The sequence below is a fragment of the Myotis myotis genome, unplaced genomic scaffold (genome assembly GCF_014108235.1).
Source record: "Myotis myotis isolate mMyoMyo1 unplaced genomic scaffold, mMyoMyo1.p scaffold_m19_p_4, whole genome shotgun sequence".
NCBI classification, from domain to species: domain Eukaryota; kingdom Metazoa; phylum Chordata; class Mammalia; order Chiroptera; family Vespertilionidae; genus Myotis; species Myotis myotis.
Window position 1 is genome coordinate 71,751,586 of NW_023416346.1, and position 144,179 is coordinate 71,895,764.

A 144,179-nucleotide genomic window follows, 5' to 3' on the forward strand; every position below is an offset into this window, starting at 1 on the left:
GTTTGGCACTCTGAGCTTCTTGGACTTGTGTGAGTTTTTTCTTCGCAATATCACGGAAGTTTTCTGTCCTTTCTTCAAACAGGTTTTCTATTCCTTGCTCACTTTCCTCTTCTTCTGGCACTCCTATTATGTGGATGTTGTTCGTTTCATATTGTCCCCAAGTTCCCTTAGGTTCTCCTCCTGTCTTTTTAAGTTTTTGTATTTTTTTTAGATGCCTCTCTTCTTGGGTATTTTTTCCTGCCTTGTCTTCTAGCTCACTGATGTGGTCCTCTGCTTCTTCTAGTCTACTATTGATGCTTTCAATTGAGTTATTTATTGCAGCAATGTCATTTTTCATTTATTCTTGGTTCTTCTTTATTTCCTCTTGGTTCTTACACATATTGTTGAATTTGACTTCCATCCTTTTCAGAGACCTTATGACTGTTGCTTTGAATTCTTTCTCTGACATTGCTTGCTTCCGTTTTGCTTACTTCCTTGTCTGGTGATTCAGCCTTTTCTTTTGTATGCAGGCTCCTTCTTTGTCTCCCCATGATCGCTCCTCTCAGGGTGTCTGGTTATGAAGCTTTCTCTCAATCCTTTGTTGACTTATAGGCACACAATAAAACACAACAAGACACAATGCACAGGGCACCAAACACAAAAGTATTCACGATACTATTAATCCGAAATAAAGGTGACCACCAGAGAAGAGAGAATTAGGGGAAAGAAAAGAGTGAAAAAATGATATTGAGAAAAGGAAAAAATGTAAGAGAGAAAAGAAACAGAAGGAAAATAAGGGAGGAAATATATGTATATGGAGAGAAAACTCCAATAGAACAACAGTTGATTCAAAAATTTCAAACAACAAACACCCAGAGATGAATGCAAACTACCAACAACAACTAATCCCAAATATGTAAACTGCAAGCACCCAAACAACAAACACCCAGATGAATCGGAGGAAGGAGTGCTTATTCCCAGAAGGTAAGGTCAAGGAAATGAATGATTGGGGAAATAGCCACAATTCAGTATAAAAGACGTAGAAAAAGAATGAGTGCATACGAAGAAAAGTAAAAAAAAAAAAAAAAAGAAAAAAATATATATTAACACATTGTATGCGGGAAATGTATTTATACATTTTACGTTGACTGGTAGTAGAGCGCGGGACATGTATTAATACGTTTTTTATAGGCTAGCGATAGAATGTGGGTTATGTATAAATACGTTTATTTTTATACTTTTTTATTGCTCTAAAGGGATGCTAACATGCAGATATATGAATTCCAAAGGACAAAATTTGGGTCTCTAACACATACAATGGTGAATTATGTATGTACTTCCAGGTATATCGGTAATCTATTCAACTGCGTAGAGTCATCCCTTCACACAATTCTCTGCCTCGCCACGCATTCAATGCGATTCTAAGAAAAATAATTCAGTATACATTTTATAGTAAATCACAAAAAGTTTCATTGAAAAAAAATATGTAAAACTAAAGTTATCATAATTTTACTGAATGTTGCCATTTGCTCAAAAAATTAGCAAAACTGGCCCACCCCACCTGTTAGCAAGCGATAAAAACTACCTGCAAACAATGTGTTAAAATCTACACTAATAAAAGAGAAACATGCAAATTAACCATCACTCCACCACTTTGCTACACCCACCAGCCAATCAGGAGCGAGTATGCAAATTATCCCAACTAAAATGGCAGAGGCCATGGAGTTGGAGCAAGCAGGAGGCTTGGGTTGACTCCGGTGATGGAGGAAGCCAAGCTTCCCACCTGCCCTGGCCGGCCCTGGCCTCCCCTCAAGGCTACAAAGTTTTAATTATAGAAGATAAATAAATACCAGATACCTGCTTTCAGCCTACCTTGGCCTTCACTAAAGGAGGCACTGGAAAAAAAAGAAAAGAAAAGAAAAGAAAGGAGGGGCTGTGAGCTTGGGTTGCCGGGGGGTATGGCCAGCCTCATAACAGCCCTCAGCCCCTCACCCAGGCTTGCCAGGCACCCCAGCAGGACCTCCCACCCTGAAGGGGCTATGGCCAAGCTACAAACAGCCCTCAGCCCTTCACCCAGGCTTACCACACCCCCAGGGGGTGAGGGTCCCCGCTGGGGACTTGGCCAGCCTGAAAACAGCCATCTACCCCTCACCCAGGCTGGCCAGGCACCCCAGTGGGACCCCCACCTTGATTCAGGACACCCTTCAGGGCAAACCAGCTGGCCCCCACCCATGCACCAGGCCTCTATCTATACTAGTAACAGGATAACATGCTAATTAGACTGGGAGACCTTCCAGGAGACCTTCCAGACGTTCTTCTGGACAAAGCCATGGTGGTGGGGCCAAGGTAGAGGTGGTTAGAGGCCAAGAGGGGAGGGCAGTTGTGGGTGATCAGGCTGATGGGGGGCTGGGCTATTGGGGGTAAGCAGACCAGCAGGGGGGCCAGTTGGGGGTGAGCAGGACAGCAGAGGGGAAGTTGGGAGCGAGCAGAACAGTGGGGAGGGAAGGTGGGGGTAAGAGAAGGTGGGGGCGTGCAGGACACCAGGGGGGGGACAGTTGGGGGCAAGCAGGCTGTCAGGGGGCAGTTGGGGGCAAGCACACTGGCACGGGGGGCAGTTGGGGGTGATCAGGCTGGTGGTGGGGCATTTGGGAGTGAGCAAGCCGGCAGGCAGAGTGGTGAGGGGAAATCAGGCATGCAGCCAGGCAGCTGAGTGGTTTGGAGCCAGCAGTCCCAGATTGTGAGAGGGATGTCTGACTGCTGGTTTAGGGCCGATCCCTGTAAACTGGCAGTAGGACATCCTTCGAGGGGTCCCAGATTGGAGAGGGTGCAGGCTGGGCTGAGGGATATCCCCACCCCTGTGCATGAATTTCATGCACCGGGCCACTAGTATATATATAATACCATGTACAGTGCAATTGAAACTTGGTGGCCCTTGTGCAGGAGTAGGTATTTTGTGGAAGAGCCACACTCAAGGGTCCAAAGAGCCTCATGTGGCTCATAAGCTGCAGTTTGCTGACCACTGGGCTACACTGACCCCAACAGCCATGGATTTTGTGGGTCACAGTCTTACTCTGAGACTCTAGTTCCCACTGTGTGCATTTAGCATATGTTTCTCCCTGCATCCTGGATCTCAGATGTCACCTTTCTCTAGGCAATATCTAACCTTTCCATCCATAGATTGCCTCACCAGCTTTGTTTAATTCCCCAGTTCTGGATAGATGTCATTTGATTCAGCTGTTCCTTCTATCTGCTCTGTGAGAAGGCGCAGGGCTCATCTGTGTATTCACGCCATTTTGTCTCCTCCTGGACAGACTTTTTAGGTGCCCATGGTCAAGGTGGCTGTAGTCCCAGTGTTCTTGGGTTCGCAAGCCGAGCCAGCTGGTCCCTGGGAATTGTGGTTGTAGGGTCCTGGGAGGTATCTGAGTCTGAGGTCTCCCCCGTTGAAGTTAAGGCTGGGCTTCCAAGCACAGCCACTCTCCCCTTCAAGATGGCGCAGTCTCTGCAGCAGAGCCAGGGACTCTGGGAGAGATTTCAGCAACAGTAGAGGCTGCCCAGGCAGGGGAGCCTGGTTTGCCAGTCCCCAACAGTGTCTTGGAATATAGCTATCCCTCACTCACAAATACAGACACTCCCTGCACGTCCACACACTCTTTTTTTGTTCTCGCACTCACACACTATCTTGCAGCCTGCTGTCCTGTCGGCAGCCATCTTGGATCTCTCAACAATTATCTTAAATATAAATGGATTAAATTCTCCAATCAAAAGATGAATAGGTAAAGATGCTTTTGTAAGTGTATATACAATGGAATATTACTTGGCCATAAAAAAAGAAATTTTACCATTAGTGACAACATAGATGGACCTAGAAGGTATTATGCTAAGTTGAATAAGTCAGACATTGAAAGACAAATACAATTCCTTCACTTATATGTGGAATCTAAATAACAAAATAAAAGAACAAACAAAGCAGAAACAAACTCATAGACAGAGAACAAACTGATGATCGCCAGGTAACAGGGTGCTTGGTGGCTGGGTAAAAGAAGTACAAATTGGCAATTACAAAATTGTCACAGAGATGTGAAGTGTGGTTTAGGGACTACAGTCAATATTATTGTATTAACTATATATGGTGTCAGTGGGAGTCAAAACTTATAAGGGGAACACCTTATAAGTTATAGAAATGTCTAACCACCTGAAAACAATATAATATTGAATGTCAACTGTAATTAATTTTTTAATTTAAAAAGAGTATATAAATAATCCTGAAAAAATAGGTGTCCTCTTCTTTAAATGTTTGGTAAAAGTCTTTAGTAAATCCATCTGGAACTGGATTTTTTTCTTCAGGAAATTCTAATTATGTATTCAATTTCCTTAAGAGTTACAGAGCTTTCAAATTATCCATTTCATCTTGGTTGAAATTTGGTAGTTTGTGTTTTGTCTTAGAAATTGGTCCATTTTTATTAAGTTGTTAAATTTATGAATTTAAAATTATACAGCTTTATTATCCTTTGAATGACTGTGAAGGAAATGTAGCCATATCTTATTTATTCCTAAAATTGATCATTTGTATTTCTTCTTTTCATTTTTTTTCTTATATTGTGAGAGGTTTATCAGCTTTTTAGTTTTTTAAATAAGAGCCATATTTTGTTTCTTTAATTTTTCTCAATTTTTTTTCCTGTTTCAATTGCAGTGGCATTTTTTAATGTGTGTGGTTTGTTTTGTTTTGTTTTGTGTGTATATTTTGCTCCTTTTTTCTAGTTTCTTAAGATAGATCTTCATTATGTATAATATAAATATTTGGTGCTATAAATTTTTCTTTCAGAACTGTTTTAGTTGCATTCCAAAATTTTTATATTTTGTACATTAATTTTTAGTTAATTCTACACTTTGTAATTTTTAATAAGACTTATTTTTTTGATTCATGAGGTATTTAGTAGCATGCTGTTTATTTTCCAAGTGTTTGTAATTTTCTGCTGTGTTTCTGTTAGTGATTTTTCTATTTGATTTTATTATATTCAAGGAGTATATTTTGCATGATTTCAGTGATTTTACATTTCCTGAGCTGTGTTTTATATAACATACTAGAGGCCCAGTGCATGAAATTAGTGCATAGGGATCGGGGGGAGGTGGGGAGTCTCTCAGCCTGGCCTGCACCCTCTCGCAATCCGGTACCACAGGCTCCTAACCGTTGGCTTGCCTGCCAGATCACCCCTAACCACCTCTGGCTGCCTGCCTGCCTAATTGCCCCTAACCACTCTCCTGACTGCTTGATCATCCCTAACCACTCTGCCTGCCTGCCTGATCACCCTAACTGCCTCTGCTTGCCTGCCTGATTGCCCCTAAACACTCTGCCTACCTGATCACCCCTAGCCACTCATCTGCCTGCCTGCCTGGTTGCTCCTAGCCACTTGTCTGCCTGCCTGATTATCCCTAACCACCTCTGCCTCAGCCCCCTCCACCACAGCTTCATCAGGAAGGACGTCCAGTAGGTTGTTCAGCTGTCCGGTCTAATTAGCATATTACTCTTTTATTATTATAGACTAGAGGCCCGGTGCACAAAATATGTGCAAGGGGGGGAGGTTCCCTCAGCCAACCCATCACCCTTTCCAATATGGGACCCCTGGGGGATGTCTGACTGCTGGTTTAGGCCCCATCCTACCCTGCAGATTGGGCCTAAACCAGCAGTCGAACATCCCTCTCACAATCCAGGACCGCTGGCTCCTAACCGCTCACCTGCCTGCCTGCTTGATCACCCCAAACTGCCCCCCCACTCCCAGCCTGATCTCCACAACTTCCCCCCATGCCAGCCTGATTGCTACCAACTACCCTCTCCTGCCAGACTGATTGCCCCCAACTGCTCCCCCTGCCGACCTGCTCACCTACAACTGCCCCCTGCTGGCCTGATCACCCCCAACTGCCCCTCTACTTGCCTGATTGCCCCCAAATGTGCCCCCCTGCCAGCATGATTGCCCCTAACTACCTCTGCCTTGGCTCCGCCACCATGGCTTTGTCTGGAATGACGTCCGGAAGGTCTCCCGGTCTAATTAGCATATTACCCTTTTATTAGTATAGATGATATGGTCTAGCTTGATGAATGTTCTTTGGACTCTTGAAAACAACGTTTATTGTGCTGTTGTTGGGTGAAGGGTTCCAAATATGCCACTTACATATGATTGTTTACTTTTGTTGTTTATTTCTGGTATATCCTCACTGATATTTTTAATCTAATAATTCTGTTAATTGTGAAGTGTTGGGTTTTGAAGACAAACTATAATTATAGATTGTTTTATTTCTTCAAGTTTAATTGTTTTTTATTTTATGCATTTTGAGATTTTTCTTTGGTGTATACACTTTTAGGATTACTAACCCCTCTTGAAGTATCGATTCTATTATAATTATTTAATAGCCCTCATTGTCTCTAGTAATATGTACTCTAAATTCTTTTTTATCTGATATTCATATAACATTTAAAAAATGTTTCCATGGTATACACTTTTTCTATATACATTTTTTAAATTATTAAATTTATTGGGGTGACATTGGTTAATAGAATTATACAGTTTTTTTCAGGTACTTCTATAAAATATCATCTGTATATTGTATTTTGTAGTTAGCACCAAAATTCAAGCCTCCTTCTGTAACCATATATTTGACCCCTTTTAAGCTTTTCTATCTCTCCTCCATCCTCCTAGCTCCTTTTATTTTCAACTAATCTATGGTATGATATTTTAAGTGACTTTTTTGTAGAAAATATGTAGATGGGTCATGCTTTCTTTTCCATTTTCCAATATCTGTATTTTTATTGCTACATATAGACCATTTCCATTTAATGCAATTATTGCTAAGTTAAAGCTTAAATCTGTTATTTTATTACTAGAGGCCTGGTGCACAAAAATTTGTGCAATCGGGGGGGGGGGGTGGTCCCTCAGCCCGGCCTGTGAAACATCAATGATGAGAGAGAATAATTGATTGGCTGCCTCCTGCAGAACCCCCCACTGGGAATGGAGCCCACAACCCAGTCATGTGCCCTTAACTGGAACAGAACCTGGGACCCTTCAGTCCGCAGGCTGATGCTTTATCCACTGAGCCAAACTGGATAGGGCCCATTGTTTTTTTTTAGAGAGAGTGGAAGAGAGGGAGTTAGAGAGGAGGAGGAGAGAAAGAGAAAGAAAAAAAACATCCATGTGAAAGAGATATATGGATTGGCTGCCTCCTCTACAGGCCTGATCGGGACCAGGGATTGAAACTATAACCCAGACACATGCCCTTAACCAGGAATCAAACCCTTAACATTTCAATGAGAAGGTTGACACTCTCATCACTGACCCACACCGGCCAGGGTTTCAACCATAAAATATGATTTAAAAATATAATAAAAATCTAATATGAATATGTACTATATATATATATATATATATATATATATACATATTTGACCCCTTTTCTATTTCTTTCTTTCTAGAGTTTCCATCTTTTTTCTGTTATTATTTACTTTCTGATTGAACAAGTTATTTTAGTCATTCTTTAAGAGTAAATATGCTAACCACCAATTTTTATAGCTTGTTTTTTTAAAAATATCTTTCTTTCCCCTTTATTCTTAAAGATACTTTCACACAATACAGATCTCAGGGTTCACAGATCTTTCTTTTCAGCACTTGAAAACATTTGTCACTCCCGTAGTTTCAGATGAAAATCTTCTGTCATTTAAATTGGTTTTACTCCATTTCTCTCTGGTTGCTTTTAAGACATTTTCTTTGACTTTCATTTTTAGGAGTTTAAGCATGATGTGCCGTGGTGTTTATCTTGTTTAGGATTTTCTCATTTTTATTATTTTTTTTTAATTTGTGGGTTTATTTCTTTTACCAAGTTTATGTATTTTCAGCCATGATTTCATCAAATACTATTTCATTCCCACTCATTTATTGTTTTTCCCCCAGAGATACCTGAGGTTTTTTTTTTTTTTTTAATATATTTTATTGATTTTTTACAGAGAGGAAGGGAGAGAGATAGAGAGTTAGAAACATTGATGAGAGAGAAACATCGATCAGCTGCCTCCTGCACACTCCCTACTGGGGATGTGCCCGCAACCCAGGTACATGCCCTTGACCGGAATCGAACCTGGGACCTTTCAGTCCGCAGGCCGACGCTCTATCCACTGAGCCAGACCGGTTCCGGCACCTGAGGTTTCTTTTCTCTCTCTTTTTTTTCTGTTTATTATGAGATTTATCTTCAAATTTCACTAGGTTTTTTTCCATTTATCATCTCCATTTCACTATTGACTTTCTCCAGCATTTTTTTAAGTGTCATTTATTCTACTTTCCAGTTTTATAATTTTTATTTAATCTTTGTTATAAATTCTATTTCTTTGGTGAGATTTATTTTTTTCACTGTGTTTTGTAATCGTGGTTGATGAATTTTTATAATGACTAATTTAAAATCCTTTTCAGTAATTCTAACATCTGATTCATCTTGAAAATGCCCAATGTTGGTTTTCAATTCTAATTAAAGTTCTTCTGGCATGATGGTTCTGGCATGATGAGAGAAGTATATTGTATCCTAGACACTTTTTTTTTCTCCCCCTTTCTCCAACCTTCCCTGCCTTCCCTCTGAGGTTTGATGGGTTTTTTTATGCTTCTATGTCTCTGGATATATTTTTGTTCATCCATTTATGTTGTTCATTGCATTCCACAAATGAGTGAGATCATGCGATATTGACCTTTCTCTGACTGGCTTATTTCGTTTAGCATAATGCTCTCCAGGTCCATCTATGGCCCAGTGGTTCTCAACCTTCCTAATGCCGCGACCCTTTAATACAGTTCCTCATGTTGTGGTGACCCCCAACCATAAAATTCTGTTTGTTGCTACTTCATAACTGTAATTTTGCTACTGTTACGAATCGTAATGTAAATATCTGATATGCAGGGTGTATTTTCATTGTTCGCGACCCACAGGTTGCTGTTGCAAATGGTAAGAGTTTTCTCTTTTTTATAGCAGCATAGTATTCCATTATGTAGATGTACCACAGTTTTTTAATCCACTCATCTGCTAATGGGCAGTTAGGCTGTTTCCAAATCTTAGCCATTGTAAACTGTGCTGCTATGAACATAGGGGTGCATATATCCTTTCTGATTGGTGTTTCTGATTTTTTGGGATACATTCCTAGAAGTGGGAGTACTGAGTCAAATGGGAGTTCCATTTTTAATTTTTTGCGGAACACTTTTTTATGTTAAAGGAGAACTCTGGGCACTATTTAAATATTCTCTTTTAGCTGACAGTCATCTTGTTTAAAGTTAGCTACTTCTTCATTTTTGAACAGCAATTTCAATGACAAGTTAGCCATCAGTGCCTTTTCAGTGTTCTCTTGATCTACTTGTTTTATTAAGTGCCATTATAGCTGTCTGTGATCTCTGATGCTGCTTCTCACAGGTGCACGAGTACAGTAAAGGTAATTTTGTTGGCTGGGTTGCCTCTTACCTCTAGGGGGATAATAGGAGATTCTGGCCCAAATGGACAGAGTGTGCTTCTATGGGCCACTTCTTATCCTCAGAATTTATATTCAGTACCCCCTTTTGGAGCTACTGATATACCTAGAGTCTCTCAATTGATAAAGGGACTTCCATACTGTAGTCATTCCATCAAGCCATTTGTTTTCAGAGAAATTGTTCTTCCTGCTGTTTCCAAGTGAAAGAAGGGAGACTCTAGCCCAGTGATGGCGAACCAATGACATGCGTGTCAGAGGTGGCACGCGAACTCATTTTTTTGGTTGAATTTTCTTTGTTAAATGGCATTTAAATATATAAAATAAATATCAAAAATATAAGTCTTTGTTTTACTATGGTTGCAAATATAAAAAAATTTCTTTTGTGACACAGCACCAGAGTTAAGTTAGGGTTTTTCAAAATGCTGATACGCCGAGCTCAAAAGGTTCTCCATCACTGCTCTAGCCCATAGGGATCTAGAGCACTTCAGAAGGCTGAGCCAGGCTGCTAGTGTTTTCACATGGGTGAAAGAAATCTCTGGCCCTTTGGCAAAAATCTTGGACTTCCCATTCTCCAGAATTCTGAGAAATAAATGGACATTTTTTAAGGAAAAAAAAAAAAAGACACTTCTTTGATCTGAACCATTTGTTGTTAGCAGAATCACCCCTGCTGGTGCCACAGGACAGCCTAGTGTTGCCGCTGGGATTCCATTGAGATCCAGAAGAGGTATTTTGAATCTGATGCCTCTTCTGATGTTATGTTGGGCTACACCAGGACAGGGTTGCTTTCTTCTGATGCATGGGGTATCATAAGGCTCTGAACCACTGTTAACATAAAAAACATTCAAACCTGTTAAGAATTTGTGTGATTTTATTTGAGCCAAACTGTCAGCAATTGCTGGGAAGCAGAACCTCAAAGGGTTGAGCTAATGCTCCAGAGAATGGAGGGTTACATCTATATTTATACATTGCAATCAAAGGAAGGGATGTAGGTGAGTTACATGAAATCCACTGGTGATAGACTAGAGAGGCGGGAGAAAGAAAAGTGGGGAAACCCCTGGGAATGGATAAAAGATAAAATGATAAGCACATAATGTTGTAATGTACCCTGCAAATCACACAAGGACGCCTCAATAAGTAGAATTAAGGAGTCCCATTTATTGCAAATCCTGGACTACGAGGGAGCATTTCACTCTCCCAAATCTCGCAGTGCCCTCCCAACCCCAATATCAGCTTTATATAAGCAAAGATCACAAAGGTATTGATTACATCCCAGGGTTTGGAATGAGGACCCTGGTTTCCACAAAGCAGTTACAGAAGCGAAATTGAACCGATTAGTTATCTACAAAGATTAATTATAGTTTTGGGTCTTCGGATCACTGAGTTGACAGAAACACATTATCTAGAGCCCTCTGGTCTTGGGACCACTGAGTCAACCGGAACGCATTATCTGTGGCCACTGAGGCAATTTAGGATAATTGTGCTGTCCTGCTTCCCAGGTACAGTAGAATGTGCTTCGATAACTAGTATGAACACAACCAATGGGGTATTCACATTACAATCAATAAGGTATTCAATCGAATGGGATGATTTGTATAATTCAGAAAATCAAAGTAACTTTTCTATTGTTAAACAAAGCAAATAAGTACAGAAGCCAAACAGCAGGGTTAAAGTTAAACTACAGTTTCTACTTGAGATGATTGCTACCATACTTCAATACTTAGGTGGGTGTAGGAACAATGAACATGACAACAATGAAGGAATTTGTGGTATCTGTCCTGGCACCCAGGCCCATTATGTTGTGCCCCAAGGGGTCCAGAAAATTGGAAGTTACAAGTTACTCAGACATTTCAAGGGTGTGTTATTATAGATGCAAAAAGACAGATAGGCTCAGTTAAGGTAAAAGTTGACCTTGTCAGTGAAGATACTGGCCTAAGATGTAACTACCCACCATAACTGCTTTTAGTTAAAGTTTAATTTCAGACCATCCTTTGTGGTTACTTTAGGTCTCTGTGTTTGCAAGACTGCCATTCAGGCCTTCCCTGAGCTTGTCAGGTTAGCATGTAGCCCCTTGGTGTCGTCCACACCATTTTGTTCTTACTTCAGTGCTGGTTTCTGTTGCATTATTTTTAGGATTTATAGTTGTATTTACCAGGAAAGAGAAATGAAAGGTTAATCTACATCATCTCTTCTGGATCTTAAGTTCTAAATTATTTTTGAAATGGGTTTTGGGTAGTTTCTGGTGGTAAATATTTTCAGTAGTCATAGCCTGGGGGGAAAAAGCATTAAAGAAGTTTCTGTCCAGAGAAACTTCTTACACAAACATCTGCTCATGATTAAAGCTAACCAGAATCAGGGAGAAAAAAACTTGAATGACATGCAAAGCATTAAAATAACAAAGTGCACTTGAGAACATTTTAATCACAAGGGGGAAATGACATCATTTAAAAGAGGTTGGTGATAGCAAATGTCAGAAGAAATAGCCCTGAAAAATCTTAAAATCTTATCAAGGCATAAAGGAAATGAATACGGTTTTAATGTTGAATCTCATGTAGAAGATAATGTAAAGAATGAGATTCCCAGGAAAGATGTGTCTGTCCTAGAGTCAAAATCTATATGAATATGTTTCTTAATTTATAGGTATTATTACTTGTTAACATTTGTTATAAATGAAAGATCACATACTATTTTAATGACACAAGACAGAGCCCAAATTGAGGAAGTTACTAGACAGGAGATATTAAATATAACTTCTATAAATTCTATGTGAAAAGAATGACAATGAAATCTGAAAGTAGCTTAATCTTCATGTATCATAAACATTATCTTTTTTTAAGATAGGTTTCTTACTCCTCATTTATTTATGTATTAATTAATTATTATTTATCATTGCACTGCCAAGCAGTGAATGAATAAAATATGAAAATCCTTTCATAAATGGTTAAATCATTCTAATTAGTACATGTCCTGAGGAGGAATATAGGGGGAAACCTGGGGGGGGGGTAGCAATCTGAATCTGTGCCATGACCAGTGTCCTAGTGCACTTTCTTGTTATCCTATAATTAAGTCACTGCCTCTTCCTTAGGCAATAGTCTGTTTTCCTGGGTGCTCCCAGTTTGCAGGGGCCATGGGCCAGGAATTTGGCATCTTGGCTGTGTTAGGTTAGGTGGCTCAGGAGGCGGCGAAGGAAATAAAGAGAGTTGATCAGAAAAGGAAGGAAGGAAGGAAAGTTTATTCTGCGTCCCTGGGAGACCTACGTACCCCCAAGGACAGGGCACGTGGATTCACGCCAACAGGGAGGGGGGCGCTTTTTTTATACTGTGGTTGGGTGAGGGGTGGGGACATGAGCTGAGGTATTCAGTTGAGGAAGTTTCAGCTGCAGGGGGTCAGCAAGGTGTTCAGGAAGGAGTCAGTATCTGTGTGGGGGTCAGTGTTGATTCAGGGAGAAGCCAGTATCTGTGTCTGGCATGCTGATCTGTTAGACATGCCAGGGGGAGTCCGTTATCTCGTCACATGTCTGCATGTATCCGATCCTGGGCTCTCTCCGACCTAACAGGCTGGAGGGGGGCATCACTGGTGCCACCCAGGCTAAGCATTTAGATACAATATACAATCTAGCTTCTGTATTCTAACTGACTCCGAAGGGGCTGTGAAAGCCCACCACAAAAGCCCAGTAGTTAGGAAACAGATAGGAAACAAAGAAATTTAGGAATATATGTAAGAAATAATCTCATTGTATAGGGAGTTCAGGCTTTGTATCTTTGAATCCCTTGAGCCAGTAATGCTGCTTTAAATAAAGGGTTTTTCCTGAATCTCTGGGTACTTGTTGTGTATTTTCTGGTCGCCTGGTAAACCCTGCAACAGTCCAGCAAGAAATAATAGGTTTCTGGCTTTTTAAAATTATTTTTTTATTGATTTGAGAAAGAGGAAGGGAGAGGGAGAAAGAGATAGAAACCTCAATGATGAAAGAGAATCATTTATCAGCTGCCTCCTGCGTGCCCCCTACTGGGGATCAAGCTTGCAACCCTGGCATGTGCCCTGACCAGGAATCGAATCGCGATCTCCTCTCCTGGTTCATAGTTGATGCTCAACCACTGAGATATGTCAGCCGAGTGAGGAATAATTGGTATTTTTATAACTATGTTTGAAAGTTGACTTCTTTCATCAAAATGATCCAGAATACAACTATTTGGATTCTAACACTGAAGAATGGCATTGTGACCAGACAGTCAATGGGTCTGTGCTACCTGTCATACTTAAGACAATTAAACAGAGACAGGGTCAAATCATATATGAGCATTTATTCCAGTACTGCAGGCAGTATGGGAGAGCAGCAGGTCATCCACAAAAATCTGCTCTGCACCCCGCTATAAACCAGCTGCTTAATTTGGGTAGAAGGACAAATATTACATGGGGAAATAACTAAAGGGTATGGCAAATGGTCAGTTAACATGTAAGCAGGCTAGAGATTTGCAAAGGTATGCAAAAGAACTGGGGATCTTCAAAGGGCCGGAGATATGCAAGGGCTGGGGTCTTTAAAAGGCTGGCAGATCTGGTTTCTGCAGCAAAGTAGTTAAACTTTCCAAGATAATAATCAGCTCCAAATGGAGAGGATAGGCTACATTTCCAGGCGAGCTCCCAGATCCCACTTGTAACTGCCAGCTAGGTTAGAATGTGCCCTCTTTAATCAGAATAAAACAATCATGGTTAGCAGAACATGATTAATGTTTCTTACAATTCTAGCTGGTTCCCCAACATTTTATTTCTGCCCCTATCATTATGGCAATCTAACCCAGACCACTGACTCCATTTAGGCTGTTTGCAGTGTGCACACAAGAGAGATGCTCGTGGGAGAGTATGTAGACTGTATTCTAAACATGTATTTTTAAACTGAATAGAAATTGATAGGATGCTGAGCAAAGAATGGTAAAAAATTGTATGATTTCTACCACTTTTTTAATATTAAGAGAATAATTGAAATTTTCATATAACCAATTCATGGGAAACATCTTCTTCTCTAACTTTGATGCCACCATCCAATAATCCTATACCAGCCTTGTTCAAAATACTTCAGCTATGCCTATCTTGAGATAATTCTTTTTTAAAAAATATATTTTTATTGTTGATAGCATTGTAGATATATCCCATACCCCCCTTTCACCCACCTCTTCCCAGCCCCTACCCACCCCTCCAGGTCTTCACTACCCTCTCGCCCATGTCCATGAGCTTATCATATAAGTATATAAGTACTTTAATTTATCTCTTCTCACCCCCCCAACCCCACATGAAGGTATTCAGTCTGTCCCACATTGAGGTGTGTCAGTCTAATCCATGCATGCTTTGGATCTTATTTTGTTGGTCAATTCATTTTGTTCATTAGATTTCATAAATATGTGAAATCATGTGATATTTGTCTTTATCAGATTGGCTTATTTCACTTAGCATAATATTCTCCAGGTCCATCCATGCTATCACAAAGGGTAAGAGATTCCTCTTTTTTATAGCTGCATAGTATTCCATAGTGTAAATGTCCCACAGCTTTTTTTTTTTTTTTTTTTTTTTTTTTTTTTTTTTTTTTTCAGTTGATCCACACAGTAGGGTTCTCCAGCCAGGTTCTGTGTTTATTGTCTTGTTACATCTGTATTATACCAGTTGATTTTAATCCTATCAATTTCTTTTTTTTTTAATTGCTTAAAGTATTACAAAGGGTATTACATATGTGTCCATTTTATCCCCCCGCCCTAGACAGTCCCCTAGCCTCCCCTATCCCCCAGTGTCTTATGTCCATTGGTTATGCTTATATGCATGCATACAAGTCCTTTAGTTTATCTCTTACCCCCCTACCTCCTGCCCCGCAACCCTCCCCGGCCTTCCTGCTGCAGTTTGACAATCTGTTCGAGGCAGCTCTGCCTCTGTATCTATTATTGTTCAAAAGTTTATAATGGTCTCTATTATCCATGAATGAGTGAGATCATGTGGCATTTTTCCTTCATTGACTGGCTTATTTCACTTAGCATAATGCACTCCAGTTCCATCCATGACGTTGCAAATGGTAAGAGTTCCTTCCTTTTTAGAGCAGCATAGTATTCCATCGTGTAGATGTACCACAGTTTTCTAATCCATTCATCTACTGATGGGCACTTAGGCTGTTTCCAGATCTTAGCTATGGTGAATTGTGGTGCTATGAACATAGGGGTGCATATATCCTTTCTGATTGGTGTTTCTGGTTTCTAGGGATATATTCCTAGAAGTGGGATCACAGGGTCAAATGGGAGTTCCATTTTCAGTTTTTTAAGGAAACTCCATACTGTCTTCCATAGTGGCTGCACCAGTCTGCATTCCCACCAGCAGTGCACAAGTGTTCCTTTTTCTCCACATCCTCTCCAGCACTTGTCGTTTGTTGATTTGTTGATGATAGCCAGTCTGACAGGTGTGAGATGGTACCTCATTGTTGTTTTGATTTGCATCTCTCGGATGATTAGTGACTTTGAGCATGTTTTCATATGTCTCTTGGCTTTCTGAATGTCCTCTTTTGAAAGGTGTCTATTTAGGTCCTTTGCCCATTTTTTGATTGGATTGTTTATCTTCCTTTTGTTGAGTTGTATGAGTTCCCTATAAATTTTGGAGATTAGGCCCTTATCGGATATGACATTGGCAAATATGTTTTCCCACACAGTGGGTTTTCTCGTTGTTTTGTTCATGGTTTCTTTTGCTGTGCAGAAGCTTTTTATTTTGATGTAGTCCCATTTGTTCATTTTCTCTTTCGTTTCAAGTGCCCTAGGAGCTGTATCAGTGAAGAAATTGCTTCGGCATATGTCTGAGATTTTGTTGCCTTTGGATTCTTCTAGAATTTTTATGGTTTCCTGTCGTACATTTAAGTCCTTTATCCATTTTGAGTTTATTTTTGTGTATGGTGTAAGTTGGTGGTCTAGTTTCATTTTCTTGCATATATCTGTCCAATTTTCCCAGCACCATTTATTGAAGAGACTATCTTGGCTCCATTGTATGTTCTTGCCTCCTTTGTCAAATATTAATTGAGCATATTGGTTCGGGCCGATTTCTGGGCTCTCTATTCTATTCCATTGATCTATATGCCTATTCTTGTGCCAGTACCAGGCAGTTTTGAGAACTGTGGCTTTGTGATTCATCTTGATATCTGGTATTGAGATCCCACCTACTTTGGTCTTTTTCAGGATTGCTGCAGCTATTCGAGGTCTTTTTTTATTCCAGATGAATTTTTGGAGAGTTCGTTCTAGATCTCTGAAGTATACCGTTGGTATTTTAATGGGAAGTGCGTTGAATTTATAGATTGCTTTGGGTAGTATGGACATTTTAATGATGTTGATTCTACCAATCCATGAACACGGTATGTTCTTCCATCTGTTTATGTCTTCCTCTATATCTTTTTTCAACGTCCTGTAGTTTTCTGAGTAGAGGTCTTTTACCTCTTTAGTTAAGTTTATTCCTAGGTAGCTTAATTTTTTTGGTGCGATGGTAAACGGGATTGTTTTTATAATCTCTCTTTCTGAAAGTTCACTATTGGTGTATAGAAATGCCTCGGATTTCTTGGGGTTAATTTTGTATCCTGTTACATTGCCAAATTCATGTATTAAGTCCAGTAGCTTTTTGATGGAGTCTCTAGGGTTTTGTATGTATAATATCATGTCGTCTGCAAATAAGGACAGTTTTACTTCCTCTTTTCCATTTTGGATGCCTTTTATTTCTTCTTCTTGCCGAATTGCAATGGCTAACACTTCCAGTACTATGTTGAACAGGAGTGGTGGGAGGGGGCATCCCTGTCCTGTTCCTGTTCTTAGGGGAAATGGTGTTAGTTTTTGTCCATTGAGTATGATGTTGGCTGTGGGCCTGTCATATATGGCTTTTATTATGTTGAGGTATGATCCTTCTACTCCCACCTTGCTGAGAGCTTTTATCAAAAATGGGTGTTGAATTTTGTCAAATGCTTTTTCTGCATCAATTGATATGACCATGTAGTTTTTTTCTTTCAATTTGTTTATGTGATGTATCACGTTTATTGATTTGCGGATATTGTACCATCCTTGCATCCCTGGGATAAATCCTACTTGGTCATGGTGTATGATCTTTCTGATGTACTGCTGGATCCGATTTGCTAAGATTTTGTTGAGGATTTTGGCATCTATGTTCATGAGGGATATTGGCCTGTAATTCTCTTTCATTGTGTTGTCTTTACCTGGTTTTGGTATTAGGGTGATGCTGGCTTCATAGAATGAGCTTGGAAGTGTTCCTTCCTCTTGAATTTTTTGTAGTAGTCTGAGGAGGATAGGTTTTAGTTCTTCCTTGAATGTTTGGTAAAACTCCCCTGTGAAGCCGTCTGGTCCTGGGCTTTTGTTTGATGGAAGCTTTTTGATGACTGCTTCAATTTCTTCCATAGTTATTGGCCTGTTGAGATTTTTAGATTCTTCCTGATTGAGTTTTGGAATGTTGTATTTTTCTAGGAATTTGTCCATTTCCTCCAGGTTGTCTAGTTTGTTGGAGTAGAGCTGTCCATAGTATTTTTTAACAATCATTTGTATTTCTGTGGGGTCTGTTGTTATTTCGCCTCTATCGTTTCTGATTTTGTTTATTTGGGTCCTCTCTCTTTGCTTCTTGGTGAGTCTGGCTAGAGGTTTGTCAATCTTGTTTATCCTTTCAAAGAACCAGCTCTTGGTTTCATTGATTTTCTGTATTGTTTTTTTGGTCTCTATGTCATTTATTTCTGCTCTAATCTTTATTATCTCCTTCCTTCTGCTCACTCTGGGGTTTTCTTGTTGCTCTCTTTCTAATTCTTTGAGTTGTAGAGTTAGATGATTTACTACCATTTTTTCTTGTTTGTTGAGATAGGCCTGTAGAGCTATAAACTTCCCTCTCAGGACTGCTTTCATTGTGTCCCATAGGTTTTGGATTGTTGTGTTTTCATTGTCATTAGTTTCCAGGATATTTCGAATTTCTTCTTTGATTTCATTGGTAACCCAATCAATATTTAATAGCATGCTATTCAGCTTCCAGGTGTTTGAGTATTTTGGGTTGTTTTTATTGTAGTTTATTTCTAATATTATGCCATCGTGGTCTGCGAAGACGCTTTTTATGATTTCAATTTTCTTGAATTTGGGGATACTTTGCTTGTGACCCAATATATGGTCTATTTTTGAATATGTCCTATGAGCATTTGAGTAGAATGTATATTCCCTGGCTTTCGGGTGAAGTGTTCTGAAGATGTCTATTAAGTCCATCTGATCTAGTGAGTCATTTAGGATTGCTGTATCTTTGCTGATTATTTGTCTAGAGGACTTATCCAGTGCTGTCAGTGGTGTATTAAAGTCCCCTACTATGATTGTATTGTTGTCGATGTCTCCTTTGATATCTTCCAGGAGTTTTTTTATGAAATTGGGTGCTCCTGCATTGGGTGCATATATGTTTACCAGGATTATATCTTCTTGTTGTATTGATCCCTTTAGTATTATGAAGTGGCCTTCCTTATCTCTTCTTATGGCCTTCACTTTGAGGTCTATTTTGTCCGATATAAGTATTGCTACACCAGCTTTCTTTTCCTTTCCATTTGCCTGAAAGATATTTTTCCATCCTTTCACTTTCAGTCTGTGTGAGTCCCTTCTAATGAGGTGGGTTTCTTGTAGACAGCAGATGTATGGGTCATGTTTTTTCATCCATTCAGCCACTCGATGTCTTTTGTTTGGAGCATTTAGTCCTTTTCCGTTTAAAGTTATTATTGAAAGGTACTTGTTTGTAGGCATTTCTGTTTTTGTGTGGCTGTTTTCTTTCTGAGCTTTTTATTTCTTATTTTTATACCAGTCCCTTTAGCATTCCTTGCATTGCTGGCTTGGTGGTGATAAACTCCCTTAGCCTTTTTTTGTCTGTGAAGCTTCTTATTTCCCCTTCAAGTTTGAATGATAGCCTTGCTGGATAGAGTATTCTTGGATTCAGTCCTTTGCTTTGCATCACTTTGTAAATTTCCGTCCATTCTTTTCTGGCCTGATGTGTTTCTGTTGAGAAATCATTTGACAATCTAATGGGAGATCCCTTGTATGTAACTTTCCGTCTCTCTCTTGCAGCCTGTAAGATTCTCTCTTTGTCCTGAACATTTGCCATGGTAATTATGATGTGTCTTGGTGTGGGTCTTTTTGGGTTCACCTTGTTTGGGACTCTCTGGGCTTGTGTGACTTTTTTCTTCCCCACCTCAGGGAAGTTTTCTGATATTATTTCTTCTAATAGGTTTTCTAATCCTTGTTCATCCTTCTGTTGTTCTGGTACCCCTATTATTCGTATGTTGTTTCCTTTCATGGTGTCCCAAAGCTCCCTTAGGCTCTCCTCCTGTCTTTTCATTTTTTTCTCCAATTGCAGTACATTTTGGGTGTGTTTTGCTTCCTTGTCTTCTAAGTCACTAATTCGGTCCTCCGCTTCTCCTAGTCTACTGTTGATACTTTCAATGGAGTTTTTCATTGCAGCTATATCACTCTTCATTTCTACTTGGGTCTTACTTAAGTTGTTGATTTTTTCATCTGTTTCTTCTAGTTTCTTGCTGAGGTTGTCGATTTTTTCCTCCATCCGGTTTATGCACTCTAGGACCCTTATTCTGAATTCTTTTTCTGTCATGTTGCATGCCTCTGTATTACTTAGCTGCTTTTCTGGAGAGTCCTCCTTCTCTTTCCTTTGGGGGTTTCTTTGTCTACCCATGTTTGATCTCACTGACATACCTAGACGTTGAGTCATTCAGTGGCTGCTCTCTTGGTGGCAGTGACTCCTTGGTCTGCGGTTGCTCTTCGGGCGGTTGCGGTAGCAGCTGCTCTTCAGTTGGCAGCAACTCCTCTGGTGGGTGCTGTTCACAGCTATGGTGGTTCTTCTGGCTGGTGGGGCGAGGTTTCACGTACAGCTGCTGTTCCTCAGCAGAGGGTGTGGTGCTCAGGAGGTTGCTGTTGCTTGGATCTGCTGTGTTGATTTAAAGGCACAAAATACAACACAACAAGGCACCACGTACCAGGCACTATACACAAATATATTCACGATATTAATAACCCCAAATAAAGGTGACCACCTGAATTAAGAGAATTAGGGGATAAGGAAGAAGGAAGAGAAAAAGAGAAAAGAGAAAAAAGAAAAGAAAATTAGGGACCAAAAAAAGGAGTGCAAAAATGAAATTGGGAAAAAGGAGGGGGGGAAGTAAAAGCGAGAAAAGAAAGGAAAAGAAAAAAAAGAGCGAAAAGAGAGAATGAAGTGGAAGAGGGGAAGAGACTTTTTTATATGAGGAGAATACTCCTATAGAACAGCCATTAATCCCAACAAATTCCAGCAACAGCTCCCTGGAGATGAATGCAAACTAGAGACAACCAATAATATAACGATGAAAATAGAATGGAGAACACTAATCCCAAAATAAAATGAAGAGAAAATAAAATGGCACTTTAAAAAAAAATGGTAAAATGGTAGCAGTAATGATACTGGTTAAAAATAAGAAGGTAGTAATTAAAAGGGTAAAATCAGGTGATTGAAAAAAGAAGAAAAAAAAAGAAGAAGAAGAGGAAAAGAAAAAAAAAAGAAAAAAAATTGGTTTCTTAGTTAAAAGGTGAAAAAAGAAAAAAAAATATTGCAGTAGTGAAAGTCCTTCGGTTCTTCTATTCTTCAGTGTGGCTCGCCTTAGACCTGCCAGGTATTCAGGAGAGTGTTGAGTTTCCCTGCGATACACTGTTCCTCTGTGTTGTAAACCACAGTCCTTATTTTAAAGCAAGCCGCATTTGTTTCCCAGACTGCCTTATTTTGTGTTTAGCAAAGAGTCAGTTTGTGGGTCAGCCTCTGGGTGGCAGTGTTCTGGGGTTGGCCTCTGGGGCTACAGGGCCTCTCTGTCCAGTGGAAGTTCACTGCCCAGAGCTGGCTGCGTAAGAGTTACCAGTGCTGTGTTGTTGCTGGGATTGAAAATCCCTCTATAGGCCAGACCCTGTTAACTCCCAGGGACTGATCAGGTTATTTTAATCCTTGATCTCCTACAGGGTGGAATCTGGGTGTGGCTGTGCTCCTTGCCTGGGGGCTGGGGGGAGGAGTCTCACTCTCCAGAGAGAATGGCTGCCTCAGCCCTGGGCTCAGGGGTGTCTCAGCACTCAACTCGCTGCCACCTCTCCCGGCCCCCCCTCTCTCCTCAGTCTCTCCCCAGATTCCACTCCTCCGCACACTCTCCCTCTCTTCAGCACAGGTGAGTGTCTGTATCTGAAATGTCCCATGAACAGGGTTCAGTGAAAACAAACAAACAAACGCCGGCCGCGGAAACCGGGAAGGCTTGGTTTCTGTAAGCTTCTTCTCTTACCGGGACTGCATGGTCTGGTCAGCTCTTCAGGCTGCCCCCTTTAGGCTCAGTCCTTTGTGATCACAGACCGAGCTCTCAATTCCCCTGGCAGCGCCAGGAATCCCGCGGTTCTCCTTTCCCCTGTTAGGGGCTGTGCCTGTCCCAAGGGACACGGCTGTCTGCCACGCGGTCTCCCTCCGACTCTCTGGGCTCAGAGGTCTGGCAAACTTTCCTGTCCAAATCCCTGGGTTTTTTTTACCTTTCCAGGGGATTTCTGCTCTTCCCGGCTGCAAACCGTCTCGCCAGCTGAGGAATTTCGCCAATTCGGGGTGGATGTTACTAGTTTCAGCTGCTCACTCCATTTGCTCAGGGACAGGACCTGGGACGCGTCTGCCTATACCGCCGCCATCTTTCTTCTCTCCCACAGCTTTTTTATCTATTCATCTACTGATGTGCGCTTGGGCTGTTTCCAAATATTAGCTATTGTAAATAATGCTGCTATGAACATAGGAGTGCATATATTCTTCCTGATTGGTATTTTGGGGGTTTTAGGAAATATTCCCAAGTGTGATCATTGGGTCAAATGTAAGTTCCATTTTTAATTTTTTTTGGAAACTCCATACTGTTTTTCATAGTGGCAGCACCAGTCTGCATTCCCACCAGCAATGAACTAGTGTTCCCTTTTCTCCAGATCCTGGCCAGCATTTTTTATTTGTTGATTTGTTGATGATAGTCATTCTGACAGGTGTGAGGTGATATCTCATTGTGGTTTTAATTTGCATTTCTCTCATGATTAGTGACTTTGAGCATTTTTTCATATGTCTCTTGGCCCTTTGTATGTCCTCTTTGGCGAAATGTCTATTCAGGTCCTCTGCCCATTTTTTAATTGGATTTTTTGTCTTCTTTTGTTGAGTTGTATGAGCACTTCATATATTTTGGATATTAGCCCCTTATTGGATGTATCATTGGCAAATATGTTTTCCTTTTTCATTTTTATGGTGGTTTCTTTTACTGTGCAGAAACTTTTTTTATTTTTATGCAGTCCCATTTGATTATTTTCTTCTTAGTTTCCTTTGTCCTAGGAGATGTATCCATAAACATATTGCTATGTGAGATGACTGAGATTTGACTGCCTATGTTCTCCTCTAAGATTTTTATGGTTGAAACTAAATATAAAATCAGAATGATATATCAATAACTATGATCTGAGGGAAAAGTCCAGCTGAATGGAAATGGTATACTCATTAACTTGTTCTCCTAGGACACAAACTGACCTATTGGAAATGCTGTAAGATCACTGGGTGGTTATCCTCTTGATAGTATGAGCATATGTGCTCTTAAACCCACATACCAAAACATTTCCATGTGTTCTAAAATCTAAGTCTCATTGACTCTCAACAGAAGGTCTCTGTCTAGCATTGGATTAATGTTCAATCTGTTTGGGCTGACATCCAGGGCTTTGCTTTGACAATAACAAAACCAGCTGCAGCTACAGTAACCACTGATTATTTCTGTACTATTCTGTGTCTTTGTTTTATTGGGAATTAGAAAACAAGTCACTAGTAAGCATTCTCATTTATCCTTTATCTTATTACTCTACTTTAACTGAGCTGGATTAACCATAGAGATAACTTAGTATCTAAAGAAACACGATACCAGCAAACATTCAAATATACGCATGCTCTATCTATATGATGTGAAAAGTTGGCTTAAGTAAAGCCATCTATACTAATAAAAGCCTATGAGGTTGTGACACCCTCATGCAGTCACAACCCATGCTGTATCCCCGGTGGGAACTTGACCAGGAGGTGCATCGGGGGAGCAGGTGGTGGCTGCTACTGCCCAAGGCAGGCCCAAGGCTCAGGCAAGCCACGGATGGCGGCTGCCGCTATGAGGACCCAAATCTCAGGCAATGAGGGCCGGGCCGAAGCTCAGGCAAACCTCAGTGGCTGCAAGGGCCAAGGCTCAGGCAGAGTCGTGGCCAGCAGTGGCAGCATCAGAGGCATGATGGGGACATCTCCTTCCCCTGATTGGCTGATGGCCTCCCGCAGAAGAGTGGGTCTAAATTGTCAGTAGGACATCCCCTGAGGGATCTCAAACTATGAGAGGGGGCAGGCCAGGCTGAGGGTCTTCCCCCCACCGTACGTGAATTTTCGTGCACCAGGCTTCTAGTTTTAAAATACACACCAACAGCCAGTCCAGAGGTACTGCTTTCACATCTTGCTCCTTGAACTTTTGTAATGTTTTAAATGGGCAAAATAACTTTTGAACTGGGTCAAATCAACATTATTTTACAAATAATTTTGGAATATTACCAGGAAAGTAGACATCCTGACCACAAGAACTCTTGATTAGGGACATTCTTTCTAAGGACAGAATCAATAACCATCCATGTATAGCTAAAGAATAACTCATTTGTTAACACCAATAAAAATTTCTTTCTTCTATTCATATAATTATTTTTCTTTCTTTTCTCATAAAACCCCTTGTCTTTACCTTGTAATCCAGACATAATTTGGGTTTCTGCCTGAATCACTGCCACAGAATTGCAATTCTATGATTTCAAATAAATGCTTTTTGCCTCTCCCTTTGGCTTTTTATTTTTAGGTTAACACAAAAATGTAAATCTTTAAACAAGACAAGTAAGAACATTGCTTGTCTATTCCCTACACTTTGCTCACTATTTTATAAATAAAATGAATTTAACTTTTTATTTGTGATATGTTAACTTTAGAAAAGTTTATCTTTCCAGTTAATAAACATTACATTATAGTCTTCTCCACTTCTAAATTGCATTCATCATTGTATTTAAAGAAACTTATATCTCATTGAACACCCAACGCAATGTCCAGTTCCTATATGAAGCATTCTGTGACTTAGTGAATTAACCATTCTCTGAATTAATATAGTATTTAGTTTATATAAATCAATTTAATAATTATATATTATAAAAATTTATTATTTTATAATAAAATCAGAGTTCATTGCCTTTAAAGTAAGCTGTGTAATAAGTTCAAGTAAAAAGCAGTGATTGAACAACTACCTAAATGTATAATATTCTTAGGTAGACCTGGAGTGTTTAGCAAAATTTCATTAATAGTTAGAAAACATCAGATTAGCTGCCCAATACTTTGGAATCTGTTGTTGTTCCCCAGGAAATAAATCAATTCAATCTGAAAGGAGTTTATTGGAAAGAATGTAAGGCTTTGTTAGAAAGGAAGTGAATGAAATAAATAACTCCCCTTAAGAAGATGCTTTCAATATCAATAGTTAAGTAAACAAAGTATTTGAGATCATCATGTAGAAAACCCAATGTGAGAACAATATGTTCTTTGTTTTCTAAAGCATGAATAGCCTCATTCTTCATGTTTTTCCCAGTTATTTCCTGGGGAAACGTTTACAATAAAGCATTAAAATACAAATTGATAACTAATAACAACAATTATATTAATAATATTAAAAGCTTAGATCATTTTGATAGTTGTTTGTTTTCCTTACTCATAAATATTAAAGTTTGTTCTAGTTGACTAAATTTTTCATAATTTGGAGTTAATAATATTTTAAAAGTTAAACTTGTGATGACAAGAGCCATCATTCATGTACTGGATATCAAAACTGAGATAATAAAACAAAATTGTGCTTTTCCTTATACTAAAATGTATAATGTAACATATTTTACTTGCACAATATAGTAAATGGTATAGGTCACAAACTTAATTTTTATGACCTAGTGTGTAAAGGAAGTTTAGTTTTCATTAATGTAAGATGAATAAAGAATTACTGTAAATAAAGGCATAGAAAAAATAACCTTTGCTGGGAACACTTTGCTTTTTAACAAGTTACATAGCCTTTTATGTCCTTCCTAGAGTGTGTGGTTTTTAACTAGACAATGTAAATAACTTAAAAGCTGAGGTCAAAAGGCCTTTATGAGTTATGCCATCATCATGAAAGAACATTTTTCAGAAACAATTTGAAGCTTTATGGTTCTCTGGTTAAAGATATTATTGTTTCTAAGTAGAAATGAAGAAGTTCAGTAAAAAGTTACACCTTTATACAAATGAAAATAGTTTGGTCAAAATATTCATTTGAACCACCCTTTCCTCAGAATGAAAGTGCTATTTTTCACTTCATTTAAAAAAATAATCATATTTTGAAAATGACAATAGAAAGAAAGAACATCTCAGTTTTAAACAATGTCTCACAGAAAACATTAAAAATGCCAACAAAATTGAACACAAAAAGTGTATATTGTCAACTTTATAAATTAACATGAAGAAGCAGTAAAAGGGGTGGAAAAGGCTGCATCTCCATGGGAAGAAACAATTAAGATATTGATATTCTGAAAGCCTGTTACACAAAAAAGAGGGAAAAAAAAGAGGAAAAAAAAGAAAGGACTATCTTCCTGGATGGCAGGATATTTACAAAAATGTTAAATTTTATCCAAAGAACAGGCTTGATATCTTCTGAAACTAATAGGTTGGATTTAATTAAACTGAAAATGGGTTTTATAATAAGGTTTTGTTAGTTTATATATAATAAGTTTTTCAAAAATATATTGATATAATTGAAAAAAAGGGTTTTAGAACGATATACCAGACTGTAAGGTGTTTGATCAAAAACAAAAGGGAAAATTCTGAGGTAGAAGAAACACTTTGGAGGCTATGTCAGTCATTCATTTGTGAAATAAAGTAAATAGGTGAAAGGGTGAAAATATATATCTATAACAAGTGAAGAAAATGGAAAGTATGCCAGTGGAAATGACTGTAAGGGGAAAAAAGAAAAAAACAAACAAACAAACATATTCTGGGTCAAAATAGAAAATATAGTTTTTTTCAATATTTTATATTGGCCATATTTGTACTTTAAACCAAATCATTCTAATTTTCCACTAGAAAATTCATTCTCTCTTTTGAATGACAGGGAGAATATCGGTGTCATCGATAAAATATTCTTGCTCTGATTAAGTTTCTGAAATGATCTAACCCAGTTGTTCTCAAACCCATCTTATCATTATAATTACCCCAGATGCTTCTGTAGGAAAACAGATTTTCAGGTCTCAAGTCAGAAATGCCAGAAAGCAATATATTTTGTACTACTCCATAGGGAAAGGTGATTTGTGCAAACTTTGTGAATCACTGGTCTAAGGATTGTAATTACATATAGACTTCAAAGCTTAACAATTGCAATACTTCTGGGGTTCAGATTCCTGTTATTCCACTTTGTGTAACATCTGGAAAGGGACTCAAGTTCTGTGTGCTTCAGGTTTTTTGTTTGTTTGTTTTTTGGTTTTTGGTGCTGTTTTTTGTGGGGTTTTTTTGTTTGTTTTTGTTGGGTTTTTTTTTTTTTTTTTTTTTTTGTGTGTGTGTGTGTGTGTGTGTGTGTGTGTGTATGTTCTTTTTTGGTTTTGTTTGTTTTTTACACAAAATACCTCACAGCCTTGTGTAGGAACTACGTCAGTCAATATAATAGGATTTTAACAGTACAGGCACAAGGAAAACATTCAATGAACATTAGCATCTGCCTTTGTAAATTTCACTTGCAGTGACTGTCTTGCATAAATCCAGGACTTAAACAAAAATTAGACATAGACCTTACATTACTTCAATAAATACTTGTGAAATTAAGATTAAAATGACTCTTGCAACCTGAGTGGTTTCTGTCTAATACAGACAATCAGAAGTACAGAAAATTGGTTATTATATTATTCTCCAGTTAACCTTGAGGTGAACTATAGAAGGTTTAGTAGATATATTTAGTGTTTCTCTAAAAGTTTGTTATTGGAAGAGCAAGACACATAATAGAAGTTTTATTGCACACATATCCTTACAAATTAAATGCCTTTTTTGAAATATATGAAATATATAAAATAATGATCTAAGACTACTTTGAGAAACATTTGTAAAGAATAAATTAATTTTGAAAATAGAACTGATTGGTACTTACAAGATTTAAATATATAGGTATTGTTGATTGCACCTTCATGGAATAAAATATAATACTACCCTAAAGGAAACTTATATTCTACTGGATGTGCTTTTCTCTTTTTCTTTCTTTCTTTAAGTTGAACTTAGAAAGTAAGAAGCATTTCATTGTCAGAATGCATGGCACACCTATTTTTATTGAATTTATTGGGGTGACATTTGGTTAATAAAATTATAGAGAGTTCAGGTCTACAATTCTACCATACATTATCTGTATATCACATTGCATATTCACCAAACAACATCAAGTATCCTTCCATCAACATTTATCCTCCCTTTACCCTCATCTACTTCCCCCACTCTTCATTCTGGCAATAATCATACTCTTGTCTATGTCCATGAGTCTTTCTTTGCTTTTTCTTTGCTAAATCCCTTCACCCTTCTCACCCAGCCCCCAACCTGCTCCCCTCTGACAGCTGTCAGTCTGTTCTCTGTATCTATGGGTCTGTTTCCACGTTGATTGCTAGTTTATTTTGATTATTAGATTCCACATAAAAGGGAAATCATATGATACTTGTCTTTCTCTGACTGGCTAATTTCACTTAGCATAATACTCTCCAGGTCTATCTATGCTGTCACAAAAGTTAAGGTTTCTTTATATTTCTGGCTGAGCAGTATCCCATTGTGTAAATGTACCACAGGTTTTTTTTATCCACTCATCTACTGATAGACACTTGGGCTGCTTCAATATCTTGGCTATTGTAAATAACACTGTTATGAATATAGGAGTGCATATATTCTTTTGAATTGATGTTCTGGTTTTCTTTGGATATATTCTCAGAAGTTGACTTGCTTGGTCATAAGGCAGTTCCGTTTTTAATTTTTTGAGGAAACTCTGTACTGATTTCTACAGTGGCTGCACCAATCTGCATTCCCACCAATAGTGCACAAGGGTTCTCTTTTCTCCACATCATGGTCAACACTTGTTGTTTGTTGACTTATTGATGATAGTCATTATGACAGGTATGAGGTGATATCTCATTTTAGTTTTAATTTACATTTATCTGATGACTACTGACATAAAGCATTATTTCATGTCTATTGGCAATCTGTAAATCCTCTAAAATTCCTAGAAGAAAACATAGGTAGTAAAGTCTCAAACATCTACCATAGCAATACTTTTTTCTGATATATCACCTTGGACAAGGGAAACAAAATTTTTTAAAAAATTAAAAATGAGACTACATCAAGCTAGAAAGGTTTTGCACAACAAAGGAAACCATCAAGAAAATGAAGAGAGAACCCACTGAATGGAAGAATATAGTCACAGATACAACTGATAATGATTCAATATCCAAATTTTATACGGAATGTATAAGGCTAGTCCATACTAGTATATTCAAATCAATAATAATGATACATTACATCAAAAATTGAAAGGCAAAATCAAATGATCATATCAATAGACCCAGAAAAAGGGTTTTACAAAATCCAACTACCATTTTTGATAAAAATTTTCAGTAAAGTGGAAATAGAGGGATCATACCTCAAAATAATAAATGCCATCTATGATAAACCTACAGCGAACATCATATTCAATGGGCAAAAAATAAAACCATTTCCCCTAAGAACGGAAACAAGACAGGGATGTCTGCTTTCACCATTCTTATTCAACATGGTACTGGAAGTCCTAGCCACAGCAATCAGACAAGAAGAAAACATAAAAGGCATTCAAATTGGAAAGGAAGAAGTAAAACACTCATTATTCACAGATGACATAATATTGTACATAGAAAACACTAAAGACTTCACCAAAAAACTACTAGATTTAATAAATGAATTTGGCAATGTAACAGGATAAAAAATTAACACCCCAAAATTGATGTTTTTTTATATACCAATAATGAATTCTCAGAAAGAGAAACCGAACAAACAACCTAATTTATCATTGCAACAAAAAATTAAGATATTTAGGAATAAACTTAACCAAGGAGGCAAAAGACCTGTACTCAGAAAACTACATGACATTGAAAAAAAGATAAGATATAAGCAAGTGGAAGAATATACCATGTTCATGGATTGATAAATTAACATCATTAATATGTCCATACTACCCAAGGCAATCTACAGCTTCAATATAATTCCTATTAAAATACCAACAGCATATTTCAGATCTAGAACAAATACTCCAAGAAAGAGTATTGGGAACCAAGAAAGATCCCAAGTAACCACACCAATCCTGAGAAAGAAGAACAAAGTTGGAAGAATCTTAATATCAGATATCAATTTATACTACAAAGCCACCATAATTAAAACAGCCTTATACTGGCACAAGAACAGATATACAGGCTAATGGAATAGAAAAGGGACCCCAGAAATTTACCTAAGCCTTTGTTCTCAATTAATATTTGACAAAGGAGGCAAGAACATACAATTGAGTCAAGATAGTCTCTTCAATAAATGGAGTTGGGAAAATTGGACAGATACTTGCAGAAAAATGAAATTAGACCACTGACTTACACTATACACAAGAATAAACTCAAAGTGAATAAAAGAAGTAAATGTAAGTCTTGAAACCATAAAAGTCCTAGAAGAAACCATAGGCAGCTAAACCTTAGACATCTTTGATGGCAATATGTTTATGGATATATCTCCTAGGGCAAAGGGAACTAAGGAGGATATAAACAAATGGGACTACATCAAAATGAAAACTTCTGCACAGCAAAAGAAACCATTAAAACAAAAAGGGAGCCCACTGAATGGGAGAACATATTTTGCAGTGATATATCTGATAAGTGGTTAATATCCAAAATATAGAAGGAGCACACACAAGTTAACTAAATGTAGAAAAACAATCCAATAAAAAAATTGGCAAAGGACCTAAATATATGCTTCTCCAAATTAGACATACATATGGCCAAGAGATATAGGAAAAAAATGCTCAAAGTCACTAGTCATCAGAGAGATGCAAATTAAAATGGCAATGATGTATCACCTAACACTGGTCAGAATGACTACCATCAACATATCAACAAATGACAAGTGCTGGTGAGGATGTAGAGAAAAGGGGACCCTAGTATACTGCTGATGGATATGCAGACTGGTGCAGCCATAATGGAAAACAGTATGGAGTTACCTCAAAAAAATAAATATGGAACTTCCATTTGACCCAGTGATCCCACTTCTAGGAATACATCCTAAGAAATCCAAAACGCCAATCAGAAAGAAAGTGTGCACCCCTATGTTCATAGCAGCACAATTTACAATAACTAAGATCTGGAAACAGCCCAAGTGACCATCCATAGAGGCATGGATAAAAAAGCTATAGTACATTTAAGCCATGGAACACTATGCAGCAGCAAAAAAGAAGTATCTCTTACCCTTTGAGACTGCATGGAGGGTCCTGCTAAGCGAAATAAGCCAGTCAGAGAAAGACTCGTATCACATGATCTCACTCATATGTGGAATCCAATGAACAAAATAAACTTATGAACAAAATAGATCCAGAGACATAGAAGCATAGAACTCAATGCATAATCTCAGAGTGAAGGCAGGGGAGGGTGGGTGGGTATAAAGTGATCGACCAAAGAACTTGTATGTATATAACCCATGGACATAATGCATGGACACAGACAATAGGTTGGTGAAGGCCTGGGGCAGGGAGCAGCGGCGGGCTAAAAGGGGTCAGTGGGGGGAAAATGGAACACATGTAATACATTCAACTATAAATTTTTTTTTAAAAAAAATCAGTAGCTGTAAAGTATCATCTTATTTTGGTTTTAATTTGTATGTATTTGATAACTAAATACTTTGAATAGCTTTTAATATGTATATAACCACTTTTGTGACATGATCAGTCAAGTTTTTGCCCCACTTTTTCCCTATATTTACCTGTTTATTATAAGAACATTTAAATATTACTCTCTTAGCAAATTTAAATTATGTAGTACAGTGTTATCAACCATAGTCACCATGTTATACATTAGAACCTCAAATTTTGTTCACCTTATAACCAAAAATGTATATCCTTTTACCCACCTCTTCCTATTTCCCCCATTCCCCAGCCCCTAGCAATACTTTTCCAATTTCTGTTTCTATAACTCGGCCTTTTTTGTTTTGCTTTGTTTTGTTTTTATTTTTTGGGGGGTGGGGGTTTTCATATATCAGAGATACCATGTGTTATTTGTCTTTATCTGACTTATTTCACTTAGCATATCTTCCATGTTCATTCATATTGTAACACGTGACAGTAGGTTTTGTTTCCTTTAAGGGTGAATAATATTTGATTATATATACGTATCACATTTTCTTTATCCATTCATCCATTGATAGACAGGAGTTGATAACATACCTTGGCTATTGTGAATAATGCTGCTAAGAAATGAAAATGGAGCCAAAACCGGTTTGGCTCAGTGGATAGAGCGTCGGCCTGCGGACTGAAAGGTCCCGGGTTCGATTCTGGTCAAGGGCATGTACCTGGGTTGTGGGCACATCCCCGGTAGGAGATGTGCAGGAGGCAGCTGATCGATGTTTCTCTCTCATCGATGTTTCTAGCTCTCTATCCCTCTCCCTTCCTCTCTGTAAAAAATCAATAAAATATATTTTTTTTTAAAAAAAAAGAAATGAAAATGGAAACATAGTTATCTATTCAAGATAATGATTTTATTATATATATATACTGAGTGGCCAGATATTATGACCACCTGACGTTTGTAGGCAAATTAGCCATACACTGCATCGTATGGGATATGGAAGCCAAAGGCCTGTTCGAACACCTTTGCTGTCTGGAGTTACCAAGATAAAACGTCTCCAATTCACACAGGAACACAAGGATTGGACAGTTGAGCATTGGAAAAAAGTCATGTGGTCCGCTGAATCACATTTCCAGTTGCATCATGCAGATGGCACAGTGATAATTTGGCGGAAACAGCATGAAAGCATGCACCCCACATTCATGAGTACAACCGTTCAAGCTGGTGGGGGCAGTGTTATGGTTTGGGGCATGTTTTCCTGGCATGATTTAAGCCCTTTAATTCGTGTGGAACAAAGTCTGAATATCACAACATACCTAAGTATCGTTGCTGATCAAGTTCATCCTATCATGTTGATGGCGTAACCCAAGGGAGATGGCTTCTTCCAACAAGACAATGCGCCATGCCATGGTGCTCGTATTGTGCAGGAGTGCTTTCAAGAACATGAGGGAGACTTTACCTTGCTTAGGTGGCTCCCACAGTCACCAGATCTCAATCCAATTGAGCATTTGTGGGATGAAGTTAAAAGAGCCATCAAGCAGCTGGTACCACAACCATCAAATCTCACAGAACTGGGCAGTGCTATTCATCAGGCATGTTGTCAGATTCCTCACATCACCTTTCAACATCTCGTGGAGTCAATGCCAAGAAGAATCGCCACAGTATTGAAGGCAAAAGGTGGCCCAACAAAGTACTGATGGGGTGGTCATTATAATCTGGCCATGTTCAAAGGCTGTTAAATCACATTGTTTACCCATATCTTCGGGGGAAAAAAATCACTTCTACTGTCGTGGTAAACAACCTGCTTCCCTATTTATAATGGTCTGGCCCTCTAGCAACTTCAGTGCAAAATTATAGCTAATTTGCCTACAAAGGTAAGGTGGTCATAATAATCTGGACACTCAGTGTATACTAACAACCCAATTTGAGAACTAAAGGTTTTTAGAAACTGAGTGTATAAAGATCTATTTGGTAGCTGTTGATATCTAGTTTCAAAGCCTTACTACTAGCTAGTGGACAGCAAGACCACCTTTAGTTATAATTCACAGAGAAATTTAGATAAAAATATTTTGCACTCAATTATGTGACTTCATAAATAAATCTCTATATTTACAATTGCAAAGTATGAATGTGATACTATAAACCTTATAAACTAAAAGGCAATACAAAATTTAGAGCAATAATTAAAGAAATTGAACAATATATTTATTATATGATATCTTTGCTATTAATTTTTAACTATGGGATACAATCTTTTTTTCATTCCTCCAGTTTAAGTATCAAAAATTACCCTGAAATTTTTATTAAATTTTAGATAGTCTGTCTCTGGTTATGAGAAGCCTAGAAATTTTTCTCAGTTAAAAATTCTACATAGATATCAGTAAAATTGCTGAATAAGATATTTCATTCTAGTATCCCCTCTGTAAAACAATAATTTGGCTTCAAGCCATAGACAAATATATCTAGGTGGTAACTTTGAGATTCAGGTAGGAATTTGTGAAACCCCAGTGTAGCGTAAGACATGTCAGAAGGCAGGCCTGCACCAAGGTGGCTCAGCTACAGCCCCTGTAGGCCTTTGTTCTGTCAAAAGTACCATATGCTAAGGTACCTGGGAGAAACCATGTCCAGCTGTGCCTTGGGTAATGGAAATGCAAACCTTGGTCCCATCTGTTGACACGATGTGGCCTGTTAATTGCTTCTATCCTCTTTTGGCTGCAGTTTTGGAGCCTCTGGAAACCCAACAACTTCATCAGAACATATACTCTGAAAGGACTCCATCCTGACCCAGCAGCAGTCCATTAACAGTCCTGACAAATGAACCCAGCAGGGGACACCACCATCTGTGCCACTATGGCAAAATTCAACAGTCTTTTATATTACAAGCACTCAACAAACTGAGTATAGTAGAAATATACTTCAACATAATAAAAACTACTTATTAAAACCCACACTTAACATCATACTGAATGGTGAAAAGCTGGAAGCTTTTCCTCCAAATCTAGGAACAAGATAATTCAATATAGTACTGTAAATCCTAGTTGGAGCAGTTAGGCAAAAAAGGGGAAATAAAGAGCATCCAAATCAGAAAGGAAGAAGTAAAATTATTTATTTTTGCTGTTGACATGACCTTATATATAGAAAACTCTAAAGATAGCCAAATAACTCTTAGAAATAACAAATTATTTCAGATATTTTGCAGTATGCAAAATCAACATAAATAAATTAGTTACACTTTTATATGCTAATAACAAACTATTTGAAAAATAAATTATTTAAAATTACATCAAAAACAATAAAATTAATAGGGATAAAATTAGCCAAAGAAGTGAAAGTTCTGTATTATAAGACACTGATGGAAGAAATTGAAGAGAACACAAATAAATGAAAAGATACTCCATATCCATGGATTAGAAGAATTATATTGTCAAAATGTGCATAATATTGAAAGTGATCTATAGAGTCAATGCAATCTCTATCAATATTCCAATGATTTTTTTTCACAGAAACACAAAAACAAATAAACAAATAAAACAACTATTCTAAATTTTGTATGGAATTATAACAGACCCTAAATAGCCAAAACAATCTTAAGAAGAACAAAGCTGGAGGTATCACACTTCCTAATTTCAAACTGTATTACGAAGTTATAATAAAAATTGTATAATACTGGCATAAAAACAGACACATAGATCAATTGAACAGAATTAAGATGCCCAAAATAAACTCATGCATCTATGGTCAACTGATTTTTGGCAAGGTAGAATAGAATACTAAATAGGAAAAGGTGAGTCTTCAATAACTTGCAAATGGAAAAATGGATATTCACATGCAAAATAATGAAATTAGAACCTTGTTTTATACCACTCACAAAAAGAAACTTAAAATGGATTAAAAACTTAAATGTAAGACCTGAAAATGTAAAACTCTTTTTATATGTCTGATGGAATTGGTCAATGGTATTGATAACTTATTCACCAAAATAACAATAAGTATCATTTTAAGAATACCTTTGCAGGGGTGGGCAAACCTTTTGACTCGAGGGCCATAATGGGTTCTTAAACTGGACCGGAGGGCCGGAACAAAAGCATGCATGGAGTGTTTGTGTGAACTAATATAAATTCAAAGTAAACATCATTACATAAAAGGGTACGGTCTTTTTTTCCAATAGTTTTATTCATTTCAAATGGGCCTGATCCGGCCCGCGGGCCATAGTTTGCCCACTGCTGCTTTAGAGTATGGATTAAGTGACTTATTCTAAGGCTTTTTTTTTTTGCACATATCAATATTTTATTTATTTTTTTTAATTTAAATTCGTTATTGTTTAAAATATTACATGAGTCTCCTTTTCCCCCCATTGACCTCTCCTGGGCCACTCCCACGCCCCAACACATTCCCTCGCCTATTGTCTGTGTCCATTGGTTATGCTCATATGCATGCATACAAGTCCTTTGGTTGATCTCTTCCCCCCTCAAAAATAGAACCAGAGACATAGAAGCATCGAACAGACTGTCCAACCTATGAGGGCACGTGGAGGGTGAGGGGGTAAGAGATTATCCTAAGGCTTTTAATCACCCTGAGTCATGAATACAGCTATTTCTGCTTATGAGGAAGCAATGAACTAACTATATGCTCCTTGGGTTTAGGGGATGTGTTTTGTTGACCATTAGAGAGATAAACACTTCATTTAGTACTTGGTTAGAGAAGAAAGTAGTAAAATATATTTTGACATTTTCTATTTCTCCTTCTTATTCAGAGATAAGCATGTAGGGACTGCTCCAAATGCCAAAAGTAAAAGCAAAAAGAAAAAAAAAATCCTTTACCATAATGCCATGAAAATCTTACCTATCCATCCTTAATGTTTGATTAAAAGACTATGACAGTCACAGGAACGACCCAATAAGCAGGAAAAATTTCCTACAAGTTATATTCCAAAAGTCGAATATTCTCTTGTAGCAAAGAGGAAAAGTTATAAAATAAAATTAAGTGAAATAATTAAAAATAAATGCATATGATAATCTTTAGGTCCACCCATGCTGTTGCAAAAGGTAAAAGTTATTGTTTTAACCGTGTATTATTCCATTGTGTAAATGTACCACAGTATTATTTCATAAAAATAAAAATAAATACATACTTACTTATAAATGTTCATTGGAAAGGTACATTTTCATAGCAATGAGAGCAGCATAGTTAGGCATTGAAGGTGGGGTGGGGAGGGTTATGAGGCTGAGAGATAAGCGAAGCTTGCCCAACTTTCTCCTTGGTCCATGTGTAAAGACCTCAGATTTTAAATTTTTCTTCCTCCCAAGTCTCTGCTCATTTACATAGGACTCAAGAGAAATGAATGACTTTTTTTTTCTTTTAGATAACATAGAATAAATGATGAGATTGAGGGCTGATAGCAACTGTGTATAATCTTTTTTAGTACCCTACACTAAATAGATTGCATCTTGGGTGAAGAATTAGTTAGCAAAACTACATGATATTGCAAACAGATCTGTACTTTTCTCCTGACATATACTCCATGTTTGGCTACTAAATACTAAAAAGATCTAAATTGACTATGATGCCTTATCAAATATTGGGTGTTGAAGCCACAAAGTTTACCAAAACTTTTTTTTTTACTTTGTACATTACAAAATGAATAATTTAGTCCATGTTTTTGATGAGTCTTATTGTTAATGTAAAATTGAAGTCAGCATTTCTCTTTATTCAAATAACTGCAAATACAGTATGGGAATTAACTGAGTTTGGAAGTAAACTGAGAGAAGTATTTGTCAATTTAACCATGCAATTTGTAAAGGTAGTCTTAACCTACAATTCTCATAGGCAATTATTTTCCTTACTTTTATGTTTTTAAATTTTTTATTGAGTCTATTGGGATGACATTTGTTAACAATATCATACAGGATTCAAGTGTACAGGATTCAACTCAACAAAACATCATCTGCACATGGCATCATATGCCCATTGCTCAAAGAAAATTCTCTTTTTGTTCCCAATTATCCCCTCTTTGTCCTCTTCCACCTGTGCCCACCCGTCTTTCCCTCTGGCTATCATCATACTGTTGTCAGTGTCTATGTGTTTTATATATAGACAGAGAGATATAGATATATAGATATACACATATATGTATATTTTTGTTGTTGTTCATTTAATCTTTTCATCATCTTTTCACCCAGTCCCCCAACATCCCTCCCTTCTGACAGCTGTCAGTCTGTTCCACATATCCATGCCTCTGTTTCTATTTTGTTAGTCAGTTTATTTTGTTCATTAGATTCCACATATAAGTGAGATCATACAGTATTTGTCTTTCTCTGACTGGCATATTTTACTTACTGCAGCAACAGGTAAGATATCTTTCTGTATTACGACCAAGTAGTATTCCATTGTATAAATGTACCAGAACTTTTTTTTATCCACTCATATACTGATGAACACTTAGGCTTCTTCCAAATCTTGGCTGTCTACTTATATAAAAACCTTGGGTGATGTTCATCACGACCAGAACAGCCTCGACCAAGCGGAAGGAAGTCAGTCCTGCAGGGGTTGTCTTGGCAACAGCTGCACCCTCCCCCAAGCTGTTTCCCAGAGCTGTTTCCTGTTAGGGTGCGGTTTGAGGCAGGAACCCGCCCTGGGAGAATGGAGGCATATCTTCCTAAAGCAGTGGTTCTCAACTTTCGTAATGCCACGACCCTTTAATACAGTTCCTCATGTTGTGGTGACCCCCAAGCATAAAATTATTTTTGTTGCCACTTCATAACTGTAATTTTGCTACTGTTATGAATCATAATGTAAATATCTGATATGCAGGATGTATTTTCATTATTAAAAATTGAACATAATTAAAGCATAGTGATTAATCATAAAAACAATATGTAATTATATATGTGTTTTCCCATGGTCTTAGGCGACCCCTGTGAAAGTCGTTCCACCCCCAAAGGGGTCGTGACCCATAGGTTGAGAACTGCTGTTCTAAAGTGTGCCGTGCCAGCACGGCCAAGGGGGTGGCTGAAAGGCTTAGAAAAGACAGACAAGAGAATGAAAGCCAGGTCTCGGTGGGACACTGCTTCTCTGAGAGACAGTGACCATGCCCACAGCCATGCCTTTATTTTATAGCAGATGCTATGAGGCAAAGTAAGGGCGTGACCAAGATGTTTACAACATTCTCCTGGGTTTCAATCTTACTCAACTACATACACCTGAACTCTATCAAGCCTACATCACTCAGGCACGTGTGGCCACGTGTTCAAACCATAGGTTCAAGCTTACAACTACAGCTGTTGGCTATAATTGTGCTGGTAGGGCCCTGCCCTCCAAGCTGGGACTGGCATGTGGCAATAAGTGGACTGTGCCCTCTCATCAGTTCAAGGCTTGAAACTGTCCAAAACACTGTAGCGGCTCCCCACAATAAAGTTTTAATTCTGTTTCCTTGTAACTGATGTTGTGGCCCCACCCCATAACAAAGGAACAATTTCCAGAGGATGAGGAACAGTAATCGGGATTTTAAAAAGATTCCCAGGTGATTCTAATGTGCAGCCAAGGTTGAGAATCACTGCTATAGATAATATTAAAAATATATCTAAATGTGCAATTCTTTGTCCAAAAAAAAATGAGCATGTTCAAAAATTAAATGAAGAAAATTTGGATATACTCGATGGAGATTTTCACACATATTTGAGTGATGATTCCATTGATTCCACAGATGATGCTGAAAAAGAAAATTCTCCTATCGAATTTCTTAATAGTATTACTCCTTTGGGAATGCCGTGTCATAAATTAAAATTGAAAGTGGGTGCAATCATCATGCTATTGAGAAATCTCAATAGTAAATGGGGTCTTTGTAATGGTACCAGATTTATTATCAAAAGATTACAACCTAACATTATTGAAGCTGAAGTATTAACAGGATCTGCAGAGGGAGAGGCTGTTCTGATTCCAAGAATTAATTTGTCCCCATCTGACACTGGCCTCCCATTTAAATTGATTCAACGACAGTTTCCCGTGATGCCAGCATTTGTGATGACTATTAATAAATCACAAGGACAAACTCTAGACAAAGTAGGCATATTCCTACCTGAACCCGTTTTTGCACATGGTCAGTTATATGTTGCTTTCTCTCGAGTTTGAAGAGCACGTGATGTTACAGTTAAAGTTCTAAGTACTTCATCACAAGGGAAATTAGCACTCTGAAAGTGTTTTCACTCTTAATGTGGTATACAGGGAGATATTAGAATAAGTTTAATCACTCTATCAGTCATTGTTTGCATCACTGTTGTTTTTATATCATGTTTTTGTTGGTTTCATATCATGCCTCTGTTGTTGTTATATCCTTTTGTTACTGTTTATTTATTGATAAATTTATACATTATTTTCATATACATTCTACTAATTTCCTTTCATTTCTCACACTTCTATTATAGAGAAAGGCAAATAGCAATATTAAAATATCTCTGCTAATTAATTCCCTTTTTAAAAAATATATATTTTATTGATTTTTTACAGAGAGGAAGGGAGAGGAATAGAGAGTTAGAAACATCGATCAACTGCCTCCTGCACACTCCCCACTGGGGATGTGCCCGCAACCAAGGTACATACCCTTGACCGGAATCGAACCTGGGACCCTTGAGTTTGCAGGCCGATGCTCTATCCACTGAGCCAAACCGGTTAGGGCAATTAATTCCCTTTTAATGTGCACGGATTTTGTGCTACTAGTTGTCAATAACATTGCGATGAACATAAGAGTGCTATATTCTTTGGAAGTGGAATTGGTGGGTCATAGGCAGTTCCATTTTACGTTTTTGAAGAAACTCTACACTGTTTTCTACAGTGGCTGTACCAGTCTGCATTCCCACCAAGACTGCACAAGAGTTCCCCTTTTTCCACATTCTTGACAGCACTTATTGTTTATTGATTATAGTTATTCTGACAGGCATGAAGTGATATCTCATTGTGTTTTTAATTTGCATAGCTTTGATGATCAGTGATGTTGAGCATCTTTTCATATGTCTTTTGGTCATCTATAATTGGAATTGCAGAAGTAATGCAGAAAAACACAAGGGGAATATATATATATATATATATATATATATATATATATATATATTTAAATCCTCACCCAAGGATATTTTCCCATTGATTTTTAGACAGAGTGGAAGGCAGGGGGAGAGACACACAGAGAGAAACATCAGTGTGAGAGAGACACGTAGATTGGTTGCCTCCTGCATGCACCCTGACCAGGGACAGGGATCGAGCCTACAACTGAGTTACATTCCCTTGATAAGAATCAAACCCAGGACCCTTCAGTCTGAAGGCCAATGCTCTATACACTGAGCCAAACTTGTTAGATTAGTGGGAAAATATTTTAAAAGAAATTTTATTTGTGCTTTGTCCTTGTGGTTCAGTTGGTTGGAGCATCGTGCAGCACACAAAAAGGTTGGAGATTTCATTCTTGGACAGGGTACATAACTAGGTTGCAGGTTTGATTTTTAGTCAAGTTGTACATGGGAGGCAACCAATCGATGTTTCTTTCTCACATTGCTGCTCTCTCTCTCTCCCTTCCTCTTTCTCTAAAAACAATTTAAAAATATCCTTTGGTGAGGATTAAAATAAATAAATATATTTTAAAAAAGAAATTTTGGTTGAAAATTTCATATTGAGAAAAAAATATCAAAGCACAGCTCTAAGAAGTTCACTGAAACTCAAATAGTATAAGTACAAAGAAACAAAAAACTTAATAATACCATAGTAAAAAGCTAACAAAAAAGGAAATCTTAAAAACAGAAAAAATATACATTATGTACAGGGAAACATCAATATAAATGATGACTGACTTCTAATTTGAAACTGCAAGTTAGAAGACAGCAGAATTATGTTTAAGTGCTCAAAAAATAGCTGTCAAGCTACAATTTCTATTCAGCAAAAATATTCCTTAAAAATATATGCAACAACCTATTAACAGCATATCTCTACAAGAAATGTTAAACAATGCTCTACATATTGAATAGAGTGTCCAAATTTTAGAATACATGAAGGAATAAAACACAAGGAAATGATAAATACATGGGTGAATATAAAAGCTTATTTTTCCTTTCATAATTTTATTAAAATTTATTTGGTTATTTAAAGCAAATAAAAAATGGATTATGGGGTTTATGATGTATGTAGAAGTAGCATATATGAGAAAAATAGCAAAAGGAATGGATATAGGTAAATGGAATTGACAAACTCACTAAAATTTATATTAAAAAATTTAAAGATTTTTTTTTTTTTTTTTTAGGGAGAGAGAGAGAGAAACATTGATGTGAGAGTGAAACATCAATCGGCTTCCTCCTGCATGGCCCCCATCAGGAATCCAGCCCATAACCCAGGCAGGCACCCTGACTTAGGTCAAACTAGCAACCTTTTTATGCATGGGATAATGGCCAACAAACAGACACACCAGCCAGGGCTATATGAAAATTTAAAAGAGAAAAATTATTTAAAAAGAATAAAGTTGGAGTGCTTATACTATTTATAATAAGATTTATTGTAAAGCCACAATGTTGAATGCAGTAGCTGCAAAGGATAACTATGTCAATGGGATAGAATACCATCCATATATAAATTTATTGATATACGGTTATTTGACTTTCAATAGTGGTGTTAAGGTAATCCAAAGTCAATAAAGGGTGTTGGAATAATTCTTTGGAGAATGAGCATTTTTTATAAATGTTCTGGAGCAACTGGTTATCAATATTAAAAAAAATATGCACCTGAAGCCAAAATCATGCTATATACAAGCTAAGTTGAGATACAGCATAGCTAAAACTGTAAAACCTCTAAAAGAAAAAAAAAAAATCTGCTAATTTAAAGTTACCAAAAAAATTTTAGACAGAAAATAAAACGTATTAATAATAAAAGAGAGCTATAGTAATTTATTATTTTTCACTAAAATTTAAAAAATGTATTTATTCCAAACAGAAGAAAAAACAAAACTCATACTTGCAGAAAATATTTGCAATACAAATATAAAAAAATGTATTTCAGGAGAAACCAAGATGGTGGCATAGGTAAACACAGGAAATTGCTGCCTCACACAACCACTTCAAAAATACAACTAAAAGACAAAATGGACATCATCCAGAACCACAGGAAGGCTGGCTGAGTGGAAATTCTACAACTAGAAGGAAAGAGAAAAGCACACTGAGACTCAGAGGAGGTGCGGAAGTAAAGTGCAGAGGTACGGAGGCGCATGTGGAAAGGGCTGGCAACTGAGGACACGGTTGTCTTTTTCAATCGGGAGGGAGTCTCAAGCTCCCGACTGCTCTGAACTCCAGTTCTGGGCGAGTCTCTGTGGACCCAGACTCATACGGGGAGAAACTGAACTGTCTGGCATCAGGTGGAACTCTAGGGCGGCTTTCTCTCAGAGTTGCTTGCACTGATTACCATGGGACACTGAGACCCAGGGCCTCTTAGGGCAGGACTGAGGATCAGCCATCGCTGTTTGCTCCACCCTGTTGATTCCCTGAGACCCCGCCTCACCCAAGCTGCACACAGAGGCTTTAACATATGAATGGCCTGGCCCTTTACAATCTAAAATTACCTGACCAACTGCAGCTGGGTCAAAGAGACCAAGAACATCCAAAAGAAGGCCCAAAGCCCCACAGCAGCTTGCATTGCTTCACAGCTGGGCCTCATCTGGGCACCTCCAAACCCCAAACAAAGAAGAGGAATCTGCAGATCTCTCCATAGCTCCTGCTGGGTAGCCTCAGGCAGAGGCTAAATTAGCACCTCCTTAGAGATCCAAGAGCCAGTGTACCCAGTGGTCAGAGGGGGACCATCCAGATTACAACTCCTCAGATCCATAAGGGGCACACTCAGGGGGCAGACTCAGTGAGCACCAAAGCCCCACTGAAGCAAGTTTTGCCTCATAAGGGTGTCTCCAGCACAGAAGTTCTCCCACCATAAACACAGCTGATTCTCACAGCCAATTGGCCTGGAGGTCAATTCCTCCCAGTGATACCTACAACAATCAAGGCTTAACTACAACAAGACTGTGCACAAAGCCCAAAAAGGGGTGCACCAAGAGTGTCCACCTCAGGTAATTGGAGAGGATGAGCCACTGGGCCCTATAGGACACCTAGCACACAAAGCCACCTATCAACACAGGGAAGCAGCCAAAATGCAGAGATGAAGAAACAAGTCACAAATGACAGAAATGGAGGAAAGCAAGCTACTGGATATAGAGTTCAAAACCACGGTTATAAGGTTTTTCAAGAATTTTCTAGAAACTGCAGATAAATTTAGCGAGACCCTCGATAAATCTAATGAGACCCCCGAGGATATGAAAAAGGACCAACTAGAAATTAAGCATACACTGACTGAAATAAAGAATATTAGAAAAAGCTGGCCTCTGGCAGGATGGAGGTGAGGGATAGGAAGTGAGTGAGTGAGGGGATGAAAAGAGTGTGTGGATGTGTGTGGTGTGTGAGTGAGTGAGGGACAGTTAAATCTGGCAGGAGCAGCAGAGGCTGGCAGACCAGGCTCTCTGGGACAGGGAGAGACTACCACCTCTGCAGGCACTCCCCCAGACTGCAGGACTCAGGCATGGAGCCCATGCCATCTTGAAGGGGAGAGCAGCCACTTCTAGGAACTCATCAGCACCACCACCCAGACAGGCCTGGGACACTGTCCTTGACCCGGCAGCCAAAATTCTGCTGCACACCCACAGACTCGCAGACACTGGGATCTCCACCTCAAAAGGAGCACCACGCCCACAGCAGTAAGTGCAGCAGTAAGTGCACCACCACGCCCCCAGCAGCAGACAACTGACATCTTATTCGTGCCTCTCCAGCGCACAGGTCTCTGAGGCACACCACTCCATAGACTTCTCTCAGGAGTCATTGAGCTCCAGCTGAGTGTGATTTTGTACAGACACAGGCGCACTGCCCCTCAGTAGAAATTCTGAATTCCCTCTGCCTGAATAACTGCCCACACACACCCAGCTGCGCAACTTAAGCCCCAGGGCCCTTCAGCGCCAGGGTCCCTCAGAGTGCTTCAGAGCTCAGTGATCAGCAAAGGCACTTCCACAGTTACGCATTCCTCCTGAGCTCAAATATCCACAGGGCACTTTGGGAAGCCGCAGTGAGCCTCCGCTGGGTCCGATCTTGGACAAATAGGGACGCACTCCCCTGGGCAGTAGAAATTCTGAATCCACCCACCCTGGATACCGGCCCAAAGATGCCTTGATTAAACGTGCCAGGGCCTTTCAGAGTGCTTCAGTGTGCCTGCACTAGCAAACTCAGTGCAAGTGCTTCTGTGTGCCGCCACTAGGAATGCGCACATATCCACCACAGGAGCATTAGCAAAAACTGAGTTTCCCCACCCCATAGCTGCAGAACTCTTGACACTAGAGTTGCGTGCTTTCCCAGCATGTATGTCTCCCAAGACCACCGCTCCACAGGCAACCCTGGAGCTCCACTGGACACACACTTAAACAAACAGGGGTGAGTTGCTGGGCTGCAGAAACGCAGAATTCCCTCTTCTGGGATACCTTCCCACAGACACTGCAATCCAGTGGCTTCAGTGCCAGGGCCCTTCAGAGTGTGTCAATACACCCTGCTGGCAAACACACCAAAGGTGCCCCTGTGAATTGCAGCAGGGATCGCGTGCATTTAACCGCGGAGACAGCAGCAAAAGCTGAGTCTGCCCACCCCACAACTACAGAACTCTGGACACCACAGTCTCGCCTTTCCAGAACGCAGGAAAGGAGTCCCTCCTGAGTCCCACCAACCTAAGAGACTGTCCCTGGTGCCACTGTTAGTCCCCACTGGGCATGTGTGATTTCAACCAAGGGCACAAGACAGCAAAAAGAGAGACATCCCCTCCATGGTTGCTGACTTCTAGACACCTCAGTTGCACCTTTCCAGCTCACAGGCCTACATCAAGAGAACCCAACTAGCTCAAGTAGGGAGCTACATTAGACTACCAAGCCCAGGAGACCTGAGAGGTCACACCAGTAGCACCATACCGAAAAGAAACTGAGTAGCAAAGCAATTGCAGCTACAATTAAAACATTACAGCAAAACATGGGAAGACAAAAAAGCAATCCACAAAAGAAAGAAAAAGAGGATACGAGAAAGGGAGTTAAACAAAACTGAGGCTAAAGAATTCAGAATAATGGTTATAAGGATGCTCAAATGGTTGGATGACAAATACACACAATTCAATGAGCATTATAAGGAGCTTAATGAGAATGTCACTAACATGAAAAGGAAACAAGAGGAAATGAAGAACAACATAGTTGCAATAAATAACACAATGGAAGGCTTAAACAGCAGACTAGAAGAGGCTGAGGACCGCATCAGCGAATTAGAAGACAAGGTAGGAAAAAAACACACAAACACAGGAACAACTGGAAAAAAAAATGAAAAAGCAAGAGGAGAGCCTAAGGGAGCTTTGGGACAATGCAAAATGAAACAACATTCGCTTAATAGGAGTACCAGAAGGAGAGGAGGAGAACCAAGGAATAGAAAACCTGTCTGAAGAAATAATGACAGAAAACTTCCATGATACTGGCAAGAAAAATACTACACAAGTCCAAGAAGCACATAGAGTGCCAAACAAGTTGAAGCCCAAAAGACTAACACCAAGACATATCGTAATTAAATTGACAAACACAAACGACAAAGAAAGAATCTTAAAGGCTGCCAGAGAGAGAGAGAGAGTTACCTACAAGGGATCTCCCATTAGAATATCAGCTTACTTTTCAACAGAAACACAACAGGCAAGAAGGGAATGGAAAGAAATATACAAAATGATGCAAAGCAAGGGAATGAATCCAAGAATACTATACCAACAAGGCTATCACTCAAAATTGAAGGTGGAATCAGGAGCTTCACAGACAAAAAAAAAGGCTAAGAGAGTTTATTACCACCTACCAGCAAGGCAAGAAATGCTAAAGGGACTGCTCTAAAAAAGAAGAAACAGAAAGACAATAAGAAACACAAACATTAAGAATAAAAATGACCAAAAACAAATACTTTTCAATAATAACATAAAATGTAAATCATTAAATGCTCCAATCAAAAGACACAGGGTATCTGAGTGGAAAAGAAAACATGACCCATATATTTGCTGTCTGCAAGAGACCCACCTCAGAAGAAAATATTTACACAGACTGAGAGTGAAGGGATGGAAAAAATTTTTTCAGGCAAATGGAAATGAGAAAAAAGCTAGGGTTTTGATACTTATATCTGACAAAATGGACCTAAAAGTAAAGGCCATAACAAGAGATAAGAAAGGCCACTACATAAAACTAAAGGAAGCAATTCAGCAAGAAGATATAACTCTGGTAAACATATATGCACCCAATACAGAAGCACCCAAATACATAAAACAACTCTGGAAGATATCAAGGGAGAGATCAATAGCAATACAGACATAGTAGGGGACTTTAATACCCCACTGACACCACTGGATAAATCCTCTAAACAAAAAATCAGTAAGGAAACAGCAATCCTAAATGACTCAGTTGATTAGATGGACTTAATTGACATCTTCAGAAAATTTCACCCCAAAGCTACAGAATATATACTCTTCTCCAGTGCACATGGGACATTTTCAAAAATAAGCCATATATTAAGACACAGGCAAAGTCTCTTAAAATTCAAGATAATAGAAATCATAACAAGCATCTTCTCAGATCACAATGGCAAAAAACTAGAAATGAACTACAATAAAAACATTGGGGAAAAATCAAACACTTGGAAGGTAAATAGCATGATATTAAACAATGACTGGGTTATCAGAAAGATCAAAGAAGAAATAAAAAGCATCCTGGAAACAAATGACAATGAAAACACAACAAACCAAAATCTATGGGACACAATGAAAGCAGTCCTGAGAGAGAAGTTCATAGCTCTACAGGCCTACCTCAAAAAACAAGAAATACTGGTCATAAATGATCTAACCCTAAAATTCAAAGAGTTATAACGAGAGCAACAAGAAAACCCCACAGTATCCAGAAGGAAGGAAATAATAAAGATCAGAGCAGAAATAAAGGACATAGAAACCAAAAAATAAATAAATAAATAAAAAGAACACACACAAAAAAAACAATAAAAAAGATCAATGAAACCAAGAGCTGGTTCTTTGACAGGACTACCACGATTGATAAACCTCTCACCAGGCTCACCAAGAAACAAAGAGAAAGGACCCAAATAAACAAAATCAGAAAAGAAAGAGGTGAAGTAACAACAGACCCTACTGATATACAAAGGATTGTCAAAAAAACTACGCACAACTCTACTCCAACAAACTGGACAACCTCAATGAGATGGACACATTCCTAGAAAAATACAAGCTTCCAAAAGTCAATCAGGAAGAATCAAAAAACCTGAATAGACCAATAATTATGGAGGAAATTGAAACAGTAATCAAAAAGCTTCCAGCAAACAAAAGCCCTGAACCAGATGGCTTCACAGGGGAGTTTTACCAAACATTCCAAGAAGAACTAAAGCCAGTACTTCTCAGACTATTCCAAAAAATTAAAGAGGAAGGCACACTTACAAGCTCTTTCTATGAAGCCAGCATTGCCCTAATCCCAAAACCAGATAAAGACCCCACAAAGAAAGACAATTACAGGCCAATATCCCTGATGAGCATAGATGCTAAAATCCACAAAAAAATTCTAGCAAACCAGTTCCAGCATTACATTAGAAAGATCATACACCATGACCAAGTGGGATTTATTCCAGGAATGCAAGGCTGGTACAATATCCGCAAATCAATAAATGTGATATATCACATAAACAAGTTGAGAGACAAAAATCATATAATCATATCAATTGATGCAAAAAAGCATTTGACAAGTCCAACACCCTTTCTTGATAAAAACTCTCAGCAAAGTGGGAATAGAGGGATATACAACAGCATAATAAAAGCCTTATATGACAAACCTACAGCCAACATCATACTCAATGGGGAAAAACTAAAAGCATTTCCCTTAAGAACAGGAACAAGACAGGGATGCCTACTCTCACCACTCCTGTTCGACATAGTACTGGAAGTGCTGGCCAAAGCGATCACACAAGAAGAAGAAATAAAAGGCATCCAAATTGGAAAAGAAGAAGTAAAATTGTAATTATTCACAGATGATATGATACTGTATTTAGAATACCGTAAAGACTCCATCAAAAAATTATTAGACCTAATAAATGAATTTGCCAATGTAGCAGAATACAAAATTAACACCAAGAAATCTATGGCATTTTTATACGCCAATAGTGAACTTATAGAAAGAAAAATTAAAAAACAATTCCATTTACCATTGCACCAAAAACATTAAGATACTTAGGAATAAGCTTAATTAATGAGGTAAAAGACCTCTACCCTGAAAACTACAGGACATTGAAAAAAGAAATAGAGGAAGACATAAACAGATGGAAGAACATACCGTGTTCATGGATTGGTAGATTCAACATCATCAAAATGTCCATACTACCCAAAGAAATCTATAGATTCATGCACTCCCCATTAAAATAACAGCAGCATATTTCACAGATCTAGAAATAACTCTCCAAATATTCATCTGGAATAATAATCAAATCAAACAAACCTGAATAGCCCCTGCAATCCTGAGAAAGAAGAACAAAGTAGGAGGGATCTCAATACCAGATATCAAGCTGTATTACAAAGCCACTGTTCTCAAAACTGCATGGTACTGACATAAGAACAGACATATAGACCAGTGGAATAGAATAGAGAACCCAGTAATCGACCCAAACCACTATGTTCAATTAATATTTGACAAAGGAGGAAAGAACTTACAATTGAGTCAAGACAGTCTCTTCAACAAATGGTGTTGGGAAATTTGGTCAGACACATGCAAAAAATGAAACTAGACCACCAACTTACACCATACACAAAAATATACTCAAAATGGATAAAGGACTTAAAGGTAAGGGGGGAAACCATAAATATATTAGAGGCATTCACAGGTAGCAAAATCTCAGATATATGCAGAAGGAATTTCTTCACTTACACAGATCCTAGGGCAATGGAAACTAAAGAGAAAATAAACAAGTGTTACTATAGCAAAATAAAAAGCTTCTGCACTGCAAAAGAAGCCATCAATAAAACAATAAGAAAATCCACTGCATGGGAGAACATATTTGCCAATGATATCTCTGATAAAGGTTTAATCTCCAACATCTACAGGGAATTCATACAACTTAACAAGAAGACAAACACTCCAATTAAAAAAATGGGCAACGGACCTAAATAAACGCTTTTTGAAAGAGGACATACATAAGGCTGAGAGACAAATGAAAACATGCTCAAAGTCACTAATCATCCGAGAGATGCAAATCAAAAAGACAGTGAGATACCATCTCACACCTGTCAGAATGGCTGTCAACAACACATCTACAAATGACAAATGCTGGTGAGGATGCAGAGAAAAAGGATCCCTCGTTCACTGCAGACTGGTGCAGCCACTGTGGAGAACAGTATGGAGTTTCCTCAAAAAAAACCTAAAAATGAACTTCCATTTGACCCAGTGATCCCGCTTCTAGGAATATATCCCAAGAAACCAGAGACACTAATCAGAAAGGATATATGCACCCCTATATTCATAGCAGCACAATTTACAATAGCTAAAATTTGGAATCACCCTAAGTGCCCATCAGCAGATGAATGGATTAAAAAACTTTGGCCCATCTACACAATGGAATACTATTCTGCTGTAAAAAGGAAGGAACTCCTACCATTTGCAACAGCATGGATGGAGCTGTAGAGCATTATGCTAAGTGAAATAAGTCAGTCAGAGAAAGATAAATACCACATGATCTCACTCATTTGTGAATTATAATGAACAACATAAACTGATGAACAAAAACAGATGTAGAGGCAGAGAAGCATCAATCAGATGCTCAAAACTCAGAGGGAAGGTAAGGGAGGGTGGGGGTGAGGGAGAGAGATCAACCAAAGGACTTGTATGCATGCATATAAGCATAAGTGATGGATGTGGACAACAGGAGGTAAGCGTGAGGGCAGGATTGGGGGGATGAGAGGACATTGGGGTGATAAGGACTCTTAATCAATAAAGGGGAAAAAAGAATATTATACAGAAATCCAACAGCAGACTAGGGGATCGCAAGAATCAAGTCAAAGATTTGAAATACGAAGAAGCAAAAAACACCCAACCAGAAAATCAAAAAGAAAAAAGAATCCAAATATATGAAGATAGTGTATGGAGCCTCTGGGACAACTTCAAGTGTACCAACATCGAAATTATGGGGGTGCCAGAAGAAGAGAGAGAGAGCAAGATATTGAAAACCTATTTGAAGAAATAATGACAGAAAACTTCCCCTACCTGGTGAAAGAAATAGACTTACAAGTCCAGGAAGTGCAGAGAACCCCAAACAAAAGGAATCTAAAAAGGACCACACCAAGACACATCATAATTAAAATGCCAAGAGCAAAAGACAAAGAGAGAATCTTAAAAGAAGCAAGAGAAAACAGTTAGTTACCTACAAGGGAGTACCCATTCGACTGTCTGCTGATTTCTCAATAGAAAGTATGTAGACCAGAAGGGAGTGGCAAGAAATATTCAAAGTGATGAATAGCAAGAACCTACAACCAAGATTACTTTACCCAGCAAAGCTATCTTTTAGAATTGAAGGTCAGATAAAGAGCTTCACAGATAAGAAAAAGCTAAAGGATTTCATCACCACCAAACCAGTATTATTTGAAATGCTGAAAGGTATCCTTTAAGAAGAGGAAGAAGAAGAAAAAGGTAAAGATAAAAATTATGAACAACAAATAATATCTATCAACAAGTGAATCTAAAAATCAAGTGAAGGTGGAAGAAAATGGCGGAGGGTTAGATAGAAGTGTTGGTGCCTTGTTCCAGAGAAGATAAGGGCGAGCAGCTGAAACGGGTAACATACAGCCCGAATAAGCATAGGAGATTCAGCTGAGAGACAGTCTGCACCCAGGAAAGACAGAGAACTCCTAGAAAAAGGGAACAGTTAGAGGCTGAGGCTGAAACCTCTCCAGATGCGACGGCTCAGCCGCGGAGACCGTGCCATCTTGAGTGGCTGTTACCGGCATCCAGAGACCAGCTACTAACCCAGCAACAAGGGCTCTCAAGCAGCGTGACTACATGATCTCAGAGGAGCCCTGCTTCTCCCCACAGAAAGCAGATCCAAGCAACAGCGGCCTCCTGATCACCACACGCTCTGTCTGAGGAACAGCTGCTGTGTGTGAAGCCTCCCTCCACCAGCCAGAAGAGCCACAACAGCTGTGAACAGCACCCATCAGAGGACCTGCTATCAACAGAGGAGCAGCTGCTACCACAACCGCCCAAGGAGCAGCCACAGTCCGAGGAGTCACTGCCACCTAGGGAGCAGCCACTGAACGACTCAATATCTATATATGTCAGTGAGATCAAACATGGGTAGACAAAGAAATCCCCAAAGGAAAGAAAAGGAAGACTCGCCAGAAAAGCACCTAAGTGATACAGAGGCATGCAACATAAAAGAAAAAGAATTCAGAATAAGGGTCCTAGAGTGCATAAACCAGATGGAGGAAAAAATCGACAACTTATGCAAGAAGAAGAAGAAACAGATGAAAAAATCAACAACTTAAGTAAGACCCAAGAAGAAATGAAGAGCAATATAGCTGCAATAAAAAACACCATTGAAAGTATCAAGAGTAGAATAGGAGAAGGGGAAGACCGAATTAGTGAATTAGAAGACAAGGAAGCAAAACACAACCAAACTGTACTTCAATTGGAGAAAAAAATTAAAAGAGAGGAGGAGAGTCTAAGGGAGCTTTGGGACAACATGAAACGAAACAACATACAAATAATAGGGGTGCCAGAAAAACAGAAAGAGGAACAAGGATTAGAAAACCTATTCGAAGAAATAATATCAGAAAACCTCCCTGAGGCGGGGAAGAAAGAAGTCACACAAGCCCAGAGAGTCCCAAGCAAGGTGAAGCCGAAAAGACCCACACCAAGACACATCATAATTACCATGGCAAATGTTCAGGACAAAGAGAGAATCTTACAGGCTGCAAGAGAGAGACGGAAAGTTACATACAAGGGATCTCCCATTAGATTATCAAATGATTTCTCAACAGAAACACATCAGGCCAGAAAAGAATGGATGGAAATTTACAAAGTGATGCAAAGCAAAGGACTGAATCCAAGAATACTCTATCCAGCAAGGCTATCATTCAAACTTGAAGGGGAAATAAGAAGCTTCACAGACAAAAAAAAAGCTAAGGGAGTTTATCACCACCAAGTCAGCAATGGAAGAAATGCTAAAGGGACTGGTGTAAAAAGAAGAAATAAAAAGCTCAGAAAGAAAACAGCCACACAAAAAAAGAAATGGCAACAAACAAGTACCTGTCAGTAATAACTTTAAATGTAAACAGGCTAAATGCTCCAACCAAAAGACATCGAGTGGCTGAATGGATAAAAAAACATGACCCACACATTTGCTGTCTACAAGAGACCCACCTCATTAGAAGGGACTCACACGGACTGAAAGTGAAAGGATGGAAAAATATCTTTCAGGCAAATGAAAGGAAAAGAAAGCTGGGGTAGCAATACTTATATCAGACAAAATAGACCTCAAAGTGAAGGCCATAGCAAGAGATAAGGAAGGCCACTCCATAATACTAAAGGGATCAATACAACAAGAAGATATAACCCTGATAAACATATATGCACCCATTGCAGGAGCACCCAAATACATAAAAAAAATTCCTGGAAGACATCAAAGGAGAGATTGACAAAAATACAATCATAGTAGGGGACTTTAATATACCACTGACAACACTGGATAAATCCTCTAGACAAACAATCAGCAAAGAACAGCAATCCTAAATGACACACTAGATCAGATGGACTTAATTGACATCTTCACAACACTTCACCCTACAGCCATGGAATATACATTCTACTAAAGTGCTCATAATACAGATTCAAAAATGGACCACATATTGGGTCACAAACAAAGTCTATCCAAATTCAAGAAGATTGAAAGCATACCAAGCATCTTCTCAGACCATGATGGCATAACATTAGAAATAAACTACAATAAAAACAACCCCAAATACTGAAACACTTGGAAGCAGAATAGCATGTTATTAAATATTGATTGAGTTAACAATGAGATCAAAGAAGAAATTGAAAACATCCTGGAAACTAATGACAATGAAAACACAACAATCCAAAACCTATGGGACACAATGAAAGCAGTCCTGAGAGGGAAGTTCTAGCTCAACAGGCCTACCTCAAAAAGCAAGAAAAAATGGTAGTAAATCATCTAACTCTACAACTCAAAGAATTAGAAAGAGAGCAACAAAAAAACCCAGAGTGAAGAGAAGGAAGGAGATAATAAAGATTAGAGCAGAAATAAATGACATAGAGACCAAAAAAATAATACAGAAGATCAATGAAACCAAGAGCTGGTTCTTAGAAAGGATAAACAAGATTGACAAACCTCTAGCCAGGCTCACCAAGAGTCAAAGAGAGAGGACCAAAATAAACAAAATCAGAAACGATAGGGGCGAAATAACAACAGACCCCACAGAAATACAAATGATTGTTAAAAAATACTATGGACAGCTCTACTCCAACAAACAAGACAACCTGGAGGAAATGGACAAATTCCTAGAAAAATACAACATTCCAAAACTCAATCAGGAAGAATCTAAAAATCTCAACAGGCCGATAACTATGGAAGAAATTGAAGCAGTCATCAAAAAGCTTCCATCAAACAAAAGCCCAGGACCAGACGGCTTCACAGGGGAGTTTTATCAAACATTCAAGGAAGAAGTAAAACCTATCCTCCTCAGACTACTACAAAAAAATTCAAGAGGAAGGAACACTTCCAAGCTCATGCTATGAAGCCAGCATCACCCTAATACCAAAACCGGGTAAAGACAACCCAATGAAAGAGAATTACAGGCCAATATCCCTCATGAACATAGATGCCAAAATCCTCAACAAAATCTTAGCAAATCGGATCCAGTAGTACATCAGAAAGATCATACACCATGACCATGTAGGATTTATCCCAGGGATGCAAGGATGGTATAATATCCACAAATCAATAAACGTGATACATCACATAAACAAATTGAAAGAAAAAAACCCCATGGTCATATCAATTGATGCAGAAAAAAACATTTGACAAAATTCAACACCCATTTTTGATAAAAGCTCTCAGCAAGGTGGGAGTAGAAGGATCATACCTCAACATAATAAAAGCCATATATGACAGGCCCACAGCCAACATCATACTCAATGGGAAAAAACTAACACCATTTACCCTAAGAACAGGAACAAGACAGGGATGCCCCTCTCACCACTCCTCTTCAACATAGTACTGGAAGTGTTAGCCATTGCAATTCGGCAAGAAGAAGAAATAAAAGGCATCCAAAATGGAAAAGAGGAAGTAAAACTGTCCTTATTTGCAGACGACATGATATTATACATACAAAACCCTAGAGACTCCATCAAAAAGCTACTAGACTTAATACATGAATTTGGCAATGTAGCAGGATACAAAATTAACCTCAAGAAATCTGAGGCATTTCTATACACCAATAGTGAACTTTCAGAAAGAGAGATTATAAAAACAATCCCATTTACCATTGCACCAAAAAAATTAAGCTACCTAGGAATAAACTTAACTAAAGGGGTAAAAGACCTCTACTCAGAAAACTACAGGACATTGAAAAAAGATATAAAGACATAAACAGATGGAAGAACATACCGTGTTCATGGATTGGTAGAATCAACATCATTAAAATGTCCATACTACCCAAAGCAATCTATAAATTCAACGCACTTCCCATTAAAATACCAACGGCATACTTCAGAGATCTAGAACGAACTCTCCAAAAATTCATCTGGAATAAAAAAAGACCCCGAATAGCTGCAGCAATCCTGAAAAAGAACAAAGTAGGTGGGATTTCAATACCAGATATCAAGATGTATTACAAAGCCACTGTTCTCAAAACTGCCTGGTACTGGCACAAGAACAGGCATATAGATCAATGGAATAGAATAGAGAACCCAGAAATCGGCCCAAACCAATATGCTCAATTAATATTTGACAAAGGAGGCAAGAACATACAATGGAGCCAAGATAGTCTCTTCAATAAATGGTGTTGGGAAAATTGGACAGATATATGCAAGAAAATGAAACTAGACCACCAACTTACACCATACACAAAAATAAACTCAAAATGGATAAAGGACTTAAATGTACGACAGGAAACCATAAAAATTTTAGAAGAATCCAAAGGCAACAAAATCTTAGACATATGCCGAAGCAATTTCTTCACTGATACAGCTCCTAGGGCACTTGAAACTAAAGAGAAAATGAACAAATGGGACTACATCAAAATAAAAAGCTTCTACACAGCAAAAGAAACCATCAACAAAACAATGAGAAAACCCACTGTGTGGGAAAACGTATTTGTCAATGTCATATCTGATAAGGGCCTAATCTCCGAAATTTATAGGGAACTCATACAACTTAACAAAAGGAAGTTAAACAATCCAATCAAAAAATGGGCAAAGGACCTAAATAGACACCTTTCAAAAGAGGACATTCAGAAAGCCAAGAGACATGAAAACATGCTCAAAGTCACTAATCATCCAAGAGATGCAAATCAAAACAACAATTAGGTACCATCTCACACCTGTCAGACTGGCTATCATCAACAAATCAACAAACGACAAGTGCTGGAGAGGATGTGGAGAAAAAGGAACCCTCGTGCACTCCTGGTGGGAATGCAGACTGGTGCAGCCACTATGGAAGACAGTATGGAGTTTCCTCAAAAAACTAAAAATGGAACTCCCATTTGACCCTGTGATCCCCCTTCTAGGAATATATCCCAAGAAATCAGAAACACCAATCAGAAAGGATATATGCACCCCTATGTTCATAGCACCACAATTCACCATAGCTAAGATCTGGAAACAGCCTAAGTGCCCATCAGTAGATGAATGGATTAGAAAACTGTGGTACATCTACACGATGGAATACTATTCTGCTGTAAAAAGGAAGGAACTCTTACCATTTCCAACAGCATGGATGGAACTGGATAGCATTATGCTAAGTGAAATAAGCCAGTCAACGAAGGAAAAATATCACATCATCTCACTCATTCATGGATAATAGAGACCATTATAAACTTTTGAACAATAATAGATACAGAGGCCGAGCTACCTCAAACAGATTGTCAAACTGCAGCGGGAAGGCCGGGGAGGGTTGGGGGGCAGGAGGGTAAGAGATCAACCAAAGGACTTGTATGCATGCATATAAGCATAACCAATGGACATAAGACACTGGGGGATAGGGGAGGCTAGGGGACTGTCAAGGGCAGGGGGGGAAAAAGAACACATATGTAATACCCTTTGTAATACTTTAAGCAATAAAATAAAATAAAATAAAATAAAATAAAATAAAATAAAATAAAATAAAATAAAATAAAAATTAAGTGAATAAATAATCTCATGAACAGAATAATCTGGTGAATATAATAGAATCAGGGGCATAGAAAGGGAGTGGACTGACAGTTCTCAGGTGGATAAGGTTATGGGTTGTGCGGGAACAGACTGGAAAAAAGTAGTACACCTATGGATGAGGACAGTGGGGGGGAGTAAGGGCAGAGGGTGGGGTGGGAACCGGGTGGAGGGGAGCTATGGGGGGGAAAAACTGTAAAAATCTGAACAATAAATGTTTAATTATGAAAAGGAAAAAAGACACCCCCCCCAAAAAAAAAGATCTCAGTACAAACAAACAAAAATGTACTTCAAATACAATTTATAAATAATATTTACAAGTCATAAAACACACACACACACACACACACACACACACACACACACACACACACACACACAGAGTTCCAAAATGGTGGTGGAGTAAGTGGAAGCTACACTGACAATCTCCAAGGACCAAACTGGAATTACAACTAAAATACAGGAAAAAAAACCATCTTGAATAATCAACTGAAGACTAGTTGAAGAGAACCCTGACAACCATGGATGGAAAGTGGAGACTTCATAGAGACTGGTAGGAAGTGTGGAAGCACTAGAGGTCTGTCTGGGCCCCCACAACCAGCAGCTGAAATTCTGGATCGATATTCAGCTGTGGGAGATTCCCACTAAGGACTATAGGCTCTAAAATCCAAGCTGAGTGCCCCAGCCCAGAGAACCAGAACAGAGAAAGGTTCACACATAACATCTGTTTGAGAAAAGCAGCAGGGTTGCTGTCTTCCAGGGAGACACAGCTGGAAATGCAGGGAATTTATTAACGGTCCAATGCACAAAATGTTGTGGGATCCATGCAGAAGGAGGGCTAAGAGAACTAGAGCTGTGTGAAGATATTCCAAGTTTGGGAGCTCTGAGGTTAGAGTTCTTCTGTGCTGAGTCATTCCCTCATACTGCAGAAGACACGTTTCTCTGGCAGACCTTTACCATTGAGGCAGCTTTTGCCTGGTGGGATGGGGGAAGCAATTTCCCCACCCTGTTAGAAAACCTCTTGTTCCAACATGTGGAGTCTAGTCCTGCTGTGGTCAATAACCTGAGGCTAAGTCTTAGAATACCAATCAGACTTCAGGCAGAGGAAAATCTCTGGGGGCTTTGAGTCTTGTCTGAGCTCTTACTGGACCCTGAGCTAGGAAAAAGCAGAACTTGGTGCACATCTTGGTCCTTTCCAAAGGCACCCAGTCTCAGCAGAGAGCCACAAACTGTGGATTGTTAATAGCTCCAAACTGTACTCAAGGCCAGTCACAAATAGTCTGTGATTTTGTACTGCACTAGAGATCCTCCATAAAGACTGGGAGTAATAGCATATTTACCTAATACATAGAAACAAACCCAAGCAGGCAGCCAAAATGGGGAGACAAAAAAAACAAGCCCCAAACGAAAGAACAAGAGAATTTTCTAGAAGAACAGCTAAATTAAATGGGGATAAGATGTTTCTCAGATATAGAGTTCAGAATAATGATTACAAGGATGCACAACAACATGAGAAAAATATATAGAAACTATGAAAAAAGACCAGAAGGAAATGAAGAATGAGATAGCACTAATAAAGAACACATAGCAAATACATTGGAAGAAATACATAGCAAATTAGGAGAAGCCATGGATCTGAGCAGTGAATAGAAATAGGATAGGAAAAAAAATAACGCAAAAAGAGAAAACAATTAAAAAACAGGAGGACAGCTTAAGGGAGCTGTGGGGCAATGTGAAATGGAACAATATTAGAATAGCAGGTGTGCCAGAATAGGCAGAAAGGGAAAAAGGGATCGAGAACATATTTGAAGAAATAATGGCAGAAAACTACACTAACCTGGTGAAAGAAAAAGTCACACAAGTTCAGGAGGCACAGAGAGTCACAATCAAGAAGGTCCCAAAGAGGCCCATGCCCAAACACATCATAATTAAAGTGCCAAAAATTAAAGACTAAGAGAGAATCTTAAAGGCAGCAAGGGAAAAGCAAGTTGTTAACTACAAAGGAGCTCCCATAAGGCTGTCAATTGATTTCACACCAGAAACTCTACAGGCCAGAAGAGAATGACATGAAGTATTCAAGGTCATGAAAAGCAGGGATCTGAAATCAAGATTACTATATCCAGCAAGGCTATCATTCAAAATAGATGGTGAGATAAAGAGCTTCCAAGACAAAAAACAAAAACAAAAAAAGGTTAAAGGAGTTTAGCACCAACAAACCAGCCCTTCATGAAATGCTAAAGGGACTGCTGTAGTAATAACAAGAAGAGAGAGAGAGAGAGAGAGAGAGAGAGAGAGAGAGAGAGAGAGAGAGAGAGAAACCTAGGCATAAATAATTAAAATGGCAATAAATAAGTACCTATCAATAATAACCTTAAATGTAAATGGATTAAATGCTCCAATCAAAAGAAATAGGGTAGCTGAATGGATACAAAAATATAAATAGATGATATGCTGTCCACAAGAGACTACCCTAAGAACAAAATACTATCAGAGGATGAGAGTGAACAGATGGAAAAAAAATGTTCCATGCAAATAGAAACAACAACAACAACAAAAGCTGGGGTAGCAACACTTATATCTGACAAAATAGACTTCAAAATGAAGGCCATGACAAGAGACAATAAACACCATTACCTAGTACTAAAAGGATTGATCTAACAAGAGGATATAACCATGGTAAAGATATATACACCCAATATAGGAGCACCTAAATATATACAAAAAATTCTGGAGGATTTTAAGTGAGAGATCGACAACAAGATAGTCATAATAGGACACTTTAACACGCTGTGACTTCACTGGATAAATCTTCCAGACAAAAAAAAAAATCAACAAGGAAACAGTGACTCTAAGTGTCACACTAGATAAGATGGATTTATTAGACATTTACAGAACATTTCACCCCAAAGTTGCAGAATATATATTCTTTTCCAGTGCACATGGGTCATTCTCAAAGAGAGACCACATGTTAGGACACAAGCTAAGTCTCTACAAATTCAACAAGATTGAAATCACATCAAGCATTTTCTGGATCACAATGGCATGAAACTAGAAATCAACTACAGTAAAAACACTCAAAAACATTAAAACACATGGAGGCTAAATAGCATGTTATTAAACAATGAATGGGTTATCAATGAGAACAAGAAATAAATAAATAAATAAAAATAAATTCCTGGAAATAAATGAAAATGAACACACAACCAAAAAAATCTATGGGACACAGTGAAAGCAGTACTGAGAGGGAAGTTCAGAGTACTACAAGCCTAACTGAAAAAAAAAAAAATTATTAATGAACTATCTCACCCTACAACTTAAAGAAATAGAAATATAACAACAAGAAAAGTTCAGCGTAGGTAGAAGGAAATAAATAATAAAGAGCATAAGTAAATGACATAAAGAGTAAAATAACAATACAAAAGGTCAATGAAACCAAGGGCTTGTTCTTTGAGAAGATAAACAAGATGGATGAACCTTTAGCCAGACTCATCAAAAAACAAAGAGAGAGGACACACATAAATAAAAACAGAAACAAAAGTGGTGAAGTAACAACTGACACCACATAAATACAAAGGATTGTGAGAAAATACTATGAACAACTATATGCCAATAAGCTATAAAATGTGGATAAAACAGAAAAATTCCTAGAAAAATGCAATCTTCCAAAAGTCAATCAGGAAGATTCAGAAACCCGAATAGGCCAATGACAACTGATGGAAGCAAAGCAGTAATAAAAAAACAAAAAAACTACCAGCAGACAAAAGCCCTGGTCTGGATGCCTTCACAGGGGAGCACTATTGAACATTCAAAGTAACAACTATCCTCTGCAAACTATTCGAAAAAATCCCAAGAAGAAGGAACACTTCCAAGCTCTTTTTATGAGGCCAGCATTATCTGAATTCCAAAACCAGATACAGAAACTACAAAGAAAGGGAATTACAGGCCAATATCCCTGATGAACATACATGATAAAACCCTCAAAATATTAGCAGACTGGATCCAGCAATATAGTAAAAATATCATACACTATGACCGAGTGAGATTTATTCCAGGAATGCAAGGCTGGTACAATATTCACAAATCAATAAATATGATACATCACATAAACAAATTGAAAGTAAAAAATCATATGATCATATCAACAGACCAAGAAAAGGCATTTTACAAAACCCAACTCTCATTTTTGATAAAACTCTCAGCAAAGCGGGAATAGAGGGAGCATATCTCAACATAATAAAAGCCTTATATGACAAACCTACAGCCAACATCATACTCAAACCATTTCCACTAAGAGCAGGAACAAGAGGGATGTCTACTTTCACCACTCCTGTTCAACGTAGTATGGGAATCTTAGCCATAGTGATCAGATATAATGATGAAGAAATAAAAGGCATCCAAATTGGAAATGATGAAGTAAATGTGTCATTATTCTCAGATGATATGATATTGTACATAGAAAACCCTAAAGATGCCACCAAAAAACTACTAGATTTAATAAATAAATTTGGTAATGTAGCAGGATACAAAATTAACACACAGAAATCGATGGCATTTTTATTTTTAAAATTTATTTTTATTGATTTCAGAAAGGAATGCAGAGGGGGAGAGAGAGATAGAAATATTAATGATGAGAGAGAATCATTGATTGGCTACCTCCTGCATGCGACACACTGGGGATTGAGCCTGCAACCCGTGCATGTGCCTGACCAGTAATCAAACTGTGATATTCTGGTTCATATGTTGACATTCAACCACTGTGCTACGTGGCTGGGCTCGATGGAATTTTTATATACAAAGAATGAATTATCTGAAACAGAAACAAATAAACAAAAAATAATCCCATTTACCATTGCAAGAAAAGAAGGGAAAAGAGTTGTATTTGGAAAACTATAAGGTGTGGAAAAAAGAGATAGAGAAAGATATAAACAAGTGGAAGAATATACCATGTTAATCATTAAAATGATCTTACTACCCAATGCAAGCTATAGATTCAATGTAACCCCTATTAAAATATCATGGCATATTTCACAGATCTACAATAAATGCTCCAAAAATATACATGGAACCAAAATGACCCTGAATGGCCACAGAAATCTTGAGAAAGAATAAAGTTGGAAGGATCACAATACCAGATATCAAGTTATACTACCAAGTCAATGTAATCTAAACAGCCTGGTACTTTCTGGCTGGCATAGCTCAGTAGCTGAGTGTCAACCTATGAACCAGGAGGTCATGGTTCTATTCTTGGTCACGGCAAATGCCGAGGGTGTGGGCTTGATCCCCAGTAGGGACATGCAGAAGGAGGCAACCAAACAATGATTCTCATCATTCATTTTTCTATCTGTCTCTCCTCTCCTTTCGTCTCTGAAATCAATAAAAATATTTTTAGTAAAAAACACAGCAGCCTGGTACTGGCACAGGAATAGGCATATAGATCAATGGACTAGAACAGAGACCCCAGAAATCGACCCAAGCCATTAAATTCAATTAATATTTAACAAAGGATATAGGAGTATACAATGGAATAAAGATAGTCTCTTTAATAAATTGTGCTGAAAATACTGGACAGATACATGCAAAAATGTGAAACTAGACCTCCAACTTATACCATACACAAGAATATACTCAATATGGATAAACAACTTAAATGTAAGTCATAAAACCATAAACATACTAGATGAAACCTAAGCAGCAAAATATCAGACATATCTTGTAGAACTATGTGTACTGATACATCTCCTAAGATAAAGAAAACAAAGGAGAAAATGAACAAATGGGACTACATTAACATAAAAAGCTTCTGCACTGTTGGTGGCAATGGAGACTAGTGCAACCACTAAGTAATGCAGTAGAGAGACTCCTCAAGAAATTAAAAATAGAACTACCTACCATAATACCCAACAGTGCCATTTGTATATACACTGAGTGGCAAGATTATTATGAACACCCCATCAGTACTTTGTTGGGCCACCTTTTGCCTTCAATACTGCGGCGATTCTTCTTGGCATTGACGCCACGAGATGTTGAAAGGTGATGCAAGGAATCTGACACCATGCCTGATGAATAGCACTGCCCAGTTCTGTGAGATTTGATGGTTGTGGTACCAGCTGCCTGATGGCTCTTTTAACTTCGTCCCACAAATGTTCAATTGGATTGAGATCTGGTGATTGTGGGGTCCACCTAAGCAAGGTAAAGGCTCCCTCATGTTCTTGAAAGCACTCCTGCACAATACAAGCACCGTGGCATGGCCCATTGTCTTGTTGGAAGAAGCCATCTCCCTTGGGTTACGCCATCAACATGATAGGATGAACTTGATCAGCAACGATACTTAGGTATGTTGTGATATTCAGACTTTGTTCCACATGAATTAAAGGGCCCAAATCATGCCAAGAAAACATGCCCCAAACCATAACACTGCCCCCACCAGCTTGAACGGTTGTACTCATGAATGTGGGGTGCATGCTTTCATGCTGTTTCCACCAAATTATCACTGTGCCATCTGCATGATGCAACTGGAAATGTGATTCAGCGGACCACATGACTTTTTTCCAATGCTCAACTGTCCAATCCTTGTGCTCCTGTGTGAATTGGAGACGTTTTATCTTGGTAACTCCAGACAGCAAAGGTGTTCGAACAGGCCTTTGGCTTCCATATCCCATACGATGCAGTGTATGGCTAATTTGCCTGCGAACGTCAGGTGGTCATAATAATCTGGCCACTCAATATATATATATAATCTTGAAGAGATATATATATCTCTTTCACATTCAAAGGCTGTTATATTGCTTTGTTTACCCATATCTTCAGAAAAAAAAATCACTTCTACTGTCGTGGTAAGCAACCTACTTCCCTATTTATAATGGTCTGGCCCTCTAGCAACTTCAGCGCGAAATTATAACTAATTTGCCTATAAACATCAGATGGTCATAATAATCTGGACACTCAGTGATTGTCATAAATATGGCAGAACAACAGATAAAATTTAAAACCTGTGTATGTGTTCTTTTGTATTTCTGGGTAATATTACAAAACTATCACTTTCAACAAAATTGATAAAAGCTACAGTAGGGAACACAATTTCTTTCCTTACATTCAAGATTATTTGGAAGTCCAAATTAGATAGGTGTAAACAATTGTATTCTTTCATAGGTTAAATAAATGAGGATTATACTTAGAAAAGAGCTAGACTATGAAAATTCAGCCACATCTGTTCTTTGGTGTAACTCGGTTTACAGTGCATGATTAAGGCCTGTTACAACTATATTGAAAATGTTGCATAATGCACAATGATGCACAATGCATAATGATTTCTACAGCTAAGTAGAATTTTCACTTAATCTCATAGACTCTAAGTTAATCATGAATCACAATGATATACGGAATACAAATAACACTTCTTTGAAATAGCAGCTGTCAATATCTTGAAAAGGAAAACTTGAATTCTGAGTACCACCATGGTGGCTGAAAATTACATTAGTATGAAATTAGTGCCTGATATAAATTTTTGTAAAGTGTTATTTCTGTATATAAATGATCTATTTCTGTATTAGAAGTGTGAGAAATAGATATACAAAGGGTTTACTATATACATGCTCTTAAATGGCAAACTTATGTGGCAAAGACAGAGCAATTCTGTCATAGGGATAACCAATATTATGTCTTACTGAAGTTTAGAAAGAATAATGATCACACATTACTCTAAGCAAGAGTGTATAAAAATATAAAAATCTTATTCTAATATTAGAGGTAAAATACTTGATTTTAGATGGCAGTGTTCAATTATGTTTATTTTTAAGTTGATTTAGTGGAATATGCTTGGAGTTTTGAGGTAAGAATTTGAACTGGCAGGATCCATTAGGTATTTTTGATTATGCTATTTTGCAAAAATTTATTTGCAAAATATACTCCATATAATTTATTTTGATGAAAAAATATAACATGATCTAAAGATGTAGCTCTTATATGAAAGTAAATTTTGTATTTTAATTTCACACTTTACTCTTAGTAAAAGCAGTTACCATTTAACCCTTGAAATTCTGTTAATTCCTCAGCTTATTGCTTAAACCAACTACTAAAATTTCAAAATCAATAATTACATTTTTATGTAAAGGAACTTAATGGAGTTATTTTTTAAATGTTATTGGTCATTTATTATGGACTCATGTTTCATTTTCAGATTTCTGATGTTATTTTTCCCCCTCTGAAATCATTGATCATTCTCTCTCCCACTTTCTCTCTCTCTCTCTCTCTCTCTCTCTCTCTCTCTCTCTCTCTCTCCTAAACTTTTATTTTTTTACTAGAGGCCCAGTGCACAAAAATTTATGCACTCGGGGGTGAGGGGTCCCTCAGCCTGGCCTGTGCCCTCTCACAGTCTGGGACCCCTCAGGGGATGACCACTTACTGGCTTAGGCCTGCTCCCAGGGGGATTGGGCCTAAGATGGCAATCAGACATCCCTCTGGCAGCCCAGCAGCCCTCAGGGGATGTCCATTTGCCAGTGGAGAGCAGGCCTAAGCTGCAGTCTGACATCCTTAGTGCTGCTGAGGAGGCAGGAGAGGCTCCCACCACCACCGCTGTACTGGCAGCCATCAGCCTGGCTTGTGACTGAGCAGAGCTCCCCATGTGAGAGAGCACTGACCATCAGAGGGCAACTCCAGCATTGAGCGTCTGCCCCCTGGTGGTCAGTGTGTATCATAGTGACCAGTCATTCCCAGTCTTTCTGCTGTTAGGGTCAGTTTGCATATTACCCTTTTACTATATAGGATAGAGGCCTGGTGCATGGGTGGGGGCCGGCTGGTTTTCCCTGAAGGGTGTCCCAGATCAAGGTGAGTGTCCCACTTGGGTGCCTGGCCAGCCTGGGTGAGGGGCTGATGGCTGTTTGCAGCTAGTTGCACCCCCTTCAGGGTGGGGGTCCCCACTGGGGTGCCTGGCCAGCCTAGATGAGGGGATGATGGATTTTGAAGCTGGTCACACCCCCCTTCAGGGTGGTGGTCTCCACTGGGGTGCCTGGCCGGTCTGGGTGAGGGGCTGAGGGCCGTTTTAAGGCTGGCAGGTGACTGAAGCTCCCAACCTCTCCTTTTTTTCTTTTATTCTGGGATTTATTTACCTTCTATGGGTATCACTAGAGCTGAGAGCCAGCTTTAGCTCTGAGGCCAGCTCCAGCTTGAGGCCTCAGCTGCTGAAAGCAGGAATCTAGGGTTTGTTTGGCTTCTATAATTGCAACATTGTTTCTTAGAGTGCAGCTCAGAGCCTGGCAAGGCAGGCGGGGAATGTTGGCTTCCTCCACCACTGGAGCAAGCAAGCCTCCTGTTTGCTTCAGTTGCCTGGCTGCTGGCCGCCATCTTGGTTGGCAGTTAATTTGCATATTGCCCTGATTAGCCAATGGGAAGCATGTCAGAGGTACGGTTAATTACCCTATTTGTCTTTTATTAGATTAGATAATTAACATATACTGAAATTGACTTTTGTGTGTGTGACTTTTTAGGTATTTTAGTAACCACTATTACAATCAAGAAACAGAACTATTCCATCATTCTCAATACCCCATATGACTTTAGTAGTCATATTTCTCTGAACCCCTAACTCAAGGATCACAGAACTGTATTGTCAATATAGTTTTGTCTTATTGAAAATGCCATATAAATTAAATCAAGCAATATGTTACATATTTAGATTACTGTGGAGAAGATACTGTTCCGTGATGTGACTGCTGTCTGTCCTGCAAGTTGGACCCAGCACAGAACAGAAGTTGTTTTCAGCAAAACCCCTCTTAGAGACAAGTAACTTATAATTGATATTCATTCTAACTTAAATCAGCACCCCTGCCTTGTCTCCTGCAATGTCTTAGTTCCTGGAATAGGTTGTTGTCCTGACAACATATAAACTAATTGTCCATACCTGGTAGTGTTCCCATGCTGGTACCCATGACTAGTCCCCTACTTTTACCATATAAAATTATTTGGCACCTGCCAAGTGACACTGGGATCCATTTTGTCTTGTAATCACCTAAGGCACACCTCATATGTAAGTCTCCCTTAATAAACTCCATTAATTACCTGACTGGAGTAGCCAGTCTTTTAGTTCTTTGTTCTGTCCTTCAATTTTTCATGGATCGTCATGTACTAGTAAGTGGATTCTTTCACACAGCATAATGACTTTGAGATTCATTCAAGTTGTTACATATGCTGATTATTCATATATTGTTATTGTTAAGTAGCATTCCATTATGGAGATATGTGGTAGTGAGATTATCCATTTCTCCATCAAAGAACAATTGGATTGTTTCCTGATTAGGTGATTATAAATAAAGCTGCTATAAATGTGTTTCTATAGAATTTTTGTGGGAATATAAACTTTCATTTTTCTAGAGTAAATTCCTAAGAGTGGAATTGCTCAGTCATATACAGACTGTATGTTTAACTTCATAAGGACCTGCCAAACTGTTTTTAAGAGTTCTTGTATCATTTTGCCTATTCCTTCAGCAAAGCATCAGAGTTCCAGTTTCCCTTCATTCTCACCAAGCTGTGTCTGTTCAAATTTTTTGCACATTTTTAAATGACTTTTATGTTTTCTCACTATTGAATTTTAAGAATCTAATCTAATAAAAGACAAACATGCAAATTGACTGTACCTTCGCTATGCCTTAAGCCATGCCCACCAGCCAATCAGAGCCACTATATGCAAATTAACCCAACCAAGATGGAGGACAGCAGCTGAGAGCTGGAGCGAGCAGGAGGTTTGGTTGCTCCAGTGATGGAGGAAGCCAAGCTTCCCACCTGCTTTGACTGGTTCTGAGCTCCACTGAAGGCAACAAAGTTTCAATTATAGAAGGTAAATAAATCCCAGAATAAAAAAAAAAGAAAAAATGGAGAGGCTAGGAGCTTCCGTCACTGGGAGGCTTGACCAGACTGAAAACAGCCCTCAGCTCCTCACCCAGACTGGCAAGGAACCCCAGTAGGGATCCCCCCACCCTAAAGAGGGTGTGGCCAGCCTGAAAACAGCCATCAGCCCCTCACCCAGGCGGCTCAAACCTCCATGGGGTGAGGGTCCCCATTGGGGGGGCTTAACCAGCCTGCAAACAGCCATCAGCCCCCCACCCAGGCTGGCCAGGCACCCCAGTGGGGACCCCCACCCTGAAGGGGGTGTGACCAGCCTGCAAACACCCATCAGCCCCTGACCCAGGCTGGCCAGGCACCCTAGCGGGACCCCCACCTTGATCCGGGACACCCTTTAGGGTAAACCAGCTGGCCCCCACCCATGCACCAGGCCTCTACCCTATATAATAAAAGGATAATATGCAAACTGACCCTAACAGCAAAAAGACTGGGAATGACTGGTCACTATGACACACACTGACTACCAGGGGGCAGAGGCTCAATGCAGGAGAAGCTCTGCTCAGCCACAAGCCAGGCTGATGGCTGCCAGTACAACGGTGGTGGTGGGAGCCTCTCCTGCCTCCTCAGCAGCAATAAGGATGTCAGACTGCAGCTTAGGCCTGCTCCCCACTGGCAAGTGGACATCCCCCAAGGGCTCCCAGGCTGCCAGAGGGATGTCTGACTGTCAGCTTAGACCCAATCTCCCAGGGAGCAGGCCTAAGCCTCCAGGTGGTTATCCCCCGAGGGGTGCCAGACTGCGAGAGGGCACAGGCTGGGCTGAGGGACTCATCCCCCCCCCCCCGAGTGCACAAATTTTTGTGTACCGGGCCTCTAGTTCTCTATATATTTTAAATATAAGTCCATTGTCAGATATGTGATTGAAACATATTTTCTCCTAGTCTGTACTTTGTTCATTATTGTAACAGTATGATTTGCAGTGCCAAAATTTTAATTTTGATAGTTTGATTTTTTTTTAAATATATTTTATTGATTTTTTACAGAGAGGAAGGGAGAGAGAGATAGAGAGTTAGAAACATCGGCCGAAACCGGTTTGGCTCAGTGGATAGAGCATCGGCCTGCGGACTGAAAGGTCCCAGGTTCGATTCTGGTCAAGGGCATGTACCTGGGTTGCGGGCATATCCCCGGTAGGAGATGTGCAGGAGGCAGCTGATCGATGTTTCTCTCTCATCGATGTTTCTAACTCTCTATCTCTCTCCCTTCCTCTCTGTAAAAAATCAATAAAATATATTTAAAAAAAAAAAAAAAAAAGAAGAAACATCGATGGGAGAGAAACATCGATCAGCCGCCTCCTGCACATCTCCCACTGGGGATGTGCCCGCAACCCAGGTACATGCCCTTGACCGGAATCGAACCTGGGACCCTTCAGTCCGCAGGCCGACGCTCCATCCACTGAGCCAAACCGGTCTCGGCGATAGTTTGATTTATTTTTTCTTAATGAGTCATTATTTTGATGTCATATATAAGGACAATTGTATAATCCTACATCAGGAAGCTGGTTTTTATTCACTTTTTTCTTCAAAGAGTTGTATAACTTTACATTTGAAATTTAGATCAATTAATGACCCATTTTAATTAATTTTATATAAAGTTTGAGGTTTACATAGTTATTTTTTCATATGGATGTCCAATATTTGCAGTATATGTTGAAAAGACTACATTTTCATGGCTTTTCAACTTTTTTCAATATTCAATAGATATATTTTAGTGGAATACTTCTTGGGTTACTATATATTTTACTTTATTGATCTATATGTCTACCCCTGTATCCATACTCTACATCTTTGTTTCCTGTAGCTTTATGGTAAACATTAAAATTAGTACTACAATTTCTCCAACTTCATTTTTTTTCAAATATTTTCAGCAATTCTAGTGTTTTCCTCTTTGTATGTCAAATTCAGAATGCACTTTTCTATAATTGCAAAAATTTATATTTATATTTTCATTGGAATTATGTTAAATATGCAGGTCAATTTAGGAAAAAAATTGATATCTTTATTATGTTGAGTGTTCAAATGAAAGAATGTAGTACGTCTTTACAGTTAAGTCTTAGGTTTATTTTGTTAAAATTTTGTAACTTTCAGCATGCAAATCCTGCATACATTTTCTTAACACTTTATTGTATAAAACAGCTTTTCTGAGATATGAGTCATATATCATACAATTCACACATTTACATTGCACAACTCAATGTTTGTTTTATTTGTAAGTATTTTTATTGATTTTTTTGAGAGAAAGGAAGGGAGAGGGAGAAAAGAAACATCGATGTGAGAGTTGAACATTGATCAGTTACCTCCTGCATGCCTCCTACCGGGGATTGAGCCTGCAACTCCGGGCATATGCCCTGACCAGTAATCAAACAGGAACCTTTTGGTGCATGGAAAGAGACCCAGCCAACTGAGTCATGCTGGCTAGGTCACAGCTCAATGTTTTAAATACATTTACAGCTTTTGCCATCTTCATTACAATCTAATGTTAGAACATTTTGCCCCTCTAAAAGAAATTTCATACCTATTTGCAGTCCATCACCATTTTTTCTCCTCACCTCATAATTAGTCCCACACATCCACTAATCTACTCTCTCTAAATTTGCATACACTGGGCATTTTATATAATGAAATCATACACTATGTGATCTGTTTTGACTGGCTTTTTAAACTTAGCATAATGTTTCAGGAGTCATCTATGTCGTCGAATATTTTATTTTTTTATTGCTGAATAATATTTCATTACATGGGGATTCTAAATTTATTTATCCATTCATCAACTGATGGACATTTGTGTTCTTTCCACTTTTGGGCTATTATAAATAACACTGCCATTAGCATTCCTGCACAAGTTGTGTGGATTCTTTTGTATGCTTTCCATTTTCAAGTATATACTTTGGAATAGGAATCTGAGGTTATATGGTAATGTGTACATAACCATATACTGAACCTGACAACTTCTGGAGAGGCCTACATGATGGTTTTACAAACTCAGAGACCTAAAGTAACTATACAGGATGGACTGAAATTACAACTTCCCCACTAAAAGCAAGTCATGGACAGTAATCATGTCCTAGGCTGGTATCTTCCTTGACAAAGGTCAATATCTATCTTAACTTAGCCTGTCTATTGTCTTTTTGCATCTAAGAAAACATACCTTTAGAAATCAGAGTAATTTTTTTCTCCAGGACATGATCTCCCACCAGAGCATGAGACTACAGAACCCCTCATTGTTATCTTACTGCCTAAATACCATCTCCTTGTGCTGTAAATGTTGTTAACTATCCTATACTCACAAATATAAAAGTTGTCTCTTCAGTTTAATCTTTATCCAATCACAGATTTCTCAGCTTTTCTTTCTCCTGCCTCCCTAATCTACCACTGATGAATTTCATGTAACCATCCTTAAGCCTCCTCATCTATACTAATAATAGCCTAGGTGGCGTCACGCCCCTACATCGTCACAAGATGGTCATCACAAGATGGCTGTCACAAGATGGCTGAATGCACAGCAGAGACGGGGCCCGGTGGCTGCTCTGTGTGGTGAGGCCTGGGGATCCTGCGGCTCTGTGGGGAGTGGAGGAGACCCATCCCGGCATCTCCGCTGCCTTGCGTGGAAGAGGGAGGTCCTGGTGGAGGAGGTGGGTTGTGACAGGGGAGGGCAGGTGTGGGCGATCAGGCTGGCAGGGGAGGGCAGGTGTGGGTGATCAGGCTGGCAGGGGAGGGCAGTGGGGGGTGATTAGGCCAGTAGGGGAGGCCAGTTGGGGGCGATCAGCTGGCAGGGGAGCAATTAGGCATCAATCAGGCTGGCAGGGGAATGGTTAGGAGCCAGTGGCTCCAGATTGGGGGAGGGACATTCCCTGAGGGATCCCAGATTGGAGAGGGTGCAGGCCAGGCTAAGGAACACCCCCCATGCACGAATTTCATTCACCAGGCCAATAGTTTGATTATACTATACTAGGGGCCCGGTGCACGAAATTCATGCACTGGGGGGGGGGGTGTCCCTCAGCCCAGCCTGCACCCTCTCACATACTGGGAGCCCTCAGGGGATGTCCTACTGACGGCTTAGGCCTGCTCCCTGCTCCCCTTGGGGAGCGGGCCTAAGCCCCAGTCTGGCCTCCCTTTGTGGGAGGTGACTGGGCTGATCAGGGGAAGGCACCAGCCCCATCACCCCACTGCTGCAGCCACTGCCAGTCACCACAGCCAGCAAGGTTTTTTCATCAACACGGACTCCAGTCCCTTCACCATGAAAAAATGACAACTTTCTTTAGGCATTTTCAAGATGTGTCTTTCATATAATAATAATTTCTTTATTTATTTTTTATCCTCACCTGAGGATATGTTTCCATTGATTTTTGGAGAATGTAGAAGAGAAAGAAAAAGACAGAGAGAAACATCAAAGTGAGAGGAACACTTTGATTGGTTGCCTCCTGTATGAGCCCAGACCTGGGCCCCGGCCAGGGAGAAACCTGCAACCTAGGTACATACCCTTGGTCAGAATTGAACCCTGACCCTGCCATTGGCAAGCCAAGGCATTATCCACTGAGCCAAACTGGCTAGGGCAGGATATGACATTTCTTAGCCGTCCAGCAGTGGACCTTCGTTTTTTTCGCCAGGAGTGTGGTGAAAAACCCTAGATCACCTTTTTGGATTCTTATTACCCAAGTTACTAAAAATATTACCAGTGGCATACAGGGAACTTAGCCAATGAGCGGTCAGAAAAGGTGTTTCCTCTGTAGTTCACACCAATCACTGTTTTGGTCCCCTGGCCCAGGCCTGACGATGCCTCTGGCCCAGGCTTCAGGCCTGGGCAGGGGACCCCCCATCTCCCCCCATCACTGGCTCCGCCCTCGCCCAGGCCTGATGCCTTGGCCAGAGGCGTCGACCCCCATCACCCTCCCATCTCTGGATCGGCCCCTTGCCCAGGCCTGACACCTCTGGCAGAGGCGTCAGGCCTGGGCAGGGGACCCCATCTCCCTCCCATCATCAGCTCTGCCCTGGCTCAGGCCTGATGCCTCGGCCAGAGGCGTTGACACCCATCACCCTTCAATCACTGGATAGGCCCCTCATCTAGGCCGAGGCATCGGGCCTGGGCAGGGGACACCCAGACCCCTCTGATTGCCGGCTCTGCACCCTGCCCAGGCCTGATACCTCTGGCCCAGGCTTCAGGCCTGGGCAGGGGACCCCTTCTCCCCCCAATAACTGGCTCCACCACCCACCCAGGCCTGATGCCTCTGGCCCAGACATCAGACCTGGGCAGGGGTCCCCCATCTCCCCCGAATCACCGGCTCTGCCCCCCGCCCTGGCTTGATGCCTCTGGCCCAGGTGTCAGGTCTGAGCAGGGGACCCCCAGACCCCTCCAATTGATGGCTCCTCCCCCTGCCCAGGCCTGATGCCTTGGCCAGAGGCATCGACCCCCATCACCCTCCGATTGCCAGATCGGCCCCTTGCCCAGGCCTGATGCTTCCACCAGAGGTGTCAGGCCTGGGCAAGGGACCCCCATCTCCCCCCAATCACCGGCTCCACTCCCTGCCCAGGCCTGATGCCTCTGGCCCAGGCATCAGGCCTGGGCAGAGGACCCCCATCTCACTCTGATTGCCAGCTTGGCCCCTTGCCCAGGCCTGATGCCTCGGCCAGAGGCATGACCCCCATCACACTCCAATCACAGGATTGGCTCCTTGCCCAAGCCTGTTGGCTCCACCAGAGGTGTCAGTCCTGGGCAGGGGACCCCCATCTCCCCCTGATCACTGGCTTCTGGGCAGCTTCTGGGGCCAGCCTATGGCCGGGGTCAGATCCTATCACTGGCAGCAGGCCAGCAGCTTATGGGGTCGCACATACAGACCTGGATGGAGGCTCTCGTGCTGGCTGCTGCACTGTCCCGCCCTTCCTGCAGTATGAAAATTAGCCACCATCTTTGTTGGTGGTTAATTTGCATATTGCGCTGATTAACCAATGGGGGTGTTGTGAAGGTACAGTCAATTACCATGTTTGTCTATTATTAGATAGGATATAAAAGTAAACTGTCATTGTCTGGAGCATTTTCTCAATCCATTATTATTTTGCTTCCCAGCAATTGCTGTCAGTTTGGCTCAAATAAACTCATAAAAATTCTTTACAGATTTGGATGTTGACAGTAAATGTTTAACTTTTTGACGAACTGCCAGAGTGTTTTTTCAAAATGGCTGTAAATTTTTACCTTTCCACTAGCCATGCATGAGGGGTTCAATTTTTCTACATCTTTTCCAACATTTGTCATTGCACATCTTTTTTTTATAATAGCCCTCTTACTGGGTGTGAAATAGTATATCATTGTGGATTTTATTTCCATTTCCCTATTTACTAATGATGTTGGTAATTTTTTCATGTGCTTATTGGCTAAGTGTATGTCTTTGCAGAAAGAAGTAATTTATTCATTGAAGTGAATGTATATGGTAAAGTGATTTTAATTGCTTGTTCATTGTTTTATAGAAATGCAACTGGTTTTTTGAGTTGACCTTGTTTTCTGACATTTTGAAAAAATGACATTTCTTCTCAGATATTTTTATAACTTTATTGGAATTTTCTGTGTAGAAAATCATGTCATTCACAAATAGGTACAGTTTTTTTGTCTCTAAGATTCCAAACTGTATGCTTTGTCTCCCTTTACTTGCCTTATTACACTGTTTAGGAATCCAGTACTATGTCTAATAGCAGTAGGAATGTTAATGGTGAAACAGCACCAGATGTTACCAGTGAAGTTAGACCACAGTCCTTGAATTTGGCTAAGAAATAATTGAGAGCCAAAAACTCAAATACAAGAGAAAGTTTTTTTAAAAGTCACAGAGGTAGAAGAGGTGAGCCATAGAAAAAGTGAGCCAGCTGGGCTGCATGGACTCAGGAAACAAGTTACAGAGACAAAAGAATGGCCATTGGAACTTTGGAGAAAGGTGAAGAAAACACTCCTGGAGGAAGAAGAGGGAGAAAGTGGATGTGCTCCAGAGAAAGTGCACATGGTGAAAGAATGCAGTGGGAAAAGACACAGGAGGGAAAGAGAGAGAGAGAGAGAGAGAGAGAGAGAGAGAGAGAGAGAGAGAGAGAGAGAGAGAGAGAGAAATGGTCCTTTGGCTTGAGGGTTTTTATCTTCTTCTCTAAAGACAAGGATTTTAAGATTGGTCTCAGGGGAGAATCTCAGTAGAATATTCATCAGCTTTCCAGGTATGTCCTTTCAGGGTTCTAGTCTCCACTGATTGGTCTGCACTGGGGTAGGGGGGGGGGCCATTGGTCATTGCAGCTTGTCCTGAAGTCAGCCATGGCATCACATCTTATTTTTCTGCTTTTTTGAGCCTGGAGCTGAAATACAACTGAGGCCTAGATTTATCTCTAGTTGAGCTAAAACTTTGTCTCTGTGGTTGACGACCAGAGATTATTCTTAAGATTATTTTATGTAAGCCAGAACTTCATTGTCCTGAGGGATCAATGCTTAAGGAAGTTGTCATGCAAGAGCTTGTATGGGAGCCATATGAGACTTTTCTCTACTCACTTGTTCCTCCTCCAAGGGGGTCTACCACATGACTAGCAACATGTCAGGGCAGGAAAGGTCAGGGGAGGGTATGAACTGCATGACAAATGATATGAAAGGTCAAGTGGTCTAAACTGCATGACCAATGATATGCTAGGGGGAAGAAAAAGTTACCTGAGGGTGAGTTCTCACCCTACAATACTTGTTTTCCCAGTTTTTACCATTGCTAGGAACTGAGGACTTTCCTCGTTGGTGAGCTTCTGTACATGGACTATCATTCCTACTGTGCTCATGTCTGTCTAACTGCCTACTATATCAGTAAGAGTGCCCATACTTCCGTATTCCCAATTTTAAGGGGTAAGCATCGAACTTTCACCTTTAAATATGATGTTAGCTGTAGGTTCTCTGTAGATTATCTTTATCAGGTTAAAGAAATCTTCCTTTTCTCACTTGCTGAAAATGTTTAATATTCAAACTTGTTGGATTTTGCCAAATGCTTTTTCTGTATAACTTGATACATTCATATATTTGTTAGACTCTTAATATGGTGCATTACATTGGCTATTTTTCCAAGTTTGAAATAATCCTATATTCTATGATTTATTTTTTTGTTGATCACAGTGTATTATTTTTTAAACATTACTTGATTTAATTTGACAATATTTTCTGGTGTTTGTTTTTTGCTGTATATTTATAATTTGTTTCCTGGAGTCCTTTTCTATGGTTTTAATATCAGAAAAATGCTCTGGCCTGTGTGACTCAGTTTATTGGGCATCATCTTATGCACCAAAAAGTTGCCAGTTCAAATCCAGGTCAGGGTACATGCCTGGGTTGCAAGCTTGATCCTCAATAGGGGGTGTACAGGAGGCAGTCGATAGATGTTTCCCTCTCTATCTCCCTCTCCTTTCTTCTCTCTGTAACAATCAATTTAAAAAAAAATCTTTTTAACAAAATTGAGCTTAGAGTGCCCCATCTGTATATTTACAGAAGTAGTTTGGGTATAATTGATTATTTATTTTTTAAATGTTTAAATGGTTTATATGTGAAGTGATCAATATCTTTTTTTTTTCAGAAAAATTTAACTCCTAATTCATTTCTATTTCTGTTGTCTATTTAATGTTTCCGTAACCATACAAATCTCCATTTCTTTTTACATGACCTTTTCTCCTTTCTTTCCTTTTGATTCAAACTGGCCTCATCCAGAACCGTGACTCACCTGCCTCCTCCCTTGCATACCATTTCATTTAATTATTAAGGCCTCAGGGCAATGAGGTTCTGATGAGCATCAAATAATCTTAGAGTCAAAGTCTCAGGTCTGTTGACACCGGAAGCAGAGTTTCGGTCAAACTTGAGATAACATTTAAGCCTCAGTTGTGTTTCAGCTCCAGGCCCAGGAAAACAGCAAAATCAGATGAAGTGATGTCATGGCTGACATCGGAACCAGATGCACTGATCAACTACCCCCTACCATAGCACCGACCAATCAGTAAAGACTGTGACCCTGACCATTACCCTAACTCCCTTAGTCACCATGAATAATGATTTTTCCTCTATATAACCCATCCCCTGGAAGCCATTAGGGAGCCAGGTCTTTGAGCATTAATTCACCTGTCTCAGCCTGTTTCTTTGCTGGAAACTACTGTTTGTGTCTTACTGGGCTTGGACATGTGGAGGCAAAGGAACCAGTTTAGTCTTGTAACATTTCTAGTTTTGGGTTTCAAATCTAATGAACAAACTAATAAAATAGAAACAAACTCATAGATACATAAAACAGACTGACAGTTGTCAAAGAGGATGGGGGTTAGGGATGGGTGAAAAAAACAGACATAGACAATAGTATGATGATTTCCAGAGGGAAGGGAAATGGGGATGGGAGGAGGTGGAAGAGGGCAAAGGGAGTGTAAGTAGTAGCGGAAAGAGACTTGACTTAGGGTGGTGAACGCACTGTGCAGTATGCAGATGATGTGTTATAGCGTTATACACTTGAAACCTGTATGGTTTTATTAACCAATGTCACCCCAATAAATTCAGTTTTTTTAAAATAAATTGGTCTATTCCAGCTATGTAGTCAAATTTGTGTACTCAGTTTTTTCAGAGTATTCATTTATCTTTTTAATGTCTGTGGGCTCTGTTTTACTCATGATATTAGTAATTTTTGTCTTCTCTCATTTATTTGTTTGTCTGTCTTCCTATAGGTTGTCAATTTTATTGACCTTTCAAAGAACCAGGTTTAGTCACATAGATATTCTCTTTTTTTTACTATTTCAATTTAATTTTGTTTTGTATCATCTTTATCATTCTCACTGTTTGGTTTGCTTTGGGTCTAGTTTCTTAAGTTGAAGTGTATATTAGTGATCTGACTATTTTTTTCTTAATAAAGTATTAAATGTTATAAATTTCCATTTAACCAATTTTTTAGCTACATTTCACAAATTTTGATATATTTTTAATTTTGGTCAGTTTTAAATATAAAATAATTTTATGTAACTTTTTGATGAATGGATTATACTTGTCCTTAGATTAAGGAGCATCCAGACATCTCAGCATGATCTTATCTTGAGATCCTTAACTTAATTACCCCTGCAATGGCTCTTTTTCCATATAAGGTCACATTTACCTAAGTGGACATATCTTTTGAGAAGCTACCTTTAAATATACTATACTATATGTAGAAGCAATAAAAGCATGCTTAAATTACCACTAGGTAAATTATTTCATGCTATGTATTTCTGAGATTATATGTAAACAAGAGGCCCAGTGCATGAATTTGTGCATCTTGAAAGGAACTGTGGGCTGTGAGGCTGCAGTAGGCACAGGGGCGGGTCTCAGCTCCTCCCACCATGGCCTCCCATCACCTGTCTGCTGGCAGCCACACTCCTGCCACTGCCGCTCCCATGTGCTGACTGCTCTGGCCCTGCTCACACCCACTGAAGGCGTGAAGCTATTGGGGCCAGAGCCAGCAGCAGGTACGAGTGGGACCAGCGTCGTCAGTGGGTACGAGCAGCAGCTGCTGCCCCAATTGCCCCTCAGGAGCAGGGGGAGGTGGAGAAGCTCTCAGGGGAGATCAGGGCCAGCAGCCGCCATTTGTACCCACTGATGGTGCCAAGCGATGCCGGCCCCAATCTCCCCTCAGGAGCAGGGTAAGGTGGAGAAGCCCTAAGGGGCAACTGAGGCCCACAGCAGGTGCAAGTAGCCAGGTGGGACCAAGGCACATGGAGGCAAAGAATTTTCAGTAACCACCAGAGGCTTGCCCCGATGACAGCAACTGGTGCCCCACCTTGGTCTGGTGCCCCCACTCACCTGCTCCACCATCCCCTGCAACTGATGCCCAGCATGTTCCGCGCATGCCTCCTGGTGGTCAGCATACTTCATATCGACCAGTTGTTCGGTTGTTCCAGTTGTTCTGCCGTTCAATCTATTTGCATATTAGCCTTTTATTATATAGGATAGCTAACAAGAAAGGAAGAAAAATCTTGTGTTCTGATTCATGGGCTCTGCAATTTATTCCCTGGTTCCATTTTTTTTTTCATTCAAAATATTATTCCCATGCAATAAAATTTATCCCTTAAAAATGTCAAATTCAGTGTGTTGTTTTTTGGGGTTTTTTTGTAATTCTTATCAAATTTTGCAACTGTCAACTTTATCTCATTTGAGAAAATTTTCACCACCCAAAAAGAAACCCCATACTCATTAGCAGGTTTTCCCCATTCCATTTTCTAATCCTCTAGCAACCACTAAGTTACTAGTACTTTTGTCTTTATGGATTTAACTTTTCTGGATATTTCACATAAAAATAATTATACACTATGTACCTACTGTGAATGACAACTTTAACACAGTATAATATCTTCACATTGCATTCATGTTATAGGACATATCTACACTTCATTCATTTTTATTAATGAATAATATTCCATTGTATAAATATATATTCTGTTGATCTTTCATAAGTGGATGGACGTTTGAGTAGTTTCTACTTTTTGGCTATTATAAATATACTACTACTAGAGGCCCAGTGCACAAAAATTTGTGCACTCGGGGGGGAGGGGGAAGAGTCCCTCCGCCTGGCCTGTGCCCTCTCGCAGTCTGGGACTCCTCTGGAGATAACGACCTGCTGGCTTAGGCCTGCTCCCGGGTGGCAGAGGGCAGGCCTAATCCCTAGGTGCAGCCACTGGTTGGGCTCAGAGCAGGGCCGATTGGGGAGTTGGGGCGCCGCCTCCTGTCATGCACAGAGCAGGGCGGATTGGGAGGTTGCAATGCCACCCTTAGTCACACTCAGGGTAGGGCCGATTGGGGGATTGGGGCACCGCCCCTTGTCACACTCAAGGCAGGGTCGATGGGGAGGTTGCAGCGCCACCCCTGTCACGCACAGAGCAGGGCCGATCAGGGGGTTTGGGCGCTGCCCCCTGTCATGCTGATCCCAGTGCCGGGAGGCCTCCCGGCTCTGCTGATCCCAGTGCTGGGAGGCATATTACCCATTTACTATATAGGATAGAGGCCTGGTGCATGGGTGGGGCCGGCTGGTTTGCCCTGAAGGGTGTCCTGGATCAGGGTGGGGGTCCCCACTGGGGTGCCTGGCCACTCTGGGTAAGGGGCTGAGGGCTGTTTTCAGGCTGGGACTGAAGCTCCCAACTGCTCCTTTTTTCTTTTTCTTTTTTTTATTCTGGGCTAGCTTTAGCTCTGAGGCTTGGCTCCAGCTCTGAGGCCTCAGCTGCTGAAAGTAGGTATCTGGTTTGTTTAGGTTCTATAATCGAAACTCTGTATCAACTCCAGCTCTGAGATCCCCGCTCGCTGAAAGCAGGTTTCTGGGGTTTTGTTTAGCTTCTATATTTGTTACAATGTTCAAACTGCAGGCTCAGAGGCCGGCAAGGCAGGAGGGGAACGTTGGAGTCCTCCGTCACTGAAGCAAGCAAGCCTCATGTTCAGTTTAAGCTGCCTGGCTGCCAGCTGCCATCTTGGCTGGCAGTTAATTTGCATATCGCCCTGATTAGCCAATGGGAAGGGTAGTGGTCGTACGCTAATTACCATGTTTCTCTTTTATTAGATAGGACGAACATTTGTGTATATGTTTTTTGTGTGGACATATGTTTTCAGTTCTTTTAGGCATAGACATAGCAGTGGGATGTCTGGGATATACAGTAGGTCTAGGTTAAATTTTTTGAGGTTCTATCCGATTTTTTTCCAAAATAGTTTCATCAGGGCTCCAATTTTTTATTTCATGTCCTTGCTAACACGTCATTTTCTGTATTTTTTATATAGCTATCTTAGTGGGTGTGAAATGGTATTTGACTGTGGTTTTGATTTGCATTTCCCCAATGATCAATGATGTTGATCATCTTTTCATGGGCTTATTGCCTTTAAACTTTGCATATATTCTTTGAAGAAAATATCTATTCAAATTTCTTGCACATTTTGAGTATTTATCTTTTTAATATTGAGTTTTAATTATCTTTATATACATTATGGATATATATGTCTTTCAGATATATGATTTACAATCATTTTATCCAATTCTGTGGGTTGTTTTTTCACTTTCTTGATGGTGTTTTATGAAGCACAAAGTATTTCAATTTTGACAAGGCTAAGTTTTCTATTATTTGTCACTTATGCTTCTCATGTCCTATCTAAGAAAGCATTGTCAAACTCAATGTCATGAAGATTCACACCTATGTTTCATGTTTTATTTCTTACTTTAGATATTTGATCCATTTTAACTTAATATGCATTTCTATGTGATGGTAAGCCCCAATTGTATTATTATTATTATTGTTATTATTATTATTTGAACATTTTGATTGACTTTTAGAGAGAGAGCAAGGGAGAGGGAGAGAGAGAAACATCAATGTGAGGGAAACATTGATTTGCTATCTCCTGCATGCCCCCTACTGGGAATCGAGTCCCAAACCCAGGCATGGGACACAATTGGAAATCAAACCAGAGACATCTCAGTGCATAGCAAAATGCTCAACCAACTGAGTCACACCAACTAGAGCCCACTCTTATTATTTTGCATTTGTATTTTCTATTGTCTAAGCTCTAAAATATTATTTCTCATTAAATTGTGTTGTCATGCTTATCAAAATTAATTGACTATAAGTGGATGGTTATTTCTACACTCTCAATTCTATCCTTTGATTTGGATGTCTACCTTTTTGCCAGAATCACACTGTTTTGATTACTGAAGCATCATAATGAGCTTTGAAATCAGAAAGTGTATGTATTTCAACTTTGCTATTCCATTTCAGGATTTTTTTGGCTCCCCTGTGTCTTTGATTTTCCATGTAAATTTTAGGATAAGTGTCAATTATAAAAACAAAACAGCTGAGACTTTGTTAGAGATAACGGAATTTGAATATGTCTCTTAAGTCCAATTGGTTAATAGTGTTTAGGTCTTAGCATAAATAGTTTTATGTTTTATTTTCACTAAAATAAATAGTTTATATTTCTTTCTTTCTACAGAAGTTTCTAAAAGTGCCATATATATTTTGTGCCTGAAACATTTTTCTTATCATTCAGCCATTCTCTGTAAGAAACAGAAATTAATTTTTAAAATTAAGAGCAATTGCAACAATTATTCAGAATTTAAAGCAATATAGATATGTTACAATATATGATAATGATTATATATAAACTATGTTTTTAGAAATAAATGCCATTAATTAAATAATTAGAAACTTCTTATATTACTTTCGTTAAAATTGGTTTTTATTGTTAGTATTACAGGTATCTCCCATTCCCTCCCTCTTTCCTCCCCTTATATTATTTTTTGTACTTATGGCTATATCCTGCTATTTGTTAGAAATATCTGTCACCTATTACTAAAATATGGCTGCATAACAAACCAGCAGCATACAAAATGATCATGTATCTTTACTCACAAGTGTAAGAGTTAATGCATATTCAATAAAATGACACAATAAAATTTAATTTAAAATAATTAAACTCTAAGGTTATGAAGAAAAAAGTTTCATTTAGTTGTTTGGTGTGAGGTGCTTACTTAGTTTAAATAAATTATGGGTGAGTTGGAGATGTAGTTCTGCTATACATACATATATATATATATATATATATATATATATATATATATATATATATATATATATATATATCCTTTTTAAAACAAGTGTGTGCATGTGGGGAAGCATGGGACTTGGTTGGAAGGTCTGTAAGGAGGATTCTCCAAAAGGTCAGAAGCCTCTGTGGGACCTTGCCGAAGGTGGCAGACCCTGCCTTGACTTTCCAAACAAGTCTGAGTCCCCGGGTGTTTTATAGAATCTTTATGTTTAGACTTCAAAACGTCCTTGTTTGAAAGACACTACAGATGCAGGTGTTTTCTCAAGGATGCTTACCCTGCTGATTGTATCTAGAGGTTAATTTTAGTTCAAGCTGTTGTTATAATAAAAGCCTAAGGAGGCAGGTGAACAGGGCTGTATGAGTGTGTCAGAGTAATCATCATTCATAGTCTGCTGGTCAGCCCAGGTAAGGTGCTTCCCCATGTGAGGAGCCAGGAACGCAACAAAATGCAACAGAACCCTCAAAAACGAAGAGTAAGAAAATGAAAGTAACTGCACAGGAAGTCATGAGAGCCTGCTTGGGATTTCCAAGTTTGAGGGAATTGTTTCTCAGCTAAGGAATTCACCATCTCTCTTATGCTTCTTAAGAATGTGAGTATATTTTACATTGGAAAAATAAGCTTACTTCTGAAAGTAAGGAAACAAAGGTTTTTCCTGTATTTGCCTAGGAAGCAAAGGATATATATATATATATATATATATATATATATATATATATATACACATACATATGTATATATTTAAAATAATTATGTTATATTAATCAGGAAGTCAATTGTACTTTAAATGAATATATTACTTATTACTGTTTAATAATAATAATAAATGATATAATGTGTTTGACTACCTTCCCAGGGTTTAAATTTTAAGATTTTCTTTCTCTCTTTATGAAGAAAAATTTATACTTCAGGTATATAGGAATCTCTGTCAAATAAAAAGTAATAATAATTATATTCTATTTAATTATATATTTTACATACATTCTAGTATATATATTACATACATTCTAGTATGCTTTAATTTATAACTGTTATGAGTTATAATATTGTGTAATATCGTGTTTTGCAAAAAAGACATGATTCCATGTCATTTATATTACTCTATAGAATATCTAGATTTATAGAAGTAATAGCTAAAAAAAAATCAGGAGAAAAAGAATTTAATTATAGGACTAAATGAACTAAAAATAATTATAGTTTTAGTAATTATTGTTCTCATAGCAATATGTTTGTCTGCATGAATCCAATAAGAATCTGATTTTTTCATAACAGGACATAAGCCAGTTTCCAATTGTAGTTTTATTAACCAAAGCTTTGATGGAATGTCATTTCTGAAAGAAAGATATGCCAGGACTCTAGATGTCACCAGAAAGCTCTAAGAAATAAAGATTAACTTTGAAGCCAATAAGCCCATTGGATAAATAGCCTCGTACCTTGCTTAGTCACGTGGTTCATGGCAGTTTTTCCAGGTAAGGAACTAAGGTTACACCCCTGAGAGATGGCATAAAAGAAACCACAAGACACTTATAGGGACCTCAACTTGAGAAATGCACCCCAATTCTGCAGGTATTGCAGGCAAAGCCTGATGGCAACTGTGTGGCTTGGCTACTTTGCTCTGGAGGTAAACTTTCTCATGAGATTCCAGCAAAGCATATTTTAAAAAAAAAATAGCCTATGCAATCAACTGTTATTCTTGTGTTTATGCAAACAATCAGCCCAAATTATAACCAGACTTAATACAGTAAGTAAATTAGTCTAATAAAATCGAGGGTAATTTTAGGGAGAAAAATTGTTTCAACAAGAAATTATTAGAAACTGTTCTAACTTTTGCCCAGTAATACTAAATTTTATAACACAGTTTGTCTCCACCAGATTACAAGCCCTACTTACACCTAGGGCCGAGGTTGGCAAACTGCAGCTCGTGAGCCACATGCGGTTCTTTGGCCCCTTGAGTGTGGCTCTTCCTAAGCCTTAGGAGCACCCTAATTAAGTTAATAATAATGTACCTACCTATATAGTTTAAGTTTAAAAAATTTGGCTCTCAAAAGAAATTTCAATCGTTGTACTGTTGATATTTGGCTTTGTTGACTAATGAGTTTGCCGACCACTGACTAGGCACCATTGCCACCTCCTTCTGTGCCCAGGCTTCATTGTCCCTCTGACAGAAAGCAATTTGGCTCTCTTGGCTCTGAGAGAAACCTTCAACCCACCTCAGCATGAAGAAGTTACAGAAGAAACCTGGCATCCCCTTTCCCTGAAAAAATTCAGAGCCAGAATCCTTGAGGGGGATAGAGTAGACAGTTAGACAGACATGAGCAGAGCAAGGACAGTAGGCCAACTAGAGGAAATATAAACGCTGAGACATACTTTTCACCACTCCAAATGCTCTGAAACTAAGAATAGAGGAACCTGTGTAGAGCTAACTTTTAACCATAACTAATTAGAAGGAAATTATAGTTTTCATATAATACAAGGAAAAAGAAAGTGAAGTAGATAAACTGAAAGGGTATATGTAAGTTACAAAAGGTATATATAAATTACAGAAGGTATATATAAATTGTAAAAGGTATATGTAAGTTACAGAGAGTCTGTACAAGTAAAGAAGAACTAAAGTTGAGAAAGTAAAAATTGTGAGAAGGAATATAAAGAAAAGAATACAACAGGAAGAAAGGTATTTAGAGTAGGAATACTTAATAATTGTAAAAGTTATAAGAATGTTTATGAAAGTCATAGAAGGTTTATAAAGATAAATCTTAAAAGGAATTATAAGTATACTTAATAAATCTGATAGAGCATCTAAATTAATCTGAAAAGCAATCATATTATTTTAAATTTTAAAACACATATCTACACTAATAAAAGAGAAACATGGTAATTGGTGTATGACCGCTACCCTTTTCATTGGCTAATCAGCGAGATATGCAAATTAACTGTCAGCCAAGATGGTGGCCGGCAGCCAGGCAGCTTGAAACTAACATGAGGCTTGCTTGCCTCAGTGACGGAGGATCCTTGGAGGAAACCAACGTTCCCTGCCTGCGGCTGCAGGCCTCTGAGTGGGCAGTTTAAGAAACATTGTAACAAATACCGCTGGACTTCAGCCAGCAGATTCGCAACATTGTAAGCAAAGGCCAGAAACCTACTTTCAGCACAGGAGGGAGGCCTAAGAGCTGGAGCCAAGCCTCAAGGTAAAGCTGGCCCAGAATTAAAAAAAAAAAAAAAAAAAAAAAAAAATGAGCGTTTGGGAGTTCAGTCACTCCCAGCCTGAAAACAGCCTTCAGCCCCTCACCCAGACTGGCCAGGCACCCCATTGGGGACCCCCACCCTGATCCAGGACACCCTTCAGAGCAAACCAGCCAGCCCCACCCATGCACCAGGCCTCTACCCTATATAATAAAAGGGTAGTATGCCTCCCGGCACCGGGATCAGCGTGACAGGGGGCAGCGCCCAAACCCCCTGATCGCCCTGTGGCTCTGTGTGTGACAGGGGGTGGGGCCCCAATCCCCTGAGCAGCCCTGCTCTGTGCCTGATAGGGGGGAGCTCCCCAACCCCCCCCCCCCACGGGCCCTGCTCTGTGTGTGATGGGATAGAGCCATAACCTCCCCATCGGCCCTGCCCTGAGTGTGAGAGTGGCGGCTCCCCAACCCCCTGATCGGCCCTGCTCTGTGGGTGATAGAGAGCGGTGCCCCAACCCCCTGATTGGCCCTGCTCTGTGCATGACAGGGGGTGGCGCCACAACCTCCCCATCGACCCTGCCTTGAGTGTGACAGGGGACGGTGCCCTAACCCCCCAATTGGCCCTACCCTGAGCATGACTGAGGGTGGCATCACAACCTCCAAATCTGCCCTGCTCTGTGCATGACGGGGCAGTGCCCCAACTCCCCAATCGGCCCTGCTCTGAGCCCGACCAGGGGCTGCACCTAGGAATTGGGCCTGCCCTCTGCCACCCAGGAGCAGGCCTAAGCCAGCAGGTCGTTATCTCCCGAGGGGTCCCAGACTGCGAGAGGGCACAGGCCGGGCTGAGGGACCCCCCCTTCCCCCCTGAGTGCACAAATTTTTGTGCACCGGGCCTCTAGTACTTATGTATAAATAGGGAGTTAAATTTTTCTTAAAGTCTTCTTTTCAAAGCCTGTGTGAAGTAATTAGGGAGGTGACTTAGCTGTGAATCCAGCAAGCAGAACTGATAAGCATGGTCAGACCAACCCACCAGGAGTCACCATCATCTCATCAACATCATCTAATCGCCTACAGACCCCAGGCCTGCACATAGCTACATTCCTCACCCTAGCCCCTTCCTTTTTATAATCCTATCCTCTACACCTTGCTAGAAGGCAAGATTTAGTCTTGCCTTCTTAATTAGACTAATCATTGCTGTCACTATAATTCTCTTTGTTTTTCTTATAGTCTACATAATCGGAACTTGAGCAGTAAATGCACTTTGGAGACCCCGAAATTCAAAAGCAGAAAGTTCACTGCCTCCCTCTGCCAGCAAAACAAAACGGGGGGTGATGTGGGGAAGCATGACACTTGGTTGGAAAGTCTGTAAGGAGAATTTTCTGAAAGGTCAGAGGCCTCTGGGGGACCTTGGCGAAGGCAGCAGACCCTGCCTTGACTTTCCAAATAAGTCTGAGCCCCGGGTGTTTTATAGAATCTTTATGTTTAGACTTCAAAACGTCCTTGTTTGAAAGACACTACAGATACAGGTGTTTTCTCAAGGATGCTTACCTTGCTGATTGTATCTTGAGGTTAATTTTAGTTCAAGCTGTTGTTACAATAAAAGCCTAAGGAGGCAGGTGCACATGGCTGTTTGCTCCCTAAGCAAAACAGCCCCTTAGGTTTCTCTTTTACATAAATGTGTATCAGAGTAATCATTCATCCGTCATTCAGGGTCTGCCAGTCAGCCCTGGCCTGTACATGTGATGGACATGACAAATTTGTACATAGATTACAAACAGGTATTCTTTTTTATTCTTTCTTTATTGATTAAGGTATTACATATATATCCTTATCCCCTCATTGCCCCCACCCCATTCACATTCATGCCTTCACCCCCCTTAAAATGCATATTGTTGAAATGGTTACTGAGTTGTAAGTTATCATTCATTAACATAATGTATATTTTAATTTTATTTAAAATGTTATTTCAACTGTACTGTTCTAAATGACATTGGAAAACCATGGTATTGTTGCAAGGATGTGACTTCTTAATTTCATAAAGAATTGGGGCTGTCATCACTTCAGCTGATATTCTTACGTATGAGATCTGTCTTTGATGCTTATACTTATAGGGCTGATCCACCAGTTTTAACTACACCTCTAAGTAAAAATCACTTCTTAAAAGTATTATTGCCCTTCAGTAGCAATCTCTTTTCTAAATATGTTTGTATTTATTTTTTTAGAGAGAGTAAGGGAGAGTGATAGAATGATAGAAACATGGATGTGAGAGAACATTAATCGGCTGCCTCCTGCACGCCCCTATTGGGGATCAAGCCCACAACCAGAGCATGTGCCCTGACTGGGAATCAAACCAGTGACCTCTTGGTTCATGTGTCTATACTCAATCACTGAACCACACTGGCTGGGCACTAGCAATCTTATCAAGACACCATAATCAAACAAAATTTGTCATATAAAATTTAATGTACTTTATTATTTTAAAGGAAATGCAATATTTCATACTTATGCTTTCTTAATTGGTCCATTATGGGGACCATTGTAATATCAGATTTGATGACAACGTACAGGAATCTGTCCTCTGCTACATTAATTGCTGAAGAAAAATATTTATTTTCAAAATGATAGGCTTTTATTTAAAGCAAAAAAAAAGGAGAGAAAATATTTGCAATAAGATAATATTTGTAATAAGAAATCGTTTTTTAAGAAATTATTATGGATAAATAATGCTCTGTTACATTTATACCATGGAATACTATGCAGCTATAAATGTAGAAGGACCTCTTACTCTTTGAGACAGCATGGAGGGACCTGGAGAGTATTATGCTAAGTGAAAAAAGCCAGTCAGGGAAAGACGAATATCTCATGATCTCACTCATATGTGGAATCTAATGAACAAAATAAACTGATGAACAAAATAGTTCCAGACACATAGAAGTACGGAACAGACTGTGAAATCTCAGAGGGAAGGTAGGAGTGGGTGGGTGAGTGGGAAGAGATCAACCAAAGAACTTGTATGCATATATGCATAATCCATGGACACAAAGAATAGGGTGGTAAAAGCCTGGGATGGGAGGTGGGATGGGCTAGAAGGGGCAATGAGAGAAAAAAAAAAAAAAAGGACATATGTAATACTTTCAACAATAAAGATAATTAAATAAAAAAATAAATAATGCTCTCAAAGGACTTTATCTACTCTAATCAGGTTTCCCCAGCCTTAAGCTATCAGAACTCTCTTACTTTCAAAGGCTATTTGAAAATCCAAACATATGTACTCATTTTGTTTTCTTCTTTATTTTATCTCTATTTTTTTCTATGCCCCTTTATATCCTCTTCTCTTTGCTTCATTCATTTATCAATCAATTTTTATTACTTGTGCTGCTTGTAAAAGATCTTTATATCATTATAAATTTATACACTCAAATAATTCAAAACACTAACTTGATACTAACTTTATGAATGTAGTACTATTTAATTTACTTTTTTGAATCTAATTTTCCACATTTAAAAAATATAGATAATAATATATGCTTCACAAGTTTTTTAGTAAGGGCTAAAGAAGATAATGGGTGGAAAATGGCACAGTACTTAACACTATGTTAATGTTTAATAAATATTAATTTAACTTCTATGATAAACAAAATTACCTCCTAACCCCAAGATGTCTATGTACCAAAGCCTATAATGTGTAAATATGTTACCTGATATGGCAAAAAGGACTTTGCAAATATGATTAAGTTAAAGATTTTGAGATGGGAACATTCTTCAGGAATATTTCAATGGGTCCTCTGTAAGTTATATGAGTTCCTAAAAGTGAAGAATTGTTTTGATTGAAGAGAGTTACTGCAGGAAAGGAAATCAAGTGAAACAAGAAGTCTAACAAGTATTACATATTACCATGAGGTGTAACAAGAATTATCTGTACCTTTGTTGACTTTGAAGATAAATAAGGCCTTGATTTAAGGAATGTCAGTGGCCTCTAGAAGCTAAGAACAACCTCTGGCTGGCAACTGGCAAAATAACAGGCACTCCAGGCCTACACTGCATGGAACTAAATTCAGCAAACAATCCACATGAACCTAAATACAAAGTCTTCCCTGAATCCTCCAGTAACAAATGCTGCTCTACTGACCACTTAATTTTAGCCCCTTGAGACCATGTCAATCTTTTGATCTATAGAGCTGTGAAATAGTACAGTTAGATTTTCTAAGTTGATAAATGTCTGGTAATTTAGGAAATGTATAGTTTCCCTCATTCCTTAGCATTTTCTTTTTCTTCTGTATTCTTCTATTTTATTTGTAATTGTACATCACCTATTATTTTGCTGAAGTCCAAGATATGGTTAGATATTTAAAAGTATGAACTTAACTTCTTGTAAAAATAATAAAACTTTTGATAGCATTTATGACTTTGAGTACTCATAGGTAAGAAGTAAATTTTAGAGAAATTTATAAGTTTTTAATTTTCTTTGATATTTTATCAGTTTAACATTGTTGCATAATAATAAAAAAACTATCCCTACTTTTACTAGTAATAGCCAAAGTTAACAATACTTTATCACTATTCTATAGGTCATGATTTAAGATAGGCTCAACTGCAATGTCCTTTTGACTCTCTCGTCTATCTATGAGACACTATGCATCAGCTCTTGGATATTTGTTGTATGGCATGACACTGCATTGACTATTCTTCACATGGTCAATCATCCTCTAGCAGGCTAGCCTGGGCTTGTGTTCAAGGTAGCAGTGTTTTAAGAGAAAGACTCTTGAGTCCCAGAATTTACAAAAGTCTCTCCTCCTGCATTCTGTTCCTTGAATAAATCATAAGGTCAGCTAATATGCAAAGTTTGGTGAAATAGACTCCATCCCTTGATGGATAGGACCTCAAAATCTAATTTCAAAAGCTATGGATAAAGAAACAAGTGGATAATTTTTGCTATCCATCTACCACAAACACAAGTCATGAATTTTGCTATTACCATATTAATAAAAATACAGTAATCCCTTAATATAACAGAACAAATAGATCTCTCTCATTTATCATTCTTGAGAAATATATTTTACCTGAAGTGGCTGTTATTTGGACTAGTAATCATAACAAATATTTGAAGTAAATGATAATCTACTTCATATGGGATGGTATTATATACTCAATTCCTTTATTATAAGAAATTTATTCAAATTCTTATATTCTTTGTAGGAAACATCTTTAAATAAATGTCATCGAGTAGTCATGAAGAATTTTTAAAATTATATTTCATGGGATGATCAGAGTTAATTATATTATTTTTTTCTAAAATAGAAAGGAAAGTTTTACCATGCTTGAAAAGTTAATTTTAATAGAATCAAACATTGAAGTTATAATAGGTCACCCTGTATTAGTAAGAAATTTAAACAAATAGAATATCTAAATGTTAAGTCAGAATTTCAATCTAATTGCCATTTTTTACTTTGTGTTATGAAAATTTCTACCATAAACAAAAATAGAATAGTATGACTAACATTAACATATTCATTTTTCATGCTCATCAATCACTGATTCTTTGTCAGCCTTATTTTCTGTGTACTGGACATTCCATTAATTTTGAGGTAAATCCCACACATTATTATCATATTATCTATAATTATTTCAATGTATATCCTTAAAAGACAAAGATTCTTCAGGAGGTAGGGGCAGGAAATCTCCACACTCTCCAATTGCAATATCAGAAGAGACCAAGCAAAGAGTCCTCACTCTATCCAGCAACAGGAGAAAGGCCTAAGAAAGCGCAGTCCTTTCCACCTGAAGTAGCTTGCAGAGGACAAACAATTCCATTTTTGATCCCTTTACCTGCAGGCAGCAGGTGACTCAGGGCAGAATTCCCCTTCTTCATTATCTTGTCAGTGGAGATGGAGAGGAAAATCTGGGCTCCCACAATAGCCCAGCAGTGGCAGTCAGCATCCCTCACCCTTTCAAGTAGGGGGTGGGAGGGTGGGGTGGGGAGAAGAATGCAAGGGAAAAGGGACCTGAAGAAAGGGATTCTTTAAAACCAGCATAGGACATTTTGGTTAAACATCTGAAAAACACAGATATGAAACTGACCAAATTTAAAGTGCCAAAAGGTTGAAAAACAAACTACATTGTGGAATTTGATCCATATTTTTAGTGGCCTATAAGTAAGACATATATGAAGCAGACCTACATACCACCACAAGGACTCTGAAAACTAACATATCATTGAAACAGCCCACAGGCATGGCTTATGGCTTTCAGTTTGAATGCAAACAGGAATATTGAACAACACTTATATCCCTTTAAAATAGGATTCAAAGTCTCCTAAAATAATATCCAAAATGTCCAGGATACAATTGAAAACCATTAATTTTACCAAAAATCAGAATATTCACAAATTGAGTGGAAAATGACAATCAAAACATGCCAACACTGCAATGATTGAGATGGTGGAATTTCCTGAAAAAGATTTAAATATAGCCACAAAAAAAAATTTAATAATGAATTATAAATGTTATTGAAACTAATGAAAATATAAAAAATAAAGCAAATAAATAAAGTTATAGAAAGAACCAAATGGAAAGTATATAACAGAAAAACACAATGATAGAAATGATAAAAACTCACTGATGGGCTTAATAGAAAAGTGGAGATAACAGAAGATAGAGTCAGTGAACTTGAAGAAAAATCAATATAATTTACCTAATCTGAGCAACTGGGAGGAAATAGACTGAAGGAAAAAAAAAAAATAGCACTCTGGAGATTTAAGAGACAATACTGAATCATTGGAATCCTGAAAGTTCTCACTGAAAAAGTCTACTAAGCAGGCAGAAAAATACTAACATACACTCTACACAATTTTTTTTCTAGAAAATAAAAAAGAAGAAAACATTTCCCAACTCATTTTATGAGGCCATTATACCCTGATAACAAAATCAGATGTACATTTAAAAAAAAGAACAACAAGAAAAACTACAGACCACTATCTCTCATAAACCTTGACACAAAAATCTTCAACAAAATATTAGCAACTAGAATCCAGCCACATGTAAAAAAAGTATACACTATAATCACATGTATTTATTCAAGGGATATAAGTGTTGTTCAATATCTACAATAATAAAAGAGAAACATGCAAATTGGTGTCACACTGCTATGCCCACCAGCCAATCAGGATGAGTATACAAATTGACCCAATAAGGATGGTGGTTAATTTGCATATGTAGGCATTGGAGCGAAGACTGAAGGCTCCAGCCCGAGCAAAGACTGAAGACTGAAGATGACTGAAGACTGAAGAGGCTTGGCTTCTCCACTGCAGACAGAGTGAAGACCTGAGTCCTGGGTGCTGGAGGAAAACAGGTGCCGGAAGCCAGGGGAAGGAAGGCCTTTTGCATGAATCTCTTCGTGCAATGGGCCTCTAGTCTACGCTAATAAAAGACAAAGATGCTAATTGACCATACCTTCGCTATGCCCCAAGCCACGCCCACCAGCCAATCAGAGTGACTATATGCAAATTAACCCAACCAAGATGGAAGCTGGCAGCCACAAAGCCGGAGCAAGCAGGAGGCTTGGTTTCCCCAGTGATGGAGGAAGCCAAGCTTCCCACCAGCAGCTGTGTGCTCTGCTCAAGGCAACAAAGTTTCAACTATAGAAGATAAATAAATCCCAGATACCTGCTTCCAGCCAGCCTCCACTGGGAGCTTGGGTGGCTGGGGGCCTTGGCCAGCCTGAAAACAGCCATTAGCCCTTCACCCAGGATGGCCACACCCTCATGGGCTGTGGGTCCCCACTGGGGGGCTTGGCCAGCCTTCAAACAGCCATCAGCCCCTCACCCAGACTGGCCAGGCACCCCAGCAGGACCCCTCACCCTGAACAGGGTTTGGCCAGCCTGAAATCGGCCCTCAGCCCCTCACCCAGGCTGGCCGGGCACCCCAGTGGGGACCCCTACCTTGAAGGGGCTGTGGCCAGCCTGCAAACAGCCATCAGCCACTCATCCATGCTGGCCAGGCACTCCTATATAATAAAAGGGAAATATGTAAATTGACCCTAACAGCAGAATGACTGGGAATGACTGGTCACTATGACATACACTGACCACCAGGGGGAAGATGCTCAATGCAGGATCTGCCCCCTGGTGGTCAGTGTGCTCCCACAGGGGGAGCTCTGCTCAGCCACAAGCCAGGCTGATGGCTGCCAGCACAGTGGTGGTGGATGGAGCCTCTCCCGCCTCCTCAGCAGCACTAAGGATGTCCGACTGCAGCTTAGGCCTGCTCCCCGCTGGCAAGTGGACATCCTCCAAGGGCTCCCGGGCTTCCAGAGGGATGTCTGACTGCCAGCTTAGGCCCAATCCCCTGAGGAGTGAGCCTAAGCCAGCAGGTGGTAATCCCCTGAGGTGTCCCAGACTGCGAGGGGGCACAGGCCGGGCTGAGGGGCCCCCCCAAGTGCACAAATGTTTGTGCACCGGATCTCTAGTTTAATAATAAATCAGTATAAGTCATCACATCAATGGGCTAAAAACCTTACAACTAATATATTTAATGTTGAAAGACTTTATACTTTTCTTCTAAGATTGAAAAAAAGCAAACATCCCTGTTATAGCCAGGCATATTAAGCAGTACTATAAGTCCTAGCCGATACAACAAGGCAAGAAAAGAAAAAAGCGTGCATATTTGAGAGGAAGAAATTATTTTTTTTCTATTTGATAATAGCATGACTATTTAAATAGAATAGCCTAAAGAATCTTTTAAAAATATCTTCTTATCTGGCCAGCATGGCTCAGCAGTTGAGCATCAGCCTAAGAATCAGGAAGTCATGGTTCAATTCCAGTCAGGGCACATGCCCAAATTGTGTACTCAATCCCAAATGTGGGGTGTGCAGGACACAGCTGATCAATGATTCACTATCATCATTGATGTTTCCATCTCTCTCTCCCTGTTCCTTCCTCTGTGAAATCAATAAAATATAGTTTTAAAAAATACCCTCTTAACACTAATCCTATAGAATAAAAGGCTAATATGCAAATTGACCAAACAGTGGAATGATCAGTCGCTATGATGCACACTGACCACCAGAAGGCAGATGCTCAATGCAGGAGCTGCCCCCTCATGGTCAGTGCACTCCTACAGGGGGAGCACTGCTCAACCAGAAACCCTGAGTCGGGCTCATGGCTGGTGAGCGTAGCGGCGGTGCCGGAAGCCTCTCCTGCCTCCATGGCAATGGTAAGGGTGTCTGACTGCTGGCTTCGGCCCACTCTCCGTGAGTCAGTCAGACATCCCCCAAGGGCTCCCAGACTGCAAGAGGGCAGAGGGTGCAGTCCAGGCTGAGGGACCCCCCTCTACCGAGTGCATGAATTTCATGCACTGGGCCTTTAGTAAGTGAATAAAAATGTGGCAGGACACAAGATTAACATAAAAATCAATCACAATTTTAAATACTAATAATGAACACATAGAAAAAAATAAAAAAAAACACATCAGTTGCAATTAATCCCCAGAAATTAAATATCTAGGGAAAAATATAGTGAAGCAGCTACAGTATCGGCATGATGAAAATTACAAAATGTTAACACCTTTCGTACTGCTCACGAGCTTTCTCGTGTTTCGCGCACCATCTGTTAAGGACCGCTCACGAGTTTTCTTGTTTTTCACATGCCATCTGTTATTGACCTTAGATGTCAACACACTGTCTTGTCCACATCAAATGAAGCAATCTCATTGATGGAAACCGTGCAGGTCAATTTATGGAAAACTATATAATTGCACGAACCCATAAAGCATTTCAGTTACATTGTATTTTGGTCATTCGAATAGTCTTCGTCTTCAAGTTCCTGGTGCTTTTAGAAATGCCCTCTCTCAGAAAAAGGAAGGAAACCAACAAAACTGATACACTTCCTTTCGTGTTGTTCCATTCTAAGGAAAACGATGAAATGGACAAAAAAAAGTAGTGCTGTACCTTATAAACTGTGGACTTTTCAATTCATTTAGAGTGTACAACGTCCTCAATCCACAAGCAAAAATGAAGTATAAACAGTTTCTGCTGTCAGTGGCAAGAGACTGGATAACGGATGACAATAATGAAGGCTCTCCGGAACCAGAGACAAATCTGTCCAGCCCTTCCCCTGGGGGTGCAAGGAGAGCACCTCGTAAAGATCCACCCAAAGGTTGTCAGGTGATATGAAGCAGCATGAACCTACGTGTATTCCAGAGAGTGGAAAGAAAAAATTTCCTACGAGAGCCTGAAGAGTTTGTGCCACCCATGGAAAAAGGAGCGAATCTAGATGCTTATGCAAATTTTGTTTGGTCCCTCTTCATAGAGGAAAATGTTTTACACAGTACTATATGTTAAAAAAGTACTAGGAATTTTAATTGTTTAATTGTTTTTGTAAATAAAAATATTATAATTATTGAAAAACAACACCTAAAGTGCATTATGATCTGTAGTTATGATGATTTAAATAACGTGCAGTTTGCCCAAAAACGTGCGGTCCCTGGCGTGTGTCTTAGAGATTTCTATGCGGTACAAAATGTGTTAATTAATAGGAGGAAATTTAAACAAGTGGAGAGATATCTTATATTTTGTAGATCAAATGATTCAACATAGTAAAGGCATCAATTCTCCCCAAATAGACCTATAAGTTTAAGACAATTCCTAACAAAATCTCAGCAAGACTTTTATAGATATGCAGGTAAATATAGTGAAGCTGATGTAAAAATATATAATAGTGTGGTAAAGGCTTGGGGTGAGGGTAAGGTGCGAGGTGGAGGGTGTCAATGGGAAAAAGGGGGACATATGTAATACTTTCAACAATCTATACTAATAATAGCTAGGTGGCATCACACCCTCACGTCATCACAAGATGGCTGTCACAAGATGGCCGTTACAAGATGGCCATGCAAACAGTGAAGGTGGGGCCCGGCAGCCACTCCATGCAGTGAGGCCTGGGTGTCCTGCGGCTCTATGCGGTGTGGAAGAGGCTGGTCCCGGTGTCTCACACAGAGGAGGTGGGAACCAGCAGAGGAGGCGGGTTGTGAGAGGGGAGGCCAGTTGTGGGTGATCAGGTTGGCAGGGGAGGGGATTTGGGGGCAATCAGGCCCCAGCAAGGGAAGGCAGTTGGGGGCCATCAGGCTGGCAGGGGTGTTAGTGAGGGAAGACCAAACAACTGAACAGCAGGCTCCATGGTGTGACCAGGCCCTCAGGTGGGACAGTTGGGGGCAACCAGGCTAGCAGGGGGCACTTGGGGGCAACCAGGCCAGCAGGGGGGCAGTTGGGCATGACCAGGCTAGTAGGGGGGCAGTTGGGGGTGACCAGGCTGGCAGGAGAGGCAGTTTTGAGCAACCAGGCTGGCAGGGGTGTTAGTGAGGGATGACCAAACAACTTAACAGCAGGCTGTGTGGGGTGACCAGGCCAACAAGGGGGTTAGTGAAGGATGACAAACGACTGAACAGCAGGCTGCATGGGGTGACCAGGCCAGCAGGGGGTGCAGTTGGGGGTGACCAGGCAAGTGGGGGGGACAGTTAGGTGTGACCAGGCTGGCAGGGGTCAGTTGGGGACAATCAGGCTGGCAGGTGAGGGCAATTGGGGGTGAGATCAGGCCAACAGGGGAGGGCAGTTGGGGGTGATCAGGCAGGCAGGCACAGGCAGTTAGGAGTGATCAGGCAGGCAGGCAGGTAAGCAGTTAGGAGCCAGCGGTCCCAGATTGAGAGAAGAATTGGGCCTAAACCGGCTGTTGGACATTCCCCAAGGGGTCCCCGATTGGAGAGGGTTCAGGCTAGGCTGAGGGAACCTATGCATGAATTTCATGCTCTGGGCCACTAGTATAGCCGTGGGCAAACTATGGCCCTCGGGCCGGATCCAGCCCATTCGGCTGTTCTATCCGGCCCTCGGAGCCGAAAGAGAGGAGGGTTCTCTTGCTCTCCCCTCTGCTCCTTCACCAGCAGCAGTGTTAACATGTATTAGTTCACACAAACACTCCATCCATGCTTTTGTTCCGGCCCTCCAGTCCAGTTGAAGAACCCATTGTGGCCCTCGAGTCAAAAAGTTTGCCCACCCCTGCACTAGTATATATATAAAACCCTAATATGCAAATAGACCAAATGATGAAACAACCGAATAACTGAACAACCCGTCACTCTGACGTGCACTGACCACCAGGGGGCACACATGGAACATGGCGGGCATCGGCAGCAGGCAGCAGAGCATGAAACATGTCGGGTGTCAGCTGCAGTGGTATGGTGGAGCAGGAGAGTAGGGGCACCAGACCAAGGTGGGGTGCTGGTTGCTGTCATCAGGGCAAGCCTCTGGTGGTTACTGAAAATTTTTTGCTCCTGCATGCTGTGGTCCAGCCCGGTACTCACACCTGCTGCCAGCAACGGCCCCACTCGCACCCGCTGCCAGTGCCTGCCGCTAGTCCCGATCACTGGCGCCATCAGCAGGTGTGAGAGGTGGTTGCCAGCCCTGATTGCCCCTGAGGGCTTCTCCACTTACCCCTGCTCCTGAGGGGTGATTGGGGCAGTAGCCACCACTCGCATCTGCTGCTAGCGCCAGCCCCAATTGCTCCCTGCCATCAGCGGGTGTGAGCAGGGCTGGTGCCATCAGTGTGCCAGTGAGTGGGAGCGGCAGCGGCAGGAGTAGGGCAGCTGGCAAACAGGGGACCAGAGGCTGTGGCAGAAGGGGCCAGATGGGGGCACAGAGGATGGGCCAAGACCTGCTCCTATGCCCAACACAGCCTCATAGCCCACAGTACCTTTCAAGGTTGATGAACTTGTGCACTGGGCCCCTAGTACATATATATATATAGTACTTAAAAGAATTGATAAAATGATGTAGAAGAAAATGGGAACAATCACACTACCTGTTATTAAGATGTATAAGATATTACCAGCAGTGTAGTATTAACAGGAGGTATAGACACTTAGATCAATGGAATAGAATAATACATCTACTAAATTGATTCATAAACACTCCCAAAAATGTGCCAAATGCACAAAAGCTATTCAGTAGAGGAAGGATGGTCTTTCAATAATTACTGATGGAAATATTGAACATTGATATGCAAAATAATTAACATTGACTTGAGCCTCACATACTATACAAAGATTAACTCAAAATGGGGTATAAATATAAGTTAAATAATGTAAAGCTTAGTCCTTTCAGAATAAATTGTAGATTAAAATCTTTGAGGTCCATAGTTAAGCAAATATTTTTTGGACATGGCAACAAAGCAATGAACTACAGAAGAAAACAAATGATAAATTACACTTCACCAAAACTTAAAATATTTCCTCTAAGAAATATCCTGGCAACAGAATGAAAAATTAAGCTTATATGCTAGAAAAAAATATTTTAACAACACATATCGGAAAAGGGCTTGTATCTAGAATGTGTAGAGAAGTCTCAAAACTTTATAGTAAAACAAAAACAATCCAACTTGAAATTGGGTAAAAACATGAACAGACATTTTATCCTATCTAATAATAGACAAACATGGTAATTAACCAAACCTCCGACACGCTTCTCATTGGTTAATCAGGGCGATATGCAAATTAACTGCCAACCAAGATGGTGGCCGGCAAACAGGCAGCTGAAGCGAACAGGAGGCTTGCTTGCCCGAGTGACAGAGGAAGCCAAGGTTCGCCGCCTGCCGCTGCCAGCCTCTGAGTTTGCACTCTAAGCAAATATGTTACAATTATAGAAGCTAAGCAAACCCCATGCTTTCAGCCAGCCAGCCGAGCTGGAGTTGCAACAGTGTTTCAATTATAGAACCCAAACAAACCAGATACCTGCTTTCAGCAGCCAAGGTCTCAGAGAAGGAGCTGAGCCTCAGAGCTAAAGCTGGCTCTCAGCTCCAGTGACAGCCATAGAAGGTAAATAAATCCCAGAATAAAAAAGAAAAAAAGGAGAGGTTGGGAGCTTCAGTCACCTGCCAGCCTGAAAACGGCCCTCAGCCCCTCACCCAGGCTGGTCATGCACCCCAGTGGGGACCCCCACGCTGAAGGGGGTGTGACCAGCTGCAAACAGCCATCATCCCCTCATCCAGGCTGGCCAGGCACCCAAGCAGGACCCCCACCCTGATCCTGGACACCCTTCAGGGCAAACCAGCCGCCGCCCACCTGTGCACCAGGCCTCTATCCTATATAGCAAAAGGGTAATATGCCTCCCAGCACCGGGTACAGTGGAGCCAAGAGGCCTCCCAAACCCCGGATCAGTGGAGCCGCGAGGCCTCCTGGCACCGGGATCAATGGAGCCTCCCAGCACCAGGATCAGCGGAGCAGTGAGGCCTCACTGCCCCTGTGTCAAGCAGAGCCACGAGGCCTCCCAGCACCGGGATCAGCGGAGCAGCGAGGCCTCCTAGCACTGGGATTAGCTGAGCAGTGAGGCCTCACTGTTCCGGTGTCAAGCAGAGTCGTGAGGCCTCCTAGCACCAGGATCAGCATAGCTGCAAGGGCTTCTGGCCCCTGGAGCAGTGTGACAGGGGGCAGTGCCCAAACTCCCTGATCGCCCTCCAGCTCTGTGTGTGACAGGGGGCGGGGCCACAACCTCCCTATTGTCCCTGCTCTGTGCCTGATAGGGGGGAGCTCCCCAACCCCCTGATCAGCCCTGCTCTGTGTGTGACACGGTATGGAGCCCTAACCCCCCTGATGGGCCCTGCTCTGTGCGTGACAGGGGGTGGTGCCGCAACCTTCCTATCGACCCTGCCTTGAGTGTGACAGGGGGCGGCGCCCCAACCCCTTAATCAGCCCTACCCTGAGCGTGACTGGGGGTGGCATCGCAACCTCCCGATCCGCCCTACTCTGTGCATGACAGGGGGCGGCACCCCAACTCCCCAATCAGCCCTGCTCTGAGCCCGACCAGGGGCTGCACCTAGGGATTGGGCCTGCCCTCTGCCACCCGGGAGCAGGCCTAAGCCAGCAGGTTGTCATCTCCTGAGGGGTCCCAGACTGTGAGAGAGCACAAGTTGGGCTGAGGGACACCCCCCCACCACCACCAGTGCACAAATTTTTGTGCACGGGCCTCTAGTGTATATATGAAAGCTTAAGTGACTGTCGCAATCAAAACAACCGAACAGATGACCGAACAAGCTGCGTGGAGCAACCAGGCCGGCAAGGGGTTAGTGAGGGCTGAGCAAACGACTGAGCAGTGGGCTGCATGGGGCAACCAGACCAGTAGGGGGCACAGTTAGGGGTGACCAGGCCTGCAGGGGGGAAGTGAGGGGAGACCATGCCAGCAGGGGAGGCAGTTAGGGGTGACCAGGTTGATGTGGGGGAAAGTTGGGGGTGACCAGGCTGGCAGAGGGGGCAGTTGGTGGTGACCAGGCCAGCAGGGGGCAGTTAGGGATTATCAGGCACGCAGGCAGGTGAGCAGTTAAGAGCCAGTGGTCCCGGATTGTGAGAAGGATGTCCAACTGTCGTTTTAGATCAGATCCTGGGGTCTTGGAGAGGGTGCAGGTTGAGCTGAGTGAACCCACCCGCCCCACTGTGCATGAATATCGTGCACTGGCCCTTTAATATATATATAAAATAAAAGGGTAATATGCAAATTAACCATCACTTCATCACAAATATGGTGGCACCCATAGCCACAAGATGTTGGTGCCCAGTCCCCTCAGCCCTGCCGCTGGAGTTTCTGGTGTTGTCAGCCACACCAGGGGAGTGGTGGCTGAGCAGTGTGGCAGGATCTGCCCCCTCAAGCTGATTCAGCCTAGCCACTTGGGCGCCGCTGGAGTGTTTGGTCCTCTCAGACCTGCTGGGGGAGCAGTGGCCAAGCGGTGAGGCTGGATCCTCCCCCTCAGGTGGATCCAGCCTTGTGGCTTGGCCACTGCTGGAGTGTCTGGTCTTGTCAGCCTTGCTTGCCTCTCGCCGAGAGCAGACACCAGGGCCCTGCTTGCCCCTGGCTGCAGCAGCGAGGGGCAAGCAGGACCCTGCAGGGAACAGACAGCAGGGACCCCACAGCAAGAAGACACCAGGGCCCTGCTTGCCCCTGGTTGGAGCAGCAAGCCAGAAAGCAGACAGCAGGGCTCTGCTTGACCCTGGCTATGGCAGCGAGGGGCAAGCAGGCCCCCTCAGAGAGCAGACACCAGGGCCCTGCTTGCCCCTGGCCATGGTGGTGAGCCAGAGAGCAGACAGGCAGGCAGGTCCACTGAAAGTAGATAACCATGGGGAGTGGGCCTAAGCTGTCAGTAGGACATCCCCTGAAGGCTCCCAGATTGGAGAGGATGCAGATCGGGCTGAGGGCCCCCATCCCCCATCCCCCTGTGCACAAATTTTATGCACTGGGCCTCTAATATATATATATATATATATATATATATATATATATATATATATATATATGTAATTTTAGAGAAGATGGGAGAAGGAGAGAGATAAAAACATCAACGATGAGAGAAAATCATTGATTGGCTGCCTTCTGCACAACCCCCACTAGGGATTGAGCCTGAAAACTGGGCATGTGCTCTGACTGGAAATTGAACTGTGCCTTCCTGGTTCATAGGTCTTTGCTCAACCACTGAGCCACACCTGCTGGGCTACACAAGAAGATTTAACAGATGGCAAATTAGGTACATAGAAACATGTTTAACATCATTAATCATAAAAATGCAAATTAAAACCACAATATCATTACATACCTATCAGATTGCCTAAAAATTAACAAAAAACAAAACAACAAAAAAATTGACAACACTAAATGCAAGTGAGGATGCAGAGAAATTGGATCATTTTACATGCTATGGTGGGAATGTATAATGGTACACACAGTCTATTGGAACACCATTAACTCAGTAGTTAATTTTTAAATTAAACATGCAAGTACTATATAACCCAGAAATGATACTCTTGGGGATTTACCACAGAGATTAAAATGTATGTTTACACAAACACCTGTGTATAAAAGTTCATAGCATCTTTATCCCTAATAGCCCAAAGCCAGAAGCAATGTAGATGTTCTTCAGTTGGTGAATGTTTAAACATATTGTGGTACAAACATACATATCATGGAATACTACTTAACAATAAAAAGAAACAAGCTGTGGGTGCATGCAGTTTAAATGAACCTCAGGGGCAGAAAAAAAGGTGGCAGAATAGGCAGACCTGTCTTGAACTTCCTCCCAGGGCCAAACTGGAAATGCAATTAAATTGGAGAATACTCACCTGGAATTACCAACTGAGGTCCAGCTAAGGAGGAGACTTATATCAAGGAAGGACAGAAAATACCTGAAGACTGATATGAAAGGTGAGGTTGCAAGAGGAGCTGACCTAGCTCCTAGGGGCAGCAGGCGAGCTGGCCAAGAGGGAGGAGGGAGCTCCTGGCTACTGGAGATTATGTTCCCTCAGAAGAAAGAGGCTCGGAACCCAGGCTGGGTTCCACAGCCCTGAGCACCAGAATCAAGACCCGCAACCCACATAACATCCAGCTGTGAAAGGAAGCAGGGCTGCTGGCTGTAGTGGAGTCTGGATTTGGTAGACCTCAGCTGGTCAAAGAGAAAGCCACAGTTTCATGATTTTGTTTATTTGTGAAACATGGGGTTTGGGGTGCAGACTTCTTTCCTGGGTTCTTGTCCTACACAGTTTGAAGAATAAACTCGAGGACAAAAAGGCTTCTTTAATAAAAAATGTAGTTTAGAATTGGCGAAAGAGACTCAGCTGGGAGACAGTTTGCAGCCAGGAAGGGCAGAGGATCCCTGGAGAAAGGTAAAATCAAGGATCTGGGCAGGAGAGTCTGCCAGACCACTGAGCCCAGAGGGTCAGAGGAAATCCGCACTGCACTGGCACTGAGCCATGCCTGTTGGGACAGGCGCAGTGTCTGACTTTGGAAAGAAGGTCCGCAGAACTGCTGGACATAAGGGGATTCTAGATCTGGGTCCACAGTCAGGAAAGGCTGAACCCAGAGAGGGCAGCCTGAAGGGCTGACCAGACCGCGCAGTGCCTGCAGGAGAGGAGTGCACAGAGGTGCAGCTTTTCCCCCCTCTGTGTCCTGTGCCTTACCTTACTGAACCTAGTTCATAGGACCTTTCAGATACAGACACCCATGGCACAAGTGTGGGAGAAGATGCAGATTTGTGAAATCTGGGGAGAGGAGGGGGTCCAGGAGAAGTGGCAGCGAGCCTGGCACTGAGTCATACCTGAGCCCAGGACATGGGCAGCCATTATGTCCTGAAGAGAGCCCCTCCTTCCAGTATCCAGGCAACCAATACAGCCACACCCAGATTCCACCCTGAATGGTAAAAAGGATTTAAAAAAAAACAAAAAACAAGTAAATAGTACCTGACAGTCCAAAGGGACTGGCCTAAAGAGAGTCCTTCAGTCCTAGCAACAGGAACCTGAGAAACAGTACAGTACAGAAGACTGGGATCTTAAGCCAGCCAAAGGAACAACACTTCACTTTTTCATTTATATTTTTATTTTTTAATTATTTTTATTATTTTGTTATCTTTTTTCTTCTTTTTTCTTTGTTTTCCTGTTTTTGTTTGTTTTATTTTATATTTCTTTTTACATTATTTTTCCATCATTCTATATTATTTTATTTTTATTTGCTATTTTTATAGCATTTTAGAAATCAAATTATTTGTAAATTTATTATTATTTTCTTCTCATTCTCTTTCCTGTTATCCACCCATTCCCTTTCTACTTCCTCTATACTGAACTGAGGTCCTCCCCATATTCATCCACTTCTTAACCGTATTTTCTGTATATAAGCACAGCCTCTACAGATTCTGCCCCCATCCTCTTCGCTGGGGGTCTGGTGTTTGTATTTTTTTTTTTTTTTGGTTTATCTATGGTTCTGTGGTGTTATATATATATATATATATATATATATATATATATATATATCCTATATAATAAAAAGCTAATATACAAATTGTCCCCTCTACCAAAATTTTTACCAGGCAGTGGGGCTGGCTAGCCAACCTCCCATGGCCCCTCCCCCGGCTGGCCCAGCCCATTCATCCCCAATTGGGGTGGGCCGGACCCCACCCATGCATGAATTCATGCACCAGGCCTCTAGTATACATATATTCTTTTCTCTCTTATCTTTTTCTCTCTCTTCAATACCATTTATACTCTCTTTTATCTCTCATAATTCTCTTTTCTCAGGTGGTCACTTATAGTGGGGTTATTGGTGTTGTGAGTACATTCATGCTTTGTTCCCTTTGTTTTGTGTCTTGTTGGGGTGAAGTTTATCAGGTGCTAGAGAGTGAGCCTCATAATCAGACCCCTGGAGAGGAAACTCCATCCATGAATGGGTCAATAACACCCCAGACCCAACTACAGAGGCAGGAAGAAGGCGACAGTGAGGGAGAGAACGTGAGTGAGTGAGGGAGCAAAAGAGGAGCGTGTGGTCATGTGGGGGGTGTGTGTTTTTATGTGAGTGAGGCACAGTTAGATCCTGCAGGACCTTCAGGGGCAGGCTAAACGGGCACGCCTAACTAGGCAGCCTCTGCTACCATTGTAAACAGTACTGGGAGGCTGGCTTGTCCTCAGAGGCCTAGCCTTTTTGAAGGGGAAAGCTGCTGTAACTGGCAGCCCAGCCTCACCTCTACCCAGGTTGCCCTCAGATAACACCTGAGACTACAGCCACCCTGCCAGGGTCCTGCTACCTTGGCTGTGCTCCCACAGTCAACGAGTCTCTAGCTACCCTGGGTGCAGGCTCCTGTGAGTTCTGAAGTGTGCTCCCCTCTGACCAGCCCAACACTTTATCCCTGGGCACTCCAACCACATGAGTAGCAGACATGTGAGCAGCCCACTCCTGTCCAAGGAGCAGGAGCCCTGTGAGCAGCCTGCCCCAGGCCTAAGAGCAGCAGCCTCATGTGGACTTCCCCTGTCCAAGGAGCAGCAGCTGTGTAAGCGGCTTGCTTCCCCATCCGAGGAGCAGCAACCACATGAGCAGCCCACCCCATCTTAGAAGCAGCAGCCGCAAAAGCAGCCTGCCCACAATTGAGGAGTGGAAGCCCCATGAAGCCCACCCTTGTCCAAGGAGCAACAGCTGTGCACAACCTGCACCCTTCATCTGTCTGAGGAGCAGCAGCGCACAAGCATCCTGCCCCCATCCAAGCAGCAGCAGATGTGTGAGCAGCCTGCCCATTAAGAGGAACAGCAGCGCTGTAAGTAGCCCACCCCATTTGAGGAGCAGCAGCAACCCGAGTAGCCTGGCCCAGTTCGAGGAGCAGCCACATGAGGAGACTGCCCACATCCGAGGAGAATTAGCCACACAAGCAGACCACCCCTGTACAAGGAGCAGCCTGCACCCGTATGAAGAGCAGTATCCCTGTAAGCAATCTGCCCTTTCCAAGAAGCAGCAGCCTCACGAGCAGCCCACCCTATCTGAGGAACAGCAGCAGTGTGCAATCAACCCCAATCAAAGGAGCAGTAGCCGCGCTCAATCCACCCCCATACGAGGAGCAGCAGCCTCGTGATCAGCCCATCCCTGTCAAAGGAACAGCAGCTGTGCAAGCAGCCTCCCCCAGCAGCCAGAGAAACCACTGCTTCAAACAGCACCCACAAGAGGAGCTGCTGCCAACTGAGGAGCAGCCACTAATGCAACCAGCTGAGGAGACACGGCAGCCCAAGAAGCCACTGACACCAAGGAACAGCCTCTGCATGCATCGACATCTAGATCAATTGGAGACCAAAAATGGATAGACAAAGAAACCCCCAAAGGAAAGAAAGGAGTAATCTCCAGAAAAGCAACTAAGTGAAACAGAGGAATGCAACATGTCAAAAAAATAATTCAGAAAAGGGTCATACAGGTCATAAACCAGATGGAGGAAAAAATCAACAACTTATGCAAGAATCAAGAGGAAATGAAGAATGATATAGCTACAATAAAAAGCACTATGGAAAGTTTCAACAGTAGACTAGGAGAAGTGGAGGACCAAATTAGTGAATTAGACAACAGGGAAGCAAAACACAACCAAACTGAACTGTAATTGGGCAAAAAAATTAAAAGACAGGAAGAGAACCTAAAGGAGCTATGGGACAACATGAAACAAAGCAAAGTACGAATAATAGGGGTGCAAGAGCAACAGGAAGAGGAACAACGGTTAGGAAACCTATTTGAAGAAATAATGTCAGAAAACTTCCTTGAAGTGGGGAAGAAAAAAGACACACAAGCAAAGAGAGTCACAAACAAGATGAACCCAAAAAGACCCACACCAAGACACATCAATAATTATGATGGAAAATGTTCAGGACAAAGAGAGAATCTTAAAGGCTGCAAGAGAGAGAGAGAAAGCTACACACAAGGGATCTCCCATTAGATTATCAAAGGATTTCTCAACAGAAACACATCAGGCCAGAAAATAATGAAAAGAAGTTTACAAAGTGATGCAAAGCAAGGGACTGAATCCAAGAATATTCTATCCAGCAAGGCTATCATTCAAAATTGAAGTGGAAATAAAGAGTTTCCCAGACAAAAAAAGGCTAAGGGAGTTTATCACCACCAAGCTAGCAATGCAAGAAATGCTAAAGGGGCTGGTGTAAAAAGAAGAAATAAAAAGAGAAGAGAGAACACAGGGAACAAAAAATAAAAATGGCTATAAATAAGTACCTTTCAATAATAACTTTAATCATAAATGGACTAAATACTCCAATCAAAAGGCATTGAGTGGCTGAATAGATAAAAAAAAAAAGAAAACAAAAACAAAAACAAACAAACAAAAAAACATGGCCCATATAAATGCTGTCTACAAGAGACACACCTCGGAAGAAGGGACTCACACAGACTGAAAGTGAAGGGATGGAAAAATGTCTTTCAAACAAATGGAAATGAAAAAAAAACTGGGGTAGCAATACTTATATCTGACAAGATAGACCTCAAAGTGAAGGCCATAACAAGAGATAAGAAAGGACACTTTATAATACAAAAGGGATCAATACAACAAGAGAGTATAACCCTGATAAACATATATACACCCAATGCAGGAGCACCCAAATACATAAAACTCCTGGAAGATATCAAGGGAGAGATTCACAACAACACAATCATAGTAGGGGACTTTAAAACACCACTGACATCACAGGATAAATCATCTAGACAAAAAGTCAGCAAAGGAACAGCAATCCTAAATGACTCACTAGATCAAATGGACTTAATTGACATCTTCAGAACATTTCATCCCAAAGCCACGGAATATACATTCTTCTCAAGTGCACATGGGACATTTTCAAAAATAGACCACATATTGGGTCAAAAGCGAAGTCTCCCCAAATTCAAGAATATTGAAATCATATCAAGCATTTTCTCAGACCACAATGGCATAATATTAGAAATAAAATACAATAAAAAGAATCCAAAAAATTCAAACACTTGGAAGCTGAAAAGCATGCTATTAAACAATGATTGGGTTACCAAAGAGATCAAAGAAGAAATTTTAAAAAACTGGAAACTAATGACAATAAAAACATAACAATCCAAAATCTATGGGACACAATGAAAGCAGTCTTGAGAGGGAAGTTTATAGCTCTACAGGTATACCTCAAAAAACAAGAAAAAATGGTAATAAATCATCTATCTCTACAAATCAAAGAATTAGAAAGAGAGCAACAAGAACAGCCAAGAGTGAGCAGAAGAAAAGAGATAATAAAGATCATAGTAGAAAGGAATGACATAGAGACCAAAAAAAAAAAAAAATACAGAAGATCAATGAAACCAACAACTGGTTCTTTAAAAGGATAAACAATATTGTTGAACCTCTATGAACCTCTAGCTAGGCTCACCAAGAAACAAAGAGAAAGGACCCAAATAAACAAAATCAGAAATGAAAGAGGCAACATAACAACAGATCCCACAGAAATACAAAAGATTGTTTTAAAAAATACTATGGACAACTCTATTCTAACAAACTAGACAACCTGGGGGAAATAGACATATTCCTAGAAAAATATAATCTTCCAAAGCTCAATCAGGAATATTCTAATAATCTTGGTAGGCTGATAACTGTGGAAGAAATTGAAGCAGTCATCAAAAAGCTTCCAGAAAACAAAAGCCTGGGCCAGACGGCTTCACAGGGTAGTTTTACCAAACATTCAAGAAAGAACTAAAACCTATGCTCCTCAGATTATTCCAAAAAATTCTAAGAGGAAGGAACACTTCCAAGCTCATTCTATGAAGCTAGCATCACCCTAATACCGAAAGCAGGTAAAGACAACACAATGAAAGAGAATTATAGGCCAATATCCCTCTAGAACATAGATGCCAAAATCCTCAACAAAATTCTAGCAAATATTATCCAGCAGTACATCAGAAAGATCATACACCAGGACCAAGTAGGATTTATACCATGGATGCAAGGATGGTACAATATCCGTAAATCAATAAACATGATATATCACATAAATTGAGACATAAAAACCACATAGTCGTATCAATTGACACAGAAAAAGCACTTGACAAAACCCAACACCTTTTCTTGATAAAAAAACTCTCAACAAGGTTGGGATAGAAGGATCATACCTCAACATAATAAAAGCCATATATTACAAACCCACAACCAACATCATACTCAATGGGCAAAAACTAAAACGATTTCCCCTATGAACAGTAACAAGACAGGGATGCCCACTCTCATCACTCCTGTTCAACATAGTACTGGAAGTACTAGCCATGTTGATCAGACATGAAGAAGAAATAAAAGCCATCAAAATTAGAAAATAAGAAGTAAAATTGTCCTTATTTGCAGATGACAAGATACTGTAAATAGAAAACCCTCCATCAAAAAATTATTAGACTAAATAAATGAATTTGGCAATGTAGCAGGATACAAAATTAATGCCAGGAAATCTATGGCATTTCTTTACACCAATAGTGAACTTACAGAAAGAAAGAATAAAAAAGCAATCCTATTTACCATTGCACCAAAACAATTAAGATACCTAGGAATAAACTTAACTATGGACGTAAAAGACCTATATGTGGAAAACTACAGTACACTGAAAAAGTAGATAGAGGAAAACAAACAGATGGAAGAACATACGGTGTTCATTGATTGGTAGAATCAACATCATCAAGATGTCCATACTACCCAAAGCAATCTAGAGATTCAATGCACTCCCCATTAAAATTCCAAGAGCATATTTCACAGACCTAGAACAAACTTTCCAAAAATTCATCTGGAATAAAATAAGACCTCGAATAGCAGGAGCAATCCTGAGAAAGAAGAACAAATTAGGTGGGATCTCAATACCTGATATCAAGCTGTATTACAAAGCCACTGTTCTCAAAACTGCCTGGTACTGGCACAACAACAGACACATAGATCGAAGGAATAGCATAGAAAACCAAGAAATCGACCCAAACCACTATGCTCAATTAATATTCGACAAATGAAGCATGAACATACAATGGAGTCAAGAGAGCCTCTTCAATAAATGGTGTTGGGATAATTGGACAGATACATGCAAAAAAAATGAAACGAGACCACCAACTTACACCATACACAAAAATAAACTCAAATTGGATAAATGACTTAATCATAAGATGGGAAACTATAAAAATACTAGAGGAATCCACAGGCAGAAAAATCTCAGACATATGCCAAAGCAATTTCTTCACTGATACTGCTTCTAGGGCAATGGAAACTAAAAGAGAAAATAAACAAATGGAACTACATCAAAATAAAAAGCTTTTGCACAGCAAAGGAAACCATCAACAAAACAACAAGAAAGCCCACTGCATGGGAGAATATATTTGCCAATGTTATCACTGATAAGGGTTTAATCCTCAACATTTATAGGGAACTCATACAATTTAACAAAAGGAAGATAAACAACCCAATCAAAAAATGAGCAATGGACCTAAATAGACACTTTTCTAAAGAAGACAGAAGACAGGCCAAGAGACATATAAAAATATGATCAAAGTCACTAATCATCCAAGAGACGCAAATCAAAATGACAATGCAGTACCATCTCACAGCTGTCAGAATGGCTATCATCAATAAATCAACAAAGGACAAGTGCTTAGGAGGATGTGGAGAAAAAGGAACCCTTTTGCACTGCCGGTGGGAATGCAGACTGGTGCAGCCACTGTGGAGAACAGTATGGAGTTTCCTCAAAAAACTAAAAATGGAACTTCCATTTGACCCAGTGATCCCACTTGTAGAAATATATCCCAAGAAACTAGAAACACCAATCAGAAAGGATATATGCACCCCTATGTTCATAGCAGCACAATTCACCATAGCTAAGATTTGGAAACAGCCTAAGTGCTCATCAGTAGATGAGTGGATTAAAAGACTGTGGTACATATACACAATGGAATACTACGCTGTGGTGAAAAAGGAGTTCTTACCATTTGCAATAGCATGGATGGAACTGGAGAGAGTTATGCTAAGTGAAATAAGCCAGTCAGAGAAAGATAATTATCACATGATCTCACTCATTTATGAAATATAATGCACAACATAAACTGATGAACAAAAACAGATCCAAAGACAGAGAAGCATTGATCAGACCTTCAAACCTCAGAAGAAAGGTAGGGGAGCGTGGGGGTAAGGGGGAGAGATCAACCAAAGGACTTGTATGCAAGCATATAGGCCTAACCAATGGACACAGACAATAGGGAGGTGAGGACACATATGTAATAACTTAATAAAGAATTTTTTTTTTAAATGTAGTTTATTGGAAGCAAATACAAACATTATCTGGGAAGGGGTGTCCCCAAAGTGCACCCCCCGGTGAGGGGCCCCCAAATTGGAAAAACTGCTTTCTGTCTCGCTCTCTCTCTAATGGGAAAATCAATCTTAAAAAAAATGTGTCTCTTGTCCCTTTGTCTTTCGTTTATATATGCTGCAATTCTTTGTATGAACCTGACACTTTCTAATTGGACCCTTCCTTGATTTAGGCTCCCTGTGCTTTCCCCATTGGTCATTCTGTTACATGGTATTAGTTTCAAAGCTCAAAGCCCAGGTGATGCCCATCCCTTTCTCTCCCCTCATCTTGCAACATTACTTTAGCCTCTGTACAAGTAAGGTAAATATTTTGGTGTCTCCAAGCCACCAACTATGCATTCCTCTCCCATGGACCCTCTTTCAGTTTTCCTGGACAAATATGTTTTATTAGGTAAGGACTGCTTTTAATTGCTCAAGCCAGAAATGCTTCCATCCTTCCTGGAGCCCCCTCCCCTTCCCTTATTAAGCTCTCTAGTTAACCCTTTTCATTTTTTTTTTAAATTCTAAAACCAGAGCACAGGAGTTTCCATTTGCAGGTACTCACTGGAGGCTTTGCTGCAGAAAAGGAGACACAGACACAAGGTGCCTAAGGAGAGGCTGGGGTGGAAAGCATTTAAGCAATATGTGGAAAAGCAGCAGCCAGGAGCATTTGGTCATAGGCCCCCAGACTGAAATGGCCATTTTTCCCAAGAGGGGCTAGTCAATCCCAGTAGCCTCAGGGCAGGAAAAGAAAAAAAGAAAAGAAAAACACCCTAGGTCAGTAATGGTGAACCTTTTGAGCTCAGCGTGTCAGCATTTTGAAAAACCCTAACTTAACTTTGGTGCCGTGCCACATATAGAATTTTTTTTTTTATATTTGCAACCATAGTAAAACAAAGACTTATATTTTTGATATTTATTTTATACATTTAAATGCCATTTAACAAAGAAAAATCAACCAAAAAAATCAGTTCGCATGTCACCTCTGACACGTATGTCATAGGTTCGCCATCCCTGCCCTAGGTGATACAGCCTGCCCCATGCTCAGAAGCCATGCCTACCACACCCTGAATTTTTAACTTTTTAGAGGAAACAAAAGCAGAGGCCAAGCCTATGGGTTTGAACTGTCTCATGAGCATCATTGTCTGGAATGGGAGAGGGGCCATCCACTCCACTATCCTGGGAACCAGACTGCTACATTCCCCACAGGGGAGAGCTGTAAAACCTTCAGGTTCCCAGCTGAGCCCACTAGTCTCCATACAAGAATCTCTGTCCAGCCCAGGGCAGAGTAATATTTAAGCCACTCCCAAAGGTGTAGCTCTGGAACAGGGAAACACATCCACCACATTCCCTGAAAGTTAAATAGCACCTCCCTCATCTGAAGCCTTTTCAGAAGCAGACTTTTGAGTGACTAAGATTGCCAGCTGCCTAGCAGGCAAAGGCGGGCAGGGGCAGAGGCAGAGCCTGGAGAACCAGGGAAAGTTTACTGAACCAGCCCTGGACCCAATAATAATAACAAACCTAATTTACAGGACAGATTCGCCCCTCCTCTTTGCAGCCAAGGCCTGTGGAAACAGACAAAAATTGTGGATCAGTGGATTGCTTGAAGATTCAAGCAGGTTGGTAAAAACAAAAGGAGGACAGTTCCTGACAGTGGTTAGCAGCAAGTACCTCACAGGGAGACCAGAACTGGCAGACAGAACAGAAAAGTACAATCCAAAGGGAGCCCCCGTGGGGTACTAAACTTTACTGAAACAAAAACCACTTAACTTTTTTTCTTTGTTTTTCTTCTTTTTCTTCCCTTCTTTTTTAAATTTTTTTATCTTTCCTTTCTTTTGTCCTTTTTTGTATTTATCTTCTTTATCCATTTGCTGTATTGATTAGTTATTTTTCTAGTCTCTGTTGTTTTTTTCATGTATCTAATTTTTATAGTTGCTTTTCCTAGTCATTTTTTTTTCTGGAAATAAATCAAAATGAACACAAAACAACCCAAAATCTATGAGACACAGTGAAAGCAGTCTTGAGAAGGAACTTAATAGCATTACAGGCCTACCTCAGAAAACAAGAAAAATTCTTAATAAGCTATCTAACCCTAACACTTCAAGAATTAGAAAGATAATGACTAGAAAAGGCCAGAGTAAGTAGAAAGAAGGAAATAATAAAGATCATAGCTGAAATAAATGACATTAGACTTAAAAAACAATACAAAAGATCAATAAAACCAAGAGCTAGCTCTTTGAAAAGATAAACAAGATTGATGAACCTCTAAACAGACTCATCAAGAAACAAAGAGAGGAACCAAATAAACAAAATCAGAAATGAAAGAGGTAATGTAACAACTGACCCTACTGAAATACAAAGGATTGGAAAAAAAATAGTATGAATGACTTTATTCCAACAAACTGGACAACCTGGATGAAATTAACATATTCCTAGATAAATATAATCTTCTAGAACTCAATTAGGAAGAATAAGAAAACCTGAATAGGTGATAACTACTGATGAATTTGAAGCAATAATAAAAATTTTCCCAGAAAATGAAAACTCTGATCCAGATGGCTTTACAAGGGAGTTTAATCAAACATTCAAAGAAGAACTACCACCTATACTCCTCAAACTATTCCAAAAAATCCAAGAGGAAGGACTAATTCCAAGGTCTTTTTATGATGCCAGCAATTTCCTAATTACAAAACCAGATAAAGAAACTACAAAGAAAATTACAGGCCAACACATCTGATGAACATAGATGCTAAAATTTTCAACAAAATATTTGCAAGTCAGATCCAGCAATACATTAACATGGTCATACATCATGACCAAGAGGGATTTATTCCAATGATGCAAGGCTGGTAAAGTATTTTCAAATTATTAAGTGTGATCCATCATATAAACAGATTGCAAGACAAAAATCACACAATCATATCAATTGATGCAGAAAAAGCATTTGACAAAATCCAACACCCCTTTCTGATAAAAACTCTCAGCAAAGTGGGAATAAAAAGATTATACCTCAACATATTAAAAGTCATTTTTGACAAATCTACAGCCTAACATCATATTTAATGGGCAAAATCAAAAGCATTCCCCCTAAGAACAGGAACAAGATAAGGATGTCCTCTTTCACCACTCCTATTCAACATAGTTCTGGAAGCCCTAGCCACAGGATTCAGACAAGAAGAAGAAGTAAAGGCATCCAAATTGGAAATGAGGAAGTAAATCTCTCATTATTCAAAAATGACATGATATTGTACATAGAAAACCCCAAAGACTATCAACAAACTTCTAGATTTAATAAATGAATTTGGCAACATAGCAGTATACAAACTTAACACCCAGAAATCAATGGCATTTTTATATACCAATAATGAACTCTCAGAAAGAGAAATAAAAAAAACAATCCCATTTACCATCGCAACAAAAAAATTAAGATACTTAGGAATAAACTTAATCACGGAGGTAAAAGACCTGTACTCGGAAAACTACAGGATATTGAAAAAAGAGATAGAGGAAAATATAATTAAGTGGAATAATATACTGTGTCCATGAATTGATAGAATCAATATAATTAAAGTGTCCATACTATCCAAATCAATCTATAGATTCAATACAATCCTTTTTAAAATACCAACAGCATATTTCACAGATCAAAAACACACACTAGAAAAACTTATATGGAACCAAAAAAGACTCCAAATAGAAGCATCCATCTTGAGAAAGAAGAACAAAGTTGGAGGGATCACAATACCAGATATGGCACAAAAACAGGCATATAGATCAATGGAGCAGAACAGAAAACCTGGAAATCGACCCAAGGCATTATGCTCCATTAATATTTGACAAAGGAGGCTAGATCACACAATGGAGTCAAGACAGCTTCTTCAATAAATGGTGTTGGAAAAATTAGACAGATACATGCAAAAAAAATGAAACTAGACCAGCAACTTACACCATACACAAGAACAAATTCAAAATGGATAAATGTATGTCAAAAACCATAACAATCTTACAATAAACCATAGGCACCAAAAATCTTAAACATCACTTGTAGCAATATGTTTATGGACTCATCTCCTAGGGCAAAGAAAACTAAGGAGAAAATAAACAAATGGGACTACATCAAAATAAAAAGCATCTGCATAGCAAAGAAACCATCACCAAATTTAAAAGAGAGTCCACTGCATGGGAGAACATATTTTCTAATGTTACTTCTGTAAAGGGCTTAATTTCCAAAATATATAAAGAATCCAGACAACTTAATAAAAGAAAAACAAACAACCTAATTAAAAAATGGGCAAAAGACGTAAATAGATACGTCTCCAAAGTGGACATACAGAAAGTCAGGAGACATATGAAAAAATGTTCAGCTACTAATCATCAGAGAAATGCAAGTTAAAACAACAATGAGGTATCACCTCACAGCTGCCAGAATGGCTATCATCAACCAATCACCAAAGACAAGTATTTGGAAGGATGTGGAAAAAAGGGTAACCTAGTACACTGATGATGGGAATGCAGACTTGTGTAGCCACTATGTAAAAAAATATGGCATTTCCTCAAAAATTTTAAAATTGAATTGCCATTTGACCCAGTCATCACCCTTTGAGGAATATATCCCAAGAAACTAGAAACACCAATCAGAAATAATGCATGCACCCCTATGTTCATAGCAGTGCAATTTATAGTAGCTAAGATTTGGGAACAACCCAACTGCCCATCAGCAGACAAGTGGATAAAAATTCTGTGGCACATCTACACAATGGAATAGTATGCAGCTGTAAGAAAGAAAAAACTTTTATCATTTGAAACAGTATGGATAGACCTGGAGAGCATTATGCTAAATAAGCATTATGTGAAATAAGCCAGTCAGAGAAAGATAAATATCACATGATCTCACTCATACGTAGAATCTCATGAATAAAATAAACTGATTAGCAAAATGGATCTAGAGACAGAGGCATGGAACAGAGGGACATATTTCAGAGAGAATGTGGGGGTGAGGAGATGGGTAGGGAGTGATTAACTGGGGAACTTATATGCATATATGCATAGCCCGTGGACACAGACAATAGAGTGGTGAAGGCCTGGGAGGTATGGGTGGAGGGTGGAGAGGTCAAGGGGAAAAAAACAACAACAAAGAAACAAAGGGGAGATCTGAAATACTTTCAACAATAAAGATAAATTTTTAAAAAATGAATCTCAAAGGTCTTATGATGAATTAAAAAAAAACAATTCAAAGAGTTTACAAATTATATAATTACATTATTATAACATTTTTGAAATGAAAAAATTATAACGATGAAGGACACATTTTTATTAAAAAGAGGGAAAGGAAGGAGATGGCTGTGGTTATAAAAGAGCAGTAGGGAAGATCCTTGAGATATTAGAAATGCTCTGTATCTTGTCTACTGTTGTGATCACACAAATACACGCCTGTAATGAAACCACATAGAGCTTAATACACATACACACAAATGCACACACACATGCACACATCCACACACGAGTGTATAAAAAACTAGTGACATCTGAATAAGGTTGGTGGATTAGACCAATTTCTATTTCCTGGTTTTGGTAATTTACTACAGTTATTTTAGATGTTACCATACTGAAACTAAAAGGTACATGAAAATTCTTTGTGCTATTTTTGTAATTTCCTGTGAAACTATAATTATTTCAAAACAAAAAGTTAAGAAAGAAATAGAAGTCTTTTAAAAATCATAACTACAGCACCATTTTCACACCTAAAAATTGACAAAATGCCTTACTCTCATCAAATATCCAGCCAGTGTTCAAATTTCCATCCTCAAAATGTCTCACTCTTTCTCACCACACACAATGTAGTTTATGTATTTTAGTCATTATCAAAAGTATATAGAAGCAATGCCATTTGTTTTATATATCTCTTAAAATCTATTTTGATCCATAGATTTTCCATTCATCTTTATTCCATTACACTTGATTTGTTAAAGAATAAATATCATGTATGTAGTAGAGTTTCCCATGGTCTGAATTTGGTTGATTGCATCAGTGGTGTTGTTTAATGTTTTTCTCTGTCCTCTGTAGTGCCTATAAATTGGTAGTTGGATTCAGAGGCTTGATCAGATTAAGATTCCATTTTGAGAACAGAATGGACAAGAAGATGCCATGGATTTTGTTGTCAACAGAAGGAATTGATGTCTAGTTGGTTGTTGTTTTTTCTGTGATACTAGCACATATGAGCCAATGCCAAAGTCCATTCACTCACTGGAAGATTAAGCACAATTTTATTTTAAGATTTCCCATTAATCTGTGCACTTGGTAAATATGTTTGCTTATACAAACTCACTATTTTTCCAGAATACATCCATTGCATGCTTAATGTGCTTTCATATAATTACAAGATTACCATATCTGGGTGCCTAATTCCCAATTTCCTAGTTATCTGCAATAGTCTATTTTAATATGAAAAAAAACAAGTGGATAATTAGAGGTGAGTTCCCAAAAAGCTAGATGGTATTTGTAATCCTTATAATTAGCACTCAACAAACACACAAAAGTGCTCAGAATTTACCATGCTCTCTCAGGATTCTATTTAATTGGTTGAGATATTTTACACATAATAAGTGGATACAAATGGAAATGTAGTAAGCAGTTAGACAGACATGAGCAGAACAAAGATGATGGCCTAGATACAGAAGGTCAACAGGGTGGAAAACCTGGGTGCCTAGCACTGGACAATTGTAGCGTGGGACCTCATCCGCAGGATGATCTTTCCTCCCCTAGCATATCACTAGTCATTCAGTTTGGACCCCCTGACCTTTCATATTGCTGGCCATTCAGTTTAGAACCTCTGGCCTTTCTTGCTTAGAGATAACATCTAGACCTCAGTTGTATTTCAACTTCAGGCCCAGAAAAGCAGCAAAACCAGACAAGTACCCCACAGCTGACCTCATGGCCAGCTGCATTGAATAATGACCCCCTGCTCTGGCGCTAACCAATCAATCAGTGGAGACCCCTGACTCTGAAAGGACACACTTGGAAAGCTGATGAATATTCTATTGAGATCCTCCCCTGGGACCTTCCCTAAAATCCACCCTTAAAACCCTTAGGACAGAGAACCCAGTGCACTCTCCCTCTCTGGTGAATGCCCATGCCTTTCCCCTACCCCTCCTCTTCTCTCCAGGTGAGTTTCCTATACCCTTATCTATCCTAAGCTCCAAGGGCCCCTTCTTTTGCCTCTGTATCTTGTTTCGAAAACCTATTTCTTCTACCACTCACTTCTTCCACTTCTGTAATTTTCTAAATAAACTTTTTTCTTATAGTCTGAGTCTTGGCTTTGAATTTTTTCCTAGCCAGAACTCCAAGTACTGAGGTTGCTGAACCAAGGCCCGCCCAGTCTGACCCCACCCATCTAATATCTGATGCTGTTCCCACTGCCAACAACAGAAACAAAATTTAGGGCTATGATTATTAAACTAATTCCTAATTATTAAATTGGAAAAAGCTTTCTTCTGTTTGTTTCTTAGAATGACACATTGGAGAAGGCTGTTGTATAACGATTTCATTTAGAGGCATGTTTGCTCTTACTTGCTGTTACTATTTTCCTACTAGTATTCATAAGTAAAGAGAACTTGGAGTTGTATTAAAATGATTTAAGATTTGTGGCTGGTTTTGAAATTACCTATACCTTGACTGACAAAGGACAGCCACTTGATTGAACTGTAGTTTTTGGTTAATATCCTGGAAAGACACGAAAGAACAAATGAGATTCTTTATTTTTATCCACTTAATTTAAGAGAAAGAGAACAATGAAGGGATAATTCATAGGAAAATAATTTAGAAATTCAATGCTTACATATTTTAAGCTATTTAGGATATTAAGAGAAAGTCTTCAGTCTGATGAATTCATCTTTGTCCTCTGCTAAACTCCTACTCACATTTTCCATTTTAGTAAATTTGAGCTTTTTGTTTTACCCTGAAACAATCATGCTCTTCCCTACCCTCCCTGTCTTTTCACTTGTTAATCCCTAGGATTGCAACAGCCCATATTTTTTCTTTGCTAGAAAAAACAAAACATTGTCTTCAAAATCTATATCTTCAACAAAAATCTTCCCTTACCACCCCTCCCCCATCTTAGTGAATTACGTTTCTTTTCTATTTCTGTACATATATCTCCATTTCTTGTACATATCTGAATTATCATATGAATCACAGTGTACGGTATTTATGTTTTACTTGACTGTCTTTCATTCAAAAATGTGAGATCCTCCGGGGCAGTAAATATTTTTTAGTCATGTTGGTATCCAGTTTATAGTGCCTGACACATGAAAACACTTATTGGACTCTTGTTAAGTTGTTCTAAAGCTGAATTTAAACTAAAGAACATAAAGAAGTTGCCCGGTCAGTTTTACTTAGTGGTTGAGTGTTGACCTGTGAACTAGGAGATCACGGTTTGATTCCCAGTCAGGGCACATGCCTGGTTTGCAGGTTTGAACCACAGTAGGGGGCCTGAGCCAATCAATGATTGTCTATCATTGATGTTTCTCTCTCTCTTTCCCTTGCCTTTCCTCTTTGAAATATATATATATATATATATATATATATATATATATATATATATATATAAAAGGTAAAGGAGTATTGATAACCATTGAAAATATTAATGGGCAGAAGTCATATAAAATTTAAGAAAAATATTTTGTATGTGACTAAAATTAAATAGAATAGCAAAACAGAGACATGTTAATGGTCTTAAAGAATTGTATTAGATTTTTCTACAAAAAAAAAAAAAAAACCCTTCTTTAAAAAAATTTACTCTCCAGGAAATGAAGTGTTTCCTATTAAAACTTAATAATTAGAAACACAAGCTTTTCATACATTGCTACCTTTCACTTATTCAACATCAAGTATAATTTCAGCATTCTAATAACCTTATAAAACAAACACAGGATTGACATTAAATTGCCAGTTCTATCTGTTGGATCTGTCCTATCTGTCTGTTGCTAGGGATTCAGTTTTGACTAATCTGACTAAAACAATTCAAATTAACTTCACATTGGTGCTGTTGTGTGAAAGATGGACACAAATGTGGCACTATTCTTAGATAAATACTGCCTCCTTAAACCATAAATTTAAATTTTTCTTCTCTTATAAACTTAAAGTAAATTACCCAGTCTTCTTTGGACAATAACTTTTAAGGCAGATCCTTAGCTTCAAAATGTACATAACAAACATTTCTTTTTTGAAACAAACTAGAAAAAAACAGCTGTTAGAGACCAGTGAGAATAGTCAAAGAGGTAATGTCAAGGCTAATTACCTTCCTCAGATAATTTCAATCTCATTCAGTCCTTTCATGATTATAAAATGAATGCTAAGTATCTTCAATTAGTTTGGCATTCAGCTGTGTGGATAGTTGTACAACTTGGGCCTAATTAGCAGTTCATCATACCTCATGAGAGTTATGCTATTGCAAATGTAACTCTAAACCAATTAGCATTTCTTTTCTCTGGTTACACAGTCATTGAAATAATACTTCTCAACTATGATCACTTTTCTTTTCTGATCTTCAAATTGCTTTGTAAGCCCTAACTTTACTTTTTTCCAGAAAATGTGTGCTGTAAGTATCAAGGATAATTATTAAGGAAAAGAGTCTTAGGAAAAATTCACAATTCAGGTTAAATGTAATGAACTTGAATTTGGTATTTTTATGTAGTAAAAAGAAATACTTGTTACTAATAATAGAAGGAAAATAAGTATATCAAAATTGAGTGACATAATTTAGATATGGGTTTAATTACTGGTATTCCTAGTTTCTGTTTTTATAACTGTATGAATAAAATCACAACACATCCCAATTACATTTAGTAAAATAAACTCATGAGTGTTACAGAAAATGAATAAAACTGAATGGCCTTATAAACAAGGCTTCAGAAGTTCATATTGAAGTCTGTTCAATAATGTAGTCAATAAAGTAATCAACCTTATGATTTAATGATATTTTATTTTATTATTTGACCTATGGCCAGAATTAGAAAGAATATTTTTTAAAAGCTTAACTTTTTCATTCATGAAAGATCTTTACTTTACATTTTCTTTTGTGTATTTTTATTTTCCCTTTAGCTGCTGAAGCAGCTAACTAATCTGATAATAATATTTTTAAAAGGATCTTCAGCTGAGGGATAGCATCAATAAATTTTAATGGTAAGGAAATCCTAAATGATAAGAAAGTGTCAAAATCATTTTCTATTCACAAGAGTAACATATTGTGAAATCTCAAGTGACTGATTTGTGACTATCATCACATAAAAATAGAATATAATTCTATTCAATAGAGAGTAATAGCATGGCACTGATTTGGCTGTACTGGCTATGGAAAGTGCATCTGAGAGGTGCTATTTGAGACTTGAATGATGGGAAGGAAGCAGCCAAGCAAGGATATGGGGTAAAGGTATTCCAAGAAGGCTTAGTAATAAATATCTCAATGTGAGATTGAGCTTGGTGTATTTTAAGGGCAGAAAAAAGGCCAGTGAGTCTGAATATGATGACTGGTGGCAAGAATGGAGGGAGGTAACTCAAGGGAGATATTCACGGGCCTTGTAGATTATAATAGACTCATTAATATTCCAGTTACTATGGGAAGTCAATAGAGTTTAATCAAGAGTCTGATACAATTTCATTTATCCTTTTGACTATTTATTGTCCTTTTTGTGTGGAATAGGTTCTAACTACCAAAAAAAAAAAAAAAAAGCCATAAAGGCAAGGAGACAAAGTATATATATTTTTTCAGTAATCCAGACAAATTATGATAATTTGAACTAAGTAGTAGTAGCAGAATTATTAAGAAACATTTGCATTTTATAGTTTCTTAGAGGTGGAGCCTATAGAATATGCTACTGGATTGTGCTTATAATGTGAGTGAACAGAGGAATCAAAGGTATTTCTTGATTTGGGGCCTGAAGAATTAGGTAAAGGGTGGTACCATTTATTGAAATGGAGAAGCCTTGGAGGAAGCAGATTGAGTAGGTAATTATTTTAATGTGATTCTGTTAGACTGGAAATTGCTATTAGAGAGTCAGGTTGAAATTTCCAGTCAGTGGTTGAATATTGATGATGTTAAATTTATGGTATTATATAAAATTATTTAAGAAAAAGTATATTTTGGAAACAAGAGAAAACCAGAGTTTGCTTTCAATATTTAAATGGTAAGTGATATAGGAGAAAAATAAAATATTACAGAAGCTTAGAGAACAAATTTATTTCTAGAGTGAATGTTTGGTTGTATTAAATATTGAGACAATAAGAGGAAAACGAAGATTTACCAGTTACTTTAGCAAATGTATATCATTGGTAATCTTGAAAGACTGGTGTGAGTAAAAGCCTACTTGAGGAAAGCATGACCGAAGACTTTACAGAGAAAAAAGAGAATAATTCTGAGAAGTTTTAGTATGAAGGATAGTAATATAATTAGCAGATTTATATATATATATATATATATATATATATATATATATAGAGAGAGAGAGAGAGAGAGAGAGAGAGAGAGAGAGAGAGAGAGAACGAAAGGAATAAAAGTAGTGGTAGGAACCAAGTAATATCCCATTCTTTATAACAACTTTGAGGATTCTTTAGATTTGCCACTGTCAGGGATACAATAACTATTAGAAGGCTGGAAATCCAATTTTATTTACCTCACAACTACTAGTCAGATTATCATTTCTAGGTCAACAGATATCTAGATTGAAAACCATATAAATTTGCCTTTCACATTAAAATATATATATATATATATATATATATATATATAGAGAGAGAGAGAGAGAGAGAGAGAGAGAGAGAAACAGATGAGACGAAAAAGCATTGGCTACTTTCTGCATGAACCCTACCAGGGATAGAACCTGCAACCTGGGCATGTGCCCTGACTGAAAATCCAACCAGCAAGCTCTTGGTTCATGGGGCAATGTTCAACCACTGAGCAACACTGGCTGGGTGTCCTTCACATTTTAATACTAACATCACAACAGCACTATAATAATATCAATATGTTATTCTTTATTAAAAACATAATTATAGCATTGTATTCATTGAACAATAAATTTGCTTACTGTATTTAAGAACTCCAGAACTAGCAAATGAAAACTCAAATTCTTACATACGAAATTCCAACAAATGTTGGGATAGTTAATACTCAATTTCTTTTGCTTTAAATTCATTTATTGATTTTAGAGAGAGTGACAAGTATCAATTTGTTGTTTCAGTTATTTATGCATCCATTGGTTGATTTTTGCATATGTCCTGACTGGGGATTGAACCCAAAACCTTGGTGTATCAGTATGGCATTCTAACCAACTGAGCTACCAGGCCAGGGCTTATTGCTCAATTTCTAAAAATGTTTTTGTTAACAAATATCTGTGTACATATATATATCGATATACACAGGAGGGTGGTTTGAACTACATTTTATACACACACATGTGTCTATATACTCTGTCCACTGACTTAGGTTATTCCAAATTATATGCTTACTAATAAGTTATTTTTATATAGATATTTGCATTAAAAGTTTCTGAAGGCTCTAAATTGACTTAACTAGAGTAATGCAGGTAGAAGAGGATCATCATAGGACACAGGTGACAGATTTGTAAGCTAGACGTTTTTCCAACCATAGAGATATGAGGTTGCAGGGATAATTACTGGCTTAGCATTCTTAAGCATAAAACATTTTTACTCAGACTTAATACCTTGCTCTTTGGGGTAAAATCTGTCTCATCCAGGCTCAGTGAAATTCTGACAGTGGGTATCTGTGTCCACAGCACTCTGTATACTAGTACATGTCCCCTTGTACATGTCTTGAACAATATAAAAATGATTAGAAATCTCTATATAGTAGCAATGCCTTTGAAAGTTATATTTTTAAAATCTGTATGAAAGGCCTTAAGCCTTTGACCAAGTACACACACATCTTCAGAACATAATGTTTTGTAGGATGACTTAAGTGAAGTGACAAATCTGGTTGTATTTATTAAGCTGCTATCAATCCAAATTGCTGGATGAAACAACCATTTTGTTATTTTAAGCCAAATAACAACATATTTTGTCCAATCGAGAACTAATTTTACTTCATTTTTTTTAAATTTAGTACCCCAACCTGATATAAATTTTACATTTTTGTATTTCCCTGTTAGTGCTTTATAGCGCATGCTGATCTGCTCCTGTCTCTAATTTATAAAGCAATATGTTGTTTAAAAATATAAATATAGTAGGAGAATCCTTGTCCTTTATTTTCTTTCCAATTCACAGAAATCCTTTTTTGGAAGAACATATCTATAATTATTACTATTCAGCAACTCATGCTTTTATTTTCATTATCAGAAGAAAAATGGCACTTTATAAATTGTAGAAATTGTAAGGAAAACAAAGTGAATTGATACAGGATATTTTTTATATGAATGGACACAGTTCAAAGTCAGAGCAAAAATAAATGGAAGTGAGCTAGGGGTTAGTGTGAATAGACTAAACCTATTAAAGAGACACTAAAGAGCAGCATTTTGAATTGTAGCTTGTTTATTGAAGGGACTTCTAGTAACAGGTGAATGAAACAATATCAATTAAACATAACAGAAAGATTAAAAGAAAAACTATAGAAATAGTTCAAAGAAAAAGATAATTCATAAAACAGGTATAGGAAAGTGAATTATTAATGATACTGACAAGTACTATATTATGCACCTTAGTCATGCTGTGAAATATTCACCTTATTAACCCAATTTAATGAAATAAAAGAAATGCTTTTGGGAAAAAAATGGCAGCTGGTAGGACCGAGGTGAGGGATAGGAAGTGAGTGAGGGGATGGAAGCAGAGTGTGTGGATGTGTGTGTTGTGTGTGTGAGTGAGGGAGGGACAGTTAAATGCAGCAGGAGCAGCAGAGGCTGGCAGACCTGGCTCTCTGGGACAGGGAGAGACTACTACCGCTGCGGACACTCCCCAGTCTGCCAGACTCGGGCATGGAGCCCACACTATCTTAAAGGGGAGAGCAGCCTCTTCTAGAAACTAATCAGCATGACCACCCAGACAGGCCTTGGACACTACCTGTGATCAGCAGCCACTCCAGCCAAAATCCTGCTGCCCACCCGCAGACTCACAGACCCTGGGATCTCCACCTCCAAAGGTGCACAGTGCATGCAGCAGTAAGTGCAGCCTCCCCCTTCCCAGCAGCAGACCTCCGCATTTTCGCGTCTCCAGCCCTTATGTCTCCTAGGCACACCACTCCATAGACTTCTCTTAGCAGTAACTGTGAGCCCCAACTGGGTGTGATTTTGTACAGACACAGGCACACTGCCACCCAGTAGAAATTCTGAATTCCCTCTGCCTGAATAACTACCCACACACACCCAGCTGCACAATTTCAACACCAGGGCCCCTCAGCGCCAGGGCCCCTCAGAGTGCCTCAGAGCTCAGCACTCCAGCAAATGCACCGCCACAGTTGCTCTGTCCCCGTGAGCCCATCTATCCACAGGGCACTTTGGGAAGCCACAGTGAGCCTCAGCTGGGTCTGATCTTGGACAAATAGGGACGCACTCCCCTGGGCAGTAGAAATTCTGAATTCACCCATCCTGGATATAGGCCCAAAGATGCCTCAATTAAGCTTTCCAGGGCCCTTCAGAGTGCTTCAGAGTGCCTGCACAAGCAAACTCACTGCGGGTGCTCCTGTGTGCCGCCACTGGGAATGCGCCTATCCACCACAGGTGCATCAGCAAAAACTGAGTTTCCCCACCCTACAGCTACAGAACTCTGGACACTACAGTTGCATGCTTTCCCAGCATGCAGGTCTCCCAAGACCACCGCTCCACAGGCAGCCCTAGGGCGCCGCTATGAGCACCGCTGGACACGCACTTGGGCTGTAGAAATGCAGAATTCCCTCTTCTGGGATACCTTCCCACAGACACTGCAATCCAGTGGCTTCAGTGCCAGAGCCCTTCAGAGTGTGTCAGTACACCCTGCTGGCAAACACACTACAGGTACCCCTGTGAACTGCCGCTGAGATCGTGTGTATACAACCAAAGAGGCAGCAGCAAAAGCTGAGTCTACCCACCCCACAACTACAGAACTCTGGACACCACAGTCACGCCTTTCCAGAATGCAGGCATCCTGAGCCCCACCACCCCAACAGATGGTTCCTGGGTGCCACTGTGAGTCCCTGCTGGGCACAAGTGATTTCAACCAAGGGCACAAGACAGCAAAAATAGAGACATCCCCTCCATGGCTGCTGACTTTAGACACTTCAGTTGCACCTTTCCAGCTCGCAGGCCTACATCAAGAGAACCCAAATAGCTCAAGTAGGGAGCTACACTAGACTAACAAGCCCAGGAGACCTGAGAGGTCACACCAGTACCACCATACCCAAAAGAAACTGAGTAGCAAAGCAATCGCAGCTACAATTAAAACATTACAACAAAACATGGGAAGACAAAAAAGCAATCCACAAAGGAAAGAAAAAGAGGATACCAGAAAGGGAGTTAAATGAAACTGAGGCTACTAACTTGTCAGAGAAAGAATTCAGAGTAATGGTTATAAGGATGCTCAAATGGCTGGATGACAAATATACACAATTCCATGAACATTATAAGGAGCTGAATGAGAATTGTTGGAGACCACCTATCGTCTTCACTAGCAGAGAAGAGTAGAGACCCCCAAAAGCTAGTGACCTTTGAAACCCTAGCAAAGGTCGGAGCTGTGCACCACCCAGTTAATCTTGCCAATGGTAGCTGAAGCAACCTCCCTACCTTTAATCATGTAAATCTTTATTGATAAGATAGTCTGCCTATTACTGGAAATTCCTTACTGATGAGCTAATCTGTGTGTCATTGAAACCTCCTTACCTAAGGGCTATGCTATGGGTGTATCCCAGCTCAAAAAAAGGTTGGAGCATCCTGAGCATCAGTGGAAGTCCTTCTGGACTTTCCCGCCTGGTCCGCCAATATTTCTAAATCATCTTGTGTCATTTCTCTTTCATTTGTGTGTGGCTCCTCTTTCAGAACCCGAACCCTAAACCATGCAGGACATGGAAGGAAACACACTCGACAGAGAATGTCACCAACATGAAAAGGAACCAAGAGGAAATGAAGAACGACATAGCTGCAATAAAGAACACGATGGAAGGCTTAAACAGCAGACTAGAAGAGGCTGAGGACTGCATCGTGAATTAAAAGACAAGGTAGAAAAAAACACACAAACACAGGAGCAATTGGAAAAAAAACTTAAAAAGCAAGAGGAGAGCCTAAGGGAACTTTGGGACAATGCAAAACGAAACAACATTCACTTTATAGGGGTACCAGAAGGAGAGGAGGAGAAGCAAGGAATAGAAAACCTGTTTGAAGAAATAATGACAGAAAACTTCCCTGATACTGGCAAGAAAAAAACTACACAAGTCCAAGAAGGACATAGAGTGCCAAACAAAATGAACCGCAAAAGACTAACACCAAGACACATCATAATTAAATTGGCAAACACCAATGACAAGTAAGAATCTTAAAGGCTGCCAGAGAGAGAAAGTTACCTACAAGGGATCTCCTATTTAGAAAATCAGCTGACTTCTCAACAGAAACACAACAGGCAAGAAGGGAATGGAATGAAATATACAAAGTGATGCAAAGCAAGGGAATGAATCCAAGAAAACTATACCCAGCAAGGCTATCATTCAAAATCAAAGGTGGAATCAGGAGCTTCACAGACAAAAAAGGGCTAAGAGAGTTTATTACCACCAAGCCAGCAATGCAAGAAATGCTAAAGGGACCGCCATAAAAAGAAAAAACAAAAAGACAAGAAGAAACACAAACATTAAGAATAAAAAATGACCACAAACAAGTACTTTTCATTAATAACATTAAATGTAAATGGATTAAATGCTCCAATCAAAAGACACAGGGTAGCTGAGTGGATAAAAAAACATGACCCATATATTTGCTGTCTGCTAGAGACCCACTTCATAACAAAGGATCCACACAGACTGAGAGTGAAGGCTTGGACAAAAAAAAATTCAGGCAAATGGAAATGAGAAAAAAGCTGGGGTTGTGATACTTATATCTGACAAAATCGTCCTCAAAGTAAAGGCCATAACAAGAGATAAGGAAGGCCACTACATAATACTAAAGGAAGAAATTCACCAAAAAGATATAACTCTGGTAAACATATATGCACCCAATACAGGAGCACCCAAATACATAAATCAACTTCTGGAAGATATCAAGGGAGAGATCAATAGCAATACAGTCATAGTAGGGGACTTTAATACCCCACTGACACCACTGGATAAATCCTCTAAACAAAAAATCAGTAAGGAAACAGCAATCCTAAATGACTCACTAGATCAGATGGACTTAATTGACATCTTCAGACTATTTCACCCCAAAGCTACAGAATATACATTCTTCTCCAGTTCACATGGGACATTTTCAAAGATAGACCATATATGAGGACAAAGGCAAAGTCTCTTCAAATTCAAGAGAAAGAAATCATAACAAGCATCTTCTCAGATCACAATGGCATAAAACTAGAAATCAACTACAATAAAAACAATGGGAAAAAAATCAAACACTTGGAGGCTAAATAGCATGCTATTAAACAATGACTGGGTTACCAGAGATCAAAGAAGAAATAAAAAGCAGCCTGGAAACAAATGACAATGAAAACACAACAATCCAAAAATCTATGGGACACAATGAAAGCAGTCCTAAGAGAGAAGTTCATAGCTCTACAGGCCTACCTCAAAAAACAAGAAATACTGGTAATAAATGATATAACCCTAAAATTCAAAGAGTTAGAAAGAGAGCAACAAGAAAAGCCCACGATATCCAGAAGGAAGGAAATAATAAATATCAGAGCAGAAATAAACGACATAGAGACAAAAAAAAAAAAAAACAATACAAAAGATCAATGAAATCAAGAGCTGGTTCTTTGAAAGGATTAACAAGATTGATGAACCTCTCACCATGCTCACCAAGAAACAAAGAGAGAGGACCCAAATAAACAAAATCAGAAATGAAAGAGGTGAAGTAACCACTGACCCCACAGATATACAAAGGATTGTCAAAAAAATACTACGAACAACTGTACTTCAACAAACTGGACAATCTCGATGAAATGGACATATTCCTAGAAAAATACAAGCTTCCAAAACTCAATCAGGAAGAATCAAAAAACCTGAATAGGCCAAAAACTACACATGAAGTAAAAACAGTAATCAAAAAACTTCCAGCAAGCAAAAGCCCTGGACCAGATGGCTTCACAGGGGTGTTTTACTGAACATTCAAAGAAAAAACTAAAGCCAATCCTTCTCAGACTATTCCAAAAAATTCAAGAGGAAAGCACACTTCCAAGCTCTTTCTATGAAGCCGGCATTGCCCTAATCCCCAAAACAGATAAAGACACCGCAAAGAAAGAGAATTACAGGCCAATATCCCTGATGAACACAGATGCTAAAATCCTCAAGAAAATTCTAGCAAACCGGATCCAGCATTACATTAAAAAGATCATACACCATGACCAAGTGGGACTTATTCCAGGAATGCAAAGCTGGTACAATATCCGCAAATCAATAAATGTGATACATCACATAAACAAATTGATTGATGCAGAAAAAGCATTTGACAAAGTCCAACACCCTTTTCTGATAAAAATGCTCAGCAAAGTGGGAATAGAGGGATCATACCTCAACATAATAAAAGCCTTATATGACAAACCTACAGCCAACATACTCAGTGGGCAAAAACTAAAACCATTTCCCTTAAGACAGGGATGCCCACTTTCACCACTCCTGTTGACATAGTACTGGAAGTGCTAGCCAAAGCAATCAGACAAGAAAAAGAAATAAAAGGCATCCAAATTGGAAAAGAAGAAGTAAAATTGTAATTATTCACAATGACATGATACTGTACTTAGGAAACCCTAAAGACTTCTTCAAAAAATTATTAGACCTAATAAATGAATTTGCCAATGTAGCAGGATACAAAATTAACACCATGAAATCTATGGCATTTTTATACGCCAATAGTGAACTTATAGAAAGAGAAATTAAAAAACAATCCCATTTACCATTGCACCAAAAACATTAAGATACCTAGGAATAAACTTAACTAAGGAGGTAAAAGACCTCTACCTAGAAAACTACAGGACATTGAAAAAAGAGATAGAGGAAGACATAAACAGTTGGAAGAACGTACCATGTTCATGGATTGATGATTAACATAATCAAAATGTCCATATTACCCAAAACAATCTATAGATTCAATGCACTCCCCATTAAAATACCAACAGCATATTTCACAGATCTAGAAAGAACTCTCCAAATATTCATCTGGAATTAAAACAAACAAAACAAAAACAAAAACAAAAAAACCGAATAGCTGCTGGGATCCTGAGAAAGAAGAACAAAGTAAGAGGGATCTCAATACCAGATATCAAGCTGTATTACAAAGCCACTATTCTCAAAACTGCCTGGTACTGGCACAAGAACAGACATATAGATCGATGGAATAGTATAGAGAACCCGGAAATCAACCCAAACCACTATGCTCATTTAATATTTGACAAAGGAGGCAAGAACATGCAATGGAGTCAAGACAGTCTCTTCAATAAATGGTGCTAGGAAATTTGGTAAGACACATGCAAAAAAATGAAACTAGACCATCAACTTACACCATACACAAAAATAAACTCAAAATGGATAAAGGACTTAAATGTAAGATAGGAAATCATAAAAATATTAGAGGCATTCACAGGTAGCAAAATCTCAGATATATGCCAAAGGAAGGAATTTCTTCACTTAGCCCCTAGGGCAATGGGAACTACATAGAAAATTAACAAATGGGACTATATCAATAAAACAATAAGAAAACCCACTGCCTTGGAGAATATATTTGCCAATGATATCTCTGATAGAGGTTTAATCTCCAACATTTACAGGGAACTCATACAACTTAACAAAAGGAAGATAAACAACCCAATCAAAAAATGGGCCAGGGACCTAAATAAACACTTTTTGAAAGAGGACATACATAAGAATGAGAGACATATGAAAACATGCTCAAAGTCACTAATCATCAGAGAGATGCAAATCAAAATGACAATGAGGTACCACCTCACACCTGTCAGAATAGCTATCATCAACAAATCAACAAATGACAAATGCTGGCGAGGATGTGGAGAAAAAGGCACCCTCGTGCACTGCTGGTGGGAATGCAAACTGGTGCAGCCACTGTGGACAACAGTATGGAGTTTCCTCAAAAAACTAAAAATGGAACTCCCATTTGACCCAGTGATCCCACTTCTAGGAATATATCCCAAGAAACCAGAGACACCAATCAGAAAGGATATATGCACCCCTATGCTAATAGCAGCACAATTTACCATAGCTAAGATTTGGAATCAGCCTAAGAATGGATTAAATCAGCAGATGAATGGATTAAAAAACTTTGGCACATCTACAGAATGGAATACTACGCTGCTATAAAAAGGAAGGAACTCCTACCATTTGCAACAGCATGGATGGAGCTGGAGAGCATTGTGCTAAGTGAAATAAGTCAGTCAGAGAAAGATAAATATCACTTTCTCTCACTCATTTGTGGATTATAAGGAACAACATAAACCGATGAACAAAAACAGATGTAGAAACAGAGAAGCATCGATCAGATGCTCAAAACTCAGAGGGAAGATAGGGGAGGGTGGGCGTGAGGGAGAGAGATCAACCAAAGGACTTGTATGCATGCATATAAGCATAAGCGATGGATGTGGACAACAGGGGGTGAGGGTGAGGGCAGGATTGGGGGGATGAGGGGACATTGGGTGGATAAGGACACATTTGTAATATCTTAATCAATAAAGGGAAAAAGAGAAAATATGTATATTTTAAAAAAGAAATGTTTTTGATATTACCTCACCTTGTTGATTATAACATAAAAATATCTTTCTATAATAGTACTTTTAATAAGAAAAATCAGAGCAATTAGGCAAGAATTGGAGTTACTAAAATCCTAATGAATGTAATAGTGATTTCTTAGAAATCATTATCATAAAGTTACTTAAGCAAAAGCGAAAATAACTGATCAACACTCTGGGGTTCAGCTTTATAGTTTATTTTAAGTGAAATACTATTGCTCCTAGACTGACATGGAACTACTTTGCAATGTAAACTAATTCAAAATCTATTACAAAGATGTAAGAAAAGAGAGCAAGTTATTATTTAATAAAACTGAAAACAATGCCAATATACTGAAATACAGAATAAGGTATAAGATATTTGATTCAATAAGCTAGTGATGTTAATGTCTGTGTATCATGTTTGCCCCAGATAAAGATATTTAGAGACACCTGATACTCTGATCTATTAACCATATTTGAAAGATTTATCTACTAGTAAACACACTGTTCTTGGGAAATATTTTTCTTCTATCACTTTTTTATTCTAGAGCAAATAAACTTCTTAGAGCTACATAGTAGATATTCTCTGGGACATACTAGAATTACTGTCTTGTGAAATGAATTTTGCAATCTTTGATTTTTACATTCTGAGGAGATCAAATGCGAGACTGCTATATTTCTAATCTCAAACATTTCTCATGTTTTTTGGGGGAAAATGTTGTTTCCTTTCCCTCTTGATTTAGATGTTTGGTTAGAACAAAAATAATTCCTACTTCTGAAAAAATATAACCTACTGTTTATATATTACTTACTTAAAACTATAAGCATACAATTTACAGTATTATTTTTCATCTCTGGTTATTCTTTTATTTATTTGCTTATGTTCTTTAATGACCCACCAATTTAATCATTTCTCTCAATTTCCAAAATGGGTTACTTTACTGAAAACATTTATCAGTTCTAGTTGTTTTCTTTGATGGAATCTTTAGGGTTCTCTATATACAGTATCATGTCATCTGCAAATAATGACAGTTTTACTTCTTCCTTTTCAATCTGAATAATTTTTATTTATTCTTCTTAACTGATTGCTGTGGCTAGGATTTCCAGTATTATGCTGAATAAGAGTGGTGAAAGTGGACATCCCTATCTTATTCCTTTTCTTAAGGGAAACATTTTTAGATTTTGCCCATTGAGTGTGATGTTGCCTGTGGGTTTGTCATATATGGCCTTTATTATGTTGATATATGTCCACTATATTCCCACTTTGCTGAGAGTTTTTATTATAAACTAGAGGCCCAATGCACAAAATCCAAGGCGGGGGGCTCAACTCGCCTGCACCCTCTTGCAATCCAGGACCCCTTGAGGGTGTCCGACTGCTGGTTTAGGCCCTATTTGGCCAAAATATGAAGTCAGGCATCCCTCTCACAATCCAGGACCCCTCGCTTCTAACAGTCCGCCTCCTGGCTCCTTATACTTGGCTCGCTGCTCCTTAGCGTTGCTGAAGAGTTGGGAGAGGCTCCTGCCACCACTGCTGCGCTCGCCAGCTGTGAGTCTGGCTTCTGGCTCAGCAGCACTCCCCCTGTGGGACCGCACTGACCACCAGAGGACAGGTTCTGCTTTGAGTGTCTGGGCCTGGTGGTCAGTGTGTGACATAGCTACTGGTCGTTCTGGTCATTCTGCCATAATGGTCACTGGGCTTTTATTATATAGACTAGAGGCCCGGTGCACAAAAATTTGTGCACTCGGGGGTAAGGAGGGGCCCCTCATCCCAGCCTGTGCCCTCTTGAAGTCTGGGACCCCTTGGGAGATAACGACTTGCTGGCTTAGGCCTGCTCCCGGGTGGCAGAGGGCAGGCCCAATCCCTAGGTGCAGTCCCTGGTCGGGCTCAGAGCAGGGCTGATTGGGGAGTTGGGGAACCTTCCCCTGTCATGCACAGAGCAGGGCAGATTGGGAAGTTGCGATGCCACCCTCAGTCACGCTCAGGGTAGGGCCGACTGGGGGGTTAGGGTACCGCCCCCTGTCACACTCAAGGCAGGGTCGATAGGGAGGTTGAGGCGCCAGCCCCTGTCACGCACAGAGCAGGGCCCATCAGGGGGGTTGGGGGTCCGTACCCTGTCACACACAGAGCCGCAGGGCAATAAGGGGGTTGGGAAGCTTCCCCTTATCAGGCACAGTGCAGGGCTGATCAGGGGGTTGGGGCGCCTTCCCCTGTCATGAACAGAGCAGGGCGGATAGGGAGGTTGTGGCCCCGCCCCCTATCACACACAGAGACGCAGGGCGATCAGGGGATTTGGGCTCTGACCCATGTCATGCTGATCCCTGTGCCAGGAGGCCTCTCGGCTCCGCTGATCCCGGTGCTGGGAGGCATATTACCCTTTTACTATATAGGATAGAGGCCTGGTGCATGGGTGGGGCTGGCTGGTTAGCCCTGAAGGGTGTCCTGGATCAGGGTGGGGGTCCCCACTGGGGTGCCTGGCCAGTCTGGGTGAGGGGCTGAGGGCTGTTTTCAGGCCAACTGAAGCTCCCAACCGCTCCTTTATTTCTTTTTTTTCTTTTTATTCTGGGCCAGGTTTAGCTCTGAGGCTCCAGCTCTTAGGCCTCCGCTGCTGAAAGCAGGTATATGGTTTGTTTCGGTTCTATAATCGAAATAATGTATAACTCCAGCTCTCAGATCCCGGCTCGCTGAAAGCAGGTTTCTGGGGTTTTGTTTAGCTTCTACATTTGTTACAATGTTTCAAACTGCAGGCTCAGAGGCCGGCAAGGCAGGCGGAGAACGTTGGAGTCCTCCATCACTGAAGCAAGCAAGCCTCATGTTAGTTTCAAGCTGCCTGGCTGCCGGCCGCCATCTTGGCTGGCAGTTAATTTGCATACACCCTGATTAGCCAATGGGAAGGGTAGCGGTTGTATGCTAATTGCCATGTTTCTCTTTTATTAGATAGGATGTGTGCTGAAATTTAGCAAATGCTTTTTCTGTGTCTATTGATATAATCATTTTTTTATCTTTTTTTTGTTATGTAATGTAGCACATTTATTGATTTCCAGATATTGTACCAACCTTGTATCCCCAGAATAAATCCCTCTGGTTCATGATATATGATCTTTTTAATGTATTGTCAGCAGTAAAATCTCGAACATTTCTCATAGTAATATTTTTTTTTCTGCTATATCACATTAGGCAAGGGAAACGGAACGAAAAAATGTGACTATATCAATTTAAAAAGTTTTTTTCACAGCAAGGAAAACCATCAACAAAATAGGAAGACAAGGCAATGAATGAGAGAGCATATTCACTGATAACATCTGATAAGGGCTTAATATCCAAAATTTATAAAGAACTTTCAGAAATCGACACCAAAACCACAAACAGCTTAATTAAGAAATGGGCAAAGGACCTGAATAGGCCTGGGAGGGGTGGGTGCAGTGTGGAGCGGGTTAATGGGGGGAAAAACAAACAAACAAAGGGGATATCTATAATACTTTCAACAATAAAGATTTTTTTAAAAAGAACCTGTTGTATAACTTAGGGGAAATCATTTCAGCATAACTAAACTGAAAGAAAGCAGCATTGAGTCTTTATCAAGTATTCTTAGTTTAACTTAGTGCCACATAATTAAAATTGTCAATCAAGCTTATCTACGTGAAAAATAATATGTATCTACTATAATGTATATCTATGGAGTCTTTTGTGTATATAAGCATTTACATTTGAATTGTATTATATTAACAAATTGTGGAAACTAGATTCACCATTTAAATACCCTTGTTTTGATTATATATAAATAATCAGTAGGAATAATATCAGATAGTATGGCTGGTGTTGATCCATGAACCAAGAGGTCATTGGTTTGATTCCCAGTCAGGGCACATGCTTGGGTGTGGGCTCAATCCCCAGTGTGGGTTGTGCAAGAGGCAGCCTATTTATGTTTCTTTCTCATTGATGGTTCTATCTATCCCCCTCCTTTCCTCTCTCTTAAAAAAAATCAATAAAATATTTTTAAAAATGAATAATTTAAAAAATGGTTGTTAACAAACAGAGAATAATATCTAGGTATCATGTAAATGGCACTGGGTCATGTGTTGGATTTAAGAAAATTAACATATTACAATAAAGATAATAGATTTTTTATTTTTACCCCACGTTTTTTTAGGAATATCTTCTCTTAAAATAAAATGTTCAGTTTCCTCTATAGACAAAATAAAATACAGTAATAAGGTAATTATTTTTAAATTTAGCTTTTTCTAAATCTGTTGTCTTCATGTTTATTTGCCTTTATTATGTGATTTGTTGAGAGGAGTATGTGGGGATTTCAAAAAGGGTTGCCTCAATGGCATTTATAACTGACTCAATTAATCCAATCAATCACTGAAGAAGATTTTTGTTTGCTGGTTGTTTCAAAAGGGAACTGGAAATGTGTAACTAATACATTTTCTACTTTATATGACTTGCTTTCTTTTTAGACACATATTTCACTGTAAAACAAAGAGCACACATGCAATATCATAAGCCAAAATCTAGGTTCGAATATTCACATCATACTGTGCAACACTTTAATAAAAAGTAAACCTATTCTCATATTCTATAGCCCAGTAAGATGGTTTTATTCCTCTTTACATGTAATATCTTCTCAGATAAAAGTTTATTCTCTTTAGATGTGTAAATTTGCACATTTTATTTTAAATAAATTATTTAGAGTAAGACACAAAATTGATGTGACTGCCTGAAGCACAACACTTACCTTCATGGGATTCAAATATTCTAATATATTAATGTTTTTCTATACCACATTACAGTTTACTTCCTTTATAATGGGATCATTACAATATTTTTACTTTATTCTGTTTCCCAAATTAATTAAGCCAGAAATATACAAAATGCAATAAAGACTACTATTGCTCCTACTGTGCTGCTGTTTATAATGACTTCTCATTGATATTTACAATTTTTATAAACAATGTCACAAAAGTTTAGTGTAATCTCCAAAGGTTATTTTAATATGAGTTTTTAAAATGTTGTGATTCTAACCCTGGCTGGTGTTGCTCAGTTGGTTGAGCATTGTTCCATGTACTGAAAGGTTGTTGGTTGGATTCTGGATCAGGGCACATACCCAGGTGGCACACTCGATCCCCAGTAGGGAGCAGGAAGGAGGCAGCTAATCAATGTTTCTCTCTTCCCTTATTTCTTCCTCTCTCTAAAATCAATTTAAAAACACACATATTAAAATATTGTGATTCCAGCACAATTCTCGAACCATATTAAAACATGAGAAATAAAAATGTATCAAATTGATGGCATTAAAGCATACAAAGAATCTAGTAGCACTGCTTGCCGTAGTACCTTACTTTCATTTCTTTTTGAGAGTGGTGCTTTGTACAATGTGAATCCTCCTTCTTTTATTATGCATGAAATTGCTAACATATAAACTAACATTTCTTTTCACACCCACAGCTTGGATGTCATGTATAATCTAGGTCCATGAGTGTATCAGTCCTTGACCTGCTACTGCCCAATTCTTTCTAATTGTTGTACACTACAATACTTCTTTTCCTTATAAACATCAATGACCATTTATGTAGCCCATCTTAGTTTTATAAATATCAAACACATTTATGAATAATTATACACCTACAAACCAAGTACAAAGTTACATATATATTTGGGAATAAATCTAGATTTATGCCTCTACACCTTACCATTTCTTTGGAGATTTGCACTTTTTTCTGTGAAGTGTACCTCTCCCCTGTGCAATGTAAAAATTTTAACATCAAATACATTTGTATGTCTTTTCTCCTGTTAATCTATATTTTGCTAGTCTAATTTACAGGGCCCCAGCCAGATAATCTAAGAGGGAAGGTTTTTCCACTCCTACCCATATCACTATTGATGTTAACCTTCATTGTCTAGCTGAGGTATCTTTTGCCACGTTACTCCATTGTCAGGTTACTAGCTCCCTCCTTCCATATTGTACACTTTAGATTTATTTATATCAATATAGACTCATGAATATTGTATTTGTACTTTGGATTAGAATCCGATAATACTTTTATACTTGTATTTTGTAGCTTATTTATTTTGTTTATTATTTGTTTTTAATGTATCTTTACTGTTGAAAGTATTACAGATTCCCCCCCCCCCTTTTATTCCCCATTGACTCTCTCCACCCTGTAACCGCCCCTCCCAGGCCTTCACCACACTATTGTCTGTGTCCAGGGGTTATGCATATCGGCATATAAATCCCCCGGTTAATCACTCCCTCACCCATCACCCAACCCTTGCCTTCCCTCTGAGATTGTCAGTCTGTTCCATGCTTTTATGTCTCTGGATCTATTTTGTTCATCGGTTTATTTTGTTCATTAGATTCCACATATGAGTGAGATCATTGAAAGGTTAAAGTCAGTGGTGCACAGTCAGGCTAAATAACTATCTCAGATGGTGATTTATTTAAGGAAAAGGAGATGGGAGATGGGGCTATACAGAGAAAAAGGGCCTTGGAGACAGGTTCAGGTGGTAAGCTCAGGACAAGCTTCCACTGCCCTTTGCTCCCCTGGTTGCAAGTCTCATGGGAAGCCTCAGAGGTTAGTGGACATGTGCCTGTAGGGCAGCCGTGGGCAAACTACGGCCCGCGGGCCGGATCCGGCCCGTTTGAAATGAATAAAACTATTGAAATAAAAGACCATACCCTTTTATGTAATGACGTTTACTTTGAATTTATATTAGCTCACACAAACACTCCATCCATGCTTTTGTTCCGGCCCTCCAGTCCAGTTTAAGAACCCATTGTGGCCCTCGAGTCAAAAAGTTTGCCCACCCCTGCTGTAGGGGAATGGCAAGGGCATGCTTCTTGGTGGGAGAGTATGCACAGGGTCCTCTGTCTTGAGCATATTTATCTCTCTTGTGAGGTGGAAATCTTAGAGGAGATCTCAGAGGGTCTTAATAGAATATTCATCAGCTTTCCAGGAGTGCTCTTTCAAGATTATGGTCTCTACTGATTGGTTGGTGCCAGGGCAGGGGGTCATTAGTCAATGTAGCTTGTCCTGAGGCACAGTGTCACTTGTCTGGTTTTGCTGCTTTTCTGGGTTTGGAGCTGAAATACAACTGAGGCCTGGGTGTTACCTTTAGGGAGGGAAAGGTAGGGCCTCTAAACCACTTGACCAATGATATGAAAGATCTGGGGTCCAAACTGCATGCTCAGTGATATGCTAGGGGAAGATAGGTTACCCTGGAGATGAGGCTCTTATTTTCCCAGTTTTTACCCTTGTTAGGCATCTGGGCTTCCCACCCTGGTGAGTTTCTGTACCTGGCCCATCATCCTTGCTCTGCTTATGTCTAACTATTATGTGATACTTTCCAACCCAACATAACAGATATTATTTATTTTTTCTTGACAGATATATTGTTTTTATTTTTTAAGTGATGAAAAACATTTTTTTCAATTATAGTTTACATTCAATATTATTCTATATTAGTTTCAGGTGTACAGCATAGTGGTTACACAATCATATACTTTACCAAGTGGTCTCCCCAATATTTCAAGTAACTATCTGGACTCCTATAGTTATCACAAACTAGAGGCCTAGGATACAAAAATTTGTGCACTCGGGGGGTTCCCTCAGCGCAGCCTGTGCCCTCTTGCAGTCTGGCACCCCTCGGGGGATGAATACCTGCTGGCTTAGGCCCGCTTCCAGGGGGACTGGACCCAAGCTGGCAGTCAGACATCCCTCTGGCAGCCCAGGAGTCCTCAGGGGATGTCCACCTGCCAGCAGGGAGCAGGCCTAAGCTGCAGTCGGACATCCTTAGCACTGCTGAGGAGGTGGGAGAGTTAATTTGCATATTACTCTTTTATTAGGTAGGATATTATTGACTCTATTCCCTATGCTGCAGTTTACCTCTCTGCGACTATTCTGTAGCCACCAATTTGTACTTCTTAATACCGTCATCTTTTTTATCCAGTTCTCCAACCCTCCTCCCCTCTGGCAACCATCAATCTGATCTCTGTATCTATAAGTCAGACAAAGACAAAAGCTATATGATTTCACTTATATACCGAATCTAAAGAACAAAATAAACAAAATAGAAACATACTCATTTGTTTTCAAATAATTATATAAAATCAAGTACTTGGATTAATATTACCTGATATTTAAAATAATGTTTAAGGCCATATTTCACAACACATAAACACAGTAGAAGTTTTTTCCCCAATTCAAAATCTAGTGTTTCTATGAAAAAACTTTAGCACATTATTATTTACTATAGGCCTGGTACACAAATTCATGCACAGGTGGGGTCCATTGGCCTGTACAGCAATCGGGGCCAATTGGGGCCCATCTCACCCAGTCCTGATCAGGCCGACTGGGGCTGGGAGGTTGGCCGGCTAGGGGAAGGGACCATGGAAAGTTGGCCGGCCATGGGAGGTTGGCTGTGGGAGCTCACTGACCACCAGGGGGCAGCTCCTGAATTGAGTGTCTGCCCCCTGGTGGTCAGTGTGCATCATAGCTACTGGCTGGTCATCGGTCATCCAGTCATAAAGGTTACTTAGGTTTTTATATATACAAATGAGTTGCTGAATTTTTGCAAAACAATAAAATCTTCTCATTATACAAAACATGGACTTACTTATATAAATGAGATCTTGGGATAAAACAAAATCATTTATAAAAAACAGCAATTTCTTATTAAAAATGTGTTATACCCTAATGACATTTTGTACCCTTGCTACAGTTGTCTTTGAAGAGTTTATATCATGTTTGTAGTAAGTAGATTTCTAAGACATGCGAAAATAAGACAGAGTAAATAGACATTAGCTTTTACTTTAATCCATATTTAATGTTATTTCTTATTAAATAAAATTCATTCAATCAACATCTAACAAATATTTATATATCTACTAGTCCTAATATATAAAGAGCCAAGCTCCGTCACAACCTAAACGTCCAGACGGACGACCGAACACCAGGCTAGAGTCCCAGCCAACAGTGGCGGGAGTCAGTCCTGGGTCCTGGCCACCTGCAATGTGGCGGCAGGAGGGAGCTGTGGGAACAGAGCCATGCTGCCATTGGACTGGCCTCTTGGTCCCTCCCCTCACCCACAAGCTCTGGGGAACCAGAGCCATGCTGCAATGGGACTGGACCCTACTGGAGGGGTCCCAGATTGTGAAAGCGTGCAGGCTGGACTGAGATACCCCCCCTGAGTGCATGAATTTTCATGCACAGGGCCTGTAGTCCTATCTAATAAGAGAGAAATATGGTAATTGGCATAGGACCACTACCCTTCCCATTGGCTAATCAGGGCAATATGCAAATTAACTGTTAGCCAAGATGGTGGCCGGCAGCCAGGCGGCTTGAAACTAACATGAGGCTTGCTTGCTTCAGTGACGGAGGACTCCAACGTTCCCCGCCTGCCGCTGCATGCCTCTGAGCCTGCAGTTTAAAACACATTGTAACGAATATAGAAGGTAAACAAAACCCCAGAAACCTGCAGCCAGCAGGATCGCAACATTGTAAGCAAAGGCCAGAAACCTACTTTCAGCAACGGAGGCCTAAGAGCTGGAGCCAAGCCTCAAAGCTAAAGCTGGCCCAGAATAAAAAAAAAAAAAAAAAAGAAAAAAAAGGAGCGGTTGGGAGCTTCCGTCACCCCCAGCCTGAAAACAGCCCTCAGCTCCTCACCCAGACTGGCCAGGCACCCCAGTGGGGACCCCCACCCTGATCCAGGCCATCCTTCAGGACAAACCAGCCGGCACCCACCCATGCACCAGGCCTCTACCCTATATAGTAAAAGGGTAATATGCCTCCCAGCACCGGGATCAGCGGAGCTGCAAGGCCTCCCGGCACCGGGATCAGAGTGACAGGGTGCGGCGCCTCAAACCCACCCCCCCCAAGGGCCCTGCTCTGTGTGTGACGGGATAGAGCCATAACCTCCCCATCGGCCCTGCCCTGAGTGTGAGAGTGGCGGCACCCCAACCCCCTGATGGGCCCTGCTCTGTGCATGACAGGGGGTGGCGCCACAACCTCCCCATTGACCCTGCCTTGAGTGTGACAGGGAATGGTGCCCCAACCCCCCCAATCGGCCCTACCCTGAGCATGACTGAGGGTGGAATCACAACGTCCCGATCGCCCTGCTCTGTGTATGACAGGGGCGGCGCCCCAACTCCCCAATCAGCCCTATTCTGAGCCCGACCAGGGGCTGCACCTAGGGATTCGCCTGCCCTCTGCCACCCGGGAGCAGGCCTAAGCCAGCAGGTCGTTATCTCCCGAGGGGTCCCAGACTGCGAGAAGGCACAGGCCGGGCTGAGGGGCCCCCCTCCCCCCCTAGTGCACAAATTTTTGTGCACCGGGCCTCTAGTATATATATAAAAGCCTAAGTGACCGAACAACCAAACCACCAGTTGACCAGCCATTAGTTATGATGTGCACTGACCACCAAGGGGCAATTCAGGAGTTGTCCCCTGGTGGTTAGTGCACTCCCACAGTGGGAGCACTGCTCAGCTGCCTGATGGGTGCCAGATGCTGGGCTGATGGCTGGTGAGTGTAGCCCCAGCAGTGCAAACCTCTCCTGCAGACACTCCCCCTGCAACAGGTGCAGTGGGGCTGGGATGAGTGGGAGTGGCACAGCCCTTGAGGGATGTCAGACTGCCCCCACATCGGGCCAAAACCTGCAATGCAATAACCCCTGAGGGCTCCCGGTTGTGAGAGGGTACAGGCCATGCTGAGGGACCCCACTGGTGCACAAATCTGTGTACCAGGCCTCTAGTTTATTACATAAATTACATAGCAGTTTATAATTAAAATATTATATTATTCAAAATGAATACAAGGCAGCCATATAGTCTTTCAAAAATTGTAGACTTGTTCTCTATTTTCAAATATTTTAGAGTTTTTTCAGAAGATGCTGTCCAAAGGTATTTTGTAACATTTTAATGAGCTCTTTTAGGTTGGTATTATCTTTCTTTTTCTTTTCGAAATTAAGATTTTCTTCTTCTTTTTTTTTCTTATTAAAAAAGAAACTAAGCCCTGGCCAGTGTGGTTCTGTGGTTAGAGAATTGGCCCATGTGCCTAAGGGTTGAGGGTTTGATTCCCAGTCTAGGGCATGTACCTCAATTGAGGGTTCACTCCCCACCCCTTGGTTGGGATGCATGTGGGAGGCAACCAGTCCGTGTATCTCTCTCACATCGATGTCCCTCTGTCTTCTCTCTCTTTCTCTCCCTCTCTCTTTCTCTCCCCTTCCTTTCCTCCCTCCCTTCCATTCTCTCTGAAAAGCAATGGGAAAAATGTCCTCTGGTGAGAATTAACAACAACAACCAAAAGAAAATGAGAGAGAGAGAGAGAGAGAGAGAGAGAGAGAGAGAGAGAGAGAGAGAAAAGAAACATCATTTGTTGTTTCATTTGTTTATGCATTCATTGGTTGATTCTTTTATGTACCCTGTCTGGGAATCAAACCTGCAACCTTGGCATATCAGGACTACATTTTAACAAAGTCAGCTACCCAGCCAGGGCCAAAAATTATCAGGATTTTTAAAAATAGTTTTTAAGATAACAAAATTTGGTCCATGAATTAATGATTATTTTTATGAACAAGTCTTTAGGCAGTCAAAAAGTGAATGGGAATTCATATTAGAAAAAAAAAAAACATTTCTAGACTTATTTCAATCAGGCTATTTCCTGGGTTTTTCTACTCACTGTGAAAATAGGCTGCTTTGCCTCAAAATCTCTGACAATCTTAAATGAAGCATCTTAGAATAGAGGTATGTAGGATATTTAGAGAATACAAACAAGTAAGAACTGAAGGTCTTTGTGAGGTGGTTTTTTTTAAGAGTTTTATTTAAAAACAGTCTAGCAAAATTTTTAGGTATGCAAAAGTTATAGAAATAGATTCAGCTTTAAAGGATACCATCTGTATTTTTAGCTGTGAGAAAGAGTCATCTTTTGTGATCAATAAAAAAAAGTTTCAAGTACATTATAGAAAATTTAAAAATAGTGTTGCCAGTTTTGCCTATAAATGTCCTTCTTAAATCAATAGTGGTGTTTCTTAATTGGTACAAATTTCTTTTCAGAGCAGTGAAATATGGGTAACAC